The sequence below is a fragment of the Pinus tabuliformis genome, chromosome 5_1 (genome assembly GCF_031772625.1).
Source record: "Pinus tabuliformis cultivar Carrire ecotype Pingquan chromosome 5_1, CPIR1, whole genome shotgun sequence".
Taxonomy (NCBI): domain Eukaryota; kingdom Viridiplantae; phylum Streptophyta; class Pinopsida; order Pinales; family Pinaceae; genus Pinus; species Pinus tabuliformis.
The window spans coordinates 343,220,463-343,355,464 of NC_142305.1; the positions used below are offsets into that span (position 1 = coordinate 343,220,463).

At 39.1% G+C, this 135,002-nt stretch overlaps 1 pseudogene; it reads right to left on the reverse strand.

The window, feature by feature from the left end:
• Nucleotides 1-49,628: 49,628 nt before the first annotated feature.
• LOC149164855 (UDP-glucose 4-epimerase-like) lies at nucleotides 49,629-111,479 on the reverse strand (annotated as a pseudogene).
• Nucleotides 111,480-135,002: the final 23,523 nt, after the last annotated feature.

Here is a 135,002-nt window from a genome sequence, read left to right on the forward strand (position 1 = left end):
CCTCACAGGCCCTCTTCCTCCTATTCTTCCTCCTCTCCCATTTCCTCCTTGTCCCCCCCTGTTTGACTTATTAATCCCGAACGTGGATCTGTCCAGCCTTTCTGCTACAACGTCCAACACTCGGGACTGATCGGTGTGATGCATAGTTGATGCAAAAAAATCACAATAGGTGTTATTGGGGATGTTATATTACTTTTTCAAAATAGGGTACATCCGTGGCAGGTGTCCATATGCCCTGCAGACTTCACAAAAGTCTTGATTATTCCTCCCTGGGAAGGCCCCTAGTTTTCCCACCACCACAACTCCTACACTTGGTGGGGCTCCTAATGACCCTGCAACCCCACCTAGATGATTAATCCTTCATAACCTCAGAAATTTGGTCATGACATGCCCCTCCACCATGCAATGGGTGCACCAGATGTTGAGTATGGCTAGATGCACTAGCTGAAGATATTTTATTTTCTTTATCAGGGTCGCGATCTGGTTCTGTCGGCCTAAAATTGATGGGTCTTATAGGTTATCCCCTCCCCTATGCTCATGTGAGTATCCCACCATAGATTCTATGTGTGATGCTTGTTCCAACGCATCATGGAGGGTTCCTATATTCAGTTGTGTTAGTGGTGTTCCGGTCAAAGGCAATAGTTCCTTAATGAACCAGTCCCGCTAGTGGTTCGAGTCCAGAGTGTAGCTCAACTTGGCAATGGAATCCTTAAAACTTTACATGAGATCACAAGCCGTCTCTCCTTACCTCTACTTAATTTCCCATAGTTCTAATAGCCCTTGCTGATCCGTCTGTGGGACCTTGAATTCTTGCACAAATCCTCTCTTAATATCATCTACTATGGGGCTCTGATTCTCCTCCACCCACTTTATAAACCAACACAGGGCCCTTTCCCTTAGCATGGTTTGGAATTCTATTGCCCTTACATTATCTGGAGTCTGACGGGCCCTCCAAATAGCTTCGCAGAGATACCAATGCTGCTCTACATCCATGCTTCCTCTTCCCACAAATTCAGGGTATCTCGTAAAAGATCATGCCATACTTATTTGGGTAGGAGCTATCATCATGAACCCTTTGCTCCCCGGCTGTTGGGATCCCCGTAATCCTCAATTACTGGTATTACTAGTTCCTGTGCTACTCCCAAGGTTGAACTTGACTCGGTATTTCTCCCACGCACTATATACCTGCACTACCTTAGCTAAGCTAATAATAAATTCCTCCGGATTGTGATAAAGTAGCAGGGGAAGATTAGGGGAAATGATACCTATGTCTCAGGAGTATATCTTCTGACTCTTAACAAATGCTTCCTCTTCACTGAATAATCTGCTCATCACCTCACTCGTATCCTCTTTGTATCCTTCTTCATGCCCATGTCGTAACCTGTACTTGCGATATGGCTTTCGAAACCTACAGGCAAGGTTTTTCCTCACTTCCCTGACTCCTCCATCTTCCTTTTCCGCTCTTGCTTTTCCCAACACCTTATTCTCCTCCCTCTTTGACTCGGGATTTTCCCTTCACCGCCCCTACTTGGTGGGGCCCCATAATTTTCTTCCTTAGAGTTTGAATCACTCTCGCCTACCACTTATCTGCTAGAAGTGCCCTTCTTTGCGCCCTGACATCACTTGCTTTCTTCAGTTCTTCAACATCCATCCCTTCAACAGAATCTCTATCCCTCAACCAACAACATTCCCCCCTCTACCTCTTCCATCGGTATTGTGGATTTACGCTGCCATCCACGAAGTGGGCGAAGACAACAATCCTTCTTCCACAATAAACATTTTGATCCACATAAGGACTTCCCTCATCAACTTACCTCTCAGTCCTGAGCCGAACAAAGCTTTTGCTTTTGAGAAAGACTGATAACTCTCTGTGGAAAACTCGGTTATGTATCCCTCCACCGTAGTCCTTACCCAAAAGTTGACTGCTCTTGTCAGATCATTATCTAACTGTTGCCGCAGGCGATGTCTGACAGAGTCTAGCTTCAGTGAGTTGTCGCTGATCCATCTAGCCGAGTTTTTCCCTTCAGCCTTCTTAACCAATTGTACAGGTCCTGTAGGAACTTACACCAGAAAATTTCATACTCATCATTAGTACCGTTGGCATATAAAATTTCCTTGCTTACCTTGCTAATCGGTTGACTTCTTCGGGTAGCGTGCTCTGCTACAAACTGATCTACTCTAAGGTTCCACCAATCCTTGATCTCTCTCTTAAATATACTCAGCACCATAGTCTGAACCAGTTCTCGTACCTTCACATCCTGGCAACAAAACCATTTGTTGGCTCGTGAGAGTCGTCAGGGGGGAGACCCTAGGTTCAAGCGCAGGAGGCAAACAATGGTCTGTTGTAGTCTAGGACAGTGCTGACATTTTCACCTTACCCCAAAGGGCAAGGAGTCTCACCCAAGGCATGCATTCAATGAAATATATAAAATACCGATTACATGAAATTTATAAGACATTCAAAAAAATTTAAAGACCCATCATATGCAGGGCCCAGATACATAATAAGCTGCATCTGATCTTAGTAGGTCTTTATATTGATCATAATAATGAAACATTACAATATCACTCGACTTTTGTCATAAACAACTACATGAAATACCTGGATTAGTTCCATGGGTTCTGTTTAACTTCACGAACCATGTCTTTCCAACTCCTGCAACCTTCCCTCCGTCTGCCGCAACAAGGATCCTTTCACCTTCTCTCAACCTCCCCAAATCTAACCTCGCTCCTTTCTTGGTCTTCTTCTTTTATATCCTTCTCTGTTACTTGGACTCCTAGTTCTTCATCTTGGTTGCTTCTGCACCTTCCCTGCCCCTCGGCTACCTTTTCCTTCTGCTGCCACCTTGCTGCAACTCTTGCGCAACTTCTTGTTCCACCAACCAACCATTGTTGCCACACCTTTCCTTCTCGTCCCTTGGTGAGCCAAAATTGGTCAAAACCTTTTCAAAAATTAAACGAAGGCCCCAACAACCATGGTTGACCATGTTCCTCCATGATCATCATGGTCAAATATTTCCATCCATGGTAGGTCATATTCTACATGGTCAACTATGCTCATCTATTTTCAACATAGTCAACATGGTGTACCTTAGGTAATATGTTCAACCATGGTCAATCATAATCTCTTACAGTAAATCATAATTACACATGGATAAACATGGTCAGTTGTAATGAACTATATGTTGGTCATAATAAACTTTCATCAACTTAAATTTAAACATATTTAACACTAATCAATCATAGTATACTAATCATGGCAGAATCAACCATGGTATACTAATCATACACATACAAATCTCAACTACTACAATCACATTAAAAATCATTTATGTAGATCTATATACACTATTACTTTTTTCAAAATAAAAAATAGCATTAATAAACATATAATAACCATTTTAGAACTCCTTAATATAATTATATTAATAGTAATCTAATATATACACCCACGGATAACAATTATATATTCCCACAATCTCATAAGTCATTCATTAGGACGATTAATAAGCAATATAAAATCAACTTTTTCCTTAATGCTAACGCCTTTATTTGCTTACGATTCATGGTTTAAGAATCAACAATCTCATAAGTCATTCATTATGACCATTAATAAGCAATATAAAATAATCTGTTCCTTAATGGTAATGCCTTTATTTGCTTACGATTGATGATTCAATGATTATTAAGCATATTCCAATTGCCTTTGGTTCCTGTCGAATATCATGGTCAAATGTGTTCCAGAAAAATTGTATGAATAATAAGATCAAGTGATTCTCCCAATCAACGACATGCCTTTATTTGTTTATGATTGATCAAGTATTGAGCATATTCCAATCTCTCGCTAGAAATCCGAAAATATATTTTTCCCCAGGAATCCTAAAGCATCTAAACAGTGAATTTGCGTGATAATTTCTTTTGGGCAAGTTTTCAGGTCGTTGGAACGTAAATATCTGAATATGAATACCCATTCATCCATTTAAATGTTTCATGGCCGCAAAATTCCATTATCCAGTACCCCATGTCTTCATGGGTAAACGCCTGCTCGCCGCCCTTAGAATAAGAAAAGTAAACATCACGGCCTGCTCCTCCCGGGGACGTTAGGACGTTTGGTCTGGCATTGAAGGTCGTGAAAAAATAAATAAGTCTATTTGTCTATATGTTTTGGAATTGTTGGGTGGACTTTCTCAAAAATAGTTAAATTTTGAAATAAAAATTTTAATTATATATATTATTTAATATAATGAAAAAACTTTAAAACATTAAATTGTAGAAAATTTAAAACTCAAATTTGTGGTTGAAAATTTCAGCCCGTACAACTAAATTCTTACTCTATCCAAATTAAATCCAAAAAAATATCAGAAAACATTCCTAAACATATAGCAAATAGAATACAGAAAGGTAAAACATCACAACCTCCTTCGCCGGCCTTTTCCGCGTATCGTCCAGCACTGAGGCGACTGGCTCTTATCTACATTCTCTGCATTCACATTGTTTCTGTTACATTCTCTTGGAAAAATAATTGCATTATGTATTTGATGCTTATATTTTCATCCGTATAATATATTAAAAGCACTCCTAATTTCCAGCGTAGATACCAAAGTAACATGGCTTTGACTCTCACTGCATTTTTATACATTGTGGTTTTGGTAGCAGAATCCTAAAGTGAAACGGATTTGAACCCCTTGTTTTACATTCCGATGGTCCTTTATAATAAGGACAGAGTCCGAGATCATTATCGGGATCATCATCCCAATATTTTAGAGACCCCAACCCCATGTGCAGATGGCCCAATTCGCAGGGATAAGATGCTGCTACGGTTATTATTACCTCTTTCTGATATTTTAGGCCACATAGAATTTGATATTTTTTTTAAGAAGAAATCACAAGTCTAGTAGGTTAGAATTGTAATTACTCTGATATGTGGAGTTGCTTAAAATTAGAGAATCAGTTATTAGAGAGTTGAGTGTTGAACGTTGAGTTTGAGTGATGGATAAAGAATTAAGTGACGTTAATATATTTAGAGTGTGAGTTAATTGAGTTAAGTGTGTGCATGTGATATTTTAGGCGAATATTGAATCGAAAAGATTTAAATACCTTTCACTGGCTTCATTGGAAAAGCTATGTTTTGTGTGACTTGCATGTTTTAGGTGTGAATTTCTGTTTTCTCTCCTCTAACTTTCTAACAAATTAATAACAGAGCCAGGTTTGAAAAGTTAATTGGAAAATGAGAGGGTGGTTGAGAAAAAGCTAAAAGCATGCAGCAGCAGCAGCTTGCAGAGCAGGACGATGAGTTATAAAATATGGTAGAGAGGAAGTAGCCCAGAACATTTTTTTTTTTTTTACCGCTAACTCAACCGATGAGAGCCACTGCCACCAAGTTCGAGAATATATAAGGGTCGTAAGCAGCCTAGAGAGCCACTGATACGATTGGCAGAACTCGCTGACACAGCGCAATTGTAGTTGTCAATCTTTTTTTAATAAGAAGAGGGCCGCAGCCCCAGTCATAGAGTCAAGTGGCATCGATTGGCACCTGCAGCCGTTGCCACGCCGCTGTGAGTGGTGAGCAAGAGTGACCGTCCAGAGCCACTTCACAGGATTCAAAACTCTGCAAAGTTTTTTGAAAGGTCGTAGCCGTAGAGAGAACTCAAGGTTTGAAGGTTGAAAGGTTTGAATTTTCCAAAAGGATTTTTTTTTAAAAGTCAAGTGTGGATTAACACATGTACCGTCGTTTCAAAAAATTCATTCAATTTTTTTTTTATCCATGGTTAAGTGAGTTGGAAAGTTCAAGGACTTTGAAAAAGGCATATTAAAAGGTTTTTATAAAAAGGATTGTTGCAAAAAAATTGAGTATGAATTTATTTTTGGGTGAAGATATTAAAAAAAACGAAGTATATCGTATACAATATTTTTTTGAAGTGTCGGAGAATTTTTAATTGAATGAGAATTTAGAAGAAAAAGGGGTTTTATTGATAAAAGAATTTAGGGTTTAATTAAAGTTTATTTATTAGTGCATTTTTTTGGTGTTTTGTCAAGCATGACAATTTTTTTGGTGAAGATTGTGCTTTATGGGGGGTGCATAGTGAAAATCATATCTTTTTTCGGGGGTGGTATGGAAGACAACCTCATGCAACCAACAAAGCACCTATAAGAAAAGGAATGATAACAATCATGGTTCACAAAGAATGACCGAAGAAGACTAAGAAAAGGAATGAGAAAGAAGAGGCAAAGATTGTTGCCATGGTTAGAGAGGTTCAAGCTACAACCAGCTTTGATCTGCTACCACCTCCTTTGTTTACAAGTAAATATTTTGATCATTGGGTTATCAAGATGTTAAATTTTCTTCGAGCTAAAGTATTGAGTATGAGTCTAATAACCCATATGATGAAGTATGCAAGGCTTTAGCATTGAATTTTATAAAACAAGCATTGGATGAACAATGTTTGTGCAAGGTAGCAAAAGCTACAACTTCCAAGGAAGCATGAAAGTTCCTAAAAGTAGAGTTTGGTGCAGAGGGGAGTGCCATGCAGCAACACATTGTGTCACAAGCAAAGAAGTCAGCCACAAATATGGGAGTAGATGAGCAATACTCTCAGAGGAAAACAAAGCTTGGAGAATCCCACACAAAAGTGCATGATGGTGAATCCCATTGTGTTGAGACACATGTGGATGATGACTGCAAAGTGATATGTTAATTGGTGAATCCAGCCGCAGCTAATGGATTTGGTGAGGTTGAAATTGTTAATGAAATTGACAATGAGCACATGCATGCTCAAATATCCCACCATAGTGTAAATGAACATGATGTTAATGATATGTGTGGTTTCTTTTTGCAAACAGGTATTGATTGTGAAAATATGGTAAGCGCAATTTTTGATGGAACATTGAAGGTTAAATTTTTCTCTGTAGCAGCAATATATGAAGCAATTGGAACTTCTCATGAAGAAGTATGTGATCTAGCAGCAGCTGATAATCAAGAACATGATAAAGTGATTGAAGAGTTTTTTATGAGAATATCAACTAACAACATAACAATGGAAGACAACCTCCATGGAGTTGAAAAGAAGACAAATGTAGAGAAGCAAGCTCTGACTGAAGAGAGTCATATTAAAGATGTTTTTAACATTGTTTTTTAATATGCAGGTGTTCAAAATAGCATGAGAGCAGAAGTTGAAAGCAAGCTTTTTAATAAATTTGATGCAGATTTGAAGCTCATTGACAAATGGATTCATAAACCAATAGGACAAATTGAAGCGAGTGTTAAAGCACAGCTAGAATAAAAGAATTGAATGAAATGGTGAATAATGATCTTCACTGTGCAGATCACATGAAAAAAGCAGCAGTTCGTGATGATGAAAGTATAAATAATGATAGGGATGTTTTTGAAGACAAATATAAATGCATTGAAACCATTTTTCAACAATGGAAGAGATAAGATTTTTCTATCAATAAATATGGTAGAAAGAAAGTCAGGAATATGAAGCGCAAGAAGCAGAACAAAGAAGACAATTTGAAGATGAAATTTTGTGGCATCAGTTCATGGTTGAACGAATACTTGAGGAGAAAAGTGTAGTAGACAAGATCATATGGTGTTTTAGCACAAAATCGAGAAAAGTCAAAGAAAAATTGTCACAGCAGCAAGTAAATAAATAAGGATCCTACAACAAGAAAGCCCAATAGAGAATGAAGCAATTTCGAGGATTTAAAATTTGGAAGAAGCAAAAAATATGCAAAATTGTGAAAGTTTTGAGTCATTCTAAGCCTAGCTGAGACATAGAACAACAAGCATGTTTGAGTGATAATTGAGTCAATTTCTATTGTAAGCCTAGTAGGCATAGTTGATTCAAGCCGAGTCATGTTTGAGTTATGTTGAGTCATACGGTCCTAATTAAGGGGGAGTGTTAGAAATTGTGATTACTCCCACATGTGGAGCTGGCTAAAATTAGAGAATCGGTTAACTGAGAGTTGAGTGTTGAGTGTTGAGTCAAGTTGAGTGATGGATAAAGATTTAAGTGCAGTCCATATTTAGAGTGTGACTTAACTGAGTTAAGTGTGTGCGCATGTCAAGATATTTTAGGTGAGTGTCTAGTCGAAAAGGTTTAAATACCCTTCACCAGGTTCATTGTAAGAATCATGTTTTGTGTGATCAATAGAAGAGCCGCAACTCGCATGTTTTCTATGTAAATTTATGTTTTGTCTCCTCTGCCTTTCCAACATCGTCCACCTCTCATTATATATATTTGAGATATCTCACGTTCTACAATCAATATCAATTCAGATATCAATTCTAACTTTTTCTAGTGAGATAATTACGTGTATAGTCTTCTAATGTTTCTAGCCCTTCTATGTTTGTAATTTATATTGAAATGGTGCTTCTACAACTAGCAACTGCATTTTGTTTGTCTTGGATAGCTGCTGCGGTGTATGCATTAGATAGCAGCTGGCAACCCACGCATGCTACTCCTTATGGTGGTAGTGACACGCCGGACACAATGGGTATGTCTACCATGGCTGGAAGTCGTTGAATGTCTACGGGGTGATAACCTAAAAAACAATCCATTGAATTTGGTGGTTTCACTATTTTTATGAACGGTAATACCATATATTAGCTAAGTAATTGCATGGTGTAATTTTGACCAGTACTGTGACCGTTACAGCTACAAACTTTTTCCTAGTGAACTATTCACTCCCTAATGATAAGGGAGGATGCTGCAATCCACCTCTCCAACACTTCGACATGGCTCAACCTCTTTTCAAAACATTACAAAACTCAATATTATAGATCCTAACACTAATATATTAAATGCTAAGTTTAATATATTGAACCCTAGGAATATAAATTCTAAACTTAAAATTATAAATCATAGGATTAGTATTATAAACCCCAAGATTAACATTAAACCATAAGAATAATATTATAAACTCTAAGATTATCACCCTAGGATTATAGACCCTAAGATTTTTTTTAAAAACAATAGGATTAATACTATAAAACATAATGTCATAAACCCAAATATTAAACCTCAATTTTGTAATGTCACAATTTGATCTTGAATAAATTACAATACAATATAACATTATTATAATCATTGTGAGATTGGTTATTGCATTGAGACAATATTTGTCACAGTGTGATGATGGATAGATTTTACAATATTAAACCCTAATATCAAAACCAAAATTATAAACCCTGACTTTATAAAACACAATATTATAAACATTGACATTAATATTATAAACCCTAAGATTATAATATTAAACTATATGTTTAATTTATTAAATCCGAGGATTATAAGAACTAATATTAACATTATAAACCCTAAGATTAATATTAAACCTTAAGATTAATATTAAAAACTCTTGATATAAACCCTTATATTAAACTGCAATTTTGTTATGTCGCACTATGATGTTGAATAAATTGCAATGTAATGTAAGACTACGACAATGATGGTGAGATTGATTGTCACATTGAGACAACGTTTGTCACAATAATACATTGTATAGATATTTGTATCATTCTAACAACACAATATTAAACCTTAGGATTATAAACCATAAGATAAATAGTATAAACCCTAAGATTAACATTAAACCATAGAATTGTTATTATAAACCCTAGTATTAATATTGCAAACCCTAATATTAATATTATGAACCCTAATATTATAAATTATAAAGCCAATATTAATATTTAGTTTTATAAACCCAATATTGAAAAATCTAATATTAAAACCTAATTTTTTAATGTCGCAATGTGACATTGAATAAATTGCAATGTAATGTAATATTGTGATAATGATTGTGAGATTATTACATGGAGAAAATGATTGTCACAATGCTATTTTGGATATATTTTTGTATCATTCCAACATCATAATATTAAACCATAGCATTATAAAACCCAATATAATAAACCCTAAGATCATAAACCCTATGTTCAATATATTAATCCCTAGGATTATTATAACCCCTAGGAATATAAGCCCTCAGATTAATATTAAAAACCTTAAGATTAATATTATAGATTCTATTGTCCTGAATGTGAAACTCAGCTAGTTAATTTGAAGTTTGTGAAATCATGGAAACAAGGCAGACTGAGGTTCACATCCCCTTGTAGTGACTGAGTTTATGTCAAGGAGGATAGGTCAAAAACCCCTAGAGGTTTGTTGGTAGTTAACGTGTCAGGTGGGATATTGGGTTCCTCTTGGATACAAGAAAATATTATAAACCATTCTAAGCTTACAAACTATAGGATACAAAAAAAAATATTATAATTATGAGTTCCTTCTGGATTTTGTAGGGGCCCATAATTGACAGTGTCATAATGGGGCCAACTTTATGCTCAATTCAACCAGAATTTTCCAAGGATCATAATGGTTCAGTTTATTTTTTCATCTGAGCAACATATTTCAAGGGTCATGGCAGAAAATCGCCTTCTTCATTAATTGTTAGGCACAATGTTTGAAACAACAATGCACCTGTTAGACTTAGGTCATGTTTACATTTAAAAGTATCAAAATTATGAGACATATATATTAGTGTTGTGATTTTTATGATTTGAGTTTCCCAATTTAAATTCACTCGTAGGAATGGAGGTATAGTGGTGTATTTTTCCATGTACTTTCCTTCTTTTTTTATAAAATGAATGAAGCGTCCTCCCCACTATTGAAGTAGCACCCATAGACATAGTCCACCCTAGACAAAATTTGTTATCAAACCTTTTCTACATTGTCATTATCATCTCCTTTGTGCGTCTTCTTATTTTTCATACATGGTTTTTACATGATATTTCATGAAATTCTATTAACATCAACTGAGGAAGAGATCTTAGATAATGTCGACAAATCATATAGATTCCAAATCATGTTTGGTATCAGAGCAATCTTCTTGCTAATATGAATTGAAAGTGTGAATGATAACCATGAACAAACTCGAATAGGGAGAGGGTAAACTTAAGTCCTTTAATCTAGAAATTGTACATGCAACATGAAGAAGGAAAACAAAAGATGATGATGTTCACACTGAGAATGAACGAGCTTTCAAAAATTCTTTCTACACCATGGAAAATAAGGTAGATATATTTTTTGCAGATTACGAAAGAAGATTGGAAAAGAAGGAAGATAAAGCAAAATAAATTCTTCTATGAATCAAGAAAATGGAGGAGAACCTCCTAAACCTCCATCTCCATCTTCTAGTGAATCTTGTTGGAAACAATGTTAATAATGGGGGGGGTGGGGTGAATAATTTTTAAAGCTAATTTAAATTTTATGCTAATTCATCATTTAATTCAAGCTTGGAAATCATCCGTATGAATCATCAACATCATATCATGCAGCAGAAACATGAATAAATCAACACACACACAACAAGAGAAACATACATATCAGACATCGAGGTTTAACGTGGAAACCATTCTCGGAGAAAAAAAACCAAATCTTGTTTGTTATTATGCAGTAAATAAGATCTATTACTATATTACATCAAATGGTTTGTGGTCCAACACTCATAGGAAGCACTGAATCCCCTTGATTGTTTTCTATCACCCATAGCAGGAAGAAAGAACTCCTTCTTCTGCATACACTCAATCAACTTACCAAAAGCACCAGCAAAAGCACGAAATTCAAGGATTTGTTGCAAGCACCAACTTGGAGGAAGAACCAACCTCCAGGCTCTTCTCATACATCCACTAAGATGAAAGCACCAACTCCTTGAATGTAAGCTCCAACCCACACTTAATAATATAATCTCTTATCTCTACAATTGGGAGCTACTCTACCTAATTTTAGCTCTTTGTTCTACTTTACAAACTCTATTTATTTAGCCCCTGAAACACTTTGTCGTATATAAATTTTGTGGAAACACATATTATTAGAACTCTTGGACCTCTTCTCTCAACAACATACATTATTAGAGCTCTTGGCCATCTTCTCTCAACAACATACACTCATCTCTTAGCCCCTTTATTTCTACAAGCTCTCTCCACCTCTCATAATAGCATAGGCACACTTTCAACCTCTCCTTAGTAGCTCACACACTCCTTAAAGCTCCCCATAGGGTGATCTAAAAGATATTCCAATTCCCCACTTGCTCAATTGCAATCATATGCTTTTATTCCTCTACTACATAAGGAATGATGTTATCTCTATTGCCATCCATACTTACTAGGAGTGTAGTCCTGCATGACACTCCATCCTATAGTTGTATATGACTACATGGCCACTACAACATTATTAATTCTGAGAATGGGAATTTTATCAATTCTCCATATGAATAATTAATTCTTAGATAAACTTTAGGCTACAACAATAATCCTCATGCTAATTAATTTCCTACATAATACAAAATATACCTTAGGCATGGATTACTTGATTGGTAACTAGAACTTCTCCTCCCTCTAATATTTTCCATTTACTGCTTCATAGCGTTCACAAAATAGTAGAAGAGAGATATTCTTGTTTGAGGCAAGCTTCATGAATTCATTTTGCAGATCGTGGTCCTCTCTGTCTCAAACTAGAGCTCTTGGAAATCTCCATTGACTTCATTAAAATTTCTATTTCTCGACTAGTTCATTTCATTTATAGCAATGACACTTTATCATTTTGCAACACAACACTTTTATTATAGATTAGCACGAAGGCCTTAACTCATGGCCCAAAGTAATTTACATATAGGCCAAAGGATCTTCCAATCCTATGATCCATAATCCCCCCTTTTTCTCTTGTATTTAGCGTGAAGGTCGATGGTCGCAATAACATGTGAAATATTTGAAAACCAAGAGTTAGGTGGTTATTTCAACTATAGCCTCGAGGAGTTAAGCCTCATGCATTAATACTTCTACAACATTGGTCACAAGGTTCGCATGAGCCTTTGTGTTGGGCTAAGCCCATATCCATTCTATCTCAGTGTTATCATCTTGCCTTGGTGTAAATATTCTTGTATGGGCTTTAGCGAGCTTAGTGTTATAGACAATTTTGTGCCTTGCAGCATCAGGCATGAATTGTCAATAATCCAAGGGATCCAAAGTCCCTAAACATGATGTTCCTACCCCTAGAGGAACAAGGTCAGCAAACCAACAGCTCTCAGATCAGTTCTCCACCTGAAAACACTCAAAAACAAGCAATCCTGAAATCAAAGCAGGTGCTCCACTAGGCTTCTGCGCTGAAACTCAACTCCTCCATGGTGTACCTGCGTTGCAAAGCAAGTGGAACAAAGGCCACCTGCGCTGAGCGAGATGGGACAAGTGGCACACTGAGTCATTGCTCTGGAATCTTCCAAAAATGACACTTGGATCAGGGATTTCGCCTTGTGATGAGTCAGAGGCTCTGTTTCTCCAAGTGGAAGCAAAGTTCTCCAAGTGGACTCAAGAACTGAAGATCAACTGAAGAGAGAGAGGACACAAGGCAGCTACGCATCAGTTGCAAGCTGACTCATCCTTTCTCAATTCATCTATATATTGAGCTCTCTCCTATGAGCTCAGGAGGCTGGAATTCTGTGCAAAGTAAGGATATGTTGTTGGTTTCACTATAGAACTATTGGGTGATTGCTTGAAGGAGGTGAAGAGGAGAAATTCTTTCTGCTGGGAGGTGTTGCTGGATTGGGGCCTTCAATGGTTGTAACACTCTCAGAACTTTACTTCTTCTATTAATAAAAGATATTGAGGTTCTTCTATATACTTTTGTTTCAATGATGTGTTGTGATAATTGTATATTTGATTTATGCTAATCCTTGAATCAGTTATGATTGCATGCTTCTTGTAGTTTCTTTCTTTGTTATTTTACAGGATCTCATTGTAGCTGGGCCAGTAAAAGAGCAAGGAGCTGAGAGCAAGCAAGCAAAGAGAAGAGTTTGGATTCGACATTAAGCGCAAGGCAATGGTTAGTGCATTTCTTCATTCTCTCTTGCTTTCATAAAGAAGTAAACCTTAAGTAGTTTTCTTTACAGTTGTTGCTGAGGTACTATCACCCTTAGAGTGGGATAGGGTCATCCGAATCGGATACTTTTCCCTACAACAAACTGGCGACTCCACTGGGGATCGTATCTGTTTGATTGTTTGTAGTATTTTTCTATTCATTTCCTGAACAAAAGAGTACCAAATCGAAAAGCTTTTGACTATATCAAAAGCGAAGTAGAGGGCAGCTACTCTAGCTCATTTTTTAGCATGTTCATGATTTGAAGAGCTGATCTACAAGGATCCTTGTAAGCTCTTAGTGATAGCTTTTCATCTTCCTTGTCATCCCTTAGTGTGTACTTGACTGATAGCTTCTGATTTGAGCAAAAACTGTGAATTTTTGAGAAAATTGTGACCCGGAAACTGAGAAAACACAACTTTCGTTTTCCAAAGCAGGTAGTACACAGGCTACCTGCTTTGCAACGCAGGTCTCGAAGGGGCTACCTGCGCTGAGAGCCAGACTGGCTGTGCAGCACCTGCGTTGGCCCAATTTTGCCTTGTGCATTTGGGGTTTCCTCCCTTTTTCTTGCCTGTTTTCACTATAGATTTTGCAGCCAGTTACCAGTCTTGTACCTGTTCTTAAACCAACCTTACTTGCCATCATTCCGCCTCTGTTATATAACGAAATTGTACTTGTTCTTTTGTATTTCTTACATCATTTACAATTTCCCATAACGAAAGTGAACTAGTCTTGCTTTGGCCTCTTAGATCTGAACCTGTGTTAGGCATTTTGCTGGTCTAAAGAGTTAGCTTGTTTGCTGTCCATAATTGATTAGTCTTTTTACTTTCGTCATTATGGTTTGATTTCATGTATTTCCAGTGATTAAACAAGTAAATCTTAAGGTGTCTTTTGATTTTGGACAAGCTTGTTTGTTTTCGCTTTAAATCGAAATCAAAGTTATATAACAACTTTCTTTTTGTAATACATCAACATTAAGAAAGGGAAAAGAAAATACATGCATTGTGCATTTTGCATTTGACTGTTTGCATGATGATTTAGGAGAAAGTGCATTAGTGTGTGCTCTATGATCTGTGTGAAAAGATTTGCCTTTCTTCTCCTCAGTAGTTAAGATTTTCAAAGTTGAAAGATTGAAAAGTTTGCTTCTCATCTTAGACTGCATTCAGGAATTTGTTACATACATCTCGTGGTGATCCTTAAAGGCAAACTGCTAAGCAAGATCAACATTAAAATAAATTCAATTTACATAACAATGCTTTGAAACATAACGCAAACACATAGAGGTCTAGGTAGAGACGTGTTCCGGCGTCGTTAAACGTAGTGACTGTCGATCTCTACGAAGGTGGGTGATTCCTCCTGAGAGTCGGTGGCACTAATACGGACTTGTGCTCCCACGTACCGTCGCGTATATATTGGGAGACCCCTATAGGAACAAAGCCTTTATCCATAGGAAGCCGTGTCGGTCGCCCTACTGATCGCGATGCAGTGAACACAGCATTCACGAAGATCGACCACCCGTACCGTAAAACGTATTCTGTGGTTTCGCGAAAAGTTTGGCACACCCTCTGCCTAGAACTCCAGAGCAGTTTCTTTTGGCCTTTTTCAAACTCTATAACTGAAAAAGTCCATCCGAGCATTTGTCACTTCGGGCTCGTTAAAACATCGAAGGAGACTAGAGTCATCTTTAGCTTTTTCTCGACTCTTTAAAACTGAAAAAGCAAGTTGTGTCTAAAGCGTCGTTATAAAATTTATTTTAAGCGGAATAATCATCACCTTTCCCTCGTTGATCTTCGAAGTTAGTCCACTACAAGTGGAAGTTCCTGTAGAATCGCTAAGAAATCTTTTGGATAGACTAGATATGTCTAAACAACCGTCGACATCTAGGACTGTGTCGTCCGACACAGCAGCAGCAGAGCCTCCTACTGCTACTCCAACGATGTTCGCTGGTATACCATCTGTCCCGGCAATTTGTCAACAACAAACCGGAGTCCCATCAGGGACGACGACATGGTTAGTTCCTATTTCTTCATCTGGATTATCATCTGGTATTTCTTATGTTGAAACTCAACAAATTAATCCAATGTGTCTTCAAAGACCAATTTACCCTTTAAGTACTGGATTTCCACCATATGGAGGGCAGTATGCTCTTTCATTGTTCCCTCCCAGAGAACAACCATATGGGAGTTTACAACAAAGTTCAGGTCAAACTGGAATTACATCCAGCGGTTGGGTACCAATACTGCCTCAGCAACCAGGGGTTGTATATTCAATGCAACCAGTACACCCTGTGTCGAATATTCCCACCATACCTGCTATAATGAATGTGTCGCAAGTCTCAACGACTCAATCACAATCTCAGGGTAGTGCCTCCTTATCTGGAGCGACTCAGGCTCAAACAAGTACTGTGACTCCTCATCCTGGTCAATCATCCAGTATTGGTCAACAGCAAATGGTCCAACAACCAGAGCTGGTTCAATCTCAACAACCGCCATTCCAGCAATCATATCAAGGACCTGAGCAACAAGTCTTTGTAAGTAATGGGAAACCATGCTATAATGGTTATGCCCATCAACCTTGTCAAAGTTATCAGCATTATGCTGGTCTGCAAAGACCCATTGCTCAGGCAATACCATCTTATCCTGGATATGCTTCGCCTAACCTGAACCAACAGTTGCCCTTTGTAGCAACTCTAGAACTACCAGATCTAAACCGGCTGACGAATGATCCAATTACTTATGCCCCTTGGTGGCCAGCGATTCCGCATAAACTTCCGTCAGACATTCCTAAATTTTATGGAAATCCGGGTGAAGATCCATCGAATCATCTGATGACATTCCATCTATGGTGTTCATCAAACACCCTGAATGATGATTCGATACGTCTTCGCCTCTTTCAGAGGACGTTAATGGGTCCGACGGCAAAATGGTACATTGAATTGCCTAGAGCTTCGTTCGACAACTTCAGTACCTTAGCCACAACCTTTTTAACCCATTTTCAATTACCGATAAGGTATGAAATGGGAACAGAACTCCTTACCAACTTCAAACAGACGACTGCCACCCATATATCTGATCATATACATGAGTGGCGACGTCGTCGTAGGATGGTAAAAACATACGTTCCCGATCAGCTATTAGCTGAATGGTTTATCAAGTCATTACTTCCTGCCATCACGGAAGATGTGGCAAAGGGGGGAGTCGTAACGGAAGAGCAAGTTATCACTCGTGCGCAATATTTGGACTTAGTTTATACTCAGTCCGGCACGCTCTACGACAAAATACCTGACGCCCCTAGACCGGAATTCTCAATTCCTCCTCCTCCTAAATCAAACAATGACTCTCGCGCCGGCGATGGCGTGTTTGGCAAACACAAAATTTCTAGTCAAAATGCAAATGAAGAACTTCTTGCCTCGGAAGTAAATTCCATGTCGACCGACAAGGGAAAACAACTGAAGCAACTAGGGGGCAAGAAGAAAAAGATGGGGAGAAAAAGGAAACCCCCGGCACGGTGTCATATATGCGATGAGGATCATTGGACAAAAGATTGTCCACATATAGCTGAAGTTAAGAAACTCTTCAAGAGTTCAAAAACCCCAGTAGTATTGACTGATCCGTTTCCTAATCTAGGTCAAAATCTGGTTGCTAATCAAAATGTTTCCCGATCCCAAGTGCTTATGTTGTCTACCTCAAAGCAGCAGAATAATGCTTTGACAAGGAATAAAGATTACGGGAATCCACGGCTGTCGAATAACAAGGCTAATGAACAACCTAATAGTTCGACGACAACTTTGACCAAAGTTGTGCCACCCATCATTCCTGAACCAATGATAAAGTTGCCAAAAGGAGTAGTACACAAATCGACATTTAATCCTCGTGCCAAAATAGCACAGAATTATAATATAATAGAGGACCTGGCCCAATCGCCGTCCGCTATGTCGACACTTGAGGTACCGCAAAATTGCCCCTCCCAAGAGCAAACTTTATTATCAGCAATATCTGGGATTGGCCCAATGGATTCCAATCTTGTGGCCTTTGATCATAAAGGATATGACCCTAAGTTACCAGCTCAACTAGCTTTCCTTGTTCAAGTGAAAGCCCTCAACAAAACCGTTCATCGAACAATTATTGATGAGGGGGCATCTACATGTCTTATGTCGATGAGTTGCTGGAAAAATTTAGGCTCACCACCCTTGTCGAAATCGTCAACGACCTTAAAAGCGTTTGATGGACGATCATACACTCCATACGGGATTTTAAGTAACTTGCAAGTTGAACTGGGGGGCAAAACAGTAGAAGTCGATGTTGAAGTAATCGATGGAAACCTTGATTACAACATCCTACTAGGAAGGCCCTGGATATATGCCATGGCCGCAGTCGTGTCGACCTACTTCAGGAAGATTGCATTTCCCTTTCAAGGAGGGATTACAGTCGTCGACCAACAAACTTTCCTCCCCGACAGTTCACAAGTTACGGGAAGCATTCCAATGATCCATGGAAGCGATCATTCGCTTCAAAATATTGGAGTAGGTCTCCTAAAAGACCCTGCCTTAATGGGTACTTTTGCCCTACCGCCTGCAAGAAATCTGGCAGAAGTGGCCACAGTGGAAACCTACAATATGAAATCTTCTATATCTAATGGATTCGGAAGATTCCTAAACATTTTGTCAGCATGGATCATCGCCCTAATGGAAATACTGTAAATACAGCGGGCTCCGAGGACGGTTCTTATCTCGTGTCAACCTCGTTAAAAAATGAAACAAGGAGTCAGAGGACGGTTCTTATCTTGTGTCAACCTCTTTAAAAAATGAAACAAATCCCCTTTCTCAAAGGTAAACCTTCATTCCAACCACCGAGTTGAATGCAATGAAGCTTGGGGGGCATGCACCTCGATTTGCGTTATTATGCTGGGGGCATGCGAACTTATCATCGAGCAGTTTTAGCACACAGTTCATGCTCGTTAAAAAATAAACGCAAGATCCGAGCAGTTTTAGCACATAGTTCATGCTCGTTAAAAAATAAACATAAGTTGTGAGCAATCTTCCCCTAGAGTTCAAGCTCACCCAGAAAAAATGAACCGGTAAATAACCTTGAGAAATGTAACCTTTGACTGCCATATTAAAAGCCATTGGTCGTGTTTATATGCCATCACCTCCATCCATTCATTTGGCCAATTGTTCATCTCCATATGTTTGTTTACCCATTTTGAGGAACAACTGCGAAGAGTGATTTCACTAAGCCATCCTTGTGACACTGCCGTGATTGGAATATTCCAACCTGTACCTGGAATCTGCTGCTGCCCTGTTCATCAGTCGTTCCTCGAAAGACGAGTCGTCTTTAAGCTCTTTTCACTGACTCGTAAAATATGAAAAGTTTGCCGAGTTTTGGCCTTCCAGCTCGTTAAAGCGACCGAAAGAGCTATCCCTCCTCTAGATTTTAATCTTTTTTGGACCTGAGGGATTATTGCACAAAAAGATCGAGTGCTTGTTTTGTTCGGCTCGTTAAAGCAATCGAAAATTCATCCCTTCTGTATTGTTTTATAATTTTTCGGACTTAAGGGATTAGATGATGAAAAAGGAATTTTGGAGTTGACTTTACGTACCTTTTCAGACTCTCTAAAAATGAAAAGGACCGAGTTATCCTTGTCGTTAGACTCGTTAAATTCATTAAATAGCGACAAACTTGTCTTTAGACGAGAACGAGTTTCCCTATCGCTAGGCTCGTTAAAACATAGCGATGGGCTTGCCCGAAGGGCAGGTTATAGAACAAGCATATGTTATCCTCCTCAAGCTTGACAAAAATAAAGAGGTACTGGTTAGCAATGACTGGGGAAAAATTTGGAGAACCTCACAGCTTTAATGGTAGCAAGTCACTCTTGAACATGACACTTTGTCCTCCGTATCACATCGGGTTGGGTTGTTTCATTCACCGGTCTCATCACCATGGTCCTCGCCACACCATCCACATTTGGGGTAATGCTACCGATCCATCACATCAGTGTCATTATATGTTCAAGAGATGTTGTTCTGCAAAGAGTCAACCGTGTCCCATCCACTGCCATACATTGTCCTTCATCCATTTCATGACCGCCACCCTGAACCATACATCACAGTTTGTTTTCACCTCATCACAATCACTAGCTCCGTTCCGTGTCACTGATGTGGGATTCATTAAGGCCCTCCTTTGATGGATCGCTCCTTGTCGACATCAGCTCATTATCCAAGGAGTTGATCTAGGAACAACCCCTTCAGTACTTTGAAGCTTGCATGCCTCAATGGCAAGTTTCTCACTTCCAACGACAGGTATACATCAATGACCTTCGACCAGAAGATTTTGCATGGTGGTCGACGCCAAGTCCTTTATTCCCACCATGTGAATTGTATTGCTGTACCTTGAGGGTCATCATCCTTATCGGTGATTCCTCTCGCGTTTGTTAACGGTTTACATCATTGACCGGTAATCAAGCGATGTCTTTCCATGTTCGACTTCAAGAAATTCTCACATGGATCGACTTGTACATCGAGTGAAGATCGGAAGAGATTGAAGACCCCGGATCTAGTTCCATCCATCCAGGCTGCGATATATATTCAGGATATAAAGACATTTGATGTGTACATCATTGCAGCAGATGATCATCCTTCTCAAAGGATGATAATTTCAGCAGAGAATTATCAGTATACCATCAGACGATCGTCTGTTCTATGTACCAAAATGAATTTATAAAGCTGAGCATGGGAATGCCCGGCTCAGCTAGATCATGAAAAAGTATGAAAAATAATGTATTGTATTGTATCTTATTACCGGACACTTCTCAGCAGATTGAATGAACTTCGGATCCTCCTAATAAAGCATTTCACCCGATAAACGACCTCATACTTTAGGGGGCATATGTTATAGACAATTTTGTGCCTTGCAGCATCAGGCATGAATTGTCAATAATCCAAGGGATCCAAAGTCCCTAAACATGATGTTCCTACCCCTAGAGGAACAAGGTCAGCAAACCAACAGCTCTCAGATCAGTTCTCCACCTGAAAACACTCAAAAACAAGCAATCCTGAAATCAAAGCAGGTGCTCCACTAGGCTTCTGCGCTGAAACTCAACTCCTCCATGGTGTACCTGTGTTGCAAAGCAAGTGGAACAAAGGCCACCTGCGCTGAGCGAGATGGGACAAGTGGCACACTGAGTCATTGCTCTGGAATCTTCCAAAAATGACACTTGGATCAGAGATTTCGCCTTGTGATGAGTCAGAGGCTCTGTTTCTCCAAGTGGAAGCAAAGTTCTCCAAGTGGACTCAAGAACTAAAGATCAACTGAAGAGAGAGAGGACACAAGGCAGCTACGCATCAGTTGCAAGCTGACTCATCCTTTCTCAATTCATCTATATATTGAGCTCTCTCCTATGAGCTCAGGAGGCTGGAATTCTGTGCAAAGTAAGGATATGCTGTTGGTTTCACTATAGAACTATTGGGTGATTGCTTGAAGGAGGTGAAGAGGAGAAATTCTTTCTGCTGGGAGGTGTTGCTGGATTGGGGCCTTCAATGGTTGTAACACTCTCAGAACTTTACTTCTTCTATTAATAAAAGCTATTGAGGTTCTTCTATATACTTTTGTTTCAATGATGTGTTGTGATAATTGTATATTTGATTTATGCTAATCCTTGAATCAGTTATGATTGCATGCTTCTTGTAGTTTCTTTCTTTGTTATCTTATAGGATCTCATTGTAGCTAGGCCAGTAAAAGAGGAAGGAGCTGAGAGCAAGCAAGCAAAGAGAAGAGTTTGGATTCGACATTAAGCGCAAGGCAACGGTTAGTGCATTTCTTCATTCTCTCTTGCTTTCATAAAGAAGTAAACCTTAAGTAGTTTTCTTTACAGTTGTTGCTGAGGTACTATCACCCTTAGAGTGGGATAGGGTCATCCGAATCGGATACTTTTCCCTACAACACTTAGGTGTAACTAGGGTCTACCCACTCTCTTCTCATTGGATGTTGACTGTTGTTTTCATTTCGATGTGTCCCATTGCAATACTTTGTTGATGGTGTTGCACCCGCTAAGATATCAGGGGATCTCCCTGTTAAGAAGTCCAAATTAAACCTCTGACTGTTTGGTGTAGGAGTCCCAGTAGTGGGTCGTATGGTATTTCCTTAACCGCGGTTTCACACAGAGGCAAGTAAGATGTCCCCGTTGGTACGAAGGGTGTGACAGCTGCGGCAAGTCAAGGAAGGTGCATGAACGGTTTTATTACACAGAAAGTGGGGTGAGTGTGCCCCTTGGAAACCTGTAATAATACACAACTTGGAAGGGAATACATGAGAAAAGATGCATCACAAACTGGAAAGAAAGTTATTGAGCAATCCAAAGTGATGGTTAAAACAATCAACACATTTCAGTAAGGTTCATACATACGTAGAAAAAATATTCCATACATGCATACATAAGGAAACAAATACATATATCATTTAGAGTAAATAAGATAGATGGAATACAATATGAAATATGAATGAAACATGCTGGCTCTATTATATTAAGAAATGTAAGTTCTAGTCATGCAATATATCCATGTCCAACCACTAGTTCCGGTCACAGAATGTTACAGCCACAACCACTTGCTCCTCCAAAGAGATATACTAGCTCTACACAGTGGAGAAGCCAAGGCTCGTTACAATACTATCCAATCTTTCTCTACAATACTCCTATTGGAAGCTTGGCTAACCAAAATCCTCTCTAATGAGTTATGAGGGACTATATATAGCAAAGGGTGGGGTGGCCCTTAACATTCCCCTTGGTGACAGTTCATCTACCCTCATGAATCGTCATCGACTCTATCAATGTTACATCCAACTATCCACACTTGATCTTACACTTGACAACACATTACATACAATACGCACATGTACCATGTGAGACAAAACAGGCTTGAGCAAGCCATGCAAGGCATCACTATGAATTGAACAACTGTTGGAAGACCATCTCTTCGACATTCTCATGGTGCTTAACAGTAGCGATATAACGTCAATCTCGGTAGACCACGATGGTGTCTGTATACTCTAAGGTGACATATTTCTGGAAATGAACTCTTGCCTCCATAGCATCCAGGTACACTGGTCAAGCTCCCCTGTCCAACGCATCTAGTAGCATGCGCATCATTTTCTTGAGTGTGGCTAGACCAGCAACATACTTGTGCATGGTGTCTACACTAATCACCAATTCTTGGCTAGTGGCTATGCGCATCAACTCGTCAATGTACGAGTCAAGCTCCAGTCAGACCTATGTCTTTGTCTTCGATTGGGTGAGTGTATGAATATGTGGGATCACATGTGCATGCACAACAAAATCCATACTCTATAATACCCATGCATGGGATGCCTATAGACTAGTGATGAGATGCAGGAGATCTTCATAGTTCCAGATCTAACTACAGATGTGTGCCTTCCGCTCGACCGCTCTGGGCATCATCATCTTAGGCAAGTGTAGTGGGGCTCCCTTGTATATCATTGTCTATGTTTACATGTAATCAACATCAGCATGCACGTTCAACAAGATACGTGATCTCCTAGCACATCGCTGCTACAAACTGTTGAGATGGACAACTGCCTTATGCATGGTAACAAACTTGGAATACAACACCCGCATGGTTGTGTCAAGGGACAATACTTCATCCAATATTGTCTTCTTCAACTCTACTCAGGTAGATGCTATAACCAATTCTCCTCCCTGCTTGCCTTTCTATTATTCCTTAGCCATTCACTCGTTCATAATTATTAAGAAGTGAACACTTGAGCTAGTGGCTTCGACATATGCTCTGGTAGCATTAGCCAATGCTGTTGGATGTTTGCACACGCCACACATGATCAGTCATTCCTCAAACCGCGTAGGAGATGTGTGATCATACGGAGTTGACACTCTACAAGATTACATAACTCTATGTTGGGACTCATCGAATGAGATGTTGTGCATCTATCCTTCCGGATTGTCTCCAATGATTTCAGTGTCTCCTTGGTCACTTGGGACTTGCTTCTCTTCTGGATGCGGTGAAGCTAGTGGATCAACCTCTTGGTGATGAGCCATAAGGTTGATATCTTTCTCTAACACCTATTGCTCCATGTCCATATCCATATGCTCAAGTGCTTGTTCAATCTCTCAAGCAAAGTCTTGCTCCTATGATTTTTCACCCTGACTCCCTGATGCTAGCTATTCATATAAGTAAACTACCTATACAGGCACAGTTTCATCTATCTATACATGTTTTCACCCCCTTCTGTACCTATTCTTGCTGCACTTCCTTCCCCTATCTACGCAACTCCTGTTCCTTCTAGAGTTGCTCCTTAAATTCATGCAACTCCTTCTTTGTTTCCTCCATTCTCCATTTTTCTCTTTACCTTTTCACGTTCCTCTTATCGAGTTGTTGCCTCTTCACCTCTATTGCCAAAGTTTCTTTCTGCACAAGTGGATCTGCTAGGAACTCGAAACTTTGTTCCTCCTCCATGCTGTCGACAATCTTCCTCTTTCCCTTGTCATGCACTGTTATGTTTACCTCTGCTTCTGCTGCTGTTGGTGCTCTCGAAGATTATGCTTCACGTTGCTTCACTAACCATTCCATAGCGAGGTTGACCGGTTCATTGGGTCCGGAGAAGTTATGACAATATCTTCATGGGTATTCCTCCCCCCAATGACATGCCCCGTGGATCCAAGTAAACTGTACTCTCATGGAGTGGTCTTTCATAAGACAATGTGGGTCATATGGGTTGTAACTTTGGATGTTGAATGGATATTTCTTCATCTCTTTTGCTCCAACATCCACGTGCTTAAAATTATGTATCTTGTATAACCTGATCCGCAATGGAAGAGCGAGCTGAGTTTCCTTCTTCTTCCTGTGCAGCCTGGCTGATAATCCTCCTGAGATGTGATATGATACTTCGTGCATGACGAGTTTGTCCAAGGAAAACTTCGGTAGAACATGTGGAGGCTTGTCCGTGGTGTACATCCATATGAAGTTGCTAGACAATGGGGCATACCAATCTTCTATATTGATCATTGCCTCCATTGTAGCCTTCAACATGTAGGGTGGATCCTATTCAAATATCATCTTGTACACCGGGGTGACAAAATTATTGGATAGTTGCGTGATAACTACTCTGAAGCTGCATTCGAACAATATCTTACAATAAGTGTTCACAAAGGTCTCCACTGATATCCTTGTCCACTTCAAGCCCCAGAACTCCTGATGGGCACAGATTGCATCCAAGATGTACGCAAACATGTAGATTCCTTCTTGTATACCTTTCTGTGCCTGTCAATATCTTGTTACTTATTCCTTCAGCTGGTGAGCCAACATGTCGGACTAGTTGTATGCTTTTCCTTCTCTAGTCAGTTGGTCCAACACGATCACCCAACATTCCAGGAAGGCTTTCGTGCTCTCTTGGCCAGACAAGCGACATGCAAATATGACCAAGTATTAATACACCTTCTGCAGTACCTTCATCTTATAGACCTAGTTGGGTGTCATCCTGAATTTGGCTGGCTCCTTCACCCAGTTATTCAAGATATCTCTGGAGTTGGCATCGATGTTGGGTATGATGAAGGGTGTCCCCATGGTGATCACAGGCTTCGACATATGATACGTCTTTTCATAATCTTGTGCCCTGAAGCAAGCAATCTCTCTCCCACTGACACTGCTCAATGTCATCGTCTTGGGGTGAGTGCGTGAGACAATCTAATGCATCATTTCCATGCATGGGAGCATAGGATACCTGCATGTAATCTGGTACAAGATGGAGTTGTGGATGTTCACATAAACCTAGCGGTCTTCGAGGTCATCCCCGAATGTTCCTGCAAATGCATCATTGACCTCTTTCCATTTCAGCTTCATGTCCTTGTCTACAATCAGCTTGGTGTCCTCATAGATCGACAGACTTGTAGACACTCACTCAACTGCTGCTCCATTTGCACTTCCGTTAGTGTCCTTTGATCCTGTTCTCTTGGAGACCATTGATCCTGAACTACTAAGAGGTGGATGAACACTTTCCATATTTGGAGACATAGCGACATGCATGGAAAGAAATCTATTGACTAAAACCAAAGAAAACTTGAGGAATGACAACATACCTGGGTATTGATTGGCAAGGATTGCATAATTTTTCCTGGGAGGCCAGGAGACTGGCTGCGAGAACTACGTAATAGTCCAGGATACTAGGAGGCTTCCTGGCTACTGGAATTGTGCAATGCACAATCCATCATGTCTTACTAGTTGATGGGATTGCGCAATGTGCAATTCCAACGGGCAAGGGTTGCAGGTCCAGAGATTGCATTGCGCAATTTTCTAGGTGAGTAATCATTGGCTCTCAAAATTTCACAATGCAAGACTGGAGGACAGTCACTAGGTATAAAAGCACATTTTGTGAGAGGAAGGCAAAGCCTTCCCTCTCAAGATTGTGTAATGCTATCTTGGTGAGGCAGAGTCCGAGCCAAGGTTACCTACACAGGCCGATGGGAAACTGAAAGCAAATGTGATGCATGGCAATACTGACTGTAAGAAGGAGTGAATGATTATACATGCAAATAGTGAATAAAAGATTATGAAAACAGAACAACATGCATGTGTGAGAAATGAATCGTTGAATCGACAATCATTTGTGCAAAACAGTGTCATGCATCTGACAGTAGTGAGATGCTAACGAAAATTGTAACGATGCTAGTACAAGCTAATATGCATGCAAACGATAGCAAGCATTTATAGAAATCAAGAAAACAACACTCACACAAGCCAAAACACCAAAAGTGACCGAAATGCTGCAAAAGACAAGTTAAGAGGACTTACCCATAAATAGCCAAGTTGGATGTGTCGAAGACTCCTCGATGTGATGTGGAATATGAGAGATCCAATATCGATGTGAATAAGTGAGCTCTGAAGTGTCGAATGAATAAGTTTGAGGCTCATGATGTGCATGCCACAAATCTAGGAAAAAGTGACACTTGGAGGAAATATTCTAAAACGATCTTTGCATGTAACCTCCAACTACTAAAAATAGCTCCCTAAAATCTAGGGATGCTTTTATCATGTTTCTTTTTTCTATTTTGGGAAAAACCAACCAATGCATGCAAGTCGAGTTTTCTCAGTCCCAGGTGGAATAGGTCAACCCAATGGCACATGCAATAGCCTGCTTAATTAAGGGGAAATTTGTGCATTTCTAGGAGGGAGCTGGGTTGCGTGTCCACAAGGATTGCACAATTTTTGGGCTGAGCAGCTGACTGCTACCACAATTTCTAGGCTGAGTAGTTCTGTTGGGATAGCTTGCATAGTTTTTCCAGTGAAGGTTGACAGGCAGAATTGTGCAATTCTCGATCCCTATAGGATGTTAGACAGGATTGTGAAATTTCTTGAGGGAAGGTTGGTTCCCCTCTAGAATTGTGCAATTTCTTGAGGGAGCTACTCAGCCTACAGCTGGACCAAGTCCAGAGAAATAACATGTGAGGGGGATGCATCAATCTCTCATGCACAGGCTGGAAATTTACTAGCAAACTGCTGAAGCTTGTGTACTTGATAGTGCAAGACATGTTGCTAAAGATGGTTGGTAGGGAGGGTCAAAAACAAAAAAAATGAAAAATTTTGGATGGTGGTTGTAGCCGCTACAACACTTGGCAACACATTGGTAGAACTCGAGTGTTGTGAATGGACCTTGTTCATGAAAAGAAAGTCTAACACCTCCAGAAGTATTGTTCAGTTCTCAGTTCATCTTGGTTTCCACACTTCCTTGAATGTAAGATGTAGCATCTACCAAGCTCTTGGTCGATAAACACACATTCCAAGCCAAGCCAACATAGTTTTTTGGATTTGGATTGCGGGGTATATTGGTGGACAAGCAATATAGGTGACAAAGTACCTAGACAGGCCTAGACAATACCCCGACAAAGTCACGCAGGAACACAAGCATCCTCCACTACCAGAGAGGCTTGTCAGTACCCTGGTGGAGTTACTTGTATCACCTCCTTGAGCAGGAAGCTTTTCTCTTCTTTCACCTTATTAATTTTCTATTTTGAAATTTTTCACTTTTCATTTTTTCATTCTCATAATTGTGCATAAAACTTATTCATTTTAGAGGCAGAAGAGGGATCCCTACTTATTAAGAGTAGAAGAGGTTGTTCATTCAGAGAAGTAGTTTATTATACACCTCTGATGTTCCTATTAAGGTTTTCCCCCTTACCTTACTCTACTTGACTGAGTTGCCAAGGGTTAACCCAAAAACAACCGACTAGAGTAGGTGACACTAGTTAGTCTGCAACCGTTGTGTTTTCACCAAGGTTCACTTTGAACAATACATATTTTCCATTGGTGAATCATGGAATGAAGATAACAAGTTCTTCATACAGAGTCAGGATGATAGATAACCAAGTAATGATAGTTGTATAAGTCCTCTTGTACTTTACCCACCTTGTTTTAGGACTCAGACATGGTTTCATGCGAAACTAACCTACGAGCGTAAAACAAGCAAACAAACACAAAAAAAAGTAAAGGAGGAAGTAAACAGGAAAGCAAAGTAGGTAAGTAAACAAGAAATTAGACAAACAAACATGAGAAGTAAGAAAGCAAACTAGCATGCAAGAAAATAACCAAAGGAAACACTACTCCTACTCCTAAGCTAACAGTGCATGGGCCTGATCACGTGATGTGATACTTCCAATGCAGCCACTGGTGCATTGGTTGACCCATGTTGGTCAAGACATGGTCCACGAGCAACCCAGTTGTGCAAACCAGCAAATAATAAAGATACAACAATGAAGACAAACACACTCCATGTTTAGATGTGTCGACAGAAGATAAGTGAGTGCAAGTGCATGACGTGTAGTCCATGAACTTGTCATGGTGTTTTGCAACACTACATGCATTTGTTAAGCATATGCATACTCTTTACTGTGACATGCAAGAAAATGAAAGAAACAAATACAACTTGCATCATGTGTGTGTGATTGCAATGTAAGATTCCTCCAATGCATGAGCAATGGAATCGTGCAGTTCGAGTGGAGGAAGTATGATTTGTGTGTGAGATTGATCTTCAATGCATACAAATGAGTGATGAAGAGCCTTGGGTGTTTCAACAATTTCCTGATCAGCAGTGAAACCAACTTCAAGACAATGAGGGCTTTGCATAACCATCAACTCGAGCTGAAGATCCTCGACAGTCTAGGGGGTTTTGACTTTGTCATTAGATAGATCATCATAAATCAGTGGCTTAAAAAAATATACTATGATAGGATCATCATCGTGATTGAATATGGGAGTAAATGGATCATGTTGGGTCCCTATAATACTAGTGATTACCCCATTACTATTGTAGTTATACCCCTTATTTATATTTTTGTGCCCCTATTACCCCCATATTGTTATTTCTGTGCCCCATAGAATCCCTCTATTATTATCTTTGTGGCTTTATATTATTATTGTTAGGTCGGCTAGATTATATTGTGACTCCTTAGACTCCTATATATAGAAAGGAGGTTTTGTCATTTGTTTCATCCAATAATTTCTCATTTATGTAATGTAAAGGAGTTTGCCCCCTCGAAGAGGTTGAATTCTAAGGCGTTGATCTATCTTTTCTTGAGCTGGTTTCATAACATTTGGTATCAGAGCTTTGGATTCTAGGGTTTCACTGCTCCAAACAGGTCATCGTGGAATTTTTGCTATAACTTTTTTTCTCTGACGTTTCAGAAGTCTAAAAAAAAACCCGTTTGAGAGGAAATCACGTTGAAGCTTGCGTCCAAATTTCAGAGCTTTTTCTGTGATATTTGCGGATATATAATCTAAGGAAGTTGGTCTTTTTGCAGACTCCTAAATTACATTCAAAACAGGTGACCTGGGGAAAATCGTCATAACTTTCTCTCTAGGAATCAGATTGAAATCTCATAATAAGGTATAGAAGGAGGACGGACTGTAGTTTCTTGTATATCGTTTTTAGAACCAAAGATCGAAAATTGTACACGTGGCACTTGATACAGGTTCGCTCTTCTGGAAAGGTCTATATTCAGGTCATCTTGGGAGATTGTGCATAACGCTTTCTTGGAGAATCCAATTTGGAACAGACTCGTGGCATTGGAAAGAGGACACAGAGAGCTACTACAGGTCACAAATTTAGAACTAGATGACTGGAAAGTACAGAGATACATCAAAGGCAATATCAAGCTCTTACAAAGTGAAAAAAGGTGTGTAGATTTTTTTAAATTTTTGCTTAAGCTTGATTTGAAAATTTATTTTGAAGGAATTCAAAGGGCATAGTAGAGCATTACTATCAGTAACTGATGCCCCGAGGAAAGAAAATTCAAACACCTAGTAAGGAACCTGAAAGCTGTAGCATGACTCATGAGGAAGAGGAAGAAATGCTACATGATATACCAAAATTACAAGAACAAGTGCAACAAATGTCACGCTCACAAAAGTTAACAGAAGCTAAGATAAATGGCATGGAAGCTAAGATGAATGGCATGGAAGCTAAGATGAATGGCATGGAAGCTAAGATGGAAAATTTGAAGATAGATTTGAACATGAATTTGAAGACAAGCATGGCAGATTTGAAGATAGATTTGACAAATTTTCTACAAGAAATACCTACTAATGGTGAAAAGGTAGGAAAGGAAACTCATGATGAGAACAAAAGAAATGTTAATCATGATTCCATAAACACTAATGTTGGATCGAAGAATCACCATATTCCAAAAATCAATATGAGGAAGTTTGATGGCAAGGATCCCGCCACATGGATATTACAGATGGAGCAATTCTTTGATCCCAATAATGTGCAAAATGCACAAAAGGTACGTATGGCAACTGTATATTTGGAACCAAATCAGTTTATACGGTATCAATGGCTTTGTTCTCGTAAAACTTTTATCACTTGGGCAATTTTTACGGAAGAATTGATAGCACATTATTGTTGGCTACTCGAATGGTTTATTTATTAAACAATCGAGTACCACATTAAATTGTCAACCCGGGAAAGCCCTTTTGTCTCAAAGGTAACCTCGTACTGTATGAACTTAATTCTAAAATAATTAAAAGTTGTAGTATAACTAAATTTTTATCAAACCCTTACTCTGTGTTACAACAGTTATGAGCTATTGCAGAAATGAAATGAAAACAATGAACTAAAGGTGACAAGTCTGCTGAAAGAAATGATGGCTGTCTTGTAACAGAGGATCAGGATCCTATCCTCAGAGTAAGGATGTTCAGCACCTGCCCTTGTGATCAATTTGCCAATGCACACTGCAATCTCTAATCACCGGTGACACACTCTTGTACAGCGCCAATTGATTAAGAAAACAAGTATCAGCAAAAGGGAAATATCAGAAGCAATGCCACACAGAAGTCACACACACACTCAACAAAAAAAAAATGGGTGAATCTTGTGAAGAAGGTGGGCCCTATCCCTCTCACAAGATTCCCTAGGACATAGATACTAAGTAAAAATGTTCAGGACAATGCTTTATTCATCTGCCAAAATGTCAAGTTACAGTAAAGGTTTACACTTGATCTGTAATACAACACCCTCGTTCCCCCCTTCCTTACTGTAGATGTCTCCTCTTTATGGAGGAGACATCTATTACAATAGATTTTCGTTACCCGTTTAATTGACCTTTTTGTACAAAAATAAGAAATGTTGTTACAACAGTATGTGATTTTATCATATCAGATCCTTTTGTTGTTGCACAACTGACAGATTTCAGTCGTCCCTTTGAGATCCTCGTATAATCCTTGGTTGTTCCACCATTGTTGCTGATCTGGTGAATCTTAACTATTCCCGTAATGCTCTCGTGCTACTCCTTGTGTTCCAATATCTGCAACTATGTTTTGTCAATTTTGGACAACGGCTGATCATGCTATATCAGCATCTGCACCGTATTGTTCTGGCTGCTTCAGACGGTTACTGCTCCTGCTGGCCAATTGTTGTTCCAGATATCACGGCCATTTGCAAAATGAGGATTTACCTGGTTTAGTCAGTTGCTATTTCTGGTATGGAAGTAGCTACACAGTTGCTGTTTCTGGTGTTGCAGCAACTATAAATTATAATGTTGCAGGCTTTAAACAACTTAGTCAACTTCCAAGGATTAATTATAAAGATAACATGCATATGTGTTGAATAATTAAACTTATAGTAATGAGGAGAGTTACTTCATACCTTTAGAATAATCAGGTCAAAATGTTATCAAGGCTTTCAACTTATGGGCTAAAGAGGGTAATATAATAACAAAATACAAGGTCAAAAGTAGACAATATGGAGTCCTAACATCCCCCCCCAAGATGAAATTGTTGCATGTCCTCATGCAACATTTATTCTGAATCGGAGTCGGAATACTGGGATGAAGAGTGTAAGTGGCTGATACAATAGCTAAAGACGGTGTTTTCCATCTTATTTCTGAACTGACAGACATTCTGTATTTGCTGCCATACTGCCACCTCCTCCTTTTTGGTCAGTTTGTAATGAGCCTTGTATTACTGACCAGGTATCCACAAGAGCGGAAAATGAAAACAGTACCCAATCCACTTTTCAGCACACTGTTCCATACATCTGACATAATGGGGTATTCGTGACATTGCTACTGGAAGATTGAGGGGATTGTAAGGATGATACTCCTGTCTCTCTTTCGGACAATGCTCCCAAAATAAATTGTTTGCTTTGATGGTGAGATCTCCCTTTGTTTTCACATAACGCTGGCAGTCCTGTAAGACTATTGTTTGTAGTTGCCTCATATGATCAAGCATGTCGGGTTTAGTCAGATTCTGTTGATGTTGTGCAATAAAGAGGGCTGCATTCCGTGGTTCACTTCGAATCCAGAGGAGGCAATTCTACTCATTATGTGTTGCAGACATAAAAGCATTTTTCCAGGTGAGTTGGTTGGCAAGGAAAGAGATGAAAGCCCTTATTTGGATATCACCAGCGATGGGAAGTATATTCATCACTCTATCTTCAGGCATAGCCTCATTGTGAAGATAGAGTCCACAAAGCAAATTTTGATCATTATATGGTGCTTCTGTGAATGTTTCAATAAATTTATCAAGTCTAGCAACTTGATAAGGTTTTCCATCTTTGATTTCCTTTATTTGTAAGAATGCTAAGCATTCTCTTAAAAGTGTTGCATAGTTGAAAGAGGGTTTTCTTGTAGCCAGTACCCTCTGGACCAAGTCAAAGATATTGGAGAGCCTTTCTTTTAATCTCCTGTTTTCTTTGCGTTGAGCTCGGAACTATTCAAGTGCATCCCAATTTTTGTGTGCATAGCTGAACCAGGTTGAATTTTGCTGTTGGAATGCTTTCCCTTGTGAAAGCTCATATTATGTTCTCCATGTGTCCTTTAGTTCTTGAAAACTAAAGGTCTCAGTATGAGCATTGCTGACGCTGGGCGATTCAGTCTGTGTAAATGCATCAGTAAAGGACTTATGTTCTGTAATGGTTTGGATAGGCCGGGGTGGTTTTATATCCTCCTCTACAATTCTTGAGGGGCCTACTGGTTCTTGTGTAGCAGCAGGTTGTTCTGTTTCTTGTTTTGCCATTCTTAGAGGACCTGTTGGTTCTTGTGTAGCAGCAGGTTTTTCTGTTTTGACTGTAACAGGGGGAGTTTGTGAGCTGGTTCCAGTCATCAGAACTTCGACTATCGTATATCCCGCCTAAGTGTAAGGATCACCACACTCACTGCACATATATTCATTGTATTGTCTCTTTTCAGCTGCAGAGGCTACCTGTGCTAAGGTGTGCAGATTGAATTCATTTTGATAAGATTCCCTAACAATTATTATCTCCTGCTGATAATCCTTAATTTGAGAATTTAAAAACTCAGTTTCCTCTTGCAGGGAGGCTAAAGTTGGCGGGGCTTCTGTATCTGAAGATTCAAGTGGAGGCGGAGGTTGTTGTTCATCATGAATTTGATCATTGGCACCCCCAACAGGTGGTTCTTGTGTATCGCCTATTGGGTCAGTGGTTGGTTCTTGTGTATCAGCCACATGCAGGTCATTGTTTATTTGTTCCCCAGCAGGTGGTTCTTATGTATCACCTATTGGGTCAGTGGCTGGTTCTTGTGTGGCAGCCGCCTTTAGGTTATTATCTTCTTGTTCCCCAACAGGTGGTTCTTGTGTATCACCTGTCAGGTCAGTGGCTGGTTCTTGTGTGGTAGCCACTTGCCCAATATCATCTTGGGTGTCTATTTTGGATTTTTTGGCGGCTGGTTCTTGTGTAGCAGCTACCTCTTTTGAGGAAAATAATGTCACAAAACTGTCAATGCTCTGCATTTCAGCCGCAGAGGGTGAGGGAGATGAATGCTCAGGACTTGTTGGGATGCGGGATTTCAGGATGATGGGTGGAGAACTAGGGGTAATGGTTTCAGTTTCCACTGACGATCTTGTCCGTCGTCTTGGTAAGGAGACAGGAAATTCAGTGATTTTTCTCTTGCCACTCCTTTCTTTTAAAATAGAAGTGCTATCGGCAATAGCATCCTCTTTAAGTGAAGCCCTGGTTCTTCTTCGTTTTGGTGGGGTTACAATTTCCTGCTGCTTTTTCCTCTTACGAAAGATGATGGGTTTATTATCATCGGAATCATCAATGGAGATATGGAGTACAGGGGTGGAAGGTTGAGCTTCATTGGGGGATGGGGTCCTCTGCAGGGGTGTTTCTGCTGCTGATTGTTGATTTTCAGCCGCCTGTTGGGAAATTTCTTGGGATATTTGCTTCGATTGTTGGGGAATTTCCTGGGGTAATTGCTCTAGAGGTTGGGGAATTTCATGGGGTATTTTCTCTGGAGGATTAACGAGGGGGTTTGGGTGGTTTAGAGCAAAGCCTCTATTTATCAAAAGTTGGGCTAAGCGATGGTGTTTCAAGGACAGGAGCTGATGCTTTGCATTTACAATATAACGTGACATATTTTTTAGACAACCCAATAGATAATAGGCCATATTTACTAACTGACCATGTCTCAAATGATTCAACAAAATGAAGTCGTGTTGGTAAATTACCTGGTAACGACCTTCGCATGTCAAATACTTCTTGACAAACTCCGCGACCTTTGGCCATGGTGGTGGTAGTGACCGAAGTGCGACCCCTCTGCCTTTGGCTTCAACATGTTTGCCCGGTAAGAGAAAGTTTTGTTGCGCATTCAGGATAAGATGTTTTCTACTAAACCAGCGCGTACCATTGGCCGGTAACCCGGAGACTTGGGCTATAGCTTCCTCTATCACTGGAATTTGCACTCCCTGGACGATGGAAAATCCTTCTTTCAAGTTGCATGCAAACTCCAGAACTTGCTGGGAGTTGAATTCCGGCAGTCTTCTGAAATATTCTACCCATCCTGCTTGAAGAAAAATCTGATAGGCTTCCGGTTAGAGTTCCAGCAATGTTGTTGAACCAGGTTCATACGTAATCAGATTTCCTCCCATATTTTCTAGTTCAGACACAAACACAGTACAAAGCCGAGTAGTCGAGATTGAGACAGATTAAACTGTTGCAAATGAGGATATGACACGGTACAATACAGTCGAGGTGAGTTAGATAGTACCGGGAGAATTAGGGGCGGCGGTGGTTGACGTGTTTTTTTTATCATAACAATATTTTGGTAATCCCCCCAAATCTACGGCCGAATGATCTAATTGGTAGTACAATGATTTCGCTAGTCGTATCAACATCTCCACATTAACTATAATTAAATACCCACACTTAAACATGCGTACCTTCATATTTACCTTTAGTTGTTTGCGTCATAAATTCTTATCATGTCTTTTGCTGGACCAATTAAAAAGCATTTGAACTTATAAAAATGAGGGCGGTCTTTATTATTGGCAGGAAGTGGTAATGGGGAAATGTAATTATTGGGGTGCATGACTGGTTCCTTTGATGATGAATGATGTGTTCCATTAGAATAATGGTTCATTTTTCAGGAACACAAATAAGGAGGTTGATAAAAAAAATAATGAAAAGGATTGGTGTTAAACATTAGAATATAGTGTTTCGGCAACGTGGAATGGTGTTGCAATGGAAAGTGGTGTTGCAGCAATGGGGAAATGGAAAGTGGTGTTGCAGCAACAGAAAAATGATGTCGCAACGGGAAGTGGTGTTGCAGTAACGGAAAATGATGTCACGACGGGAAGTGGTGTTGCAGCAACAGGGAAATGGTGTTGCAGTAACAGAGAGATGGAAAGTGGTGTTGCAGCAACGGGGAGATGGTGTTGCAGCAACAGTAAGTGGTGTTGCAGCAACAGGAAAATGGTGTTGTAGTAACAGAGAGATGGAAAGTGGTGTTGCAGCAACGGGGAGATGGTGTTGCAGCAACAATAAGTGGTGTTGCAACAACAGGAAAATGGTGTTGCAGCAACAGGGAGATGGAAGAGAAACGATTTACGATCTGAAAGCTGTTCCTAGGCTGCAAATTGATTCTTTTGGAATTTTCATTCTCAGCGATCCTCCGAAACTAAAATCTGCAAAATGATTAATTGTAACATGGCAACACTTGACAGGGATTATTAATTTGAAAAAGAATATAATCTAAAAATAAATATATAAATAGGAAATTAAGTGCATTGAAGGATAGCAGACTCCCCCAAAAATGCATAGTGTATCTCTGTCATGCAAGTGGCTTTGAAATCTTCCTTAGAAATAGGTCGTTGATACAAATGGAGTCGATATCCATTCACTAATAATGGTGTTCTGCTATCATCAATCATTAGGAGTCTGACTGTTCCATTTGGAAAAACAACATCTACTTCATAAGGTCCCAACCAGCTTGTTCTTAATTTCCCTTGAAAGTTTTCAAAACGGGAGTCGTACAGTAAGGCCCAGTTACCTTTTTGGAACTGCTTGTGCTTAATAATTTTGTCATGCCACCTAGTTCTTTGCTGTTGTATCATGGTTTTCTGATGGATGGCATCCAATCCTTTTTCATCCAATTCCTGAAGCTGCTGCAACCTGGCTGTTTGTGCATATGTCAAATCGAGGTTAACAACTAAAGCAGTCCTTAAGGTTTTAATCTCAAATTCCACAGGAAAAACAACATTTTTACCATAGACCAATTCATAGGGTGAAAAACCGATAGTGTTTCTCCAAGTGGTTCTATAAGCCCATAATGCCTCAGGCAACCTTTGAAGCCAATCCCTCCTATTCTCTTTGACTGTCTTTGTTAAGATGGCTTCTATGACTTTGTTTGTACTCTCTACTTGCCCATTTTCTTGGGGGTGATAAGGTGTAGTCATCTTATGTTTAATGTGATATTTCTGGAGCATATCTTTGAAGCCATGAGAATTAAAAGGAGGTCCTCCATCTGTGACTAGCTCTCTAGGAAAACCAAACCTAACAAAGATTTCTTCAAATAAAAAGTTTAACACAGATTCTTCATTAGCTTTGATAAAGGCCTTAGCTTCTACCCACTTAGTCATATAGTCTGTGCAAACCAATATATAAACTCTTTGATTGGATGGAGGATTGATGGGACCTATAAAATCTAGCGCCCATCTTTCAAAAGGCTCAAGTATTACCTGGGGATTAAGAGGCATTTCATCCCTATGATTAGGCTGGCCCATTCTCTGACAGCTATCACAAGCCTTGACATATTTCCTTGCATCCTTGAAAAGTGAGGGCCAATAGTAACCCATTCTAAGAACTTTATGTGCTGTCCTTTTGTCTGCAAAATGCCCCCCACAAGGGCCATCGTGGCAAGCCTTTAGTATATCATAAATTTCATCTTCTCTGATGCATCTTCGAATTTCCTGATCAAGTCCTGTATGAAAAAGACACCCGCTTATCCAGCTGTACCTAGCACTTTGCTGAACGATCTTCCTTTTCTCTCTGTGCAATAGATGTGATGGTAGTTTTCCTGCAACTAAATAATTGGCAATGTCTGCATACCAAGGTGAGTGAGTAGATACTGCAAATAAATATTCATCAGGAAAAGAATCATCTACTGGAATGTTTTCATCAGTCTTTAATCGAGAAAGAAAATCAGCAACTACATTTTCTTTACCTGGCCGATCTACAATTGTGATATCAAATTCTTGTAATAGTAATAACCATCTGGTAACTCGAGCATTTGTAACTAATTTGTTCATTAAATATTTAATGGTCGAGTGATCAGTGTGCACAAAAGTAGTATAGCTGGTAATGTAATGTCGAAACTTGTTAATAGCATAAATGACTGCTAAAAATTATTTCTCAGTGACTGTATAGTTAAGTTCAGCAGGGGTCATATTTTTACTAATGAAATAGATTGCATAGGGAAGATTGTTCTCTTCTTGACCCAAGATAGCTCCTATTGTAGAATTTGAAGCATCAGAGGATATATGAAAGGGGAGTGCCCAATCAGGTCCTCTTAAAATGGGAGTTGTAGACAATTGATGTTTGAGTTCATTAAATGCTTTTTGACAATCATCAGTCCACTTAAATTCAACATTTTCCATAAGTAACACAAACAAGGGAGAAGCTATTTTAGAAAAATATTTGATAAATCTTCTATAGTATCTAGCATGTCCTAAAAAACTTCTTACATCAGTTTGTGTTTTTGGGATAGGAAAAGTCTGAATTACTTGTACCTTAGCTGGATCAACTTGAATTCCTAGGAATGAAATGAACTGTCCTAAAACAATACCTTGATTCATCATCATATGAAATTTTTCAGTACTTAAGGCAAGATGTGCTTCTATACACCTTTTAAGTACTTTTTCAAGATTTTGTAAGGCATCTTCAAAAGTCACACCATAAGGAGTAAAGTCATCCATAAATATTTCTAAGGAATCATTAAGCATATTAGAGAAAATTCCTATCACTACCCTTTGAAATGTTGCTGGGGCATTACATAGTCCAAATGGGAGAACTTTATAGGCAAAAGCTCCCCAGGGGCTAGTAAAAGTGGTCTTGTCTTGATCTTGGGGTGCAATATTGATCTGATTATAACCACTAAACCCATCCAAAAAGGAAAAGAATTTCCTACCTGCCAAATTATCTAGTACCTGATCAATAAATGGTAAGGGAAAATGATCTTTCTGAGTAGCCTTATTCAGAGCTCTATAGTCCACACATACTCTCCATTTTCCATTTTTCTTAGGTACTATCACTAATGGTGAAACCCATTCGCTATAAGATATAGGATATATGAATCCTGCATTCAACAGTTTTTGAAGTTCCCCTTTGACAATTTCCCTTAGATTGGGATTCATTCATCGTTGGGGTTGGCAGACTCGGTGGGATCCTTCTTTAATATAAATTCAGTGAGTACATAATTCAGAAGAAATTCCCTTCATATCTGTGTAATCCCATGCAAATGCTTGTTTATTTTCATGGAGTAACTTTATTAACTGTTGTGTTTCAGCATCTGTTAGTTTAGGGTTTATATTTAATGTTTTGCCAGGCTCAATTTCGACAGCTATACTTTTGGAGGGAGTGTCAGCTACTATGTAAGACAAGTTTTTATTTTTAAGATTCTGCTGTGATTTAGATTCCAAGATTGCATTCAAGTGGTCATGTAATTCAGAGTTTACCGAAGAAGGTTCAGAAATAAAACTACTAATTAATTCATCCTCGGTTGAATTTTTAAAAGCCAGGGCTTGTCCGACAGTCAAAATGGGTTGAATTTCATCATCCTCATAATCTAACCATACTGAATTGTCATTGTTAATCATAGGTGTGGCATGAGGGTACAGAGTAAGCTGCTTGGTTTCGGATCCATTAGAGATTGTCATTGATCCTGACCTACAGCTGATGAAGGCATCTGCCGTAGCCAGCCAAGGCCTTCCTAAAATCAATGGATGACCCCCCAAATTATTTTTGGTCTGTAGTACAACAAAATCAGCTGGGTAGTTCCAAGATTCTACTGAAATTATCAGGTCTTCAATGATCCCTTCTCGTTTAATTGTGGAGCAGTCATCCAGTTCTAGAATGGTTGGGGTTTCCCTAATAAAAAAATTTAGCTGCAATAATTGTGATGTTTCAAGTGTCATGATGTTTATTGCAGCACCGAGATCTACCAGAACTCTGGAAAAAAAGGTTTTACCAACCTGGACTGTAACTTTAGGGTGACTAGGGTCACCATATTTTACAGGGGGATTTTTTTTCTGACATGAGAGCAGCTAGATCACCCATCACATGAACTTTGAGGGGGTCTTTAGCTTTTCTTCCAGGTTTCTTAATACAAATATCTTTAATAGTTCTAGCATAAATCGGTACATATCTTAATGCTTGTAAAAGTGGAATTTTAACATACAAATTCTATAATTCTCCTAACAAATTAAAAGCAGGTGGCTCAAGGGTTTTGGTAAGAGCCAAACGTTCAGGGAATGGTGGCTCTGCTATTTCAGCAGTCTTTTTGGAAGATGTTTCAACTGTTTCGACGTTCTTTTTAGAGGATGATCCAACTGTTTCAGCATCAGGTGATTTTTCTTTTCTGATTTCTTCTTTATCTGAATTAGAAGTGATGTCATCAATAATAGGTTCCAGTATTCTTCCTGAGCGTAAATGAATGTCATTGCATTGCATAGGGGGAACTAATTGGTTTTGAACATCGATTACTTGCAGAGCCTTATTATTATTTGGGTTGGGGTTAGGTTGTACATGCAGCTGAGGTCTTATTGTCTGATTATTAGGTGGGGCATTTGATGGTAAGGAGAGAGTTTATTGATATTGAGGTAATTGGTTTGGAAATGGGATTTGTGGAACTGCCCAACTTGGGTTCCATTGATAGGGTTGCTGAAAAGCCCAGGGATTCCATATTGTGGGATCAACAAAAGGAGGATTCAGTTGCTGCATGGGTGGGAAATTCATCTGATTGAAGGGTGGGTACTACATTTGATTGAAGGTTGGATAATTTGCTTGAAAAGGAGGATGATTAATCCAACGATTAAATGGCATTTTAGAATTCATACCTTGTCCTCGTGGTTGCCATTGTCTTCTCTGTGTGAGGAGGTACACTGCTTCAGCTTCCTCTTCAGTTGGCTGCAGTGCTGCTTTTATTCCTGTCAGAGAAGGGCATTGTTGGGTCTCATGGTCCTTTTCACAGATAGTGCAAAATACCCTGTCCAGGGGACATTCCCCTAGTAGGTGTTTCTCCCTGCATTTAGAGCAGAAAATAGCCAGAGCGTCTTCTGCTTCTGCTTGCTTCTTTTTAACCTGCAAAGTATCAATTTGTGAAGCAAAAGAGCTTAACATTTCAGTTTTAAATTCTTCAAGTAAGTTACCTATTTCGGCCCGTGTTGCTCCTCCACTTGCTGATTTCTAGACTCTTGAATACATACTGTCCTTGCTCCTTGGTCTGCTTGCTGCTCCTCTTGAACATCTTTTACAGAGATCAATAATATCATCATAGGATTCCTTAGATATGTCTCCTTTCCCAAGCATGTTTAACATATCTAAACAATCATCTCGTACCCCTCTTAGCAGTATTGATTTAAGAATATCCTTACTCATCTTAGGATGATCAGATCACTGTAAATTATATTGTAATATTTCCACGAAGTCTTCTAAACTTTCGTCCTCTTTCTGAGTCATCTTGAATAATTCCTCCTTTGTTTCTCTTGTTCGACAATAGTCTTGGTATTTAGCCAAAAAAATTTCCTTCATCTGATCCCATGTTGTAATCACATGAGCTCCCAGGCTCATGAACCATCTTAATGCATTCCCTTTTAATGTAGCTGGAGACAATTTTAATTTCTGAGCATAATTAATATAGTCATAGCTTCTACACAGTATATCGAATTCAAAGAGAAATTCATCAAGGTCTTCTGTGGATAACCCGTGGAAGTTGGGTAATGCTGAAAGAGGGATATTCTTCATAGGAGTTGCCCCTCTGGGGAGGTCTCCAATGGGGAATTCCAGGGTAAAGAGAGAATTTTCTCCCCTTCCCTCTATTCTACGTCCTCCACCAAACAATCCTTCATTGTTATCCTCCATTGGTTGTTTCCCTGATGTGCTTGCTCGGTCTTTGGAGTTTTCTGTTGGGATCTCAATATCTTGTACTGGTTCCTCCACCTTAACTTCCTCTATTGGTCATTCGTCTTCTTCCTCTGGTTCCTCAGTGTATTCTGATGGTTCTAGAACCCTCTTTGGCCCTACTACTTCCTCTTTCTGAAAATCTGTCTGAGAAGAGTATTGGATCTGTGGCCTCCGAGAGCTTAGCCTCCGGGATGTCTCAGCTTTTGAAATAATATCGTCAATAAAAGTTTTTCTTCCTCCTCCTTTGCCTTTGCCGCCTAAATGGTTAACCTTCTTGCGTCCTCTCATGCACCCTGCCTTTTCTACAAAGAAAAGAAAAATATGTTAATACCTTTAAAATTTTCAGTCGCCTTCCCCGGCAACGGCGCCAAAATGTTGGCTACTCGAATGGTTTATTTATTAAACACTCGAGTACCACATTAAATTGTCAGCCTGGGAAAGTCCTTTTGTCTCAAAGGTGACATCGTACTGTATGCACTTGATTCTAAAAGTATTAAAAGTTGTAGTATAACTAAATTTTTATCAAACCCTTACTTTGTGTTACAACAGTTATGAGCTATTGCAGAAATGAAATGAAAACAATGAACTAAAGGTAATAAATCTACTGAAAGAAATGATGGCTGTCTTGTAACAGAGGATCAGGACCCTATCCTCAGAGTAAGGATGTTTAGCATCTGCTCCTGTGATCAATTTTCCAATGCACACTACAATATCTAATCACCGGTGACACACTCTTGTACAATGCCAATTGATTAAGAAAACATAGTATTAGCAAAAGGGAAATATCAGAAGCAATGCCACACAGAAGTCACACACACACTCAACAGAAAAGAAATGGGTGAATCTTGTGAAGAAGGTGGGCCCTGTCCCTCTCACAAGATTCTCCAGGACACAGATACTAAGTAAAAATGTTCAGGACAATGCTTTATTCATCTGCCAAAATGTCAAGTTACAGTAAAGGTTTACACTTGATCTGTAATACAGTACCCTCGTTCCCCCCTTCCTTACTGTAGATGTCTCCTCTTTATAGAGGAGACATCTATTACAATAGATTGTCGTTACCCGTTTAATTGACCTTTTTGTACAAAAGTAAGAAATGTTGTTACAACAGTATGTGATTTTATCATATCGGATCCTTTTGCTATTGCACAGCTGACAGATTTCGACCATCCCTTTGAGATCCTCGTACAATCCTTGGTTGTTCCACCATTGTTGCTAATCTGGTGAATCTTAACTGTTCCCGTAAAGCTCTCGTGCTGCTCCTGGTGTTCCAATATCTGCAACTATGTTTTGTCAATTTTGGACAGTGGCTGATCATGCTATATTAGCATCTGCAACGTATTGTTCTGGCCGCTTCAGATGGTTACTGCTCCTGCTGGCCAATTGTTGTTCCAGATATCACGACCATTTGCAAAATGAGGATTTACCTGGTTTAGTCAGTTGTTGTTTCTGGTACGGCAGCAGCTACGCAGTTGTTGTTTCTGGTGTTGCAGCAACTATGAATTATAATGCTGCAGGCTTTAAACAACTTAGTCAACTTCCAAGGATTAATTATAAAGATAACATGCATATGTGTTGAATAATTAAACTTATAGTAATGAGGAGAGTTACTTCATACCTTTAGAATAATCAGGTCAAAATGTTATCAAGGCTTTCAACTTATGGGCTAAAGAGGGTAATATAATAACAAAATACAAGGTCAAAAGTAGACAATATGGAGTCCTAACAATTATGAGGATACAAAAAACAACACTTTTTTTAGCCAATTGATAAGTCTCAAACAAAAGGGTGCAATAATGGAGCACATTGAGGAGTTCCAAAAATTGAACATAAGGGTAAAAGATATTCCAGAGGAGCATAGGATTGATGTGTTCATAGGGTCTTTAAAGGATAATATCCAACATGATGTTCACCTTTGGGAACCTGATTCATTAGAGAAGGCATTCAGGTTAGCAAGAAAAATGGAAAGCAAAATTATGGCAACTAGGAAGCATACACTCACAACTATAAAGACGGAAGTGTTGTTGCCCCTAGTCTTCCAGAACCTACAAGGTTGACACCACAACAATTGGAAGAAAAAAGAGCAAAAGGGATTTGTTATGATCGTGATAGGAAATACACAAAAGGTCATAAGTGTGCTGAGAAGAAATTATTCTACATAGATTGTGAAGAGGAAGAAGAAAAGGAGCAAGAAAAGTCAAAAGAAGAGGATATACTCTAGGAACAAAGCCTAGATGAAGAACAAATAAATCTGACCATATCTTGTAATGCATTGGCAGGAATTACCACTCCTCAAACTATCAAGATAGAAGGACAAATCAAGAAGAAAAAGGTAATAGTGTTGATTGATTCAGGAAGCACCCACAATTTTATTCATTGTAGGGTAGCAAAAGAATTGAATTGCTTCTATATCCAACACCAGAGTGTCAAGTGATGATTGCAAATGGAGGAACAATAAATTGCTCCGGAAAGTGCCATAATATCAAGCTATCCATGGGAGAATATGTATTGACTAGCCCAATGCTTTGCATTCCAATGGGAGGTGCTGATGTTGTACTAGGAGTCCAATGGCTACAATCCTTGGGTACAATAGCTTTTAATTTTCAATAACTTTTCATCAAATTTTCTACGAAAGGAAAGGAAGTTGAATTAAGGGGTATTGCAGGGAAACCAGGAAAGATAAGCAGCTCTAATGGCATGACAAAGCTTCTAAAAAAGGAGCAAAGAGGTGTAATTGCACAATTATGTTCGCTAGATGTTTCCACATTGGAATCATCTATTTCTACAGATCTCCAAAAAGTCTTGGACAATCATTCCAAGGTATTTGAGACTCCAAACATCAGGCCGTACAGATATCCCTATGTCCAAAAAAGTGAAAATGAACATATGGTTGCAGAAATGCTAGAGGCTGGTATAATTCAACCGAGTCAAAGTTCTTTCTTAGCTCCAGTAGTATTGGTGCACAGGAAGGATGGATCATGGTGCATGTGTCTGGATTATAGGGAGCTCAACAAGCTCACTATTAAAGATAAGTTCCCCATTCCTATCATTGATGAATTACTGGATGAATTGTATGGATCAATTTACTTCACCAAGTTGGATCTTCATTCGGGATATCATCAAATCAGAATGAAGATTGAAGACATTCCGAAAACGGAATTTAGAACTCATGGCGGTCATTATAAATTTTTGGTCATGCCTTTTGGCCTTACCAATGCAGCTTCAACATTTCAAGGTTTGATGAATTAAATTTTCAAACCATTCCTTAGAAAATTTGTGTTAGTATTTTTTGATGATATACTAATCTACAGCAAGTCTTGGAAGGATCATGTTGAACATGTTGACAGGGTGCTACATCTATTGGAGGAGAAACAATTATATGCAAAAAGATCCAAATGTTTCTTTGGAGTCCAAGAGGTGGAATATTTGGGTCATATTGCATCTCATGAAGGAGTTAAGGTAGACCCTAGCAAAATTAAAGCCATTAAGGAATGGAAAATCCCCACATCCATAAAACATCTGTGAGGATTTCTTGGGTTGACAGGGTATTATTGCAAGTTTGTTAAGAATTATGGGAGAGTAGCAGCACCTCTAACAACATTATTGAAGAAAGATTCATTTTCATGGACTCCGGAAGCAACAAAGGCCTTTGAACATATTAAAGAGACAACGTGCCAAGCACCGGTTTTAGCTACACCGGACTTCACAAAAACCTTTATTATGGAATGTGATGCTTAAGGAAATGGAATTGGTCCTGTTCTAATGCAAGATGAAAGACCCATTTCTTTTGAAAGTCGTCCAATCAAGGGAAAGTTTTTATGCAAAGCTATTTATGAGAAGGAAATGTTGGTAATACTCCATGCACTTAAGGAATGGCGACCCTACCTAATGGGAAGACACTTCAAGGTAAAAACGGACCATGATAGCCTTAAATACTTTTAGAACAAAGATTATCCTCTAAAGAGCAACAAAAGTGGGTCAAAAAGATGTTGGGTTATGACTTTGAAATCGTCTACAAAAAAGGGAAGCAAAATGTGGTGGCAGATGCACTCCCAAGAAAGGATGAGGATGTGGAAGAATTGTTGTGTGCCATTTCTATTATCCAACTAGATTGGATAAACGAAGCAAGGGAGGAATGGAAGAATGACGAAGAAGTGTGGGCACTTATTCGAAAGCTACAACAAGATTCCAGTACTTCTGATACATTTAGCTGACAAAATGATTCGTTATGGTACAAAGATAGCTTATATCTCTGTAGGAATTCCCAGCTAAAAGAAAAGATTCTTATGGAATTGCACACTTCTCCCTTAGGAGGGCACTCAGGATTTTTAAAAACTTACCATAGGGTTAAGAAGGAAATTTTTTGGGATGGCCTTAAATCAGATATTCAAAAGTTTGTGGCGGAATTTTTGGTTTGCGAACAAAATAAAGTTGAAACAATTAAGACACTGGGTCTATTACAACCTTTATCCATTCCAAGCCAACGTTGGGAGGAGGTTTCAATGGATTTTATCACAGGTTTACGCAAGTCTAAGGGAAAGAGTGTCATCATGGTGGTAGTTGATAGACTTACCAAGTATGCACACTTTTGTGCATTATCACATCCATTTAAAGCCAGTACAATTTCTACTGCATTTATGGAAACAGTTCAAAAGCTACATGGAAACCCAAGTATTATTGTAAGTGACAGAGATCCCATTTTCACTGGAAATTTTTGGACATAACTATTTTCTTGTATTCGTACTCAGTTAGCTCATAGCTCATCTTATCATCCTCAATCTGATGGGCAAACTGAGATAGTAAAAAAATGTTTGGAAGGATATCTTTGTTGCTTTGTATCTGATAAACAAACATAAAGGGTCAGATGGTTGCCTCTGGCAGAATGGTGGTATAACACTTCCTTCCATACAACAACAAAAATGACCCCATTTATGGCACTTTATGGGTATCAACCACCATCCATCACATCATATTTAAAAGCAAATTCTAAGGTTCAGGCAGTGGAACATCACATCGAACATCAACAACAAGTCCTCCAACTCTTAAAGGATAACCTCGTGTTGGCACAAAATAGAATGAAACAACAAGCAGATCAACATCGCAGTGAAATAAGTTTTGATGTAGGTGATTGGGTATTCCTACGGCTACAACCATATAAGGTGGTTGTCACTAGTGTAGAAGGAGCATCATCATATCCCTTTCCTTTGTCAAAGATTTAGATTTACAGTCCCTTTTGTAGTCCCCTTCCTTTCCACATTTCCATCACACATTTACAGTTTTTCCTGGAGATTTAGATCGCACACTCGAGGACTTATTTTTGTTTTTGTTCTAGGACCATCCTCATATAGAATAAGGATCACCAATCTGTCTCTCCATTATTTTCCATCTAATTTTCTCTCTCAGCAAGGATGAGACTATTTCATCAAACTACAAGGCAGTTGCATTGCTACCTATTGCAATAACTAGACTATCCCACGAATCTGGTAGATAACACAACAAACTAATGGACTTATCTTCATCTGAAATTTTGATATCAATAGATAATAACTGGTTTACCACAGTACTAAATGCATTCAGATGCTCTATCACTGAGTCTCTATCTTTCAGCCTTAGGTTATACAACATTTTTCGCAAGAATAGTTTATTCACCAAAGACTTAGATTGGTAAAAAGTCCCTAACTTGTCCCACAAAGCCTTCTCCATAGCTTCTGCTGAGACATTCAACAATATTGAATCTAAGACACATAATCGTATTGTGCTCTTTGCCTTCTGATCCAACTTCTTCCATTCTTCATCGGACACTCTCGTCCGTTTAGTACCTAGATCTACTGATATTTATCCACCAAAAGATCCTCAATCTTAAGTTTTCACAACTCAAAACTCTGACCATTAAATTTATCAATATCTATCTTTCCACTGCTCAGCATCTTCTTTCACCATAAGATCGATCCCGCAGATATCCCACTGAATAGGGCCTACCCACTAGTACAAAATGGCTAATTAGTTACTAAAAAAATGACTAAAATTTGCATATAAACGACCATTTTTTAGTCGATGACTAATAGTGGCTAATTTACAGTATCTTATAACGTGACCAACTTTTAGTCGTTTTTGGCTTAGTCATTAATTGGTTGTCTCAATTTTATCGTATAGAGTATATTTAGTCATTCACTTAGTCATTAATTTGCATAATTAATGATGAAATACACAACAAAATATACTACTATATGATCACCCAAAAAAAACCAATTAATGACCAAAGAAATATGACCAAAATGTTGGTCATGTTACCAGATACTGTAAATTAGCTACTAATAGTCATATATGTGCAAATTTTAGTCGTCTTTTCAAACCAATTAAAGACCAAAGAAATATTACTAAATTTTCGTCGTGTTATAAGATACTGTAAATTAGATACTAATAGTTGGATATATGAAAAATTTAGTCATCATTTCTAATCACAAATTTATCATTTATAGTAATCATTTATATTTTTTTTTTAGTTTCATATTCATTATATAAACAACTAATTTAGTAGTTTATATTCATTTCAGTTACTTTCATTAATAAAACTATAAATGACTAATTTAGTCGTATATTCAATTGTTCATTGTTAATCAATATAAACTACTAATTTAGTAGTTTTAGATTGATTTTGCGTGTTAATTATTAATAAACATAAATTAATTAGTATGATTTTGTGACTAAATTAAAAAAAATGCTATACAATGTGCATGTTCATATAATATGAAAACAAAAAATTACATATGTTAATTACAATACTAGATAATATCAAGTGCATCTATAAATAATTTCAACCACATAAATTATATTATATGAAATGTCAAATATTACAACATGAGTTTCCAACTTAATATTGGTTGGACTACAATTTATACATAAAATATTGTTTCATCACTTCAAAAAATTATCATTGTGTTTCTAAAGCATTTTAGGTGAATTCACCAACTCTAAAAATTTGACAAGCAGTCTCTATGTGTATATCTCATGTGAGATATTGTCTTTAAGGGTATCACTAGACCAGTTCTCTTCTCTCTCTCTTTCTACATTTGGCGCTTTAGTGTTATTGGTCTCCTCTTTCTTCAACTCCTACTTCTTACCATCAATACTTAGTTCCTCTTCTAAAAATGAAAGAAGATACAATGCAGAGTATAAGACATGAAATATGATGAATGATGGAATATAAACTAAAGTAGACTATAAAATAATTATACAACATATACCTCAACATCAACTATGTCAATGCCACTTTTCCCTATACACGTAAGAAACTCAAACTAGTTTTATTCAATTGGGTGATAGTAGCTACTATGTCACCAAATGACCTACATAAAAAAAGAAAATAAAGTGTCACAATAGAAAATAACACCTGAAAAATCTGCATCCAATAATGAAAATAATTATTTAAATTTTCCCACATATTAATTGATCATTGACAATACTAATATGTACTTGTAGCAGAAAAGGGCATATATTTACTGAAAATGTGAAATGTAGGCATAATGTCTTCTTAGGCTAAGACCCTTAATATATTGAAATGTCAAAATATCAATGATATCAGACAACTAAATCTAAGTACTATATTAAAAAAATGAAAGAATCAATACACAAAAGCTATTCAAGCTTTTTTCCAGTATAGAAAATATATTTTGTCACTTAAAATGGTTTTTAGATCTCCTTATAATGTGATCTAAATTTATGGGAAAAATATCAATCATGAAACTTGGGAAACTCAAACTAGTTTTATTCAATTGGGTGATAGTAGCCACTATGTCACCAGATGACCTGCATAAACAAAGAAAATAAAACGTCACCATAAAAAAGCAACTAAAAATTTTGCATCCAATAACGAAAAAATCTATTTAAATTTTCCCATATATTAACGGATCATTGACAATACCAATTTGTACTTGTAGCAAAAAAAGGCATAGATTTACTGAAAATGTGAAATGTAGGCATAATGTCTTCTTAAGAAAATACCCTTAACATATTGAAATGTCAAAATATCAATGAATTCTTTATATCAAATAACTAAATTTGTACACAAAAGTTGTGCAAGCCTTTTTTCTCGCATAGAAAAGATACATTCACTTAAAACAGTTTTGAGATATCCTTATTATGTTATCTAAATTTATGGAAAAAATATCAATCATGAAAATCAAGGGAAATTTACCTATGTCACTTGCATTAAATAGCTTATGGAGTGCAGATGACCATCAGCCAAGTCTACCACATGAATTAATCTCAAACCTAATACAATTGCAAGTACAGTAGACTAAAAATAAATAGTTGCAAATAGACAATCTAAAATACATAAACAAATAAATGAGTGAGGAGTTAAAGTAGCATATTAAAGAGTTGACATGATGCATAAACATATTCAAGCTTGAAAAGAAATAGGTTCAAAGATATATGACCTATAAAATGGTCTCTTAAAGTTGTCCAAGTATCAATGTTAAATAAGTAGCAAGTATTGTAGTTCGAAATCAATATGTTATAATATATAAGAGTCTCATAATTATCCTAAGAGATTGACTCTCCCGCATAATAATATGACATTTTTGGAAAGATCTTATTCTACTAGTAAGTTCATGTGTGTAGATTCAAAACCAAAAATTTCTATGTTATCTAGAAAACAAACTGACATCTCTATAAAAAATTATAATAGCATCAAATATTGAAGATAGTATTCTATCCTACCACTGTGCTATTCTTTGTTGGGGAATCATTACCATAAATGTTCAACATTGGTTACCTACCATAACCACTTGTTGGATGAAAGGCATGAGGTTATTTGCAATTCTCTTCTGATATTCACCAATCTGGCTACTTGGGTGAGCTCCAGCTGGGTTGAAGTAGCTTAGTAAAATCATTCTCTACTCTAAATCTAACTTATAAATATCATGGGATATATCTTCAAGTAAGAGTTGAAGAAACAGACGGAAAAGCCATTAATTACTATAGCTACATGGTCCATTTAACCACTAATAACAAAATTATTTTAAGAAAAAAAATGTAAGAATCTATTTAGAAAATATTAATAGGTATTAAAATAGCAATCACACTCAACAACTAAAAAATACAATATCGAGATATAACTATTGGTGCACAAAGCAAGTTGAACAACATATCTTAGTGCATCCATAGGGATTCATTACAGAAAGTTGGAAGTATTCTACACAAGGAATCACCTTGGGTTGTCCATAAGCTATAGTTGATGATGAAAAAACCATTTGATAAACATATTTGAGTAAAACATGATTATACTTCAAGTTAAATTACTAAAAATAATTTATGAAATTAACATCTCGTAGTGTCATAAATGAGCACCATACCACATTGATATAAATATCCTTGTATGCAATGGAAATATTAAAATGGATCACAATCATCCATAAATGAGTGACAAACACCATCGATATGCATATCCTTGTATGCATACTAAAATGGATCACAATAATCCCAAACTATCTTACTCACTTGCATAAGCTTCAATGAAAACATTTTTGTTGGCATTATGATACAATTGTTGTCCTTGATGGAAACTCACTCAGATGAATTATCACAATGCAACATGTTAACAAAAAAGAATTAGAGATAAGACAACAGAGAATGAATAAAGAGAGGTATATGCAGGTTCACCTTGACCAAGCTACGTATACATGTAGGTTCACTAAACATAAGTAGTGTATACATACACACGCACTTTCACAGAAGGAAAATCACGTATATGTTGGAAAACTAAGTTTTTGGTCCAAGGTATTGGGTCCAAGGTATTTTGGTCGACGGTATTGGTCCAAGGTATTGACCCTAGGTATTTGGTCCAAGGTATTGTTCCTAAGTGGTTTTGATCCATGGTATTGAGAAAAGCCTAAAACTACATAAGGAGGAGAAGATCATTAGGCCAATGTGTGCAAGTATCGAATATCTGATGAAGTGTGAGATCTAGTATGCAGGTTATTGGCTTATGGTGCTTTGCTTGATCTGAACCAAGGATGAACCTTAGCGGTTGATGAGGGATAAGATCTAATGATGGATCAGGATCTTAAGACTTGAAATGAATTACCATTATTTTGTTTGATCATGTATAGTCCAGATCTGAATACTGACACATGTATTATTATGTAAATGTTATGATATGGGTATAATTGAAGTCTGGAATAGCTGCAAAATTATGAATTAATATTTACAGATGTGTACACTGGTTGGCTTTGATAAAAGCACGCATAAACGCTGGTTCAACACATGGAAGTAGCGTATACCTTATGAAGTATGTTTCAATTGTTTCTATTTGTTGTTGAAGAGCTCTGGGTTCTATTTTGGACTGTTCTGGTGATACTGTTCTGAATGATGAGATTCAGGTTATGGAGATTGAGTTTCAGTGATTGGTTGGTGCAGATGTACTTGATGATTGTATTGTAGTTATGATGTTGTTTATTGGTCCAGTATGAAAATTGAATGAAACATGGCCTTCAGATTGTGGTGTTGTTTTCCAAGAGTATCCAGTCTGAAAATTCATGAAACGTGGTCCCTAGTAGAAGAGTGGAGTTTTCTGTAAGCTAGCACCTACGTACTAGTAAACATATTGGATAATACAAGAGCTAGGAGGTTGTATATCCCTTACAATAGTAGCTGGAGAACGATAGAAGGTTGTAGACTTTTGCAGGTGGGTGCTTGTGTACTGGTATGAGTCTGCACCAGTACAAAGATTGTAAATAGATTTTCTTATTATTAAAAGAACAAAGAGACGATAGCAGCAAGTGGTTTTTACCAACATTGGGTTTTCACCTTATATCTTGGTGTTCATGTGTGTTGGTTATGTGTGATGCTTTATTCTACTTTTACTGTACTGACTAATAAATCTCTAATATATTGGTTAAAGTTCAATACATGATAAACTATCTAAATCAAAAGTTTTCTCCATATAGGCTGGTTGCTTTAAGTATAGTCGCGTGTACACACTATTTCACTTAGATTAAGTAGCGTATATAAATTTGTTTGGGAAATTAAAATATTGATCTGATAATACTGATTCACCCCCCTCTCAGTATTATTTCCAACAATTGGTATCAGAGTAGGTCCTTTAGAAGAAGCTTGATCGCTTGATGGGAGATCCATCATCATGAGTAATCAAGAAAGCGTGGGATCCATCAGACCACCAATATTTGATGGGTGCAACTTTGTTTATTGGAAAATAAGAAGCACTACCTATCTACAATCACTTGGAATGGATTTCTAGGAAATTGTGGAAGGAGGATATACATTTCCAATAGCAATTCCTACGAATACGGTAGGTAAAAAGCAATATGAAACCAACGCCAGAGTTGTCAATACCTTATTGGGAAGTTTTTCACAATCAGAGTTTGTCAAAGTCATGCAGCTCAAATCAGCCAAAGAAATATGGGACAAAATCGTTCTGAGGTATGAAGGAGACTCTTAGGTAAAACGTGCTAAACTTCAAACTCTCAGAATTCGGTATGAAACTCTTAAGATGCATAGTGATGAACGTATATCTAGTTACTTCTTATGTATAGATGAGGTTGTTAATTGTATGAAGAATCTGGGTGAAGATATAAAGGAAGTTACCTTAGTTGAGAAAATTTTGAGATCCTTATCTGATAAATTTGAATCAAAAGTGTCTACCATAGAAGAAAAATAGGATCTGCAGACGATCACTATGATGCAGCTTCATGAAATCTTAACTGCCTTTGAGATGAGAAAAAGAGGTCCACCAGATATGAGAGAAGCCGCATTTAAAGCTTCAGCAAAAGGAAAGGAAGAACACAATGAATTAGGACATATTTCGAAAGAAGAAGATGAGGTGAACTTTGTTAAGAAGCTTCAACGAGGTTCCATAAGATTTAGAGGTAAGCTACCCTTCAAATGCTTTGCCTATGGCAAGGTCTTTCATTATGCTACCAAATGTCCTGATAAAGATAAACATGAAAAAGGGAAGGAACATGCACAATGGAATAGAAAACAAGTTATAAATAAAAGAAGTTAATATACTCATGAAGATAGGGATGGTTTATCAAATAGTGATGAAGATGAAAATAGTAATGACTATAGACTTCTAATGGCTTATGACGATGATAATTTTTGGGATTCTTTAGAAGAAGATGGCCTTCATGAAGAACTTTCTAAACTAAAAATTTGTTTAGAAGAAAATAAGATGATTATAGATACCTTGACATACCAACTTGCTGAAAAAGAAAAACACAATGAAAAACTAGAATATGAAATTGTGGGTATAAGAAAGGATCTTGAGAAAACGAAATCTCTCAATATTAGATTTGCTAAAGGATCAGAAACCTTAGATGAAATTATCAAAGTCAACATTCTCCTATGATGAAAATAGGTCTTGGATATACTGAAGAAGCATCTCAATCACAGAAGCCATCAACTTCCACTAAGAGCTATCTTGATGTAGCAAAGACCAGTGAACAATATGAAAATTGTCGGCAAAGGCATAAAGCAGATCACCAGGTAAATCAGACTCAATTTATTCCAAGGATGAAGAGAAGCAAAAACCAATCTCACGTAAATCATACTCAATTTTCTCCAAATATGAATATCAATAGAAACTACAATCACCAAGTCAATAGATTCGATAGTCATAGGAACTTCTTTAATGGGCCATGATTTTCATGTCATAATTTTGGACACAAAGCTGCTCAACGTGTTGCTTACAAAACCATCATGACTAGAGAAGCACGAAATGAAAGGAATGTAACAAGGGTCAAGAAAAGTTCCTATAATGACTTTTCTCTTCTTGAAAATGAAAATGAATGCTCAATCTGTAACAACTTTGGTCATGAAGAATCTGAATGCTGGAGAAAATTTAGACAATCATCTCAAAAGGAGAAAACTCCATTAAATCCCAAGATATGGAGAAGGAAATAATCTCAAACAAAAAGATGTGGTATAGCCTTGTATGCAGAAGGACAAGAAAATCAGTGGTTTATCGATAGTGGATGCTCAAAACACATGACAGGTGACAAAGGAAAACTTCACTCATATAATTCATTAGAAAAGGAAAATAATGTCTCATTTGGAAATGACACTCCTACTGTCATAAAAGGTAAAGGATTTATTTACTTGAAAGAATAGGTTAAAGCTGGAAATGTTATGTATGTAGATAGTTTAAAGCATAACCTGTTGAGTCTCAAACAAATGTGTGATCAAGGAAATGAAGTGGTGTTTCGATCAAACGGATGTGTTGTTTCATGAACTTGATACAAGGGAGACCATGATCAAAGGTATAAGAACTCCTAACAACTTATACATACACAAGGGAGGACAACAATAGTGTTTTCTAAGCAAAAATGATGAAAACTGGCTGTGGCATAGAATATTGGGACATCGAAGCCTTTCTAAAATAAGAAAAGCATGCAGATTCAATGCTATTCATGATCTTCCAGATATCAGCATCCCTGAAAATACAATATGCAAACCATGTCAATTCGGTAAACAAACCAGAGCTCGCTTCATTGAAAAAGAAGGGTCACCTAGTAAGCCCCTTGAACTTGCTCATACTGATTCATGTGGACCATCAAGGAAAAAGTCACCTCATGGAGAAGAATACTTTATTTTGTTCATTGATGATTTTTCTAGAATGTTTTGGATAGGTCTGATAAAGCATAAGGATGAAGATTTTGAAAAATTCCAAGCCTTCAAAGATTTGGTTGAAAATGAATCAAATCGAAAAATCAAATGCCTCAGATCTAATCGAGGAGGGGAATTTACCTCGGATGAATTTTTTGACTTTTGTGAACAACATGGAATAGAAAGGAAATTCTCCATCACAAGGACTCCTCAGCAAAATGGAGTGGTAGAAAGAATGAACAGAACTGTTCAACAAATGGCTCGAGATATGCTTGATGAATCTGGAACTCCTACAACCTTCTGGGGTGAAGCTGCATTCGCCGCCGTAGCTATTCTGAACCAAGAAAATGTTCAGGTAAATAGCACTCAAACTCCACATGAACTTTGGTATGGTAAGACTCCTACTGTAAAATACTTTAAATTTTTTGGAAGAAAATGTCATATCAAAAGGACTGATGAGAAACTTGGTAAGTTTGAGCCCAGAGCAGATGAAGGTGCTCTTCTTGGTTACTCTTCCTAAAGTAAAGGATATACATGTTATAATAAAGACTTGGGAAAATTGTTGAAAGTATTGATGTTGTAGTTGATGAAGCATGCAAAAATCCAAAACAAACAAAAACAAAAGATTATGGCAATGAAGAAGATGGGAAGTATTTTCCCACATCAAATCACAATGATATTGAAGAAGAAACCAATGAAGCACTAGAAGAAGAGATAAAATGGTAGAAGAAAATACTATGTCCAGGTATGTTCAAAAAGATAATCTAGAAACTCAAATTTTAGGGAAAAAGAGCCAGGTGTACAGACAAGAAGAAATATTACCGAAACCTCAAGCTATCTAGCATTACTATCCTCCACTGAACCTCAAAATGTAAATGAAGCATGAAAAGATGAATGTTGGGTCAAGGCCATGAATGAATAACTTGAGCAAATTGAAAAGAATAATACTTGGGAATTAGTTCCTAGACCTCATGATAAAAATATTATAGGAACTAAATGGATATTCAAAAACAAGTTGAATGAAAATGTAGAATTCATTAGAAATAAGGCTAGACTTGTTTGTAAAGGGTATGCTCAACAAGAAGGTATATATTTTGAGGAAACTTTTGCACCTGTTGCTAGACTTGAATCCATAAGGATGTTTCTTGCTATTTCTAGCTTTCAGAAATTCAAAGTATACCAAATGCATGCAAAGTCTGCCTTCCTTAATGGAGATTTAGAAGAAGAAGTTTATATTGAACAACCAGAAGGATTCATTCTTGGAAATGATGCAAAACTTGTATGTAGACTAAAAAAGGCTCTCTATGGTTTGAAACAGGCTCCAAGGGCCTATTATTATCATCTTGACAAATATCTACACCTGTTGGCTACCTATACCAATAGGTTTCATATTTCATGATTGGCAAAGAAAGTTCCAAATATGCTCTGCTTTGATGATGCAAAGATCCCATATTTCCAAGAGAACACAATGTGTGTATATAGCTTGTTGTGGACTCAATTTTGATGGATGGTCCAACAGCCTAATCTGGATCATGCCATGTTTCAATTTTCTGCTGTAGAATAGAGAAAGAAGTCTGTCCAAACTATTTAATCTTCGCAGACCAGTAGCTTAGGTAGAGAATTAAGGTTCCCAACTGCTTAATCTGGGACCTTGGAAGAAATAAGGGTAGTGCTAGATAGGCAATCAAAAGAAAAAGCCAATGGAAAAGAAAGGCACATAAGGGTCTGCAAGTCTAAGTGCACCCTCCAAGAAGAAACAAAAAATGCTAGGCAAGTAGATGGGTAGGCAGATGGGGTTGCAGAAGTGTCATTCCTTACAATTGAATGTGGGCTAACCTATTCACAAAGGAAAATCAATGGTTTGAGAAGAACTTCTTCTCTATTATGTTGCATCAAAGCAAAGGAGCATGTCTAACTTCCAAGTTTCCCTTTTTCACTCCCATCCCTAACATCCCATCATCAGTTGAGATTCATGAAAGGATTTGTGGTTTTATGATGGTTCCTATTCCTTTAAAAGCCACATTTCTTGTCTAAAGTTCTTTTCATTTTGATCTACTCCCCAAACTAAGTGATTTTCAAATAAACTTAGTGATATCACTCCTCATTCACCTGTTCATCCATATTAACCCCTAACTTCTACTATCTAAATCCCCTATGTTACCTTTTCCCTACTATTATAACACTATGGTGTATAAACCCCAAGCATCTTATAAATATCCCTCCCCTTGGCATTATAGCCATATGTTCACGGTCAGGGATTAAATTGGCACCAGGCCAGTTTAAGAACCCTAAACCCTACCCCTTTTCCCCCTTTTCAAGAAGTCATTTGACCCATTTAACCCCTTCATATGCGAAATATCCATCAAAAACCCACTTTTACATTTTATCCAAAGTTTGGCGCTATGCGCATCTTTTATAAAAAACATTGAAAACCATGGAAATCCGCCAAATTTCCAAAGTCCCCGCCGGGCACAGATTTCGAAGAAAATATTATTTAATTGCCCGCCCGACGCTGTATCGTCTGGACGAGTTATTGACCCGTCAACCGTCCGATCGGGCGCCTTTCATCCAACGGCCCTCGTGCATATCGGAGTGGCCCCGACGTCCGAAAGATAGCCTCTGATATCTGTCAGAGGGTGACGTCAGGCCTCCGCCACGCGTCACCCCCACAGTGTATCGGAGCCCCCTCTGACATTTCCGCTTCCGTATGGAAGGCGGTGTGATACGATACCGCTTACGGTTTCTGGTCTCCACCAACCCGTCATGACAGCGTCACCGCCAGCGTCACTGCCATCGTCATCGCCGCGTCGGCGCCCCCGTCTGCCTTTGCTCCACCTGTCTGCCACCTCACCATCCCCGTGGACCTCTCTTATGCCGCCACGCCACCCGATGACGTCATGCTGACGTCATCCAAAAAAAGCGCCAATGTTCCAAAAAATCCATATTTTGGCCAAAATTTCGTGTTTTTTGCACTTTTTGCAAAAACGACTGTTGTTTTCTCTGCATGTTTTTTACGTCCAACCGCACGCCAACCTGCTGAATCGACCTGGAGGACTGCTGGCGCACCATTTCTACCTGCATTCGTGACCATTGCTAACAATTGCCAGGTATTTATCCTTGTAAATCCCTCCTACGCCTGGTTTTGTCTGTAAATCGCCAAAAATAGCTTAAAACAGTGAAAAAACACACAGTTCACCGGCGAATCCCCTGTGCCTAGTCCCCATCTGCACTGTGAGGTCGAAATTCACCAGCCGAGCTTTATATTACCCGAGTTTTTACCAAAGCCTGCATTCTGTTCGCGCAATCATGAACGGGGAGTCCAGACTGCACAAATTTATTGTGAAAAGGAGTTTAAGGCCAGGCATTTGTCTTATCAATGCTTTGAACAGTATTTCAATAGCTGCAATTGACTATTTATCCTCTGTTCCTCAGTCATTCACCTTCCTTTTCAAACAAAACTCTTTTTGTGTTGCTCTGCATAGTAACACTAGTTTATAAAACAGCAGAATCCTAAAAAGAAATCATGAATCCACCAGTAGCCCCGGTGGCCTTGAATGTTGCTCCACTAAATGCCCCACAGAGAGAATTGGAGTGGCAACCTCTAGCAGACCTCGATTATCAAATATCAGAGGAAATGCTGTCGAGGACCAAGTTCCACATCGACCTGCTAAATGAATTGAAGACTAAACATGAGAGTGGGACAGATGTACTGGGCATATGGGATTCTTTCCTCCCCATCTTCAAACTCCCTCAGGTCAGACAGTTCCCTGACCTCATTCACCTATGTGCTGAATGTTATTACCCTACTCAGAGGGCTGTGCTTGACCCTTCAGGCTCAGTCGTTTTCTATATCACCCCTGAAGCCATCAAAGAGATGCTGCACTTCAGGACTCATAAGAAGCTAGTTCCTCTATCATTGATAGACTTGATAAATCAAGGAGCTAGATTGACTGATGCTCAGGTCACCAAACTCAATCAGCTGTACATTGGCTCTGACACTGTGTAGAATCCTCCTATTAACCAAGTTTACTTCAACCAATTGGGCAGAGATTTAGCAGACATGATTAGCCCCATCCTGGGCTATAATTCAATTGAACATGTTGATGAAACTGTGCTGGTGATGATTCTTATGTTTGCTCCTGGCAAGTCTCCTATCTGCTATGACTATGCCACCTACATATCAGACAAAATACATGAGCAATTGATGAACTTGTCAAGAGAAAGGGTGTTCAGATACACCTCCTATATCTACCATTTGATTTTGTACTATCAACATGAGAAATTTCATTTTGCTATCAAAAGGGTAGATGCCCATGGAAATCCCAGGTCAGTGGTTTATTGGTCCTCTGTCTTCCATCACAGAGCTCACTCTCCATATACTTACTGTGAGTTCATAGATCTTTTCATCCACCCAGCCATGTCTCTATTGATGAGCTCACCTCCTCCAAGACTGACTGATGATATGTAGAGAATTCTTCAGTTGTCTAAATTATACAGCATTGGGGACTGGTAATTCTACCATAACCACACAGTTATAAGGATATATGGGTGTGAATTGCCTCCCTACAGATTGCCCAAATATGTGCCCATGAGATTGTTTGCCCTGGAATACTTCAGGCAATTTGGGAATGCTGATGTGCTGCACTTTTCAGGCAGAGGTAAGAAAGCACAACTGAAGGTCAGGAACCAACTTGGCCACTTTATCTACAACAAAAGGGAAGAAGGTTGGAAATAGGCGGATAGCATGTTAGAATCCCTTGGCTTGCAAACTAGTTTCCTTTGGAAACCTTATGACCCCGATCACTTCATAACTTTAGGAAGGGTCAAGTATAGGTTGTCTGGTTATGATCATGTAAGGATTTCTCATATAGAAAAGTATGCAAATCAAGTGAAATGGAGGAGGAGAACCTTAGAGGAGCCTCTCACACAAGAAGAGTTAAATCAGAGAGCTCTAAGAAATCTGAAAAAGATGGCTGACCTAGAACTTTGTCCACAGGTGTTCAATCTTCCAAGCAGTCAAGAGGGAGCAGTTGCCTCTTCCTCCACAGAAGATCAGCAAAAAGCCAAAGCTACTGGGCAAATCTCTACCAAAGGCAAGGAAAAGGAAATGGAACCAGAACAGCCAACTCATGAGGAGGTGCAGCAGCAACAACAACAAGTACAACAACAAGAACAAGGGCAGCAAGAGAAAGAGCAGCCATTACAGCAAGAGAAGGCATCTGAAGCCCCAATTTCCACTGAGCAGCAGGCTCAGGACACAGTGCCTCCTAGGCCAGAAATGACAGTGGAGGCATCAGTCCTCCAAACCCCACAAAAGAAGACATAAGCAGAAAGAGGGACAGAGAGACTCCCCTAACCACATCAATAAGTCATGGGGAGAAAAGGCATAGAATGAATCCCCTCTCTGAGGAAGAAATGCCTATTGGGCAATCTTTGGGCATGGGCCCACCAAGCATGGAGGCCTCTGCAAGTTCCTTCCAGCAGGGACAAGACAGAACAGTGGGAGGAGAAGTCAGCTCCTCAAGCCACCAAAGAGAAGGTGAACTGGGCATCAAACAGCAGTTCATTGACATAAAGAGGAGAAGTGAGCCAATAAAAATACAACTATATAATCATTTGTTGAAGATGGCTCCTACTAACCAGCAAAGACTCATGTCTGCATATGATGTAAATGAGGGCAAGATGATCATGAGTCACTTCATGCCAACTACATTGCAACCACAGTCTCCTTCAGACTACTTGAGGACCAATCTTGAGGTCCTTGCCAAGGACATCCACCCAATGGACAAAATCGAATTGCATAAGCAAACGGGTGAGATGGTGTATGCATCCTTGGCAGACAAGACATTGGATAATTATAGGCTAGTAAATAGCCTAAATAATACAGCTGCTCAACTGGAGTTGGAGAGAGCATCCTCTCAAGCAAAGGACAATAGGATCAGGTCCTTAGAAGATATAATCATAGAGATTGGGCATGACCCCAAGGACATCAAGGGCATACAAGAAATATTGAAATTAAGGGATGCAGACATGGCAGCTTTGAGGAGAAAGATCAAAATCCCAGCAACAATTCACCCTCAAACAGATGAAGTTGCCCAGCAAAGACATGATCAAGATGCTGCAGCTTTGCTGGTATCTTTATACAAACAGCTCATCCAAACACAAGAGAAGCTGGGAGAATCAGAGGCTGCACAGGCAGCATTGCAGGCAGCTTTAGAGCAAAGGGAAGGAGGTCAAACATCTCAGCCTCCTCCAGAAATAATTAATCTTGAGGAGCCTCCTCAAACTATTGCCCCTCCCATACAACAAACAGAACAGGCAGCACCTTCTACCTCAGCACCAGCACCGACAACAGAGCAGGCTCCAAGCCTAGATATGCAGAAGCTCAAGAGTGAAATCCAAGCCTTGGAAGCCCAAATTTCAGAGTTAAAAGAGGCCAGGGAAAATTTGGTCAAGTTGAATGAAAGATATGACAAATCCAAGCAGACTGTAGCAGAAAAGGGCAGGGAAATAAAGGCCCTTAAGGACAGGATAAAGGAGCTGGAGAAGGAGCTCACATTGGATAAAGTGACAGCTGAGCTCAAGACTGTGCTATGGGCCAACATTGGCCAATCCATCACTGACCAATGGCAGTATATTGAGACAATCCATGAGCAGTTGGAGCTCATTGCAAAAGCACAGAGGGAAATCCAGAGATCAAGGGCATCTCTAGGCAATATGCCTGAGGTTGCCAATAGAATGATCAATGTGCTCAACAACAGAACAAGTGCTCAGTTAGCTACTATGGGAATCCACAACAGAACTGAGACCATCCAGCTAATAAAGAGGGTCCTAACACTGAGAAACCTGGTGCAAACATTAGAAAGAAGGACCCAGGACATGCAGACCGAGGTCAATAGATTCATGGAAAAGTTTGTGGCATTGCAAAATAGAGGTCTTCCAAGCTTACTGAATAGCGCAGGAAAACTACTTTCCCATGAAAACTATGCTAAGAGGGTGAACACCTTTGCCACAAATCAGATCACTGAAAGGCCCAGCACCTCAGAGGAAACAGGGCTAGCTACAGGACAAAGTCTCTACAACAGGGTAGAGAATTTATTCTTTATAATGAATGAAATCAAACATCTGTTTGAAGTGCCTCCCAATTTCTATAAATACACAGAGGCAGATGAGACCTTGGATGCAATTCTTAGACATCAATTGCCCACACAGGAATGGTGGACTAAGGCAATACAGATGATATTATAAACCAAAGCCTGTAAATCAAGTTTTGTTATTTATTATTCAAATTTACAAGTGATCTTGCACAGGAAAAATTGCAAAGATCAGCATGCATGAAAAGGGAAGGGCTGAGCCAACTCAACAGAACTATTCGGCCAACAAAGCACAATTGACAGCTAACAGGTAGCAGGGCCGAAAGTTACATCACGACAACCATAAAGACGCATATTCCAGCATTAAAGCAGAACGTCCAGACCAACTCAGTGGCCTCCAAAGGTCAAAATATCTCCTGACAGACATAAAGAGCATTTATGTTGTATTAAAAGCAATAATAACTTCTTATCTGCTGTTCTGTATAAGTTGGTGAAAACATTTATTTCTCAGATGACTCAACGCCTTAGATATTTTGCATGACCGTTTGTATATATATCCCCCTCGCATAAGCTTGCAGGTGTTGTTGTTGATTTCTCTTCAAGAGTTCTTTTGCTGTAAATTTTCAGAGTTTAATACAAAGGCCGATGGAATTTCCAAAGTCTGTGTTGTCTGAGGGGTTGTGATGCGATTGCTGTGTGCTACAGGATTCCTGCGTGTTTTCATGGCTCAATAAGTTTCCTTAAACTTTCGTTATGTTGCTTCTGTTATTTTCTCATAACTCACCCATGTTCTAGATTTCACAATTAATGGCAGAGAAAAAGACTAATTCCAGGATTTATTCATAGAATACCCTGAATTCAATCTGTGCTATTACAAATGTTTTCTTCAGTTATGGTTATAAAGGTGTGATTCTTAATTGCTGCACCTCTACACTGTATCTTTCACAGGAGTTATTGTTTAGGAATTCAAGTTTTGCTCCTTAACAATACATCTCTTTCTCACAACCCAGCTTAGTGGAAAATTCTTAATTACTTTTCACTGGTTACACACATTTCATCATTATAATATCAAGTTTGTTTCATGAGATATTCAAAAGGCCCTGCAGTTTCAGCAATCCTAATCTACCTCTCAAACAACCAGTAACCAAAGACTCCATTGCCCAATGGACTAGAATTATCTGAAAGTTTCCACCTTAGGTACAGAAGGCATCCCTCAACCAAAACATAAAACCAAACCCCGAGCATAATAGCTAGCCTAAAAACACTATCAAAACCAGAGACAAATCATAAAGAGAGAGCCCTCTCTGATTACAGTTTGGCTAGAAGCTGTAATCCAAAGATTGGTTAGTGGTTACCCCGGCCGTATTCCCTTGGGAGTCAAAGGGAACAACCTGGGTGTTAACATAATTGGCGACTCCACTAGGGATCTCCTTAAAATTTTCTAATTACTGTATATCTCCTAAATCTACAGATGAGGTCTGAATACCAGCCAGGAAGCCTTCAGGACTGTTTCTGTTTTACATTAACAGGTTCAGATAAATGCTGCTTCAGTCAATCTTCATGTTAGCTTTGAGAAATATACAGCCATTCCAAAATCTTGCCTAGTCCTTACAGATATAAAAATATTCCAAAAAACATACTCAAAAAGAAGTTCAGAAGCTGGCTCCTAAAAGGGAAACCAGACATACTAGGTCAAACCCTGACCCCAATCCACCAGCTGTTTTTGAAAATCCTAATACCATCTCGAAGATCATTAGGAAGCAGCAGGAACAGGAAACTCTTGCGGTTTCAAGTCCTGAGATAACTCATCCAAACCCTGTTCCAACTCCTATCAAAGTTCTATTTAGGTCTACCCCTGTTTCCCCTAGTTCACCATCTACATCTCAAAGCCCTCCTTTAACACCTTCATCCACTGCACATATTCCCTTGACCAACACTCTAGTTTCCACCTTTCCCACTACCCCTGTTATACCAGTCATTCATGCTATCCCAGTTATCCCTGTCAACCCTATAAATCCTGCAAATATGGCCAATAGGTATGCACCCTTGCAGTTACCTGCTAATGCTGCAGCTCTACCCCAAGACTACCAATCTAAGATCTCATATTTTGACTCCACTGGCCCCTTCACAGCTATTCAGCATGCCAAAAGGATGCAAGATCATTTTGAGACCTATGAAATAGATGATAATAGTGTGAGAATGAGGATGTTTGTTCAAAGTCTGACTGGGGATGTAAGAACTTGGTTTAGATCCCTAAATGCAAATTCCATTACTACTCCTGATGAGCTTTATCAAGCCTTTACTAACAGATGGGAGAAGAAGAAAGATCCCTTGCACATACTTGGTGAGTATGATACTATCAAACGAGGTCCTCAAGAGACCATTCTGGAGTATTGTGCAAGATTCAACAATGTATATAACGCAATCCCACAAAATTTAAGACCTCCTCCTGATTTGGCCTTGTACAAATTTCCTAATGGTTTTGACCCTGATATGGCCTATCAGCTGAAGGAGAGAGCTCCTGAAACCCTTGCAGATGCCCAAAAGGTTGCTGTCACAGTGGAAGCTAACCTGATTGCCAAAAGAAACAGAGCAAGGTTGGAAAAGAGAACCACCTTCAAAGAAGAACCCTCAGCCTTTGATCAAAAACTGGATGCAATACTCACTGGTATGAAGAGATTGGGTGATAGAGTGGAATCAGTTGAGAGAAAGTCATCATGGGAAGCACCACAAAACAACCCTCCTAAGAATCCAAATTTTAGGAGAACTGAAAATCCAAACGTTGGCAAGGCCAGTTCTGACCCAGACATAAGACCCCCTTTCCAAGAGAATTATGCTGAGACTTCCACATCAAGTGAACCCAATGAAGATCCCCACATTAATTTAATGGGTTTGGATGGTGAAAGTCAAGTCTTTTTAACACAAGAAGATCATGAGGATGATGAAATCAAGCTGTTCCAAACCAAATCAGGTGAGTCATTTGACTTTAAACAAGGCTATGACACAGCTGTTTATGAAGTCCATAAACAATACAAGTGAAGGAGTAGAACTGTAAATGTAACGCAGCCTGAAAAGATAAAGGATAAACAGCAGCCCAAAAGAGCCATAGTCACAGAGCCAAATGACACAATGGAATCACTAGCAAAGGAAGTAACCATTGAAGAGGTCATTGAACCATTTTCTTCAAAACAGTAGCCCATGGCTACATCATCCTTGCACCCTAACCCAAGTGTCACTCCTCAAGAGATGAGCAAGAAGGACAAGCCTCAAGATCAAGATAAGAATCAAGAAGAAGAGTTAGTGAACAATGAAAGAACTGTCATCCACAACCAAAGGACCCAATCTGAAAAACCCTTTGACCTAGAAACTGAAATTGGTAAATTGAAGGTAGCTATTCCTCTTTCAGAACTAGCCAAGCATGACATTTATAAACAACAAATCAAGAAGTCCCTTCAACTTACTAACAACAAAGATGATGTCAATGTGTTGGATGATACCCCAGAATTGCTGTTCGGTCCAGAAGTTGATGGAAAAACAGTAGTCACAGGGATCTTACCTTTTTATGTCAGTTTACATGTTCATGATAAGATATTACACAATGCAATGTTTGACTCAGGGGCCTCTCACAACCTCATGCCAAAAGCAGTCATGGAAAGATTGAATCTAGATATTACAAGACCATATAAGGACCTATTCTCCTTTGACTCCAGCCAAGTCAAGTGCTTAGGTCTCATAAAAGATCTATGTGTGTCCCTTGTTCAGTACCCAAATAAAACAATTCTAATGGATGTGGTAGTTGCTGATATCCCACCCAAATATGGGATGCTGTTATCAAGGTCATGGGGGGCTAAACTTCAAGGTTCCCTACAACTGGACATGTCATACGCCACCATCTCTGTTTTTGGGCAACCAAAGAGACTATACAGAGAAACACTAATGAAATACATGGTCAGCAGTGAAGAAAAGCCCCAAAATTTTCCCATATATGCTGTTCATTCTGACATTGACTCCTATATTCTCTTCAATGACAAAACAAATCCCACAAGTGATGAGGAAACCCACACACTCAAACAAGATCAGCATGTAAATGAAGAAATTGCTGTTCAAGAAATACTGCTTGAGCAATCATTAAACAAGGCTGCTGCTCTAGAAATCAAGCTGATCCAATCAAGTGATGATACTATCCTAAAGAACAAACCAAATGAAAAACCAGATCTGCAACTTACAATCCCAGCTTACAAAGAAGTCATTAAATCTTCCCTAGAACAAGAGATCCTATGGTTCCTTGAATTTGACGGATCAGTCAACAAATTAGGGGCAGGAGCAGGGGTTTGGATACATAATAAACAAAACAGTCATGCAGAAGGCCGAGCTTATAGATTAAACTTCAGGTGCACCAACAATATGGCAGAATATGAAGCTCTCTTACTAGGCCTCAAGCTAGTAAAATCCTTCAAGCCATAAAAGTTTCAATTCTGGGAGATTCAGACTTAGTTATCCAGCAAGTAAAAGGAAATTTTGTCACTAATGACAAAAGGTTGAGATCTTATAGGTCTGCTGCTGCTGAACTACTAAAGTCCTTCACTGAATTTCAAATTACCAAAATTCCTAGAACCCATAACCTGCATGCCCATAGTTTGGCTACATTTGCAAGTACCTGCAAGCTACCCTTTGAGCCCCACCATTGCTTTACAGCTGAGGTAAAACACAGACCTTCTGTCCCAAACAATGTCAAGGACTGGCAAGTGTTTGATGATGATACACAAATAAACAATTTCTTGACTTTACAGCAAGAATTTTCAGGACTAAACATTGACACTGAAAGAGCAAGTCAATCACAAATACTTGAAAGAGCAAGTCAATCACAAATACTTGATCAACAGAACCGTAAGCCAATATCACTTAAAACAGATAATCAAATCCTACATCCAACAATTTTCAACAAAGACAACATACAAGAAATTCAACAAATCAGTTGTGAAGAAGTGGCTGATGCTGAGGCTGAAGTGATACAATTGAAGGACAATTTTCTTCCAACAGGCCTAACTCCACTAGAGGATATTTTTGATTCAAATGATGTCCCTAGAAAACCAAAAATGCAGCCCATTAACTCTGCCATTGAAGAATGCAACATTGGAACCATTGAGAAACCCAAGATAATAAAATTGTCTGCATCCCTACCTCCTGATCAGAAGCCCAAATACATTGACCTCTTCAAAGAGTTCCAAGATGTCTTTGCATGGAGTTATGAGGATTTGAAATCCTATGACACCTCTGTTATCCAACACACAATCCCTCTCAAGCCAAATCAAAAGCCATTTAAGCAAAAATTGAGAAGAATAAACCCTGTGCTTCTCCCTGCAATTGAGAAAGAGGTGCAAAAAATGTTTAAAGCCGGTATCATAGCACCAATCAGGTTTTCTGAGTGGATCTCAAATTTGGTGCCCACAAGGAAGAAAACTGGTGAAATAAGACTTTGTGTTGATCTTAGAAATCTAAACCAAGTGTCCCTCAAGGACAACTATCCTTTACCTAAGATGGATCACATTCTCCAAAGAGTGGTAGGAGCATCAAGGATTTCATTGCTAGATGGATTCTCAGGCTTTAATCAGATCCTAGTGCACCCTGATGACCAAGACAAAACAGCATTTACAACCCGATGGGGAACTTTCAAATATGTGAAAATGCCTTTTGGATTGAAAAATGCAGGGGCTACATTTCAAAGAGCAATGGATATTGCTTTTGCCAAGGAGATTCATGACTTTCTTGTCATTTATTTGGATGACCTCACACCTTTCTCTAAATCCGACCAGGAACACTTGAAACACTTGAGGCAGATCTTCTTAACATGTAGGAAATATGGAATTTCCTTAAATCCCAAGAAATCTCTATTTGGTTTGGAAGAAGGTAAGCTGTTAGGACATATCATTTCAAAGGATGGCATAAGAATAGACCCAGATAGGATACAGGCTATCTTACAAATGCCTCATCCAAGAAATGTAAAGGAATTACAAGCCTTTTTGGGTAAAATCAACTTCCTGAGGAGATTTATCCCAAATCTGGCCGAGTTGATCAGATTATTGAATAACATGCTAAAAAAGGATTGAAAAGTGAAATGGACAGTAGAAGCAAATCAAGCCTTTGGAGGCATAAAATTGGCCCTTACCCAAACCCCAGTCTTAACAAATCCTCAATTTGACAGGGAATTTATCATTTTTTCTTTTGCCTCCCAGCATACTATTGCTGCAGTTTTGTTACAAAAAGATGACCAAGGAAATGAGAAACCCATTGCTTTCTTTAGTAGAGCTCTTAGAGATGCACCTCTGAAATATCAAATCATGGAGAAACAAGCCTATGCTTTGGTCAAGGCCATTAAAGACTTTAGGATTTACATCCTTTACTCCCATGTTATAGCTTATGTACCAAGTCCTATTGTAAAAGACATACTCACTCAAGAAAATTTAGAGGGCAGAAGAGGAAAATGGATTGCCAACATCTTGGAATTTGATATTGAGATAAAACCAACAAAACTAATAAAAGGGCAAGGTTTGGCCAAACTAATGACAGAAGCTAATTTCCAAGCCTTAGACATAAACCAGCTGGACAATGAACCTGGGCTGGCGACTCCAAAGATCAATGTAGCCTTTGAACAATCCCCTTGGTACTCTGATATATGTTATGTATTACAAAACCTGTGTGCTCCACCAGGGTTGTCCAGAACTAAGTGTAGGTTTTTAAAAATGAAAGCTTCTAAATTCTGTGTTATGGATGGTAATTTATTTTGGAAAAACCATGAGGGTATACTGTTAAACTGCTTGATTGAGAATGAGACTGACAATGTTACCAAAGAATTTCATGCAGGTGACTGTGGTGGACACTTGTATTGGAAGTCCACTGTGGATAAAATACTAAGGGCTGGTTACTATTGGTCCACTGTTTTCTCTGATGTCAAGAAATTCACCACCTCATGTCATAAATGTCAAGTGTTTGAGGGAAAGAGAAAGTTACTGCCACTTCCTTTGAGGCCTATTACAACAGAGAGACCTTTTCAACAATGGGGCTTGGATTTCATTGGGGAAATTCATCCCTCATCTTCAGGCCAACATAGATGGATTCTAACAGCTACAGACTACTTTACTAAGTGGATCGAAGCTGTTCCATGCAGACAAGCAAATGATTCCACTATCATTCAGTTCCTTGAGACCAATATCCTTTCTAGATTTGGCTGTCCTGATAAAATCATAACAGACAATGCTGTTGCTTTCAGATCTAAGAAAATGGTGAATTTCTGCCACAAATTTCACATAACCTTGGGCCATTCTACTGCGTATTATCCCCAAGGAAATGGCCTTGCTGAATCATCAAATAAAAGCCTTGTAAACATCATAAAGAAGGTGCTGGAAGAAAATAAGAAGAATTGGCATAAGAAGCTGGTCAATGCCTTATGGGCAGATAGACTAACAACCAAGAGATCAATTGGGGTCAGCCCATATGAGTTAGTTTATGGATTAGAAGCCAAATTTCCTTCATCACTAGGGGTTCCGGTTATGAAACTGCTTCAAGAAATTCAAGCTGAGCCCAATGATATGCAAAGAAGGATCAATCAAATAATATGCTTACAGCAAACTAGAGAACAAGTTTACAGCAGAGTGCAAGTGTTACAAGAAAAGTTAAAGAAAGCTTTTGATAGAAGCACCAAGGCAGAAGATTTCAACATTGGTGACAAAGTCCTCAAGTGGGATTCAAGAAGAGAAGATAAAGGAAAACATGGAAAATTCGATTCCCTTTGGACAGGACCATTTGCTGTTCAAGCAGTGCAAGGAAACAATACTTATTTCCTCAAAAGTCTTGATGAAACTGATTTGAATGAAGGTCCTGTAAATGGCAGGATGTTGAAGCACTATTTTGACTACTATCCATGAGGGCAGTTGTGTTTCCATTGTACATATCCAGGTGTATATATTGCTTTCTTTAAAAATATGTAAAAATGCAGTTTCTCAAGTGTTATAAGGTATCAGCAAAAGGCAAATAAGTTCAGACATTTACCATGATGGGAAGAGCACAATTTTGGCATTTCAAAGCAGCATACTTCAAGTTTTGGTAAAAGCAGTCAAGGGCTAAGGCATTCTGACCTGCTGTTCTTGGTCTTTCAAATGAAAAACCATCCCCATGTGGAGCCACTGTTGGCTACCTATACCAATAGGTTTCATATTTCATGATTGGCAAAGAAAGTTCCAAATATGCTCTGCTTTGATGATGCAAAGATCCCATATTTCCAAGAGAACACAATGTGTGTATATAGCTTGTTGTGGACTCAATTTTGATGGATGGTCCAACAGCCTAATCTGGATCATGCCATCTTTCAATTTTCTGCTGTAGAATAGAGAAAGAAGTCTGTCCAAACTGTTTAATCTTGGCAGACCAGTAGCTTAGGTAGAGAATTAAGGTTCCCAACTGCTTAATCTGGGACCTTGGAAGAAATAAGGGTAGTGCTAGATAGGCAATCAAAAGAAAAAGCCAATGGAAAAGAAAGGCACATAAGGGTCTGCAAGTCTAAGTGCACCCTCCAAGAAGAAACAAAAAATGCTAGGCAAGTAGATGGGTAGGCAGATGGGGTTGCAGAAGTGTCATTCCTTACAATTGAATGTGGGCTAACCTATTCACAAAGGAAAATCAATGGTTTGAGAAGAACTTCTTCCCTATTATGTTGCATCAAAGCAAAGGAGCATGTCTAACTTCCAAGTTTCCCTTTTTCACTCCCATCCCTAACATCCCATCATCAGTTGAGATTCATGAAAGGATTTGTGGTTTTATGATGGTTCCTATTCCTTTAAAAGCCACATTTCTTGTCTAAAGTTCTTTTCATTTTGATCTACTCCCCAAACTAAGTGATTTTCAAATAAACTTAGTGATATCACTCCTCATTCACCTGTTCATCCATATTAACCCCTAACTTCTACTATCTAAATCCCCTATGTTACCTTTTCCCTACTATTATAACACTATGGTGTATAAACCCCAAGCATCTTATAAATATCCCTCCCCTTGGCATTATAGCCATATGTTCACGGTCAGGGATTAAATTGGCACCAGGCCAGTTTAAGAGCCCTAAACCCTACCCCTTTTCCCCCTTTTCAAGAAGTCATTTGACCCATTTAACCCCTTCATATGCGAAATATCCATCAAAAACACACTTTTACATTTTATCCAAAGTTTGGCGCTATGCGCATCTTTTATAAATAACATTGAAAACCATGGAAATCCGCCAAATTTCCAAAGTCCTCGCCGGGCACAGATTTCGAAGAAAATATTATTTAATTGCCCGCCCAACGCTGTATCGTCCGGACGAGTTATTGACCCGTCAACCGTCCGATCGGCCACCTTTCATTCAACGGCCCTCGTGCATATCGGAGTGGCCCCGACGTCTGAAAGATAGCCTCCGATATCTGTCAGAGGGTGATGTCAGGCCTCCGCCACACGTCACCCCCACAGTGTATCGGAGCCCCCTCTGACATTTCCGCTTCCGTATGGAAGGCGGTGCGATACGATACCACTTACGGTTTCCGGTCTCCGCCAACCCGCCATGCCAGCGTCACCGCCAGCGTCACTGCCATCGTCATCGCCGCGTCGGCGCCCCTGTACGCCTTTGCTCCACCTGTCTACCACCTCACCATCCCCATGGACCTCTCTTATTCCGCCACGTCACCCGATGATGTCATGCTGACGTCATTCGACCTTGACCCCACCTGATGACGTCATGCTGACGTCATCCAAAAAAAGCGCCAATGTTCCAAAAAATCCATATTTTGGCCAAAATTTCGCGCTTTTTGCACTTTTTGCAAAAACGACTGTTGTTTTCTCTGCATGTTTTTTACGTCGAACCGCACGCCAACCTGCTGAATCGACCTGGAGGACTGCTGGCGCGCCATTTCTACCTGCATTCGTGACCATTGCTAACAATTGCCAGGTATTTATCCTTGTAAATCCCTCCTGCGCCTGGTTTTGTCTGTGAATCATGAAAAATAGCTTAAAATAGTGAAAAAACACACAGTTCACCGGCGAATCCCCTGTGCCTAGTCCCCATCTGCACTGTGAGGTCGAAATTCACCAGCCGAGCTTTATATTACCCGAGTTTTTACCAAAGCCTGCATTTTGTTCGCGCAATCGTGAACGGGGAGTCCAGACTGCACAAATTTATTGTGAAAAGGAGTTTAAGGCCAGGCATTTGTCTTATCAATGCTTTGAACAGTATTTCAATAGCTGCAATTGACTATTTATCCTTTGTTCCTCAGTCATTCACCTTCCTTTTCAAACAAAACTCTTTTTGTGTTGCTCTGCACAGTAACACTAGTTTATAAAATAGCAGAATCCTAAAAAGAAATCATGAATCCACCAGTAGCCCTGGTGGCCTTGAATGTTGCTCCACTAAATGCCCCACAGAGAGAATTGGAGTGGCAACCTCTAGCAGACCTCGATTATCAAATATCAGAGGAAATGTTGTCGAGGACCAAGTTCCACATCGACCTGCTAAATGAATTGAAGACTAAACATGAGAGTGGGACAGATGTACTGGGCATATGGGATTCTTTCCTCCCCATCTTCAAACTCCCTCAGGTCAGACAGTTCCCTGACCTCATTCACCTATGTGCTGAATGTTATGACCCTACTCAGAGGGCTGTGCTTGACCCTTCAGGCTCAGTCGTTTTCTATATCACCCCTGAAGCCATCAAAGAGATGCTGCACTTCAGGACTCAGAAGAAGCTAGTTCCTCTATCATTGATAGACTTGATAAATCAAGGAGCTAGATTGACTGATGCTCAGGTCACCAAACTCAATCAGCTGTACATTGGCTCTGACACTGTGCAGAATCCTCCTATTAACCAAGTTTACTTCAACCAATTGGGCAGAGATTTAGCAGACATGATTAGCCCCATCCTGGGCTATAATTCAATTGAACATGTTGATGAAACTGTGCTGGTGATGATGCTTATGTTTGCTCCTGGCAAGTCTCCTATCTGCTATGACTATGCCACCTACATATCAGACAAAATACATGAGCAATTGATGAACTTGTCAAGAGAAAGGGTGTTCAGATACACCTCCTATATCTACCATTTGATTTTGTACTATCAACATGAGAAATTTCATTTTGCTATCAAAAGGGTAGATGCCCATGGCAATCCCAAGTCAGTGGTTTATTGGTCCTTTGTCTTCCATCACAGAGCTCACTCTCCATATACTTACTATGAGTTCATAGATCTTTTCATCCACCCAGCCATGTCTCTATTGATGAGCTCGCCTCCTCCAAGACTGACTGATGATATGCAGAGAATTCTTCAGTTGTCTAAATTATACAGCATTGGGGACTGGTACTTCTACCAGAACCACACAGTTATAAGGATATATGGGTGTGAATTGCCTCCCTACAGATTGCCCAAATATGTTCCCATGAGATTGTTTGCCCTGGAATACTTCAGGCAATTTGGGAATGCTGATGTGCTGCACTTTTCAGGCAGAGGTAAGAAAGCACAACTGAAGGTCAGGAACCAACTTGGCCACTTTATCTACAACAAAAGGGAAGAAGGTTGGAAAGAGGCGGATAGCATGTTAGAATCCCTTGGCTTGCAAACTAGTTTCCTTTGGAAACCTTATGACCCCAATCACTTCATAACTTTAAGAAGGGTCAAGTATAGGTTGTCTGGTTATGATCATGTAAGGATTCCTCATATAGAAAAGTATGCAAATCAAGTGAAATGGAGGAGGGGAACCTTAGAGGAGCCTCTCACACAAGAAGAGTTAAATCAGAGAGCTCTAAGAAATCTGAAAAAGATGGCTGACCTAGAACTTTGTCCACAGGTGTTCAATCTTCCAAGCAGTCAAGAGGGAGCAACTGCCTCTTCCTCCACAGCAGATCATCAAAAAGCCAAAGCTACTAGGCAAATCTCTACCAAAGGCAAGGAAAAGGAAATGGAACCAGAACAGCCACCTCATGAGGAGGTGCAGCAGCAACAACAGCAAGTACAACAGCAAGAACAGGGGCAGCAAGAGAAAGAGCAGCCATTACAGCAAGAAAAGGCATCTGAAGCCCCAATTTCCACTGAGCAGCAGGCTCAAGACACAGTGCCTCCTAGGCCAAAAATGACAGTGGAGGCCTCAGTCCTCCAAACCCCACAAAAAGAAGACATAAGCAGAAAGAGGGACAGAGAGACTCCCCTAACCACATCAATAAGTCATGGGGAGAAAAGGCATAGAATGAATCCCCTCTCTGAGGAAGAAATGCCTATTGGGCAATCTTTGGGCATGGGCCCACCAAGCATGGAGGCCTCTGCAAGTTCCTTCCAGCAGGGACAAGACAGAACAGTGGGAGGAGAAGTCAGCTCCTCAAGCCACCAAAGAGAAGGTGAACTGGGCATCAAACAGCAGTTCATTGACATAAAGAGGAGAAGTGAGCCAATAAAAATACAACTATATAATCATTTGTTGAAGATGGCTCCTACTAACCAGCAAAGACTCATGTCTGCATATGATGTAAATGAGGGCAAGATGATCATGAGTCACTTCATGCCAACTACATTGCAACCACAGTCTCCTTCAGACTACTTGTGGACCAATCTTGAGGTCCTTGCCAAGGACATCCACCCAATGGACAAAATCGAATTGCATAAGCAAATGGGTGAGATGGTGTATGCATCCTTGGCAGACAAGACATTGGATAATTATAGGCTAGTAAATAGCCTAAATAATACAGCTGCTCAACTGGAGTTGGAGAGAGCATCCTCTCAAGCAAAGGAAAATAGGATCAGTTCCTTAGAAGATATAATCATAGAGATTGGGCATGACCCCAAGGACATCAAGGGCATACAATAAATATTGAAATTAAGGGATGCAGACATGGCAGCTTTGAGGAGAAAGATCAAAATCCCAGCAACAATTCACCCTCAAACAGATGAAGTTGCCCAGCAAAGACATGATCAAGATGCTGCAGCTTTGCTGGTATCTTTATACAAATAGCTCGTCCAAACACAAGAGAAGCTGGGAGAATCAGAGGCTGCACAGGCATTATTGCAGGCAGCTTTAGAGCAAAGGGAAGGAGGTCAAACATCTCAACCTCCTCCAGAAATAATTAATCTTGAGGAGCCTCCTCAAACTACTGCCCCTCCCATACAGCAAACAGAACAGGCAGCACCTTCTACCTCAGCACCAGCACCGACAACAGAGCAGGCTCCAAGCCTAGATATGCAGAAGCTCAAGAGTGAAATCCAAGCCTTGGAAGCCCAAATGTCAGAGTTAAAAGAGGTCAGGGAAAATTTGGTCAAGTTGAATGAAAGATATGACAAATCCAAGTAGACTGTGGCAGAAAAGGGCAGGGAAATAAAGGCCCTTAAGGACAGGATAAAGGAGTTGGAGAAGGAGCTCACATTGGATAAAGTGACAGCTGAGCTCAAGACTGTGCTATGGGCCAACATTGGCCAATCCATCACTGACCAATGGCAGTATATTGAGACAATCCATGAGCAGTTGGAGCTCATTGCAAAAGAACAGAGGGAAATCCAGAGATCAAGGGCATCTCTAGGCAATATGCCTGAGGTTGCCAATAGAATGATCAATGTGCTCAACAACAGAACAAGTGCTCAGTTAGCTACTATGGGAATCCCCAATAGAACTGAGACCATCCAGCTAATAAAGAGGGTCCTAACACTGAGAAACCTGGTGCAAACATTAGAAAGAAGGACCCAGGACATGCAGACCGGGGTCAATAGATTCATGGAAAAGTTTGTGGCATTACAAAACAGAGGTCTTCCAAGCTTACTGAATAGCGCAGGAAAACTACTTTCCCAAGAAAACTATGCTAAGAGGGTGAACACCTTTGCCACAAATCAGATCACTGAAAGGCCCAGCACCTCAGAGGAAACAGGGCCAGCTACAGGACAAAGTCTCTACAACAGGGTAGAGAATTTATTCTTTATAATGAATGAAATCAAACATCTGTTTGAAGTGCCTCCCAATTTCTATAAATACACAGAGGCAGATGAGACCTTGGATGCAATTCTTAGACATCAATTGCCCACACAGGAATGGTGGACTAAGGCAATACAGATGATATTATAAACCAGAGCCTGTAAATCAAGTTTTGTTATTTATTATTCAAATTTACAAGTGATCTTGCACAGGAAAACTTGCAAAGATCAGCATGCATGAAAAGGGAAGGGCTGAGCCAACTCAGCAGAACTATTTGTCCAACAAAGCACAATTGACAGCTAACAAGTAGCAGGGTCGAAAGTTACAGCACGACAACCATAAAGACGCATATTCCAGCATTAAAGCAGAACGTCCAGACCGACTCAGTGGCCTCCAAAGGTCAAAATATCTCCTGACAGACATAAAGAGCATTTATGTTGTATTAAAAGCAATAATAACTTCTTATCTGTTGTTCTGTATAAGTTGGTGAAAACATTTATTTCTCAGATGACTCAACGCCTCAGATATTTTGCATGACCGTTTGTATATATATCCCCCTCGCATAAGCTTGCAGGGGTTGTTGTTGATTTCTCTTCAAGAGTTCTTTTACTGTAAATTTTCAGAGTTTAATACAAAGGCCGATGGAATTTCCAAAGTCTGTGTTGTCTGAGGGGTTGTGATGCGATTGCTGTGTGCTACAGGATTCCTACGTGTTTTCATGGCTCAATAAGTTTCCTTAAACTTTCGTTATGTTGCTTCTGTTATTTTCTCATAACTCACCCATGTTCTAGATTTCACAATTAATGGCAGAGAAAAAGACTAATTCCAGGATTTATTCATAGAATACCCTGAATTCAATCTATGCTATTACAAATGTTTTCTTCAGTTATGGTTATAAAGGTGCGATTCTTAATTGCTGCACCTCTACACTGTATCTTTCACAGGAGTTATTGTTTAGGAATTCAAGTTTTTCTCCTTAACAATACATCTCTTTCTCACAACCTAGCTTAGTGGAAAATTCTTAATTGCTTTTCACTGGTTACACACATTTCATCATTATAATATCAAGTTTGTTTCATGAGATATTCAAAAGGCCCTGCAGTTTCAGCAATCCTAATCTACCTCTCAAACAACCAGTAACCAAAGACTCCATTGCCCAATGGACTAGAATTATCTGAAAGTTTCCACCTTAGGTACAGAAGGCATCCCTCAACCAAAACATAAAACCAAACCCCGAGCATAATAGCTAGCCTAAAAACACTATCAAAACCAGAGACAAATCATAAAGAGAGAGCCCTCTCTGATTACAGTTTGGCTAGAAGCTGTAATCCAAAGATTGGTTAGTGGTTACCCCGGCCGTATTCCCTTGGGAGTCAAAGGGAACAACCTGGGTGTTAACAACACCAACAAGGTTTTTTAAAAGGTTCAACAAATAGCAATTTATATACAAATATTGACACTGATAAATTGCTAATTATTGTTGTTTATGTTGATGATATAATTTTTGGTAGCAACGAAGAATCCATGAGTCAGAATTTTGCTTCAGTAATGTAGCAAGAATTTGAAATGTTCTTTCTTGGTGAACTTACGTATTTTCTTGGTCTACAAGTTCAACAAAAGGAAGATGGTATTTTTCTTTCACAAACCAAATGTCTCAAACAGATCTTGAAAAGGTACGACATGGAATATTCTAAACTTGTATGTACCCCAATGGTAACAGGATGCAGTGTCAGCTCAAATGATGGATCAAAAGCAGTACATCAACCAACTTATAGATCCATGATTGGCAGTATGCTTTATATAATAGGTACCCAACTTGACATCATGCATGTAGTAGGAATAGTTGGAAGATTCCAAGAAAATCCAAAGGAATCACACCTTCAGGAAGTCAAAATAATTTTCAAATATCTTCAAGGAACACAAAACTTTGGTTTATGATACCCTAGAGATACAGATCTCCCTCTTCATGCATATACAGATGTAGATTTGGCAGGAAGTGTTGATGACAGAAAAAGCACTGGCGGTGGTGCATTCTATATGGGTTCCAGGTTAGTGTCTTGGTTCAACAAGAAAAAAAGTTCATTTGTGCTATCTACAACTGAAGAAGAATATGTGGCTGCTACATCTTACTGCACACAACTTCTTTGGATGATGCAAACCTTACAAGACATTTAGATCACATGCACTCTACCCATCTCCATTCTATCTGATAATACAAGTGCCATCAGTATTTCAAAGAATCCAGTCATGCACTGCAAGAACAAGCACATACCCATCAAATACCATTTTCTATGTGAACAAGTGCTTGAACGAAAGGTCAAATTGGAGTATGTTACCTCCAAAGAATAGGTTGCTGATATATTCAGTAAACTACTGCCCAGAGAGACATTTGAATATCTCAGACAAAAGATGGGAGTAGTTGCTACATCATCTTGCTGTTAAATCCAACCTTTTCAGAAAAGGCTATTATGCGCGTGTTTCATGAAGTAGAGTCACATACACACGCGTTTTTCATGAAGTAGAGTCATGTACACACGCGTGTTTCTATGGGTAAAGAAGCGTATATGTGTTTCAGACAAGAAAACAGTCAGGCAGGATTTGATATGGGTGTTCTGACTGATATAGATGATGAATGTCTATATACTCTGTTCATTAATTTTATCTGACTAACAAATATGCTTTCATCATTGAGCTGTTAACAATGCACATGTAGCACAGGTTCAGGGGAGCATTAGCCTTCACATACATTCAACACTGTTGGCATTATGGTTACTGAGTTCAGCTATGGCTTCAAATATTTCTACCATTTGTTACTCAAGTCATGTAAAATTCTAGGAAGTAATATGAGTCCTCTTGGACAAATGATGTAGGTTGTATCCCCACTTTACATGGGATGGATGATGTAATATTGCTTGTTTCTGTCATCTATAAACAATTGATATATCCCCACTTGGTTGGGTGGATGAGTCAAATTTGTTATATCCCCACTTGGTTGGGAGATGGATGTATGTATGATCCATTGGTGATAGGAAGGTCATCCTCACATATTTGAGTTATAGAGTCATGTTATTCTTTTAGAAAATATTTTTTTTATAGACTCTGCTTGTACTCCGGAAGAGCATGGACGGTTTTAGTACATCTCAGCATGTACAAAAGGGAAGATCAATTAGAAATTTCAACATGTTATCAAGGGGAGCATGAACAACATAATGTATGTCAAAGGGAGAAATTATATTGGTCCACCCTTTTCTCTTGATGTCAAAGTGGGAGAGTGACTTGGTGTTCTTGTTGCCATCAATTCCAAAGGGGGAGATTGTTGGCATTATGATATAGGTGTTGTCCTTGATGGAAACTCACTCAGATGAAGAATCATGGTGCAACATGTCAACAACAAAGAAATACAGATCAGACTACAAAGAATGAAGAAAGAGAGGTATACGCAGGTTCACCTTGACTAAGCTACGTATACACATAGGTTCTGTTATCACTCAGGTTGTTCCCTTTGACTCCCAAGGGAACACGACCGAGGTAACCACTAACCAATATTTGGGTCACAGGTTCTAGCCTACCTATGACCAGAGAGGGCTCTCTCTTTAAGATTTAACTTTGTTTGTATAATATTTTAGGTTAGTTATGATGCTCCAGGTTTTGTTTTGAATTTTGCTGGATGATGACTTCAGTCAAGATAGATATATGTTTATCAGGGTGCTCTAGGCCATTGGGTATGGAGTTAGTGATGCTTAATTTGCTTGATATGTCTGTGTTGATACAACAGTGATGCTGCAGAGCCAGATAAGTGTCTAAGAAACAATTCTTTAAATCTGTGATTGGGTGTGATGTAATCAGGGCATGAAAGGCAATCAAGGATCTTTCAGTAATCTGATATGGAGAACAGTGGGAATATTATTTAGAAGCACTGAATAATTCCTATAAAACATTCGTATTTATAGAATTGATGTAAACATGAGCAACTAAGAATTCATGTTCATTATTAATTCTGAAGAAAACATTTTCAGCAACAGAGATTGAGCACAAGGTGTAATTAAACATTTCCTGTACTATTCCTTTTCTCTATTGTAAGATTAGTGAAGCATGGGTATGATTCAAACAAACATAAGAAGATAAAACATGGATTGAGAAAAATTATTATTCCATTAGACAGCATAGGAATTCTGCAACAGCACGCAGAGCATCATCAAGACATCAAACATCCAAGAAATCACTGAGCTTTTCCAGCCTCTTGCATTAGATTATTTGAAAGTATACAATACATTTGCCTTAGAGTAAAATCACCAACCCCTAATACGTTGCTAGGGGAGGTATATATAAAAAATTTACATCAGAAAATATCTAGCTAATGAGTTAATGGCTCATTAATATCGTGCCAACTCCTGGAGCATTGTAGCTGAGAAAGTAAATGTTGTAGTAACTCCTAAGTGTATTAGCTGTCCAAAATGGTCAGAGAGTGTTGACTTTGTGACCGTTGGAGTCGGCTCAAGATGTGCTGGCCAAAAGTTGCGCATTTCTTATCTTTGGCTTACTGTCGCTTCTATATGCTGAGTCACCCTTTCGGCTGCCTAAAATGCTGTCCATATTTTGCTTTTCTCTGTTGGCCGAGTTGAAGCTGACTAGGACCAAGCAACTGAGATTATTGAGGCAAAAGTTGTAACATTGCTTGCCACCAATCCTCTTTGGGCAGCTGGTGCCTTCGAATTTTCACCAATGTTTCATCTGCCTCTATATATCTATAAAAATTTGGAGGAACCTCAAAAAGGTGATTGATTTCATGTTCTATGAAAAATAGATTTTCAAGTTTATCATAGAGGCCTTGCCCTGTTGGAGGCCCATTTCCTCAGAAGTACTGGAAGATGCAGTGATTTGATTTTCAATAAAAGTTGACATTCTGGTGGCATATTGCTGACGAGGGAGCAGTCTTCCTATGCTGGTTAGTAGGCTGGGCAATCCCTTTCCTTGCAGTGCTCCCATTTTGAGCTTGTATTCATCTACCTCAGCCTGTATTTCATGACATTTTCTCTCTATAGTTTGCACAAAATTCCTGAGAGTCAGCACCTTTTTAGCTGTAACGACAGCATCTGTTCTGTTAACAATGTTGATGGCTGCCAGTTCTTCCTTTGTCTGGTTGTTCAAAAAATTTATCATTCTATTGGCCTGCTCAAGCCCGTTCCCTAGTACTGTTCTGGCCTTCTGAATCTCAATTTGTGCTTGGCCAATCAATTCCATTTGTTCATGCACAGTCTTGATTGACTTCCATTGTCTAGTAATGGATTGGTCAATCCGGGCCCACAAAATTCTCTTTATTTCTGCCAAAGCATTCTCTAGTTTGAGCTCCTTTTCTAAGGCCTTTATTTTGTCTTTGAGGGCCTTAATTTCTCTAGACTGCTATGCTACAGTCATCTTTGACTTGTCATATTTGGCCTCTAGTTTTGCCAATTTTTCCTTGGCCTGTTTGATCTCAGTAGCTTGGAGCTCCAACTCCTTGATAGCCTTTGTCAAATCTTCCATGTTCAAGCTGGACTCAGGAGCTATTGTTGTTGCTGCTGCTTCTGTTGTTGCTGTAGTTGTTACAGGGGCTACTGCTGCCTCTGTAGTTGTGGCAGTGGTTGAGGTAGTTGGAGGAGCTTGAGATGTGGATTCTCCCTGTTTGTCTTGTAGTGCCCCTTCTAGTTCCTTTTCCAAATCAATGACCTTTTGATTGAGCTGCATTATTAGATCAAGTTGCTCATCAGCCTCCTTTTCCTTCTGCAATTCTGTTGTTTGGGGGTGCTCGGTGGGAAGCAGTTTCAGCCTTTTCTTCAATGCAGTAAGATCATCTTCCTTCTTCTTCATGAGGACCCTCACGCCCTTTGGGTCCTTAGGATCATGTACTAGGTCTATGATGATGTCCTCTAGTGATTTAATCCTATTGTCCTTGGCCATGGAGGACATTCTCTCAAAATCCAACTGAATGTTGGTATTCTTCAGTGATTCTTTCAATTCATGGGCCATTGTGGCCCTGTCTACCAAGGTGGCATAGACCATTTCCCCCATTTGTTTGTGCAGTTCTATCTGGTCCATGGGGTGAATGTCCTTTTCCATGACTTCCACCCTTGTTCTTACAAAATCTGCAGCTGATTGAGGCTGCGGCACCTTGGGTTTGAAGTGGCTGAGGATCATTTTCTCCTCTTGTATGTCATATACTGACATCAACCTCTCTTGCTTGGTTGGTGTTGCTTTGAGGAATTGTTTGTAGACTTCTATTCTCAGCAGATCATTCTGTGCTTTTATCTGTTTGAAGGAAGCCTTGGTGCTTGAAGGCTTCTTGCTCTGCTGAGTGGAGGAGGACACCTCCAAGCCAAGCTGTAATCCTTGCTCTTGTTGGAAAGAGCTTGTGGCTGTTTGATGACTGTCTCCCCCTTCTTTCCTTGGACTGTCAAGGACTTCTTCACTAATTTATTCTATAATTGGGGAGTCAACCTTTTGCCTCTTGGCCTCAGGTTGCTGGGAGGATCCACTAGCAGGAGTGGACTCTTCTCTGTCTCTTTTCCTGCCCCTCTCCTCATGTGCAGGAGTCTGCAATATAGGTGTTGTTGGTGGTTCTGTTTGTAGTGGAGGGGTATTCTCTTGTTGCTGCCCAATTGAGGGGGCAGGCTGTTCTTTTACTATCTCTTCTTCAGCACCCATTATTCCTTTACCTTTATCTGTGCCTGATGCTGCTGTAGATGGCGCCTGGGTGGCTGGTGCAGTTGTTGTAGCTGAAGTCCCTTCTCCCACTGGCTGTGGTTGCCTGAAGATTACCTGCTGCACAGAATCTAAGTCAAGAGTTTTTTTTAAATCCTTGACATTATTTTGCATTATTTATTCTTCAGTTAGTTTCTCAATTAATGTATCTTGCAACCATTCTTGCTGATTGGCATACTGCTCAATATGTGGATATTTACAATGCTCATAGCCTAGCAGCCTGTACTTGACCCTTATAGCACAGATGAAGCCTTCAGGGTCATAAGGGACCCACTGGAAGCTTTTTGATAGCTTGTACTTGTCTTTGAGGATTTGCTCAGCATCTTGCCATCCCTGTTTTTTGTTCATGATGAAGGGGCCCAGGTGGTGCTTAAACTTGAGGTGGGCTTTCTTTTTAGCACTATGAAAGTGGGTGAGGTCAGAGTGAATGAGCTGCCTATAGTACTCCAATGCAAACAGTCTCATTGGTACATATTTTGGGAGCCTGTATGAACAGAGCTCACAGCCATAAATTCTGATGACTGTATGACCTTGGTATAGGTACCAATCACCTATTTTATAATTTTTGGATAGCTGCAGAGTTTTCTGGATTTCAAATGAGACTCTAGGAGGAGGGGACCTCATTAATAAGCAAGAGACTGGGTATACAAATTGATCAATAAATTCACAGTATGAGTATGGTGAATCTTGGACTTGGTGAAAAACAGATGTCCAGAAGATAATAGATCTTCTTTCTCCTCTAGAATCCAGCTTCTTAATATGGCATTGAAAAGCCTCGGACTGGTAATACATGAACAAGTGGTAGATGTAAGATGAATATTTGAATATGCCCTCCCTGTCTACTTTGAAAAGCTGGTCATGTATCTTGTTTGCTATGAATTTAGCAAAGTTATATTTGTAGGCAGGAGGTTGGCCTAGGCTATAAGCAGCTAATAACACCAGCACTGTCTCATCAACATACTCACTGGTTTTATAGCCCAACACATAAGCAATCATGTCAAGTAGAAGTTTGCCTACATCAGTAAAATGGACATACAAGAAGGGAGGTGGCCCTGTGGGCTGGCGGTCAGCTCTCATAAATGTCTCGGTGATCTTCTGAATGTTAGCAGTGGAAAGCTTGGCACCTGTATCCAGCAGATAGTTCACGGAGAAGGGATACAGCAGCTGAGTTTGTTTGAAGTTAAGCATCTGGTTGATGGACTCAGCATTAACGTTGAAGAGGATGCTCCCAGATGGAGACTTGACAGCTCTGTGATTTGGATCATAATTCTCAGCACATAGGCGGATAATCTCTAGAAAAATGTTGACAGATGGGAGGAAGTAATAAGGCAGATTAGATTCCCATATCCCATATGTATCATTGTTGTTCAAATAGTTATCCCTCAATTCCCGGAAGGTCTGAAAATGGTTCCTGTCTCCCACAAAGTCTTGGATGAGGTAATCTCTGTCAGCAAGAGGCAAGGACTCAAGCTCTTTATTTGGTGGATTCATGGGGGCAACACTGAGAGCTGTGGGTGCAGGAGCAGCCATTGTATAGCCTTTGGGTGCTGTCTTTAAAATGCAGTTTCTGAATGCAACAAGGTAAGTGCAATAGCTTGCAAATTTTTCTAGAAGTCAAATGGCAGATTGGATGCAAGTGCTAGATATGTTCTTCAAAGAGGAGTAGGTGGATTGAGCAGGCTTGCTTCTGTTCAGCTCTGGTGAATTCACAGGAATTGTGAACAATGAGGATGAATTGCAGAGGTAGGGCAGGACTAAAAGTTGGTGAAATGAAGTTGTTCAAGTAAGTACTCGGCAAAAGGGAACAATGCCGGGCAGTTTGGAGGATAAATTGTGAATTAAGGCCGCAAATGATTTCTCAATAGTGAATTTTGGAGCAGGGGGCAATGTAGGTTGTTTTGGTCCAACAACTATTGAATGACAGCAATTAATTTAGGAATTACCAAGTATTTAGTGGACAATATTGCAGAGAAATGGCATGAACATGGGCAAAGTAGGTGAATTTTGGTGAATACCTGGACAAATAGCGCCGAGAACAGCCGGGTCGAACAATGGGTGCAGAACACAGTTGAATTGGTAAACGATGGCGTCCGAAGCTTTGAATTTGCAGCGTAGAGGAAATTTTTGGAGCGAACGAAAAACAACGACTCTGTCTTTTTCGAATGAAAATGACATAAAACGGCTCATTTCCGCGTTTTTAACGACAAATTTGGAAAATATGGGTTATTGGCACTTTTCCGCCGATGACGTCAGCATGACGTCATGGCGGGCCCAGGTATGGATGGTGACGTGGATGCTGAGCTGGAGGCCAGCATGGCAGGACACGGTGGCGGGATGTGGGGGCAGCAGATTAGCGTGGAGGGCCATGAGGCGCAGTAGCGGGGGCCGATGGCATGACATCATGATGATGCGAGGGTGAGGTGATAGGGGAGGTGGGTTGAGGAAGGTGGTAAGTGGTCTCCCCGCACCACTTTTGGGAGAAGGCAATATAGGGGAGGGGGGCTCCGAACACCTCCGCAGGCTGCCACGCGTCCAGTGTACGGGAGCAAAACCACCCGCTCCCTGGACGCTAAAGCGCAGCGGGTTCAAATCCGAAAATGACCACCCACCGTTGGATTGGGGGCAGCGGGAAATCGAGGGCTGGCGGGCGCCCCGACCCATCGTGCAAGTTTGGGTGGGGACACGCCGGCTTAATAAAATATTCATTAAAATATTTTGGGTTTAAAACTTTGGTTAAGGGGGTTTTTTGTGGGTTTTGACATATGTGGGTTAATATGTCGGGGTTGAACAACCTTTGAATGTTAGGTTTGAGCGGTGGGAGGGGTTTTCATAGGTATTTTTCAGGAAAGAGGGTAGGAGAGGGTTTAGAATAGGATATTAATCCAACTGGAGGTTAGAGTAATCCCAAAGCAAGGGTTGACTATAGTCCCTGCTGGACTAATGTCTCCCTTAGAAGTGTTATTTAGCTATAATGCTAAAAGGGGGGGGATATTTATACATTTTATGGGGTTTTATACACCATGGTGTTATAGTAATAGGGAAAGGGGAACATAGGGGATTAAGTGTAGATAGAGTTAGTAGTTAGTATTGTAGGGGAATGTGAATGGGAAGTGATAGATACTAAGTTTTTAGGAAACAAACTTAGTTAGGGAGTAGATCAAAATGAAAAGAATTTTTACACAGGAAATGTGGCTCCTTTTCAAAGAGGGAAGTCAATTCTGCCATGAGATTTTCACAAATGAGAAATGTAAGGAGGACTGATCAGGCAGATCCTACAGTGCTCAAAGGGATGTTAGTAAGAAACTTTTGAAGGGGATGAGGGAAGTTAGTGATGATTTGGTAGTTTTACCAAATAGGCCATTGCCCTTGCCTTTCTCCTGCTGGTGGCATCATTTGTGATTTTTCCCATGTCATATGCTTAGATCTTACTTTCTGCAACCTTCAACTGCCTACCCTGCCTAATATGCCTAACATTTTTTCTTCCTTTGGATGGGTGCACTTAGCCTTGCAAACCCTGATAATTCTCTTTTCTTTTTGCTGCCCTCCTATCTAAGTCTACCCTTATGACTTCCAAGGGCCGAGATTAAGCAGTTGGGCTCCTTCCTTTCTCTATCCACCTAGTCATCTGTCAAGCTTGAACTGTTTGAGCAGGTACTTCCTTTCTAGTCTACAGCATGCAATTTAAGACATGGTGAGGCCCAGCTTGAGCTGTTGGACCACCCATCAAAGTAGTAGTGGAAATTTGGATTAGCCACTTTCATGATCTTTATTTGGGGTTCATTTCTTTTATTTTTTCTTTGACCAATTCATTTTCTTGCCCTTTTATTTTTCTTTTGAGGCATACCCTCTTTACATTTTTTAACTGTCTGCTTGCTTCACAAAAATGGAACCTTAGTAGCCTGGAAGGTGAACATTTTTGGCACTTCCACTGTCAATCATGAGAAATGAAAACCTATTGGTATAGTAGGCTAACAGTGGCTCCACTTGGGGATGGCTTTTCCAGATGAAAAGCCAAGAACAGCAGGTCAGATTGCCTGAGTTCTGCTTTCTTGCTGCAGGCTGAATTTCTCTGTTGTTGGAGACCATTGGTTAGGATCCTAGATAGTTGCAGGCAGCACCCAGTGAGCTGATTTGCTGTGAATTTGCAGATCTGTTTTTACCTGTTTCTCAGAATTTCTCCTCATCACTTGATAGTTACCCTGTGTTTTTCTTTGCTTTCTAATGCCAGGATCAAACATATTCAAAAAAGGGAAAAAAGTGCAGCACCCTGGTCTTCTCAAAATATGCTCCACTTGGTGCTTTATTTATCTGTTATAACTGAAAATACTGGAAATACAAATATTTATGTACAATATATGCCTATTCAGTGTTTGATCAAAGGGAGTCAAAATAATGCTTGAGCATTCTCCCATTAACTGGGCCTTCCTCAGTGTTTGAGCCATCCAAACTTCTTAGAAAATAGGTGTTGTTACCTTGTATAGCATAGATGACATAGGGTCCCTTCCATAAAAAATCAAACTTACCATGTTTGCCTTTGTCCTCCCTCCTGGAATCCCATCTTAACACTTTGTTTCCTATGAAGAAATCTTCAGCTTTGGTTCTTTTGTCAAATATTCTTTTGAGCTTTTCTTGTAGAACTTGGGTTCTTTGATAGACTTCTTCTCTTGTTTGCTGTAAATGAATTGTCTGATTAATTCTTCTTTGAATGTCATTGGGCTCAGCTTGTATTTCTTGCAGCAACTTGATCACAGGAATCCCTAGAGATGTAGGAAACTTTGCTTCTAGCCCATAGACGAGTTCATATGGACTCATGCCAATTGATCTCTTGGTGTTCAGTCTATCGGCCCACAGTGCATTCACCAACTTTTTATGCCAATTCTTTTTGTTTACTTCCAAAACTTTTTTAATGATGTTGATGAGGCTTTTATTGGAAGACTCAGCTAGGCCATTACCTTGAGGATAATAGGCAGTGGAATGACCTAGGGTCATGTGATACTTGTGACAAAAGTTGATCATTTTCTTGGACTTGAAAGCAGCAGCATTGTCTATAATAATTTTGTCTGGACAGCCAAACCTGGACAAGATGTTGGTTTCTAGGAATTGTATAATAATGGAGTCATTGGCCTACCTACAAGGGATGGCTTCTATCCATTTGGTAAAATAGTCTGTGGCAGTGAGAATCCACCTATGCTGGCCAGAGGATGGAGGGTGAATTTCACCAATGAAGTCTAAACCCCATTGCTGGAATGGTCTCTCAGTTGAAACTGGTTTGAGTGGTAAAGGTAGCAGCTTCCTCTTGCCCTCAAAAATTTGGCATTTGTGACAAGACATTACAAATCTCTTTACATCAGCAAACAAGGAGGGCCAATAAAATCCAGCCCTTAGGATTTTATCAGCTGTGGAATTCCAGTATAAGTGTCCTCCACAGTCACCTGCATGAAATTCTTTGAGGACATTGTCAGTTTCTTCTATTGTTAAGCAATTGAGTAAGATCCCTTCATGATTTCTCCAAAATAAAACATTGTTAATAATACAAAACTTTGATGCTTTCATTTTCAAGAACCTTTTCTTGGTTTTGGACAACCCTGGAGGAGCTTGCAGGTTTAATAATACAAAACATATATCAGTATACCAGGGAGATTGCATAAAGGCTTGGTTGATCTGTGGAGTAGCCATCTCTTGTTCGTCGTCCAGTTCATTAATGTCAAGGGCTTGAAAATTGGTTTCAGTCATTATTTTGGCTAGGCCTTGTCCTTTTATCAGTTTGGTAGGTTTAATCTCAATGTCATATTCTAAGATATTGGCAATCCACTTGCCCCTCTTGCCTTCAATTCCTTCTTGGGTTAGAATGTCTTTGACCACTGCATTAGGAACATAGGCAATTATATGAGAGTAAAGGATATAGATTCTGAATTCCTTGATGGCTTTTACCAATGCATAGGCTTGTTTTTCCATGATCTGATATTTCAAAGGAGCATCTCTAAGGGCTCTGCTAAAAAATGAAATGGGTTTTTCACAGCCTTGGTCATCTTTTTGTAGCAGAACAGCATCAATTGTATGCTCAGAAGCAAAAGAAAAAATAATGAAATCTTGATCAAATCTAGGGCTTGTTAGGATTGGTGTGTTTGTCAATGCTCTTTTGATATCCTCAAAGGCTTGCCTAGCTTCCATGGTCCATTTGACTTTGGAATCCTTTTTCAGCATATTATTTAATAGTCTTATGAGTTCAGCCAGATTGGGAGTGAACCTCCTCAAGAAGTTGATCTTTCCTAGAAAGCTTTGTAGTTCTTTGATGTTTCTTGGATGTGGTACTTGTAGGATAGCTTGAATTCTGTCTGGGTCAATCCTAATACCATCTTTTGAGATTATATGGCCCAGGAGTTTACCTATTTCTAGCCCAAACAGTGACTTCTTTGGGTTCAAAGATATGCCATAGTTTCTACAAATTGTGAAAACCTGCCTCAAGTGTTCTAAGTGTTCTTGATCAGATTTTGAAAAGGCAGTGAGATCATCAAGATAGACAACTAGGAAATCATGAAGTTCCTTGGCAAAGGCAATATCCATTGCTCTCTGGAATGTGGCCCCTGAGTTTTTAAGCCCAAAAGGCATTTTAACATATTTGAATGTTCCCCAAGGTGTTGTGAAGGAAGTTTTGTCTTGATCATCCGGGTGTACTAGAATCTGATTGAATCCTGAGAAACCATCTAGTAAAGAGATCCTAGTAGCTCCCACTACTCTTTGCAAGATATGGTCCATTTTTGGTAAGGGGTAATGGTCTTTGAGAGATACTTTTTTCAAATTTCTTAGGTCAACACACAGTCGGATCTCCCCTGTCTTTTTCCTAGTAGGCACTAGGTTTGAAATCCACTCTGAGAATCTAATTGGGGCAATGATCCCAGCTTCATACATACGTTTAACCTCTTTTTCAATAAGGGGGAGGAGGACTGGATTGACTCTCCTAAGCTTCTGTTTGAAAGGCTTTTGATTTTCTTTTAGAGGTATAGTGTGCTGGATAACTGATGTATCATAAGATTTAAGGTCCTCATAGCTCCAAGCAAAGACATCTTGAAACTCTTTGAATAACTCAATGTATTTTAGTTTCTGCTCAGGTGGTAATGCTTTGGATAGCTTAACCATTTTGGGATTTTCAGGGGTCCCAATGTTACAATCTTCTATTTCAGCATTCAATGGTTGCATTTTTGGTTTTCTTGAGATATCATTTGAATCAAACAGATCCTCCAAAGGGGTTAGACCTATGGGCAGAAAATTATCCTTTAGCTCAATTACCTCATCTTCTGTTTCAGCCATTTCCTCTTCATCTGATTGTTTCAACTCCCGTATAGTTTCCTTGTCAAAGGTGGTAGGATGCAAAACTAGATCAGCTGTTTCAGCTGATATTTTCTGTGTAATTGTGCATATCTGTGGTTGATCATCTCTAGTGCTAGTGTCAATGTTCATGCCAGAAAATTCTTCCTTTAAAGTGAGAAAGTTATTTATCTGTGTATTATTCTCGAAGACTTGCCAATTCTTGATGTTATCTGGAACTGAAGGTCTGTGTTTGATTTCAGCAGTAAACGTATGATTGGTTTTGAAAGGAAACTTACAAGTGCTGGCAAAAGTTGCCAAGCTGTGAGCATGTAGATTGAGTTCTCTGGAAATTTTAGTCAACTGTGATTGTGAGAAGCTCTCAAGTACTTGAATAGCTGCTCCCTTGTATGCTCTCAACCTCAGATCGTTTGTGGTAAAATTTCCCTTCATCTGTTGTATGACCAGATCTGAATCTCCTAAGATTGAGATTTTGGTTGCACCTAGATTTTTTATGAGTTTCAGACCTAACAGGAGGGCTTCATATTCAGCCATGTTGTTTGTGCATCGAAAGTTTAGTCTGTATGCATGGCCCTCAGCTTGGTCATTGTGCATATTGTGGATCCAGACTCCTGCCCCAGCTCCTAGCTTGTTTACAGAGCCATCAAATTCTAAATACCATAAAGTTTCATGATCAAGATTTGGATTGGGATCACTAGAAAGTTGGATCATGGGTAGGTTGGTTTCTTGCAAGTAACTTGATACATCATGTTCTTTTGTCTTCTTATCAGCTATGCCCCCAGTCCCTTGGTCTTTGAAAGCACATTGCTCATCTAACTCCTCGGTCTCTACTGTCATTAATAGTTCAGAATAAGCTTTGTGACAGATGTCAGCATTGTAGAGAATAAATGAATCCATGTCTGAGTGTATTGAATAGATTGGAAAGTTTTGGGGCTTCTCTTGACTGCTTACCACATATTTCATCAAAGTTTCCCGGTACAATCTCTTTGGCTGCCCAAAGACTGAGATAGTTGCATAGGACATATCTAATTGCAGAGATCCTTGAAGTTTGGCCCCCCAGGATCTGGACAAGAGCATGCCATACTTAGGGGGTATGTCAGCTACCACTACATCCATCAAGATAGTTTTGGTTGGGTATTGAACTAGAGAAACACATAAATCTTTGATCAGGCCCAAGCACCTGACTTGGCTTGAATCAAATGAGAATAGATCTTTGTAAGGTCTTGTGATGTCTAAGTCAAGTTTTTCCATTACAGATTTGGGCATTAAGTTGTGTGAGGCCCCAGAATCGAACATGGCATTATGTAGAACCTTGTCATGAATGTTTAGACTGACATAGAAGGGTGGTACCCCTCCATTTTCTTTTTTTCCATTGACCTCAGGTCCGAACAACAACTCTGGTTGGTCATCTAGGACATTCACAGCATCTTTGTTGTCTGATACTTGGAGTGACTTATTGATCTGCTGTCTGTATATGTCATGTTTGGCCAATTCCGAAAGAGGAACTGATCTCTTTAGGTTACTTATTTCTGTTTCCAAGTTAAAAGGTTTTTCCACTTGAATTTTGGCATTTAGTGCAACAGACTTTTCCTTTTCAGCTGAGTTATCAAGTGTATTTTTCTCATAGTTGGGTCCATTTTGAGTAAAACTGGTGCCATGTTTGTTTCCTGGGGGATTATCTGCCTTTGTCTTTAATGGATGGGGTGGACCTGGCTGATTTTTAGAGGACTGTTGCTCTGAGATGTCGTCCACAGTCACTTCTGTGGCAGGTGGGTTTGAGCTGCCAGCTGATTGGGGAAGGGTAGTATTTTCATTGATCTTTTTTGGCTGCATATTGTCCTTTGTTTTGAGGGGTGTAGGTACATCTATTGTTCTACTCCTTAGTTTGTACTGTTTCTGCACCTCATACACAGCTGCATCATACCCTTCTTTGAAATCGAATGATTCTCCTCACTTAGTGTGGAATTGATTGTCATTGTAAACCTCTTGGTCTTCTTGTGTAAAAAAGACTTGATTTTCACTGTCCAAACCCATTAGGTTGATGTGAGGATCCTCATTAGGTTCACTAGATGTGGAAGCCTCAACATAGTTTTCCTGGAAAGGGGGTCTGACATGCTGATCAGGCTCAGTCCTTCCAACATTAGGATTTTGATTCTTTCTGAAGTTTGGGTTTCTAATATTGCTTGTTTGACCTTCCCATGATGATTTTCTTTCTATGGTTTCTACCCTGTCTCCAAGTCTATCCATCCCTTTGATGATTGCATCTAGCTTTTGCTCACATGATGAGGGTTCTTCTTTGAAAGTAGTTCTCCTTTCAGTTCTTGCTCAGTTTCTCTTGGCGATTAGATTTGCCTCTACACTTACAGCTATGTTTTGCATGTCTGCTAGAGTTGCAGGGGCTCTTTCTCTTAGTTGATATGCCATATCAGCATCAAACCCATCAGGGAACTTAATCAATGCTAAATCAGGTGGAGGCCTAAGATTTTGAGGAATGGCATTATAAATAGTGTTGAATCTAGTGCAATAGTCCAAGACAGTTTCTTGTGGGCCTCTTCTTATGGTGTCATATTCAGATAAAATGTGCAGAGGGTCCTTTTTCTTTTCCCATCTGTTCAAGAAGGACTGATAAAGGGCACCCAGATCAGCTATAGAATTTGTAGCCAGTGCCCTGAACCAGGTTCTTACTTCACCTGTTAAACTTTGGACAAAGATTTTCATCCTTACATCATCATCATCTATCTCATAGTTCTCAAAGTAGTCTTGCATTTTCTTAGTATGTTGTAAGGCAGTGTATGTACTGGTTCCATCAAAATAAGTAATCTTGCTTTGGTAGTCCTGAGGCATGGCCCCATGATTGCCAGGTAACTGAAGGGGTGCATAACGATTAGCCATATTTGGGGGGATAAGTGGGACAACTGGTAGAAAGGGAACAACTGGGACAACAGGGATAGCAATAGCAGTTTGTGTGTTGGGTGTAGACAATATGTTTTGTGAAGTGGATGATGAAGAGGGGGAAGAATGAATTGTATGAAGGTGAACAGATGGCTTAGCAGGGGTTGGAATAAAACTTTGCTGAACTGCCTCAGGGCTAGTTTCAGGAGATTGTTCTGGTTCCTTCTGGTTCCTAAGAGTTTTATGGATCAAATTTGGATTTTCGAAAACAGGTGGGGGATTTGGGTCAGGGTTTGACCTGGTGTGCCTAGTTCTCTTTTTCGGAGCCAGCTTCTGAACTTGTTTTTGGTATTTTTGAGGATATTTTTAGAACTATTTTAAGGGACTGCTCAGGCTTTTGGAACCACTGTCTAAAAGCAGACAGCAGCTGAAAATTACGCTCTGTCACCAGTGGAGTCGCCAATTATGTTATCACTCAGGTTGTTCCCTTTGACTCCCAAGGGAATACAGCCGAGGTAACCACTAACCAATCTTTGGGTCACAAGTTCTAGCCTACCTATGACCAGAGAGGGCTCTCTCTTTAAGATTTAACTTTGTTTGTATAATATTTTAGGCTAGTTATGATGCTCAAGGTTTTGTTTTGAATTTTGCTGGATGATGACTTCAGTCAAGATAGATATATGTTTATCAGGGTGCTCTAGGCCATTGGGCATGGAGTCAGTGATGCTTAATTTGCTTGATATGTCTGTGTTGATACAACAGTGATGCTGCAGAGCCAGATAAGTGTCTAAGAAACAATTCTTTAAATCTGTGATTGGGTGTGATGTAATCAGGGCATGAAAGGCAATCAAGGATCTTTCAGTAATCTGATATGGAGAACAGTGGGAATATTATTTAGAAGCACTGAAGAATTCCTATATAACATTCATATTTATAGAATTGTTGTAAACATGAGCAACTAAGAATTCATGTTCATTATTAATTCTGAAGAAAGCATTTTCAGCAACAGAGATTGAGCACAAGGTGTAATTAAACATTTCCTTGTACTATTCCTTTTCTCTATTGTTAGATTAGTGAAGCATGGGTATGGTTCAAACAAACATAAGAAGATAAAACATGGATTGAGAAAACTTATTGTTCCATCAAACAGCACAGGAATTCTGCAATAGCACGCAGAGCATCATCAAGACATCAAACATCCAAGAAATCACTGAGCTTTTCCAGCCTCTTGCATTAGATTATCTGAAAGTATACAATACATTTGCCTTAGAGTGAAAATCACCAACCCCTAATACGTTGCCAGGGGAGGTATATATACAAAATTTACATCAGAAAATATCTAGCTAATGAGTTAATGGCTCATTAATATCGTGCCAACTCCTGGAGCATTGTAGCTGAGAAAGTAAATGCTGTAGTAACTCCTAAGTGTATTAGCTGTCCAAAATGGTCAGAGAATGTTGACTTTGTGACCGTTGGAGTCGGCTGAAGATGTGCTGCCCAAAATTTGCACATTTCTTATCTTTGGCTTGCTGTCGCTGTCTATATGCTGAGTCACCCTTTCGGCTGCCTAAAATGCTGTCCATATTCTGCTTTTTTCTTTTGGCCGAGTTGAAGCTGACTAGGACCAAGCAGCTGAGATTATTGAGGCAAAAGTTGTAACATTGCCTGCCACCAATCCTCTTTGGGCAGCTGGTGCCTTCGAATTTTCACCAATGTTTCATCTGCCTCTGTATATCTATAAAAATTTGGAGGAACCTCAAAAAGGTGATTGATTTCATGTTCTATGAAAAATAGATTTTCAAGTTTATCATAGCGGCCCTGCCCTGTTGGAGGCCCCGTTTCCTGAGAAGTACTGGCAGATGTAGTGATTTGATTTTCAATAAAAGTTGACATTCTGGTGGCATATTGCTCACGAGGGAGCAGTCTTCCTGTGCTGGTTAGTAGGCTGGGCAATCCCTTTCCTTGCAGTGCTCCCATTTTGAGCTTGTGTTCATCTACCTCAGCCTGTATTTAATGACATTTTCTCTCTACAGTCTGCACAAAATTCCTGAGAGTCAGCACCTTTTTAGCTGTAAGGACAACATCTGTTCTGTTAACAATGTTGATGGCTGCTAGTTCTTCCTTTGTCTGGTTGTTCAAAAAATTTATCATTCTATTGGCCTGCTTAGGCCTGTTCCATAGTACTGTTCTGGCCTTCTGAATCTCAATTTGTGCTTGGCCAATCAATTCCATTTGTTCATGCACAGTCTTGATTGACTTCCATTGTCTAGTAATGGATTGGTCAATCCGGGCCCACAAAATTCTCTTTATTTCTGCCAAAGCATTTTCTAGTTTGAGCTCCTTTTCTAAGGCCTTTATTTTGTCTTTAAGGGCCTTAATTTCTCTAGACTGCTTTGCTACAGTCATCTTTGACTTGTCATATTTGGCCTCTAGTTCTGCCAATTTTTCCTTGGCCTGTTTGATCTCAGTAGCTTGGAGCTCCAACTCCTTGATAGCCTTTGTCAAATATTCCATGTTCAAGCTGGACTCAGGAGCTGTTGTTGTTGCTGCTGCTTCTGTTGTTGCTGTAGTTGTTATAGGGGCTACTGCTGCCTCTGTAGTTGTGGCAATGGTTGAGGTAGTTGGAGGAGATTGGGATGTGCATTCTCCCTGTTTGTCTTGCAGTGCCCCTTCTAGTTCCTTTTCCAAATCAATGACCTTTTGATTGAGCTGCATTATTAGATCAAGTTGCTCATCAGCCTCCTTTTCCTTCTGCAATTCTGCTGTTTGGGGGTGCTCGGTGGGAAGCAGTTTCAGCCTTTTCTTCAATGCAGTAAGATCATCTTCCTTCTTCTTCATGAGGGCCCTCACGCCCTTTGGGTCCTTAGGATCATGTCCTAGGTCTATGATGATGTCCTCTAGTGATTTAATCCTGTTGTCCTTGGCCATGGAGGAAATTCTCTCAAAATCCAACTGAATGTTGGTATTCTTCAGTGATTCTTTCAATTCATGGGCCATTGTGGCCCTGTCTACCAAGGTGGCATAGACCATTTCCCCCATTTGTTTGTGCAGTTCTATCTGGTCCATGGGGTGAATGTCCTTTGCCATGACTTCCACCCTTGTTCTTACAAAATCTGCAGTTGATTGAGGCTGCGGCACCTTGGGTTTGAAGTGGCTGAGGATCATTTTCTCCTCTTGTATGTCATATACTGACATCAACCTCTCTTGCTTGGCTGGTGTTGCTTTGAGGAATTGTTTGTAGACTTCTATTCTCAGCAGATCATTCTGTGCTTTTATCTGTTTGAAGGAAGCCTTGGTGCTTGAAGGCTTCTTGCTCTGTTGAGTGGAGGAGGACACCTCCAAGCCAAGCTGTAATCCTTGCTCTTGTTGGAAAGAGCTTGTGGCTGTTTGCTGACTGTCTCCCCCTTCTTTCCTTGGACTGTCAAGGACTTCTTCACTTATTTCTTCTATAATTGGGGAGTCAACCTTTTGCCTCTTGGCCTCAGGTTGCTGGGAGGATCCACTAGCAAGAGTGGACTCTTCTCTGTCTCTTTTCCTGCCCCTCTCCTCATGTGCAGGAGTCTGCAATATAGGTGTTGTTGGTGGTTCTGTTTGCGGTGGAGGGGTTTGCTCTTGTTGCTGCCCAATTGAGGGGGCAGGTTGTTCTTTTACTATCTCTTCTTCAGCACCCATTATTCCTTTACCTTTATCTGTGCCTGATGCTGCTATAGATGGCACCTGGCTGGCTGGTGCAGTTGTTGTAGCTGAAGTCCCTTCTCCCACTGGCTGTGGTTGCTTGAAGATTACCTGCTGCACAGAATCTATGTCAAGAGTTATTTTTTAAATCCTTGACATTCTTTTGCATTATTTCTTCTTCAGTTAGTTTCTCAATTAATGTATCTTGCAACCATTCTTGCTGATTGGCATACTGCTCAATATGTGGATATTTACAATGCTCATAGCCTAGCAGCCTGTACTTGACCCTTATAGCACAGATGAAGCCTTCAGGGTCATAAGGGATCCACCGGAAGCTTTTTGATAGCTTGTACTTGTCTTTGAGGATTTGCTCAGCATCTTGCCATCCCTCTTTTTTGTTCATGATGAAGGGGCCCAGGTGGTGCTTAAACTTGAGGTGGGCTTTCTTTTTAGCACTATGAAAGTGGGTGAGGTCAGAGTGAATGAGCTGCCTATAGTACTCCAATGCAAACAGTCTCATTGGTACATATTTTGGGAGCCTGTATGGATAGAGCTCACAGCCATAAATTCTGATGACTGTATGATCTTGGTATAGGTACCAATCACCTATTTTATAATTTTTGGACAGCTGCAGAGTTTTCTGGATTTCAAATGAGACTCTAGGAGGAGGGGACCTCATTAATAAGCAAGAGACTAGGTATACAAATTGATCAATAAATTCACAGTATGAGTATGGTGAATCTTGGACTTGGTGAAAAACAGATGTCCAGAAGATAATAGATCTTCTTTCTCCTCTAGAATCTAGCTTCTTAATATGGCATTGAAAAGCCCCAGACTGGTAATACATGAACAAGTGGTAGATGTAAGATGAATATTTGAATATGCCCTCCCTGTCTACTTTGAAAAGCTGGTCATGTATCTTGTTGGCTATGAATTTAGCAAAGTTATATTTGTAGGCAGGAGGTTGGCCTGGGCTATAAGCAGCTAATAACACCAGCACTGTCTCATCAACATACTCACTGGTTTTATAGCCCAACACATAAGCAATCATGTCAAGTAGAAGTTTGCCTACATCAGTAAAATGGACATACAAGAAGGGAGGTGGCCCTGTGGGCTGGCGGTCAGCTCTCATAAATGTCTAGGTGATCTTCTGAATGTCAGCAGTGGAAAGCTTGGCACCTGTATCCAGCAGATAGTTCATGGAGAAGGGATACAGCAACTGAGTTTGTTTGAAGTTAAGCATCTGGTTGATGGACTCAGCATTAATGTGGAAGAGGATGCTCCCAGATGGAGACTTGACAGCTCTGTGATTTGGATCATAATTCTCAGCACATAGGCGGATAATCTCTGGAAAAATGTTGACAGATGGGAGGAAGTAATAAGGCAGATTAGATTCCCATATCCCATATGTATCATTGTTGTTCAAATAGTTATCCCTCAATTCCCGGAAGGTCTAAAAATGGTTCCTGTCTCCAACAAAGTCTTGGATGAGGTAATCTTTGTCAGCAAGAGGTAGGGACTCAAGCTCTTTATTTGGTGGATTCATAGGGGCAACAGTGAGAGCTGTGGGTGCAGGAGCAGCCATTGTATAGCCTTTGGGTGTTGTCTTTAAAATGCAGTTTCTGAATGCAACAAGGTAAGTGCAATAGCTTGCAAATTTTTCTAGAAGTCAAGTGGCAGATTGAATGCAGGTGCTAGATATGTTCTTCAAAGAGGAGTAGGTGGATTGAGCAGGCTTGCTTCTGTTCAGCTCTGGTGAATTCACAGGATTGTGAACAATGAGGATGAATTGCAGAGGTAGGGTAGGACTAAAAGTTGGTGAAATGCAGTTGTTCAAGTAAGTACTCGGCAAAAGGGAACAATGCCGGGCAGTTTGGAGGATAAATTGTGAATTAAGGCCGCAAATGATTTCTCAACAGTGAATTTTGGAGCAGGGGGCAATGTAGGTTGTTTTTGTCCAGCAACTATTGAATGACAACAATTAATTTAGGAATTACCAGGTATTTAGTGGACAATATTGCAGAGAAATGGCATGAACATGGGAAAAGTAGGTGAATTTTGGTGAATACCTGGACAAATAGCGCCGAGAACAACCGGGTCGAACAATGGGTGCAGAACATAGTTGAATTGGTAAACGATGGCGTCCGGAGCTTTGAATTTGCAGCGTAGAGGCAATTTTTGGAGCGATCGAAAAAACAGCGACTCTGTCTTTTTCGAATGAAAATGACATAAAACGGCTCATTTGCGTGTTTTTAACGACAAATTTGGAAAATATGGGTTATTGGCACTTTTCCGCCGATGACGTCAGCATGACGTCATGGCGGGCCCAGGTACGGATGGTGACGTGGATGCTGAGCTGGAGGCCAGCATGGCAGGACACGGTGGCGGGATGTGGGGGCAGCAGATTGGCGTGGAGGGCCACGAGGCGTGGTAGCGGGGGCCGATGGCATGACGTCATGATGATGCGGGGGTGAGGTGACAGGGGAGGCGGGTTGAGGGAAGGCGGTAAGTGGTCTCCCCGCACCGCTTTTGGGAGAAGGCCGTATAGGGGAGGGGGGCTCCAAACACCTCCGCAGGCCGCCACGCGTCCAGCGTACGGGAGCAAAACCACCAGCTCCCCGGACGCTAAAGCATGGCGGGTTCAAATCCGAAAATGACCGCCCACCGTTGGATCTGGGGCAGTGGGAAATCGAGGGCTCGCGGGCGCCCCGACCCATCGTGCAAGTTTGGGTGGGGACCCGCCGGCTTAATAAAATATTCATTAAAATATTTTGGGTTTAAAACTTTGGTTAAGGGGGTTTTTCGTGGGTTTTGACATATGTGGGTTAATCTGTCGGGGTTGAATAGCCTTTGAATGTTAGGTTTGAGCGGTGGGAGGGGTTTTCATAGGTATTTTTCAGGAAAGATGGTAGGAGAGGGTTTAGAATATGTTATTAATCCAACTGGAGGTTAGAGTAATCCCAAAGCAAAGGTTGACTATAGTCCCTGCTGGACTAATGTGTCCCTTAGAAGTGTTATTTAGCTATAATGCTAAAAGGGGGGGGATATTTATACATTTTATGGGGTTTTATACACCATGGTGTTATAGTAATAGGGAAAGGGGAACATAGGGGATTAAGTGTAGATAGAGTTAGTAGTTATTATTGTAGGGGAATGTGAATGGGAAGTGATAGATACTAAGTTTTTAGGAAACAAACTTAGTTAGGGAGTAGATCAAAATGAAAATAATTTTTACATAGGAAATGTGGCTCCTTTTCAAAGAGGGAAGTCAATTCTGCCATGAGATTTTCACAAATGAGAAATGTAAGGAGGACTGATCAGGCAGATCCTGCAGTGCTCAAGGGGATGTTAGTAAGAAACTTTTGAAGGGGATGAGGGAAGTTAGTGATGATTTGGTAGTTTTGCCAAATAGGCCATTGCTCTTGCCTTTCTCCTGCTGGTGGCATCATTTGTGATTTTTCCCATGTCATATGCTTAGATCTTACTTTCTGCAACCTTCAACTGCCTACCCTGCCTAATATGCCTAACATTTTTTCTTCCTTTGGATGGGTGCACTTAGCCTTGCAAACCCTGATAATTCTCTTTTCTTTTTGCTGCCCTCCTATCTAAGTCTACCCTTATGACTTCCAAGGGCCCAGATTAAGCAGTTGGGCTCCTTCCTTTCTCTATCCACCTAGTCATCTGTCAAGCTTGAACTGTTTGAGCAGGTACTTCCTTTCTAGTCTACAACATGCAATTTAAGACATGGTGAGGCCTAGCTTGAGCTGTTGGACCACCCATCGAAGTAGTAGTGGAAATTTGGATTAGCCACTTTCATGGTCTTTATTTGGGGTTCATTTCTTTTATTTTTTCTTTGACCAATTCATTTTCTTGCCCTTTGATTTTTCTTTTAAGGCATGCCCTCTTTACATTTTTTAACTGTCTGCTTGCTTCACAAAAATGGAACCTTAGTAGCCTGGAAGGTGAACATTTTTGGCACTTCCACTGTCAATCATGAGAAATGAAAACCTATTGGTATAGGAGGCTAACAGGTTCACTGAACACAAGTAGCGTATATGTACACACGCACTTCCACAGAAGGAAAAGCACATAGATATTGGAAAACTAAGTTTTTGGTTTGAGGTATTTGGTCCAAGGTATTTTGATCCATGGTATTGGTCCAAGGTATTTGGTCTGAGGTATTGACCCTAGGTATTTGGTCCACGGTAATGGTCCTAAGTGGTTTTAATCCATGGTATTGAGAAAGGCCTAAAACTATATAAGGAGGAGAAGATCATTAGCGCAATGTGTGCAAGTATCGAATATCTGATGAAGTGTGAGATCTAGTATGCAGGTTATTGGATTATGGTGCTTTGCTTGATCTAAACCAAGGATGAACCTTAGCGGTTGATGAGGGATAAGATCTAATGATGGATCACGATATTAAGACTTGAAATGAATTATCATTATGTGGTTTGATCATGTATAGTCTACATCTGAATATTGATACATGTGTTATTATGTAAATGTTATGATTTGGGTATAACTGAAGTCTCGAATAGCTGCAAAATTATGAATTAATATTTACAGATGTGTACGCTGGTTGGATCTGATAAAAGTGCATATATACGATGGTTCGACACATGGAAGTAGCGTATACCTTATGAAGTATGTTTCAGTTGTTTTTGTTTGCCATTGCAGAGTTCTGGGTTCTATTTTGTGTTCTGGTGACTGTATTCTGGTGACAGTGTTTTGAATGATCAGATTCAGGCTATGGTGATTGAGTTTCAGTGATTGGTTGATGCAAATGTAATTAATGATTGTATTGTAGTTATGATGTTGTTGATGGGTCCAGTATGAAAATTGAATGAAACATGGCCTTCAGATTGTGGTGTTGTGTTCTGGGAGTATCCAGTCTAAAAATTCATAAATGTGGTCCCTGGTAGAAGAGTGGAGTTTTCTGTTGGTTGGCACCTACGTACTAGTAAACATATTGGCTAGTACAAGAGTTGGGGGGTTGTAGCTCCCTCCAATAGTAGCTGGAGAATGAGAGAAGGTTGTAGCTTTCTGTAAGTGGGTGCCTGTGTATTGGTATGAGTCTGCACGAGTACAGAGATTGTAAACAGATTTTCTTATTATTAAAAGAAGACAGAGACGACAATAGCAGGTGGTTTTTACCCACATTGGGTTTCCACCTTATATCTTGGTGTTCATGTGTGATGCTTTCTTCTGATTTTACTGCACTAACTAATAAATATTTGATATACTGGTTAAAGGTCAATACATGATAAATTGTCTAAATCAAAATTTCTTTGCATAGACGTTGGTTGCTTTAAGTACAATCATGTGTACATGCTAGTTCACTTAGCTAAAGTAGTGTATATAAATCTGTTTGGGAAATTAAAATATTGATCTGATAATACTGATTCACCCCCCTCTCAATATTATTTCCAACAATTTTATATATTGATCTCAGAGAAAACCTGAGCAAAGATGTTATCCTTATAATTTTCATTTTTTTCTCTATGGAACCATTTATTATGCCACTAGGGAGGAATTGGAAGCAGCAAGACGATACACATATTAATTAGAAAAAATAACAAAATATATTCTGAGGTTCCATTTCAAATTAAACATGCAACTTTCACACAATCAAAATAGAGGACAAATTTGCTTAAAATCCGGAACTTTTGTGCTTGTATGTTGTGAAACACAACTATTTTGAAAATCCATACCATTACATATTTCATATCTGTAATCATAGTGAATCAAGTATCACAAAAAATGATTCCATTTTAACCAAATTGATGACTTATTTAGATCTAGGTGAAACAATGTAAATTTTTAAAAAAATTGCTGAAGTCAAATTGGTTTTATAATGCCCTCTTTGAAAAATATTTGAGAATTGATTTATGTACTTGTAATAAATTTGATAGAATATCAAAATGATGATTTGATAAACTAAAATACCTCAAATAATTCTTTGATCACTATACTATCATTCAAACTCATGAAGTATCTTGAGTTGGTGCCATGAATAACCATAGGGATAGGAAATTTATGAGCCACTACATTTTGTGGTTGCACAAGTTTATTAGTTCTTTCGGAATTGTTTCCAAAGTTGATCCAATTCTTACAAGATAAGAAAGTATCTACTAAAAAATGAAGTTAAAAAAGAAATCAAGAAAATCAAGGATATTTCAAATCCACATACTTTAGCCTTCAAGGAATCAGATATGAATAGAATGAAGAAATAGCCATGGGATCACCATTGTCATCAATGTCCACTAATATGTACATCAAGTACTTTGAAAAGTAGGTATTAGGATCCCTTCCACTAAAACCAGATCAAAGGGACCAATTCATAGATGTATGAATATTGAATGCTATCACGGAATGAAAATCATGAATGAATTTCTCAATCATCTCAACAACCAAAATGAAAGCATCAGATTCATGATGGAGGTGGAAAGTAATAGGAGCATTCCCTTCATTGATGTTCTCATGAAAAATAATTATGATGGATTGTTATTGGCTTATCCCATCAACTTTACCAGAATAAAACCCATACCACTAGATACTTGCATGTAGATTCTCCTCATTATACAGTGCAAAAACAAGCTGCAATCAACACTCTAGTAATGAGCCACTAGGATCTTTGAAGATGAACAAACAGAAATAAATACAACACTTGGAAAAGGTATTCAAAATAAATGGCTATAGTGAGATAAAATATAACAACACACTCCTAAAGGCAAAGATGATCCCCAAAGAAGGTAGGAAGAAGAGAATGCAATATCAAAAATAACATTTTCTTACATTAGCGGAGTGACATAAAATCACAAAAAATATGAAAAGGGGTAGCACAAAATTCACCATCTCCCCCCAAATACCATACCATGAAAGTTAGACTATGTAAAAGGCCTAATCAATCCTAAAATGCAGAAAGGCATCCACACTATAACATGTTCTTTTGGAAAGATTTACATTGCAGAAACTGGTAGGTATATGCAAACTAAACTTAAGGAGAACTATGCTAATATCATTTGATAACTCTACTATAATGCCTCTACATTGGCACAATTCTATAATATACACAATTATAAATATCATTAATAGTTGCAAGGTTTAGAATTACCTTTCTGCAGCCATGTTTGGCCATAATCTCATATAGGTTTGAAGTGCCAACTAGATTGTTCTTAATAATGTAATGGAATTGCTACACTTTCACCAATAGCCTTCAATCCAACAAAATGTATCATGACATCAAATCTACACCATGACAAAGCAAAGCTTCTAATTAGATTAAATAATTTACTACTCGTAAGGGTTATGATGCAAGAAATGGAAGGATAGTACACAAAATCAAGAATAGAGAGCCAATCACCAAGAACTCAATCATCAGAATAAGTAGCCTAAAGCTAGATAATATTTGATAGTTTGCAACTATCTCTAATTTATATATGGTGCTAATCAACATACTAAATTGTAGATGACAAAACAAAAATTATGAAGTAAGAAATTTTGAAACAAAAGATAGCTACAGATGTCAAAAAAAAGGCATACAAATGGAATATGTAAAGGAATTATTCAGAACATTTTATATCGAATAAAAACATCAAAATAACAAAAATAAACATATAACATTTGATTCAATATCTAGAATGCAGAATGTAACATGCATAACCAAATATACTACTTACTTGGCCAATGAAAAAACCTTCTTTATATCCTCTTTGTTGCAAATATCTCCCTGCAATCATAAGCATAGTTCACTTTGATTATTCCTGTCATTTATAGTACCATTTTTTCTATCATTACACCCTAACCATAGTTTAATATATATTCAAAGATATAAGTGACTCTTCTAAAAAAACATAATACAACTAATTTACAAAGGATACTTCATTGTTGCAAATGACATGCAAATTGAAGACTTGTTGTCCATGATGATGGATGTAATGTCCTCTCGAAATATCATACATTTTACAAAATTTACATAGTTCAATATCCAAAGTTCTAGCATCATGGTTTTTTGTTGAAATCAATGCAATCTAAAGGAGGTGAAAGATACAACTAGTTAAAATGATCTATCTAAAAATGAATCTTCCCAAAAACCATAGTAATACAAGCCTTAACAATTTAAGAGTAAGTATATATTTTAAGAAAATATGAAAGATAGGTCAGATCATCTAAGGACTTATGCTCTATCACCATGCTTACCAATTTGTTTTGTTGAAGTTAAAATTTCCTCAAATTTTAAACCCTACAACTGAAATCATATTGTTTTATAGGAATTCATTCTTTTAACATGACTTTTTTGGGTTATATAAAAGTAAATTAAAATAAAATAAAAATTTGATACCTTCACCTATCATACAATCTTGTCAATGCTCCCAATACATTCTCACTTGTTTTTGTTGTGAAATCAACTGTAACTTGTGTCCCTAGACACCAATAGAAGCTAGAAATTTGTTCCTAAAGCAACACAATCTGTGCCTTTTCCTGAAGAATTGAAATTTGTTCTTATTCTTAAAACATATGTCATTGTTGATGATCCAGGTCCGAGTCTGACGAAGGACACTTCCAAGACCTTTTATTTTCATGATGTGTTAAATTGCATTTTAAAAGAACATTAATGAATACATCTACATGCGGAAAATAAGAGGAACATAGCAATCATCAACAAATGAAAACATAGGCATTGATAACGGAGTTCGTCCAGGAGGGACTACGTCTCTGGGCCCCAGTGTCAAGATGATGTAGGCTACTGCATTAAGTGCTGTCAATAAAGGTGATGTACACAAGAGATGATGTCATGATCATACAAGGAAAAGTACCCTCACGCAGGAGTGGCTCTAAGAGATGTTCCACAACTGGAACTCTCAATCAAAAGACTTCTATCAATATGAAACAAAAACATGCATGATGAGTATCCCGCCAACATGGCACAAAATGGATCTCAATGTAAAAGATGCATGACGAAAACAAGAGTATCCCAACAACATACAACAAGGGATCTCAAAACATAACATGATGAGTTATGATAGCAAGTACATCACATAGAAGATTCCGCATCAAATCAAGCAAGGAATCATGACAACATGAAATAAACAAGATCCTACACCAACATCAATCAAGGATCTGTACAACATAATTCATCAAAAAGAAGTACATGAATACATCATATACCTCACAACCAGGGGCCAACTAAAGAAGTGGATGTCACACTGGTGAAGCTGCACGGACCATCAATCTCAAGTCATTGATCGTATGAAGATGACTGCTCGCACATGAATGTGCACATCTGCACTGGAACTAATAAAAGTGACTAGAAGAAGAAGTGAGAGAATAAGAAATCTAAAGACACCATTAGATTTGTGGCATCGACTAGTGCTGAATTGACTATCCAAAATAGGAATTCTGAGAAGTTGAGAATTCTGGGCTCAAGGAATCTTTTAGATTCCCCCAGGATTCCTCAAAGATTTTCTTCCATGGATGGACTAGAAATCTACAACATAGATGGTGAACCTGATCTCACCATTGCTATCCTTGCGGAAAACCATGAAAAGCATGTATAAACTTGACTATATTCCGACATGGAAAAATTTTACCTCGGGAAAATTTCAAGGCTCATGGTTCCACTCCCTATTTTCGCTGAAATCATGGTTCCACGTGCATTATAGAGATGGATGAAAAATGAAAACCTCTGATGGAGAAACAAAAAACACCATTGCGTTTGTGGCGACGAGAGCTATAAAAACCATATAAAATTTATCAAATTATGACAAAGTGAAAATTTTGCACTCTTGAAAAATTCATGGTTCTTGCATTAAAATATTAATTAACTACCTTGAAATCTGTGCCCAAATTCTATCTCCTTGAACTGTGTGCAGAAGTAAAAACTTTGAGTTTAAATAAAAATCTTTGGTAGATTTACCAAGGTGAGTAGTTATAGCTCAATGGTAAAAATACACGTTGGTTGAGAGGAGGTCGGGGTATCAAATCTTGCCCCTGCCGAAATAATAGACAATAGTTTCTTTTATAAACCGAAATGATAAATTAATGGGGGTCAGGTCTACATTTGGTAGCCTACCCCTAATCTTCCCACATTATCGGCACATTAATTATCGGCGATCGACACTTTGATAGGGCCAGCGGTATATATATGGGTCATAAAAATTGGCAATCGACATTCCAAATCGGTGATCGGTGTGGTCGTCGACATATATATTGGCGTGATTCAAGGGGTATCGCCGATATATATATCGACAATCGGCCTGATTGGTGCCAATTAAATTAGGGCGATTTAAGGTATCGGGGCCATGTAATATCGATGATAAAATCGACGTGATAACATATGTGTCGGCGATCGGCGCATATTAATTGGCATATATATAAGGGTCAGGGTGAGAGGGTGTGGGCTGGGTAATATAAATGGTTAATATATATATGCAATTTTTTGTTGAAAGGGGTGGTTAGGCCGACGGGGAGTTATGGCCTGTCAGCCTTAGAATAACTTTGGTTTATGGATGCGATTTGCGATGGTTGTTAAAGGGTTCGGAGGGGTTATGGCCGCCGATCCTAAACAAGTATACATCTTGTTTTTATATAGTTATTAATAACTATATATTAAAATTAATTTTGTTACATGGTTATTTAATAGCCATTTTCCATATTTTAAAAATGATTTTTGTCTCTTATGCAGTTCTAGGAGACCAATGAAAGAACACCAAGTATCAATGCTTGATGGGCTGCTGTTATAGACATATTTGGGCGCATCAACCCCAAACTTATATGTTGATAAAATAGGGCTCATCAAGCCCTAAAAGAGTTGTTTCATACCCTAAAGGAACTTAGTCATCTGAGTGCATCATTCCCCAAAAGCTCCACTTCAGAAATCATCCAGAAAAATCCTAAATTGGACCATACTGACTGCCCCACTAGCAAAGTACGATGCATACAGAGTGGTACACTGCCAAGGTGTGATGCATACTATTTAGGCCTTCTACAGGCTGCGATGGGCGAGGATGGACCAATTTCTGGGACAGTTTGTTAGTTGGTTGCTCATGGAATCTTCTAGAAACTTCTCCTGTGCCACTTGCCTCTCTGAATTCACCTCAGGATGACCAAGGGAATTAGGAAACCATCTCCAATTCCCCTCTCTTGTGGAACCAATTGTAACAAGTGGAATGACACTAATCAAATCCCATGGATGACTCACACCCTTGCAAACATCTATAAAAGGATCCCCATCCAAGAGATCAAGAGGCTGGAATGTTGTGAATTGCAAGTAAGTGCTGATAGTTTGTAATTGAGGAGAGAGCATTGTATTCTTGTTGGTGTGATCTTGCTATTTCATGAGGTGAAGAAGGATTGAAGCTGGGAGGATGGTGCTAGATCAGGCAACTCGGTTGTAATTCTCCTTTCTATTAATAAAGCTCTTCAAGTTTTCTCCCATATGATTGTGCAATTATGAATGCTATCATTTTGTTCATTATATATCTGATTCTATAATGTTTATGTTGTAATAGATAATGATGCTTTGATGGTTCTTTGTTGTTGTACTTGTGAAGGTACTCTCCAAGCGTGTTAAGTATAGGAAGGAGTTGCAAGATCTGCCAAAGGAGAGAGAGATGAAGCAAGGGATTAAGCGGAAGTTCCAGGTTGGTTCCACTATCTTTCTCTTATTTTTTACACATAGGAGAAATCATTGAGTTGCTTTAAACTATTGTTTCTTGGGTAGCTACCAAACCTAGAGGGTTAGTCGTTCGGCAAGACACTAATTTTCCCATAAACAAATTGGTGACTTTGCTAGGGAACGAATAGATGTTTTTTTGTTGTTATTGTTTGTTTTATGTTCAATTTGATAAACTATAGACAGAGTCTGAAGACATCTAGGTAGCTTTCCAACTACTCTTGCTTTGCAATTGCATCATAGATGAATGCTGCTTCAGTCAATCTCTAGTTAAGTTTATAAATTAAACATTTGACTTGCAAGCACATCTAGATGCCCCTTTGGTAGCTTAGTAACTTCTCAAGACATTCCATTGTACTTTGCTTATTATTGTTCATCAAAACCAAGCTTGATTTCATTGAAAACCGCTCCACATTTGAGCCAGAAACCATTTCAGTTGTGCTCCTTGGACCATTGCACTATCTTCCACTGCGTTCCAGTATGCATCACACCTCCCGAGTGTAGAAAGTGTGATGCATCTCAATTTCTGTGAAGCATAGGTGCGATGATTGACTGAACTCTTTTTCCAACTAGAAATTGAGAGTTTTTGACCTGTTTTCAATTTTGTTTGGTTGTTTTGCAGCAAATGAACAATGCCTCTTCACTGAAGCTTAATTGCATCACTTAGATCAGCCTCAATTACATTAGGATTAGTGAATTTTTTTGTGTATTTTCTCCTCATTCACAATCCTTTGTCAAAAAGTTGTTTTAGTCGATTTGGCGCTTTGATACAAAAAGTGTCATAATTGTCGTTTTTTGTCGAAAAGAGAAGTGTTGTAAATTCTTCCTTCCTTTGATAATCGATTAAACTTTTATTGATGCATTTGATTTGATTTTTTTACATTCAAAGTTTCGAAAGAATTTTTATTCAAAATTGAAAGTGTTGTTTTGAGTCTTCCTTTCTCCTTTTGAAGAAGAACTATCGAAAATGTCATTTTGACAACAATATTTTAGATCTTTGATGCTTTTAGTTTTCCTTTTTGCATCTTTCACATTAAGGAAAGCAAAAACAAATACATGCATTTGCATTTGGCATTTTATGATTTGTGTGTGAAAAGATTATTTAGGGAAATGCACTAGTGTGTGCTCTTTTCTCTTTGCTTAAAAGCACTTTAATCTTCTTTCCCTATTAGTCAGAATTTTCATTGCTCAAATAAAAAAAGATTGTTTATCATTGTAGATTGCATCTTAGGAATTTCAGATCATCATTACGTGGTAAACCATTGAAAGGAAAACTCTAAACAAGATCAACTTCAAAATTAATTTCAATGAACCTAACAATGCTTTGGAACTCAACGCAACATATCTAGATGTCTAGGCTAGTGACATGTTCTGGCGTCGTTAAAACTAGTGGCAATCATTTTCAATGAAGGTTGGGTGATTCCTCCTCCTTGATATGACAAGTCCTAGCATGGACTTGTGCTCTCCATACCGTCGTGTATATATTGGGAGACCACAATAGGCTTAAATTCTTTATCCATAGGAAACCAAGTTTGCCGCTCTATTGATCGCAATGCACTGAACACAGCATTTGGGAAGATTGACTGCCATACATAAGTCCTTGGTAATTTCTCTTTAATTTATCACCAAGGTGTATATTGCAGTTTTGTGATTGATTTGGTAATCCTTTTGTCTAGATTTTATAGAGTAGTCACTTTCGTTCCTTTTCGACTCTCTAAAAGAAAAGGTCCATCTGAGCATTTGTCCTTTTAGGCTCATTAAAAATCGTAGGAGACTAGAGTCATCTTTCACTTTTCTTGACTCTTAAAAATTGAAAAAGAAAAGTTGTGTCCAAGCATCATTAAAATTAATTGAGTTAGAAATAACATCATTTTCCCCTTAATTTTGAGTTGATCATGTAATCTGCAATCATGGAAGAAAGTCAATCAAAACCCCGTCGTTCGTGGAGAGTAGCGAGTCAACCGTCTTTGCCTCTAAAAGTGAAGCCAATCTGGAAAAAACGGTCTCGTTTAACTAAGTCCAGTTCATCTGGTTTATTTGAAACTTTTGTTTCAACATTGTTAGAGACTCCAGTTACTCTGATTATTTCTGGTACATCTGCCTTCAATGAGGAAGTTTCGTGGTTACAAGAGGACATTAGAACTGATCCTAGTGTAACGGTAAACACTTTTGTATCTGAAACAACTCCATCTAGGGTTGGTCCAGAACCCATCTCAGTTCAAACCGAGGCTGCATTTGAACCAGTAGTTGTTCAAGAACCTCCCTTTGAGACTGAAGTTCATTTACCTAAACATCTGGACTTTGAGTTTCAGTATTCAGAAGGTGTCACCCCTCTAGTATCTGTCACTATAGAAGATATACCTTCTTCAGCTCCAGAAATATTTTACTGACCTAACGATCTACCTCTTCCACCTGGTCTGATTTGTATAGAGGAGATAGTAGAGGATCCCCCATCTAGTACCCAACTTTATTTTGGAACTGGGATTCATTTTTATCCTTCTACTCCTGAGTTTTCTCCTCTTAATCCTGCTTCATCGCAAGTTCCTGTCGAATTGCTTGGAGAGCTTTTGGATAAGCTAACCATGTCTGAGCAACCATCAACATCTCGGAATGTGTCATCTGATGCAGCTGCGACAGAATCTCCTGTTGTCATTCCTAAAATGTTTTCTAGTACACCTAAGTCATATTTATATGGTACACCATCCGTTCCAGTTGGTTATCAATCACTAGCTAGAGTCCACTCAGGGGTTGCTTCGAGACCATGGTCTGCTTCCATTTATTCATCTGGAGTCCCATCTGGTTTTTCTTATGTGGAAACTCAACAATTTGATCCTACATACCAGTATCAATTTAGGAAAACTAGTTTTCAAAGAACGATATATCATTTAAACACTAGACTGCTGCCATATGGATAGCAGTATGCCTATTCACTGTTCCCTTCTAGGGGACAACCATATGAGAGTTTCCAACAATATTTAGGTCAAACTGGAATTACATCTAGTGGTTGGATAACAATACTACTAGAACAACCAAGGGTTGTATATCTGACGCAACCAATCCAACCTGTGTCGAATATTCCCACTACACCTGCTGTTATGACTGTGCCACAATCACAAGCACAGTCTATTCTTTCTCAACCTCAACATGCTCCTTCTTCCTCACAACCTCAAGTTTCGAGGTAGAAGACTGAAGTCTCTCAGGTTGTGATACAACAGCCACTTGTATCTACGGCTCAATCGCAACCTCAGGTTAGTGCTCCTTTATATGGAACGACTCACAAACCGTATTGTCAATCCGCAACTTGGTCAATCTTCCGATACTGGGCAACAGTAAATGGTCCAACAACTGTGGCTGGCACAATATCAACAACCACAATTCCAGCAAACCCAACGTTAGTTTGGACTTGGTTCACAAGCTCAGACTGGATTGGTCAATGTCAAGCCTACCCAGGATCTAGGAAATAAGGCTTTGTAGGTTATGGACAACCACATTTCCAAACTAGTTATCAACAACCACCCTATGCTCGTTATGTCCAACAACCTTATCAAGGTTACCAGCAACAGATGCCTTATGTTGGTATGCAAAGACCTACTGCTCAGGCGATTCCATCTTATCCTGGGTATTCTCCACCCAACCTGAATCAACAGTTTCCTTTTGTAGCAACTCTAGAACTACTAGATTTGAACTAGCTCATGAATGATCCAACTGCATATGCCCGTTGGTGGCTGGCGATTCCTCATAAACTCCCCTCTGATATTCCTAAGTTCAATGGAAATCTAGGTGAAGACCCATCGACTCACGTAATGACTTTTCATTTATGGTGTTCATCCAACACTCTGAATGATGATTCGATTAGACTTTTCCTTTTTCAAAGAAGGCTTACTGGTCCAGTAGCGAAATGGTATATTGAATTTCCTAGAGCTTTGTTTGATAACTTCACCATCCTTGCCACTACCTTTCTAACACACTTTTAGCTACCCATCAAGTACAAAACTGGAACAATACTTCCTACCAAATTTAAACAGACCACATCCACGCACATATCTAATCATATTCATGAGTGGCGGCATTGTCGCCGAATGGTAGAGACATATGTTCCTGATCAACTTTTAGCTGAGTGGTTTATTAAGTCCTTATTTCCATCTATCACTGACGACATGGCGAAAGGAGGAGTTGTCACAGAAGAGCAAGTCATTGCTCGTGCCCAATATTTAGATTTGATCTATACATAATCTGGCACATCCTACGACAAAATTCTTGACACTCATAGACTAGCATTTTCTGTTCCACCTCCTCCTAAATCAAATAGGAACTCTCATGGTGGTGATAGTGTGATCGGTTCCTCGAGCACACAAACCGTAAGAGGTCCATCTGGTCAAGCTCTTGTTGTTTCTAGCCAGAATGCAAATGAAAATTCTCTTTCCACAAAGATTAATGTCATGTCATCTGACAAAGGCAAAAATCCAAAGCAACCAAGGGGCAAGAAGCAGGGGAAAAATAATAAGAAGAAAAAGGGGAATGGTGGTAATGAAAAAAATGAAGGTTGGAGGTATTGCAGTGTATGAGACATTAACTAGATGACTTCTCAACTATATGACTTCTCTTGAACATGTCGGCGACACTGAGATGAATTGGTAGTGTTAACCCCAAAATATGGATGGTATGAAAGACCATTGGTATGATGACCGATGAATGAAATAACCCAACCCAACTCAATCGTCAAGATGAAGTGAGAGTGTCATGTTCAAGAGCGACTTGCTACCATAAATTATTCAAGTTTTTTCCCCTTTGCCCCATTCATTGCTGACCAGTACCTCTTTATTTTTGTCAAGCTTGAGGAGGATAACATATGATTTTTCTATAATTCACCCTTCGGGAAAACCTGTCGCTATTTAATATTTTAATGAGTCTAGTGAAAGTGAAACTCGGTCTTGTCTAGGTGGACAAGTTTGTCGCTATTATTTTAATGAGTTTAACGACAATGATAACTCAGTCCTTTTCATGTTTAGAGAGTTTGAAAAGGGATGAAAATAAAACTCCATAATTTCTTTTTTGTAAAATAATCCCTCAGGTCCGAAAAAGGATAAAATAATATAGGAGGGATGACATTTCTGATTCTTTAACAAGTTGGAAAGGACAAGCACTCGATAATATTTTCATGTTTAAAGAGTCTGACAAGGGTTTAAAGAGGACTCTATAGTTTTCTTTTCATTTTTGAATCAAAGCTCGGAAAGAAGACAAAAATTTTGCTTGGTGGTCAAAGATGTTCAATTCACTGTTTAGCACATCAGATTCTATCATTAGTTGTTCAACCTACTCAAAACTCCATCAAATTGATTAGAAATTCATATATATGGAAGAAACATGAACTAAAAACTAACATTTCACTTTGAAGTACATGAAAAGTAAACATAAAAAGTAGTTTTAACATTTCATTTCAAATTTGGGATTTTGGAGCTCTGAAGTGGTTTTCCCCCTCAACTTTCACCAGTCAATTTCGGGATATCTTGTGGACCATTCTCCATGCCATCAAGACCAGGTAGGAGCTATTATTAAGCTCTTCATTTTTATTCCATCTTCTATCAATTTTGGGCAAGTTTTTTCACTTTTCTGGGTCCCCGGGGTTTAAATATTTCGTTCCCCAATCATCACACCTAGCTTGTATCGAAAGGTGCAATGCATACTGAGTGGTATACTACGAGGGTGTGGTGCATACTATTTAGGACTTCTATAGGGTGTGATGGGCGAGGATGAACCAGTTTGTGGGATAGTTTGTTAGTTGGTTGCTCATGGAATCTTCTAGAAACTTCTCTTGTGCCACTTGCCTCTCTAAATTCGCCCAAGGATGACCAAGGGAATTACGAAACCATCTCAAATTCCCCTCTCTTATGGAACCAATTGTAACAAGTGGAATGACACTAATCAAACCTTATGGATGAATCGTACCCTTGCAAACATCTATAAAAGGATCTCCCATCCAAGAGATCAGAAGGCTGGAATGTTGTGAATTACAGGTAAGTGCTGATAGTTTGTAATTGAGGAGAGAGCATTGTATTCTTGTTGGTGTGATCTTCTATTTCATGAGGTGAAGAAAGATTGAAGCTCGGAGGATGGCATTGGATCAGACAATTAGGTTGTAATTCTCCTTTCTATGGCTCTTTGTTGTTGTACTTGCACAGGTACTCTCCAAGCATGTTAAGTATGGGGAGGAGTTGCAGGATCTGCCAAAGGAGAGAGAGATGAAGCAAGGGATTAAGCGGAAGTTCCTGGTTGGTTCCAATATCTTTCTCTTATCTGTTACACATAGGAGAAATCATTGAATTTCTTTAAGCTGTTGTTTCTAGGGTAGCTGCCAAACCTAGAGGGTTAGTCGTTCAACAAGACACTAATTTTCCCAGAAAAAAATTAGCGACTCCACTGGGGAAGTGCGATGCATATTGAGTGGTACACTACCATCATGTGATGTATACTGTTTAGGCCTTCTATAGGGTGTGGTGGGTGAGATAAGAGTAATTTGTTTCTACGAAAAATTAGTGTCTTGTTGAACGACTAACCCTCTAGGTTTGGCAGCTACCCTAGAAACAATAGTTTAAAGCAATTCAATGATTCTCCTATGTGTAACAGATAAGAGAAAGATAGTGGAACCAACCTGGAACTTCCGCTTAATCCCTTGCTTCATCTCTCTCTCCTTTGGCAGATCCTACAACTCCTCTTCATACTTAACACGCTTGGAGAGTACCTGCACAAGTATAGCAACAAAGAACTGTCAAATAATCATGATCTATTACAACATAAACATTACAGAATCAGATATATAATGAACAGAATGATAGCATTCACAATTGCACAATCATATGGGAGAAAACTTGAAGAGATTTATTAATGGAAAGGATAATTACAGCCTAGTTGTCTAATCCAGTGCCATACTCCCAGCTTCAATCCTTCTTCACCTCATGAAATAGCAAGATCACACCAACAAGAATACAATGCTCTCTCCTCAATTACAAACTATCAGCACTTACTTGCAATTCACAACATTCCAACCTTTTGATCTCTTGGATGGGAGATCCTTTTATAGATATTTGCAAGGGTGTGAGTCATCCATGTTGTTTGATTAGTGTCATTCCACTTGTTACAATTGTTTCCACTAGAGATGGGAATTGGAGATGGTTTCCTAATTCCCTTGGTCATCCTTGGGCGAATTCAGAGAGGCAAGTGGCATAGGAAAAGTTTCTAGAAGATTCCATGAGCAACTAACTAACAAACTATCCTAGAAATTGGTCCATCCTCACCCATCACACCCTATAGAAGTTCTAAATAGTATGCATCGCACCCTGGCAGTGTACCACTCAGTATACATCACACTTTGCAAGTGGAGCAATCAGTTATGTCCAATTTAGGATTTTTCTGGATGATTTCTGAAGTGGAGCTTTTGGGGAATGATGCACTCAAATGACTAAGTTCCTTTAGGGTATGAAACAACTATTTTAGGGGTTGATGAGCCCTAGTTTATTGACATATAAGTTTGGGGTTGATGCGCCCAAATATGTCTATAACAGTTGCCCCCTAAAGCATGAGGTCATAAAAATTCATGTCGGGTGAAATGCTTTATCATGAGGATTTGAAGTTTTGAACTGGAAGGTGGCCTGCATAAGTTACAATACAATACATCAGCATAATATGATTTTCATGATCTAGCTGAGGGAGGCATTCCCATGCTCAGCTTTATAAATTTCATTTCATGTACATAGATAAGATAGTTGTCTGCAAATATAGATTGGTGATTCTATAGATATAGAGTCATAATCCATGATTAGGATGACCATTAGTGTAGAGCCTTTGTACATTTGATGTTTTTATATCCCTGAATATATCACAGCTCAGATGGATGAATCTAGATCTAGTTTCTTCAAAAATCGTTCAATCTTTGCTCGATGTACAAGTCAAACCATGTGAAGAGATGTTCTGAAGTCGAACATGGAAAGACATTGCTTGATTACCAGCCAATGATGTGAGCTATTAACAGATGCGAGAGGAATCACCGATAATGATAACAATCCTCAAGGTACTACAATACAATTCATGTGGTGTGAATACATGATCCGATGTCAAACACCATGCAAAATATTTCAGTCGAAGGCCATTGATGTCAACTTGTCGCCAGAAGTGAGAAACTTTCCATTGAGGTATGCAAGCTTCAAAGCACTGAAAGGGTTGTTTCTAAGTCAACTTCTTGGATAATGAGCTGATGTTGACAAGAAGCGACTCATTGTAGGAGGCCCTTGATCTATCCCACATCTATGACACGAAACGGAGAAAATGATTTCTAGAGGTGAAAATGAACTGATGATGCAAGGTTCAAGAATGGTGGTCATGAAAAAATGAAGGTTGGAGGTATTGCAGTGTATGAGACATTAACTGGATGACTTCTCTTGAACATGTCGGTGACACTGAGATGAATTGGTTGCGTTAACGCAAAAATATGGATGGTATGAAAGACCAATGGTATGATAACCGGTGAATGGAATAACCCAACCCAACTCAATCATGGAGATGAAATGAAAGTGTCATGTTCAAAAACGACTTGCTACCATAAATTCTTCAAGTTTTTTCCCCTTTTTCCCCAGTCATTGCTGACCAGTATCTCTTTATTTTTTTCAAGCTTGAGGAGGATAACATATGCTTGTTCTATAATTTTCCCTTCAGGGCAAACCTGTCGCTATTTAATATTTTAACCAGTCTAGCGAAAGTGAAACTCAGTCTCGTCTAGATGGACAAGTTTGTTGCTATTATTTTAATGAGTTTAATGACAATGCTAACTCGGTCCTTTTCATGTTTAGAGAGTTTGAAAAGGGATGAAAATAAAACTCCGTAAGTTCTTTTTCATAAAATAATCCCTCAGGTCCAGAAAATGATAAAATAATACAGGAGGGATGACATTTCCAATACTTTAATGAGTTGGAAAGGACAAGCGCTCGACAATCTTTTCATGTTTAAAGAGTTTGAAAAGGGTTTAAAGAGGACTCTATAGTTTTCTTTTCATTTTTGAATCAAAGCTCAAAAAGAAGACAAAAAGTTTGCTTGGTGGTCAAAGATTTTCAATTCACTAGTTAGCACATCATATTCTTTCATTAGTTGTTCAACCTACTCAAAACTGCATCAAATTGATTAGAAATACGTATATATGGACGAAACATGAACTAAAAACTAACATTTCACTTTGAAGTACATGAAAAGTAAACATAAAAAGTAGTTTTAAAATTTCATTTTCATCATTTCATTTCAAATTTGGGATTTTGGAGCTCTGAAGCGGTTTTCCCCCTCAAATTTAACTAGTCTATTTCGAGAGATCTTGTGGAACATTCTCTGCGCTGTCAGGACCAGGTAGGAGCTATCCTTAAGCTCTTCATTTTTATTCCATCTTCTCTCAATTCTGGACAAGTTTTTTCACTTTTCTGGGCCCCTGGGGTCTAAATATTTCATTCCCCAGTCATCGTACCTAGCTTGTATCGAAAGGTACGATACATACTGAGCTACCAATAGGACAATCAATATGCATCTCACCTTGCTCAAAGGCCAAGTGCGATGGGTGAAGAAAGAAAATTTCACAGTGTTTTTCATTAAATCCTGTACTGTTTTTTTTCTTAGAAAGGGATCCTAACTCACCCAATGATTGTATTTTAGATATTTGTTGGCTCAAGATGGTCGTCACCTAGAAAGAACAAGAACATGAAGAGGAGGATATGGTTTCTTTACATGACCAGGGCATAGTGGATGCATTAAGAAACTGTGGTTTACTGAAGTTTTTCCACATATCCAGCATGAGACAACAGATAAGTTTGCTGTAATATCTCCTTCATGCTTGGGATCCTATTGACAAGGTATTCTAGATCAAAGGTAAATCTATTCCTTTCATGGTCAAGGATATTTCTTTTTTGATGGGTTTGTCAAGGAATGGTGCCCCTCTTTATTAGGATTTGCTCGTGGGGGCAAATCTGTGAAAGATTACATTCGTCAGTTCTGCAGGGATGGATCTCAACCCAATAGAGATAGTAAAATTAATATCTGGGATGTTATTGATCGACCTTTGAGGACCATTCTATTTACCTTTACTAGATTGGTTAGTAGAGTAGCCTTACATTTAGCGAACAGATCCTACATGAATTATGCCTTGGAATGCCTGGAACTGAAGGTGTTCAATTAGTGTGAGGCGATAGTTCCTGTCATAAAAGAACAGCTGTCCAGAGTAAAGAATGGAAGAACCAAGAACTTTGGCTATGGATCCATATTGACTGCTTTTTCTTTGGAAAGAATTTCACTGATGCAACCTCAAAACATTTCACTCGGATTACCTGCACCGAGGGATCCACAAATGTAGAGGTGGGTGGACCTTATGGCTAGACATGCTGGCCAATCACAGATCTCATTCTCAGATGCCTTTTTTGAGTGGTTCAACTACTAGGAGATGGTGTTTGCGGAGTATCCATATATCGGGATGGATTTCTGAGGCGATCCAGATTTGGCATTACCAGTTGGTGAGCAATGGAGTGCTATAGGTAAAATGATTTGATCACATCTTTGTTTTTTTAGTTTTATATTGTTTTTGTGTTTTTTATGTTACCAAGACTAAACAAAGTCATATGTGTGTGTAGATATTGGACCCGTTCAATCACTGGCATGCCCCCAAGAGGAGGATGCTCCAGCAGGAGAAGCTGTAGGGAGAGCAGTCCTTAGGGATGTGGACATAGCAAAGACCCTTGCACAGCTGCAAACGTCTAGACAGATGAATTACCGATGAGGTTACAACACCATACTACTGGTGTACCGAGTCGTTGGACTAGGCTCCTGCACATGACAGCACGGGCAGTGACATGTTATCACCAGCATCACTAGTCTACGATGTTTTTTTGCATTTACTTTAAGTTTTTGGGTCAGATGACCAATTTTGTCTTTGGACACAAAACATTTTATGAAAACTTATAAACAACTATCTACTTTGATTTTTGGAGTTTTATTTTGGCTAAGTGATGAAATCCTATGCAAATATTGATGTGAAATGATTTCTTTACATATGATGCAAATGTCTATTTAACACATAGTTTGCTAATGAATCAGTGAATGTGTTTAAGTTTCTTGAAATGTGTTGTTATTGAATAAAATCAAATTGTCTTTCCAAAATCCTAACTCTTAGGAACATGTGATGAATGGTTGGGTTCCGAACGGAATAAACACTAGTACACTGTAGAATGACGAGTTGTGAATCTAGCCTAACAATGAGTCGGCATATGCCATGTCAAATGGCATTAGAGAGAAGTTCAATCAACTCACTATACTCAACGATATTGTTTGTCGATTGACCAATACATATCCCCCTGAAACTCATTAACTCGATGCTTGGAGCGAAGATGGCCCAGGCCACAGAAGATAGGTTCTGCGTGCTATGACTAGCTCTATCAGCATACCCATCAAATGGTTCTAAAACGTTTGACATATGCAACAAATGTGAAGTGGATTACCTAACCAAAATGAAAACTCTAAAAGAAAACACTCAAAAATGCAATAAAAGCATATGTACAATGAGTTTACTACACTTAATCAAGCATAGTTAAACATTTAAGATACAACCCGTTTCGGGGCTGCGACAGTGGAATCCCATCATAATCGACTAGCGCGTAGGCTCTTTTTGTCAAACACATTTAACAATATAAGGGTAAATCCATAATGGTTCAAATTTACCTGCTCCTAATTTGTCAGAGTCCTGATTATAAACCAAGACCAGGTCACCTTTTGAGAAGACACGAGGCTTAACATTTTTTTCATATTGTGCCTTGATGCATTTGTTATGTGCTTCATTAGCTAATGTGTCATCATGACCGGTTTCATCCAGATGGATTAGTTCCAAGAAACGAGCTTCTTCTTCAAATGTTTTGGGAATCAGGTCGATTGCGAGTATAAGGGATGCGATTTCACATTGAATTGTTAAGTCTGCTTCTAGACCATACACCAACTGAAAGGGTGTAAATTCGGTTGCATTTCTCAGTGATGTCCTATATGCCCACAGAGCTGAGTACAGGATTAAATTCCAATTCCGCTTATGGACTCTAATCATTCTTCACGTCATGCGCTTAAGGACTTCGTTGATTGCCTCAACTTGTCTATTAGCCTACGGATAATATGGAGTAGAACTATCACGGGAGAGTCTTAATTTGGTAGTTAATTCGATCATCATGTGATTGTGAAAATGAGACCCATGATCTGTGATTATAGCCTGTGGCACACGGAATCTAGAAACAACATGATTGAAAAAAAAGAGTGCAGCCGTTTCGCCATTGTTGTTCAATGTAGGCATCGCCTCAGACCATTTTGTAAAGTAGTTGACAGCGATTATAATATGCCCATGCCCCCCGACTAAGGTGGGGTTACATTTCATGAAATCAATGCCCCATTAAGCGAATGGGCCAACAACAACGACTGGATGCAGTGGTGAAAGTGGTAATCTGGTTTTGCAATAAAAAATCTGACAGGCATGGCAACTTCTAACTGAAAGTATGCAATCTTTAAATATGGTGGGCTGGAAGTAACCAGCTTGTAAGATCTTTTGTGCAGTAGTGTAACCAGATAGATGCCCCCCCATAAGCACCTGAATGATAATCATTCAAAATGTTTTCAGCCTCCTCATGCGTGAGGCACCTTCATAAAACCATATCAACACCACGATGATAAAGTGTATCACCAATGATCAGATAATATTTGTCTTGGTATCGAGTACGTGATTGTTCAGAGTGAGAGGTGTTAGGCCTAAAAGCTTGGGTCTGGAGATAGTTGAATATATCCCCATACCAAAGATCACTGGACGATATCAAAAACAGAGTCTCATCCACGATTGATGCTTCTGATGTTAAATCGTTGGAGGACGAGGGAAGGTCGCAAAGTAACTCTGCAAAGATGAGAGACTTCTTTGATTTGGATTTAGTGAATTCCAGATCAAAATCCTGCAAGATGACTATCCATTTGGAATATTTGCACCCCAACAATTGACGTGACAAAATGTATGTCATAGGGTTGCAATCTAAAACAATGGTAGTTTTACGAAGGAGTATATAATGTCGAAATCTCTGTACTGCTTGAACGGCTGCTAAAGCCAAATTTTCAACATAAGAGTACTTGATTTCTATATCATTAAGATTACGACTTAAATAATATATAGGATGTTCAATTCTGTCATCTCCTTGCACTAAAACCATATTGATGGTTGTATTTGCAACAACGAGATACAGGTTGAAGTCTTTTTGATAGTCAGGGGCATACATTAATTATGCTTTTGTCAGAGAATCATTGAGAGCATCAAAGGAATCTTGTGCAACCTGATCCCAATGGAAGGGTACCCCTTTCTTCAAAAGACGTGTATAACCTTTATCGAGCTCAACATAATTTGGAATGAACCTCCTTAGAAAGTTAGCTTTCCCTTGGAATCTCTAGATCTGAAGCAAATTTGAAGGTGGAGGCATGTCAAGAATTGTCTAAACCTTTAATGGATCGAGTCAAATTCCATCCTTAGAAACTAAAAAACCAAGCAGTCAACCAGAACCAACACAAAAGACACATTTGTGGGGATTGAGTTGTATCTTGTAGTGTCAGTAACGTAAAAATATCGCTCTCAAATGTTGCGGATGATCAGTCTGTTTTCGCGAGTGAGCAGGTAGATCATCAAGATATGGTTGAACTATGTTTTTGATGTCATGGAAGGAAAAATTCATTGCCCTCTGAAATGTTGCCCCTGCGTTCTTCAAACCAAAAGGTAATTTACGATATGTGAATGTGCCCCATGGACATATAAATGTAGTTTTTGACTGGTCCTGTGGGTGGATATTGATTCGATTGTATCCATAAAATCCATCCATGAATGAAAATATTTCGCATCCGGCACATTCATCATTATTTTGGTCGATAAAGTGTGTAGGAGACATGCTTGATTTACATCCCTATAATCAATGCACACTCTTATCGTCCCTTGTTTTCTCATCAGAGGAACAATATTCGATACCCAATCAGTGAGAGGTACAGGGTAAATGAAGCCAGCACGCAAAAGTTTTTCAACCTCTGCTTTAATGGAAGTGGCTTTCTTGGGATGAACAGGTTGAAGCCATTGTCGTAGTGGTTTGAGATCAGGATACATCTTGATCTCATGTTCAACAATTCTCGAGTCAATGCCTAGAATTTCTTCATAGGACCATGCAAAGACATCTCTAAATTTGCGAAAAGGAGCACAATAACTATCTAGTTCTGATGGAGAACAAGATTTTCCGATGTGAATATTCTCTACAATATTAGGTTTGGTCAAAATATTAATGGAGATATTTTCTTGAATGTTGGACAGATTTCGCTTGGCATCTACTGTATTTATAGAATTTAATAAAAAATCAACAATTGAAGGGTGATTAAGGTCATTTGAATAATCTTCATTGTCATCTCGAAGGTGGGAATGATGATGATAATATTCTGATGACATCTCTCCTATCATCATTGATTGGATGATTCCTTCGTCTGTAGAATGTATACGAGACCAAGGATCAGAAGAGGTACCATATTCTAAAGACCTATCTACCCAAACACTCATTGAGTGCGGATTCGGGTTTTCCGCATAAGCCCAGTAGAAAGATTGCTACAATGATTCAATGGGGCTTGGCGGCATTGCCTCGCAATGATCATCACTATCAAAATAGTCGGAACTCTTCTTAAATTCATATGATGTAGAAGAGATCATGTGGCAGGTTTCCACTGTGGCCACTTCCGCGAAACCAAATGGAGATGAGAGGGAAAAAGTACCCATCAAGGAAGGATATTTTAGGAGACCTACTCCAACATTTTGAAGTGATTGTGAATTTGCATGGATCAATGGAATGCTTCCAGTAGCTTGTGAACTATTAGCAAAAAAGGCTAGTTGGTTAACGACTGTGATTCCACCTTTGAAGGGAAATGCAATCATTCGAAAATATGTAGACACGACAACAACCATAGGATAAACCCAGGGCCTTCCCAGTAAAAATAATCAAGGATTCCATCAATGACCTTGACTTCAATATCTACTGTTTCCTCCCTAGTTCAATTTGCAAGCTACTTAAAATCTCATAAGGGGTGTACAGTCTTCCATCAAACACTTTAAGTGTTGTTGGTGATCGTGACAAGGGTGGTGAACCAAGAGTTTTCCAACAACTAATCAACATAATACAGGTAGTTTCCCCCTCATCAATGATGGTTTGATGAACATTTTTATTGAGGGCATTTCCCTGTATAAGGAAAACGAGTTGGGTCGGTAACTGTGGTGTATATCTCCTGTTTCTCTTGTTTCTTGGAATTGTACATCGAGCGAAGATTGAATGAGTTTTCAAGACCCCGGATCTAGCTTCATCCATCCGGGCTGTGATATATTCAGGGATATAAAAACATCAAATGTACAAAGGCTCTACACAGATGGCCATCCTAATCATGGGTTATGACTCTATATCTGTAGAATCACCAGTCTATATCTGCAGACGACTATTTGATCTATGTACATGAAATGAAATTTATAAAGCTGAGCATGGGAATGCCTCCCTCAGCTAGATCATGAAAATCATATTATGATGATGTATTGTATTGCAACTTATGTAGGTCACCTTCCATTTCGAAACTTCGGATCCTCATGATAAAGCATTTCACCTGACATGAATTTTTACGACCTCATGCTTTAGGGGGCAACTGTTATAGACATATTTGGGCGCATCAACCCAAAACCTGTATGTCGATAAACTAGGGCTCATCAACCCCTAAAAGAGTTGTTTCATACCCTAAAGTAACTTAGTCATCTGAGTGCATCATTCCCCAAAAATCACGATCACCAACAACACTTAAAGCATTTGATGGAAGAACGTACACTCCATACGGGATTCTAAGTAGCTTGCAAATTGAACTGGGGGGGAAAACAATAGATATTGAAGTCAAGGTTGTTGATGGACTCCTTGATTACAATATTTTACTGGGAAGGCCCTGGGTTTATGCTATGGCTGCCGTTGTGTCTACATATTTTCGAATGATTGCATTTCCCTTAAAAGGTGGAATCACGGTCATTGACCAACTAGCATTTTTTGCTAAAAGTTCAAAAGCTACTGGAAGCATTCCATTGAACCATGGAAGTTCACAATCACTTCAAAATGTTGGAGTAGGTCTCCTAAAGTTCCTTCCTTGATGTGTACCTTTTCCCTCCCATCTCCATCTGGTTTCGCGGAAGTGGCCACAGTGGAATCCTGCCACATGATCTCTTCTACATCATCTGACTTTAAGAAGAGTTCCGACTATTTTGATAGTGATGATCATCACGAGACAATGCCACCAAGCACCATTGAATCTTTGTAGCAATTAATCTATTGGGCTTGTGTGGCAAACCCGAATCCGCACTCAATGAGTGTTTGGGTAGATAGGTCTTTAGAATATGGTACCTCTTCTGATCCTTGGTCTCGTATACATTCTACAGACGAAGGAATCATCCAATCAATGATGATAGGAGAGATGCTATGGGAAGATTATCATCATCGTTCCCACCTTCAAGATGACAATGAAGATTATTCAAATGAACTTAATCACCCTTCAATTGTTGATTTTTTATTAAATTCTATAAATACAGTAGATTCTAAGCGAAATCTGTCCAACATTCAAGAAACTATCTCCATTAATATTTCGACCAAATCTAATATTGTAGAGAATATTCATTGGCAAATCTTTTTCTCCATCAGAACTAGATAGTTACTGTGCTCTTTTTCATGAATTCAGAGATGTATTTACATGGTCCTATGAAGAAATGGCAGGCATTTACTCGAGAATTATTGAACATGAGATCAAGATGTATCCTGATGTCAAACCAATATGACAACGGTTTTGACTTGTTCATCCCAAGAGAGCTGCTGCCATTAAATCAAAGGTTGAAAAAATTTTGCGTGCTGGCTTCATTTACCCTGTACCTCTCACTGATTGGGTATCGAATATTGTTCCTGTGATGAAAAGCAAGGAATGATAAGAGTGTGCATCGATTATAGGGATGTAAATCAAGCATGTCCAAAGGACAACTATCCTACACCCTTTCTCGACCAGATTATTGATGAATGTGCTGGATGTGAAATATTTTCATTCATGGATGGATTTTCTAGATACAATCAAATCAATATCCGCCCACAGGACCAGTCAAAAACTGCATTTATATGTTCGTGGGGCACATTCGCATATCGTAAATTACCTTTCGGTTTGAAGAATGTAGGGGCAACATTTCAAAGGGCAATGAATTATGCCTTCCATGAAATCAAAAACATAGTTCAACCATATGTTGATGATTTTCTTGCTCACTCGTGAAAACGGACTGATCATCCGCAACATTTGAGAGCCATATTTTTATGTTGCTGACACTACAAGATACGACTCAAACCCCAAAAGTGTGTGTTTCGTGTTGGTTCTGGTCGACTGCTTGGTTTTGTAGTTTCTAAGGATGGAATTTGAATCGATCCATTAAAGTTTCAGGCAATTATTGACATGCCTCCACCTTCAAATTTGCTTCAGATCCAGAGACTCCAAGGGAAAGCTAACTTTTTGAGGAGGTTCATTCTAAATTATGTTGAGCTTGGTAAAGGTTATACACATCTTTTGAAGAAAGGGGTACCCTTCCATTAGGATCAAGTTGTGCAAGCTTCCTTTGATGCTCTCAAAGATTCCCTGATAAAAGCATCATTAATCTATGGCCCTGACTATAAAAAGACTTCAACTGTATCTTTCCGCTGCAGATACAACCATCAGTATGGTTTTAGTGCAAGGAGATGATGGAATTGAACATCCCATATATTATTTAAGTCATAATATTAATGATACAGAAATAAAGTACTCTTATGTTGAAAAGTTGGCTTTAGCAGCAGTTCAAGCAGTACAGAGATTTCGACATTATATACTCCTTTGCAAAACTACCATTATGTCAGATTGCAACCCTATGACATACATTTTGTGACATCAATTGTTGGGGGGAAAATATTCCAAATGGATAATAATATTGCAGGAGTTTGATCTCGAATTCATCAAATCAAAATCAAAGATGTATCTCGTCTTTGTAGAGTTACTTTGCAACCTTCCCTAGTCCTACAACAATTTAACATTAGAAGCATCAATCGTGGATGAGACTCTGTTTTTGATATCATCAAGTGATTTGTGGTATGGGGATATACTGGTCTATCTCTAGACCCAAGCTTTTAGGCCTAACACCTCTCGCTCTGAACAATGACATACTCGATATAAAGCCAAATATTATCTGATCGTTGGTGATACACTTTATTGTCGTGGTGTTGATACGGTTTTATGAAGGTGTCTCATGCATGAGGAGGCCGAAAAAGTTTTGAATGATTTTCATTCAGGTGCTTTTGGGGGGCATCTATCTGGTTACACTACTGCACAAAAGATCTTATGACTTGGTTACTTCTGGCCCATCATATTCAAATATTGCATACTTGCATTCGGAAGTTGCCATGCCTGTCAGATTTTCAATCGCAAAAGCAGATTACCACCTGCACTAATGCATCCAATTGTTGCTGTTGGCCCATTCGCTAAATGGGGCATTGATTTCATGACATGTAACCCCACCTTGGACGGGGGGCATGGGTATATTATAGTCACTATCGACTACTTTACAAAATCGGTCTAGGCAATGCTTACATTGAATAACAGTGTCGAAACAACTGCACTCTTTTTTCAATCATGTAGTTTCTAGATTCGGTATGCCATAGGCTATAGTCATAGATCATGGGTCGCATTTTTGTAATCAAATGATGATTGAATTAACTACCAAATTAGGACTACCCCATGATAGTTCTACTCCTTATTATCTGCAGGCTAACGAACAAGTTGAGGCAATCAACAAAGTCCTTAAGCGCATGCTGCAATGAATGATTGGAGTCCATAAATGGAATTGGTATTTAATCCTGTACTCAGCTCTGTGGGCATATAGGACTTTGGTGAGAAATGTGACCAGATTTATACCCTTTCAGTTGGTGTATGGTCTAGAAGTAGTCTTACCAATTCAGTGTGAAATCTCATCCCTCAAACTCGTGATCAACCTGCTTCCCAAAACTTTTGAAGAAGAAGCTTGTTTCTCAGAACTAATCCATCTGGATGAAACCCGTCGTGATGCTGCATTAGCTAACAAAGTACATAAGAAACACATCAAGGCACAATATGACAAAAATGTTAAGCCTTGTGCCTTCTCAGAAGGTGACCTGGTCTTACTTTATGATCAGGACTCTAACAAATTAGGAGCAGGTAAATTTGAACCATTATGGATGGGCCCTTATATTTTTAAACATGTATTGACAAAAGGAGCTGACGAGCTAGTCGATTATGATGGGATTCCACTGTTGCAGCCCTGAAATGGGTTGTACCTTAACTGTTACTATGCTTGATTAAGTGTAGTAAACTCATTGTACATATGATTTTATTGCATTTTTGAGTGTTTTCTTTTAGAGCTGTCATTTTGGTTAGGTAATCCACTTCAAATTTGTTGTAGATGTCAGAATTTTTGGAACCATTTGTTGGGTATACCGACAAAGCTAGTTGTATCACACAGAACCTATCTTTTGTGGCCTAGGCCATCTTCTCTCCAAGCGACGAGGTAATGAGTTTCAGGGGGATATGTATTGGTCGATCGACAAACAACATCGCTGAGTATAGTGCATTAATTGAGCTTCTCTCTGATTCCATTTCACATGGCATATGCTGACTCATTGTTAGGCCAAATTCATAACTCGTCATTCTACACCTTACTACCGTTTATTCCATTCGGAACCCAGCTACTCATCGCATGTTCCTAAGAGTTAGTATTTTGGAAATAAATTTTGATTTTATTCAATAAAAACACATTTCAAGAAACTTAAACACATTCACTGACTCATTGGCAAACTATGTGTTAAATAGACATTTGCAACATATGTAAAGAAAGCATTTCACATCAATATTTGCATAGGATTTCATCACTTAGCGAAAATAAAACTCCAAATATCAAAGTAGATAGTTTTTTAGAAGTTTTCATAAAATGTTTTGTGTCCAAAGACAAAATTGGTCATCTAACCCAAAAACTTAAAGTAAATGCAAAAAAACATCCTATACTAGCGATGCTGGTGATAATGTGTCATCGCCTGTGCTATCATGTGCAGGAGCCTAGTCCAACGACTCGGTACACTAGTAGTATGGCACTGTAGCCTCATCGGTAATTCATCCGTCTGAACATTTGGAATCCCGAGGGTCAATCCCTCTATCTGATCCTGCAGCTGTGCAAGGGTCTCCGCTATGTCCAGGTCCTTAAGGACTGCTCTCCCTACAGTTTCTCCCACTGGAGCATCCTCCTCTCGAGGGTGTGCCACTGGTCGAACTGGTCCTATATTTACACACATATGAGTTTGTTTAGTCTTGGTAACATCAAAAAAACAAAAACAATATAAAACTAAAAAACAAATATGTGGTCAAATCATTTTACCTATAGCACTCCACTGTTCACCAACTAGTAATGCAAAATCCGGATTGCCTCAGAAATCCATCCCGATATATGGATACTCCACAAACACCATCTCCTAGTGGCTGAACCACTCGAAAAGGAATCTGAGAAGGATATCTATGACTAGCCAGCATGTCTAGCCATAAGGTTCACCCACCTCTACATCCATGGTTCCCTCGGTGCAGGCAATCCCAGTGAAATGTTTTGAGGTTGCATCAGTGGAATTCTTTCCAAAGAAAAAGCAGTCAATATGGATCCATAACCGAAGTTCTTGGTTCTTCCTTTCTTTACTTTAGACAGTTGTTCTTTTATGACAGGAAGTATCACCTCACACCAATTGAACACCTTCGGTTCCAGGCATTCCAAGGCATACTGCATGTAGGATCTGTTCGTTAAATGTAAGGCCGCACTACTAGCCAATCTTGTAAAGGTAAATAGAATGGTCCTCAAAGGTCAATTAATAACATTCTGGATATTAATCTTACCATCTCTACTGGGTTGAGATCCATCCCTGTAGAACTGGCGAGTGTAATCTTTCACTGATCCGCCCCCACAAGCAAATCTCGATAGTGAACGAGGGGCACCACGCCTCGACAAACCCGTCAAGAAATAAATATCCTTGACTGTGAAAGGAATAGATTTACCTTTGATCTAGAATACCTGGTCAATAGGATCCCAAGCATGAAGGAGATATTGCAGCAAACTTATCTATTGTCTCATGCTGGATATGTGGTAAAACTTCAGTAAAACACAATTTCTTGATGCATCCATTGTGCCCTGGTCATGTAAACCAACCATATCCTCCTCTTCATGTTCTCGTTTTTGCCATGTGATGACCATATTGATCCAACAAATATCTGAAATACAATCGTTAGGTGAGTTAGGATCCCATTCTGAGCAAAAAATAGTACAAGATTTGATGAAAAACACTATATGGAATTGCCTTTTTATGCCCATCGCACTTTGCCTTTGAGCAAGGTGAGATGCATACTAACTGTCCTATTGGCATCTCACTATGCATCGCACCTTTCGAAACAAGCTAGGTGTGATGATTGGGGAATGAAATATTTAAACCCCAGGAGCCTAGAAAAGTGAAAAAACTTGTCCAGAATTGAGAGAAGATGGAATAAAAATGAAGAGCTTAAGGATAGCTCCTTCCTAGTCCTGACGGCGCAGAGAATGGTCCACAAGATCTCTCGAAATTGTCTAGTTTAATTTGAGGGGGAAAACTGCTTCAGAGCTCCAAAATCCCAAATTTGAAATGAAATTATGAAAATGAAATTTTAAAACTACTTTTTATGTTTACTTTTCATCTACTTCAAAGTGAAATGTTAGTTTTTAGTTCATGTTTCGTCCATATATACGTATTTCTAATTAATTTGATGTACTTTTGAGGAGTTTGAACAACTAATGAAAGAATCTGATGTGCTAACTAGTGAATCAAACATATTTGACCACCAAGCAAACTTTTTGTCTTCTTTTCGAGCTTTGATTCAAAAATGAAAAGAAAACTATAAAGTCCTCTTTAAACCCTTTTTAGACTCTTTAAACATGAAAAGATTGTTGAGCGCTTGTCCTTTCCAACTCATTAAAGTATTGGAAATGTGATTCCTCCTGTATTATTTTATCCTTTTTCGGATCTGAGGGATTATTTTACGAAAAATAACTTACGGAGTTTTATTTTCATCCCTTTTCAAACTCTCTAAACATGAAAAGGACCGATTTATCATTGTCATCAAACTCATTAAAATAATAGAGACAAACTTGTCCATCTAGACGAGACCGAGTTTCACTGTTGCTAGACTCGTTAAAATATTAAATAGCGACAGGTTTACCCGAAGGGAGAATTATAGAACAAGCATATGTTATCCTCCTCAAGCTTGACAAAAATAAAGTGGTACTGGTTAGCAATGACTGTGGAAAAAGGGGAAAGACTTGAAGAATTTATGGTAGCAAGTCGCTCTTGAACATCACACTTTCACTTCATCTCCATGATTGGGTTGGTTTGGGTTATTCCGTTCACTAGTCATCATACTATTGGTCTTTCATACCATCCATCTTTTGGGGTTAACGCTACCAATTCATCTCAGTGTCGCTGACATGTTCAAGAGAAGTCATCCAATTGAGAAGTCATCCGGTTAATGTCTCATACATTGCAATACCTCCAACCTTCATTTTTTCATGACCACCATTCCTGAACCTTGCATTGTCAGTTGATTTTCACCTCCAAAAATCATTTTCTTTGTTTTGTGCCGTAGATGTGGGATACATCAAGGCCCTCCTACGACGAATCACTTATTGTCGACATCAGCTCATTATCCAAGAATTTGACTTAGAAACAACCCTTTCAGTGCTTTGAAGCTTACGTACATCAATGGCAAGTTTCTCACTTCCGGTGACAGGTTGACATCAATGGCCTTCGACTGAAAGATTTTGCATGGTGTTCGACATCAGATCATGTATTCACACCATGTAAATTGTACTGTAGTACCTTGAGGATCATTATCATTATCAGTGATTCCTCTCTAGTCTATTAATAGCTCACATCATTAGCTGGTAATTAGGTGATATCTTTCCATGTTCGACTTCAGAACATATCTTCACATGGTTTGACTTGTACATCAAGCAAAGATTGAATGAGTTTTGAAGACCCTGGATCTAGTTTCATCCATCTGGGCTGCGATATATTTAGGGATATAAAAACATCAAATGTACAAAGGCTCTACACAGATTGTCATCCTAATAATGGATTATGACTCTATATCTGTAGAATCACCAGTCTGTATCTCCACACGACTATCTGATCTATGTACATGAAATGAAATTTATAAAGCTAAGCATGGGAATGCCTCCCTTAGCTAGATCATGAAAACCATATTATGATGATGTATTGTATTGTGACTTATGTAGGTCACCATCCAGTTTGAAACTTCGGATCCTCATGATAAAGCATTTCACCCGACATGAATTTTTATGACCTCATGCTTTGGGGGAAACTATTATAGAAATATTTGGACGCATCAACCCCAAACTTATATGTTGATAAAATAGGGCTAATAAAACCCTAAAAGAGTTGTTCCATACCCTAAAGGAACTTAGTCATCTGAGTGCATCATTCCCCAAAAGCTCCACTTTAGATATCGTCAAGAAAAGGCCTATATTGGACCATACTAACTGCTCCACTGGCAAAGTGTTATGCATAGTGAGTGGTACACTGCCAGCAAGTGATGCATACTATTTAGGCCTTCTATAGGGTGCGATGGGTGAGGATGGACCAATTTTCGGGACAGTTTGTTAGTTGTTTGCTCACGAAATCTTCTAGAAACTTCTCCTGTGCCACTTGCCTCTCTGAATTCGCCCAAGGATGACCAAGTGAATTAGGAAACCATCTCCAATTCCCCTCTCTTGTGGAACCAATTGTAACAAGTGGAATGAAACTAATCAAACCCCATGGATGACTCACACCCTTGCAAACATCTATAATAGGATCTCCCATCCAAGAGATCAGGATGTTGGAATGTTGTGAATTGCAAGTAAGTGTTGATAGTTTGTAATTGAGGAGAGAGCATTGTATTCTTGTTGGTGTGATCTTGTTATTTCATGAGGTGAAGAAGGATTGAAGCTGGGAGGATGGCACTGGATCAGACAACTGGGTTGTAATTCTCCTTTCTATTAATAAAGCTCTTCAAGTTTTCTTCCATATGATTGTGCAATTGTGAATGCTATCATTTTGTTCATTATATATCTTATTCTATAATGTTTATGTTGTAATAAATCATGATGCTTTGATGGTTCTTTGTTGTTGTACTTGTGCATGTACTCTCCAAGCATGTTAAGTACGGGGAGGAGTTGCAGGATCTACCGAAGGAGAGAGAGATCAAGCAAGGGATTAAGCGGAAGTTCCAGGTTGGTTCCACTATATTTCTCTTATCTGTTACACATAGGAGAAATCATTGAATTTCTTTAAACTATTGTTTCTAGGGTAGCTGTCAAACCTAGAGGGTTATTTGTTCGACAAGACACTAATTTTCCCAGAAACAACTGTCGTGTGGGTCCCACGTGCTTATTCTAATGCCATGTGGCACACTGTGGGCCCCACTTTTCCCCGGTCATATCAAACTTTGAAGAGCTCTACCTTTCGCATACGAGCTCGGTTTGATGAACCGTTTACACCTTCGCAATCAAGACGACGAGATCTACGATCTGGTTGTGGGTCGAAGTCATTCTGAGAACTTTGATTTTTGAGCCCTCTTTGTCTTGTGTGTCTCTCTGGAGCCACCTGGATTAGTTGAAAACCTGGATATTTGAACAATTCCCTATGGATGTGCTTAAACCTAATTCAACATGTTAGAACAATCATCTATGTGGCACTAGAAAAAACTATTGTAGCACTAGAACTCCAGAAAATAAACAACTTAAAATTATAATTCTTAGAAATCTATACCAAATTTTAGGAAAAGAACCATTTCCTCCTACACTAATAAAACATAACATTGAATCATTCAAATCATTTGTTTCCATATATTGGCTGGAGAGAGAGAATAGTAGAGTACAATGAATGTGCCATTATTGGTTCAATTCATATCTAAGGAAAATTATCAGGACTTGAAATAATTAAATATTGATTACCAACCACTCCTCAACCTGAGGTGAAATACTTCCTTCACTTGTCATCCCTGAGTCAGAGTTTTATCTATGGAACATTCAGATAATGGCTCATTGTATTATTCTTATTACCGAGGCCACACGAATATCATTACATGCACAGAAAGAGGACCCACATGTCGATTTTGATGTTTCTTGTTCAATCTATGAGCATGACACCATCAAATCTAAAACATTTTAAAACCCAAACATGGACTTGTTGTAGTAATAATCTTATCCATCCACTCATGTTACAAACAAAACTTGTAGGTTCAATGCACTCAATCCAATGGAGATTGTAGTTTCTAGCTTTTGAAAGAAGACAACATCCATCTACATGAATATATAATATAGGTTTTAAAGAGATGGTAGTTTCTAGCTTCTAGAAGAAAACAATATTCATTTATCTAAATATATAGATGGTTTTTAAAGAAAATAAATAGCTAGTTGTGTAGATATAGCTTGATTTGTTTGGTGAACAATCCCTTTTCCAATGGTATAGATTCAAGTATCCGTGAACAATCCATTTTCTGATGGTATGGATTCAAGTACCTGTGAACAATCCCTTTTCCAACGATATAGATTCAAGTATCTGGAAACCCTTCCCCAACTGCAGATTTTCAATCTCCAAAAACATGTGATATATTTTACATGTGATATTATGATTTATCATCGCAATTGTCATCTAAAAGATGTTAGAGATGATGTCTGAAACTAAATTTAAGGAGACAATTTTTATGGGTGTCTACTATAATTTAGTTGTAGGAATGTGCCTATGTGTCCTTTTCAGAGGATTAAAAATTTGGGACTGAACCATGCCAAGGTACTTGGATTTCGGATCTTTTTCCAATGATTCATGCAGTAAAAAATGAATCGAAATTGTTCATTTTGATTTTACAGATGGATTCACAAATAATAAATTTGTAGAGTATATGGATCAAGTTGTTTCAATCCTTGAAATTCTCACTGGATTCCAATAAA